This window comes from Symphalangus syndactylus, chromosome 18 (assembly GCF_028878055.3).
Source record: "Symphalangus syndactylus isolate Jambi chromosome 18, NHGRI_mSymSyn1-v2.1_pri, whole genome shotgun sequence".
Lineage (NCBI taxonomy): Eukaryota > Metazoa > Chordata > Mammalia > Primates > Hylobatidae > Symphalangus > Symphalangus syndactylus.
The window spans coordinates 64,965,711-65,106,657 of record NC_072440.2 but is presented as its reverse complement, the minus strand read 5'-3'; the positions used below and the strand labels follow the sequence as shown (position 1 = coordinate 65,106,657).

Genomic DNA, 140,947 nt, shown 5'->3' with positions numbered 1-140,947 from the left:
CTCAGAGAGGCTGAGGCAGGAGAATGGCGGGAACCCGGGAGGCAGAGCTTGCAGTGAGCCAAGATTGCGCCACTGCACTCCAGCCTGGGTGACAGAGCGAGACTCCGTCTCAAAAAAAAAAAAAAAAAAAAAAAAAAAAAAATTCCTATCTCTAGCTCTTCAGGGAGCTTCTCATTTCATTGCTGCCCCACACACATGTAAATAAATCTTGTCTTTTCTCCTGTTAATCTGTCTTTTGTTTGGTTACTTTTTCCCCCTGTTAATCTGTTAATTTGCTCATTTGCAGCTCCCACACACTACTGAACCTGAGCCGGCAGAGGAAAAGCTTTCCCTCCCAGCACAGTTACATAAGATATCTACAATAGTCAAATTCATAAAGACAGTAAGAATGGAGGTTTCCAGGAGCTTGGGTGGGGGAGAAATGACACAAGACAGGGACCCCCTCTTAGGGGCCTTGAAGCTCCCAAACATAAAAAAATTTAAAACTCTGGCTCACGCTTGTAATCCCAGCACTTTGGGAGGCCGAGGCGGGCGGATCACGAGGTCAGGAGATCGAGACCACGGTGAAACCCCGTCTCTACTAAAAAATACAAAAAATTAGCCGGGCGCGGTGGCGGGCGCCTGTAGTCCCAGCTACTCGGAGGCTGAGGCAGGAGAATGGCGTGAACCCGGGAGGCGGAGCTTGCAGTGAGCCGAGATTGCGCCACTGCACTCCAGCCCGGGCGAAAAACTCTTGAGATCCTCCAAGGGAAATTCTAGATATCTATAGATATCTAGCTAGTCCTAAAAAATAAATAAGTAACTCGGGGCTGGGTGTGGTGGCTCATGCCTGTAATCCTAGCACTTTGGGAGGCTGAGGCAGGCAGATCACTTGAGGCCAGGAGTTCAAGACCAGCCTGGCCAACATGGTGAAATCCCATCTCTACTAAGTGGTGCACGCCTGTAGTCCCAGCTACTCAGGAGGCTGAGGCGTGACAATCGCTGGAACCCAGGAGGTGGAGGTTGCAGTGAGCCAAGATTGCGCCACTGCTCTCCCACCTGGGTGACAGAGCAAAACTCCCTCTCAAAAAACAAATACGTAAAAATAAATAAATAAGTAACTTGATAAACAAAAAGTTATCATGTTTTGTAGGGTCTTATTTTAAAAAAAGATAGGGGCCAGGCGTGGTGGCTCACGCCTGTAATCCCAGCACTTTGGGAGGCCGAGGCGGGTGGATCACAAGGTCAGGAGATCGAGACCATCCTGGCTAACACAGTGAAACCCCGTCTCTACTAAAAATACAAAAAAAATTAGCCGGGTGTGGTGGTGGGCGCCTGTAGTCCCAGCTACTCGGGAGGCTGAAGCAGGAGAATGGCGTGAACCCAGGAGGCGGAGCTTGCAGTGAGCCGAGATTGTGCCACTGCACTCCAGCCTGGGCGACACAGCGAGACTCCATCTCAAAAAAAAAAAAAAAAAAGATAATAGTACCCTAAAATAATTGCCAAGGAAATTAGATCCAAAGATGTTCAATTTTCCTATAAAAACTAAAAATAACATCTTAACATATATCTCCGAGTTGTCTTCCAGAAGCCTGGACCCTCATCAAATGCAACCGTTGGCTCATGGACCTTTGATAAGAGAGTTGAGGACTGAACTTTGACCACCATTCTTTGTTCTAAATTTCTTCCTGAGGGGGCCGGGTGTAGTGGCTCACAGCTGTAATCCCAGCACTTTGGGAAGCCGAGGTGGGTGGATCATCTGAGGTCAGGAGTTTGAGACCAGCCTGGGAAACATGGCAAAACCCCGTCTCTATAAAAAATACAAAAGTTAGCCGGGCCTGGCAGCACGTGTCTGTAGCTCCAGCTACTTGGGAGGCTGAGGTGTGAGGAACGCTTGAGCCTGGGAGGTGAAGGTTGCAGTGGGCCAAGATTGTACCACTCCACTCCAGCCTGGGCAACAGAGTGAGCCAAGATTGTACCACTCCACTCCAGAGTGCACCATTCCACTCCAGAGCCTGGGCAAAATCAATAAATAAACACGTTAAAGATGTTATTTAACTGGTTACTGACGAAACTGAGAAGGTGTTAAAATCAGTTCTAGGGAGAATCCAAAATAAGATCCAGAATATCGAAATGAATACGCAAATGGAGGTAAAATTGGCTTCCAGTAGGCAGAGAAGCCAACTGAATAGGACAAAATGTACAGAGACAAGAATTATGTTGCAGTGCTATCACCAGTCTTCTAAAGTAGCTCAAAACAATGAAAGACGAGAGACAATCTGGAAGGGTTGTGATCCACTTCAGTGGAAAACTATCCTATCCACCTAGGATAGGATAGAATCCATCACTCAGCCAGCTTATTCATCCCAAGCCATACTAGATTCAAGTTTGAGTTCTATGAGACAGACTAAAATTTACAGGGCTATTTCATTACCAAATTCTAAAACATAAATTGAAAATGATGTCTCTAAAAATTAAACTACTGACCAATCTCACTTACGAATATCAATGCAATGGTACTGTTAAGACAGTTAATTGGGAAGTCATGAGGCTAAGATGTCTCCAGCACTTTGAGTTCCTACCTAAGCCAACCAAAACCCAATTCAATGTAAAAAGTAAAATGAAATTTAAGCTTAACCAATCAGAAACTGCCAACTAACCTCTAACTGGGGACTTCCCACTTTAACCAATCAAATATGTTTTCTTTGTCTTGTTTCTGTGAATACTTTATCAAATTTCCTCTGTTGCCCCCTTTCCTACCCACCCACAGTGGAGCACTGAACTACTTGTGGTCTGGTGCTGCCTGATTCATGAATCAATGAATGCTCAAATAAAGTCATTCAAATTTTATTGTGCCTAAATTTATCTTTTAACAGCATCCAGCAGCACATGAAAATAATAATGGAGTATGAGTAAATGAGAAATATTAGTAATGCAAAGAGAGTCCAATATGAGCAAATCAAGTCACCATATATAATAAAATTTACCAAGTTAATAGGACAAAAGATGGAAAAAAGAAACACCTCCCAAAATAATTTCCCAAAAGAAAAAAATATGGCCGGGTGCGGTGGCTCATGCCTGTAATCCCAGAACTTTGGGAGGCCGAGGCGGGCGGATCACGAGGTCAGGAGATCGAGACCATCCTGGCTAACACGGTGAAACCCCATCTCTATTAAATATACGAAGAATTAGCAGGGCGGGGTGGCACGTGCCTGGAGTCCCAGCTACTCGGGAGGCTGAGGCAGGAGAATTGCTTCAACTGGGGAGGCGGAGGTTGCAGTGAGCCAAGATTGCGCCACTGCACTCCAGCCTGGGTGGCAGAGCCAGACTCCGTCTCAAAAAAAAAAAAAATTGTAAAGATTATTACATATTTTATTTAAAAAGTAAAGATCATTAATTATACTACTATCCTCGATAATCTGAAATTTAGAAAAGGATGTCTTAACAAAACAGTTCATTTCTAGTTTATTTATAGTTTAGTGAAATTGAAAATAACTGCAAGGGGATTATTAAATGAACCATAATACATACAACATGAGGGAATACCAGTAATTATGTTAAATGGTAATAAATGTATTTCAAGTAGAATGAGATAATTTGGACAGCTATTAATTTTTTTTGTTTTTTGAGATGGAGTCTCACTCTGTCTCCAGGCTGGAGTGCAGTGGCGTGACCTCGGCTCACTGCAACCTCCCCTCCCGGGTTCAAGCAATTCTCCTGCCTCAGCCTCCTGAGTAGCTGGAACTACAGGCGTGCACCACCACACCCAGCTAATTTTTGTATTTTTTTTTTTAGTAGAGACGGGGTTTCACCATGTTGGCCAGGATGGTCTCAATCTCTTGACCTCGTGATCTGCCCGCCTTGGCCTCCCAAAGTGCTGGGATTACAGACGTGAGCTGCCGCGCCTGGACTTAATTTTTTTTAAAGCATAAACAGGTTTACTGTGTAGTGTGCTTGATTATATTAAGATATACAGCTGGGTGCAGTGGCTCATGCCTGTAATCCCAGCACTTTGGGAGGCCGAGGCAGGTGTATTGCCTGAGCCCAGGAGTTTGAGACCAGCCTGGGCAATGTGGCGAAACTCCATCTCTACTGAAAATACAAAAAAGTAGCCGGGCATAGTGGCATGCACCTGTAGTCCCAGCTACTTGGGAGGCTGAGGTGGGAGAATCACCTGAGCCTGAGAGGTAAAGGCTGCAGTGAGCCGAGATTGCACCACTGCACTCCAGCCTGGGTAACTGGAGTGAGACCCTGTAACAACAACAACAACAACAACAACAACAAAACAACACATTTACATGCTACAAGTAAGTCTTAAAGTGAAAACAGCAAGATGTTATTGGGGCTGTTTTTCACTCTCCTCTTCAAAAAGTGCCATAAACATTCTTATCAGTGCTCAGGTATTCCTTTTAACTGGCTTGTTTATATTTCTCTAGGGGCTGGGGGAGGGAGACTATGGGAAGTGTACTTGAGACTCCTTTTGTGGTAAAGTCTAAGTAGGCCTACTTCAAGTCTAAACCTTCCAGCCAGATTAAATGATACAAACATGGGAAAATAAAAAGAAAATGGAATTAAATGACCATTGAATCACTACCCAGGACTGTACATTTTAAAATTACAATAGTAACTCTTAACAGTTAACATTAGAGAAGTGTTTAATATCAGTTTACAACCACTACTTTATTTAATCATCACACAATACAAAATTTAAAACGTCTGTAGTACCTTAATTCCATTTTACCACTGAGGAACACTTTGCTTGAGTAACGCAGGAAAGAACTGGAGCTAAGTTGTTTTTTTTTTTTTTTTTTTCTGAGATGGAGTCTTTCTCTGTCGCCCAGGCTGGAGTGCAGTGGCCCGATCTCGGCTCACTGCAACCTCCGCCTCCTGGGTTCAAGCAGTTCTCCTGTCTCAGCCTCCCAAGTAGCTGGGATTACAGGCGTATGCCACCACGCCTAGATAATTGTTTTGTATTTTTAGTAGAGATGGGGTTACACCATGTTGGCCAGGCTGGTTTCGAACTCCTGATCTCAAGTGATCCGCCTGCCTTGGCCTCCCAAAAGGAGCTAATTTCTTAACACCACACACTGGTCTCTCCCCTGTGCAAAGTGCTCAACTCAAAGGGCAGTTCTAAAGACTAAATGTGAGGCTCTGCACAGGGGCTGATGCCTATACTCTCAGTGCCCTGGGAAGCCAAGGTGGGGAGATAGATGGCTTGGGGCCAGGGGTTTGACACCAGCCTGCACAACATATCAAAACCCTGTCTCCACAAAAAAAATAAAAATAAAGATTAAATGTGCATCCAGTACCTGCCATATAGTTAGTAGTCATTAAATGATAGCATTATTCTTAAATTATTAATATTTACTTGTGCATAGCCTGGGGTCCCACGTAGAGGTTTCCCAACCATTTTGTTCAATCCGTGTATTTCAATATTGTATGGTGCACAGGTGAAAGTGGGAATGCCTTCAAATCTGTGGTTCCATAAGTCAATAAAGGATTAAGGCAAGAAAACAGAAACACTCACGGTTGAAAATTTGTAACTCACCAGTTGGTGAAATTGTAAGTCAGGTTGATGTGGTAAGACAGTAACTGAGGAAATGGGACCGTCCTAGTTGCTGAACAATGTTCTAGTTGTGAGTCCACGAGTGGCAATACTTCGGAATGGCTACCACGTTCTGAAGAATGGCTCTTAGCATTTGCAGTCCAAAAATTAAATTTAGTCAGTATACAAATAATTATTTGGGCTCTTAGAGATTATCAAAATGAATCAAAGTAACCAAAAGTCTAATCTTTAAACCATATTGTCAATTATGTATGTATACATAGAGATAAGCCTTTCCTTAGGGTGGGATATTACATCCCCTTATTGCCCTGGCATTGAGAACTCATTATTGCTCCCACATTGCTCACTGGAAATCATTTCCCTAACCAGAGCACTTCTTCCCTGAATCTGCTTTATTTTCTGTAGCATTCATCACTATCTGAACTTAGCTTATTTTCTTCTTGATTGCCTGTTTCCTTCCACTAGAGTGTCAGGCTCTTGAATGTTTGTTCACTGCCATATCCCCAGCTTCTAGCACAGAGCCTGAAATATACTGAATTTTTACTGAATAAGTGAATGTAATCTGGAGGTTGTAAATCTAAGTTATATGGAAGTCAGTGCAAACTCGTTTTCCTCAACAGGTAACAGTTCTTTTATGATTGGATTTTCTTTACCTGTTTCTGAGAGTCAGTTTGTGCTCTCAGGAATCCCCTCTTAAATACAATTTGTTAGGCTTAAGCTGAGTTATAGAGTAACTTGATTTGACTTTTGGTTCCACATTAATCATTCATTAAAAGAAAGCATGAGCTATAGGAGGGTCAGCTGTGGAGTAGGATGTGCAACTCATTCATTTCCTTATCATTTTATCACATATTAGCATCTTGTTAGGTGTAGGATAGAGAGCTCTCTGCTGCCTCATCAGTAATTACTCAGTAATTAAAAAATGGAATAGCAAAATTTTAATAGTTTTTCCAGCCAAAGGAAAATGCCCTTGAATGAAAATAGCTCCATACAGTGTCAAAAGAAAAAAAATCTCTATGCTGTAATAAATTTACCTTAATGACAAAGCAGTTTAGAACATATGGAGTGGAAGGAGCATCTAATTCAGACTTGGGAAGTCCAGGAATGCTTTGCAGAGGAAGCAGTACAAAAGCTGAGCCCTAAAGGATGTGTGGGAATAAGCCCGAAGGGGAGGGGGAACAAATGTTTGAAGCAGACAAAAGAGCAGGCATAGATACCCCGGAGCAAGACAGAGTTGGGTCTTACTGAAGAACTAAAAGAAGTGGCTCACGCCTGTAATCCCAGAACTTTGGGAGGCCAAGGCGGGCGGATCACGAGGTCAGGAGTTTGAGACCAGCCTGACCAACATGGTGAAACCCCCTCTCTACTAAAAATACAAAAATTAGCCGGACGTGGTGATGCACACCTGTAATCCCAGCTACTCAGGAGGCTGAGGTAGGAGAACTTCTTGAACCCGGGAGGTGGAGGTTGCAGTGAGCTGAGATCACGCCACTGCACCCCAGACTGGGCGACAAGAGTGAAACTCCGTCTCAAAAAAAAGTTCCATCTAGTGAGAACCTTTTTTTTTTTTTTTTTGAGACAGGGTCTCACTCTGTCACCCAGTCTGGAGTGCAGAGGCGTGATCCTGGCTCACTGCAGCCTGGACCTCCCGGGCTCAGGTGATCCTCCTATCTCAGCCTTCCAAGTAGCTGTGACTACAGGCCACGCCTAATTTTTTATTTACTTTTTTGGTAGAGATGGGGTTGCCCAGGCTGGTCTCGAACTCCTGGGCTCAAGTGATCCACCTGCTTCAGCCCCTCGAAGTGCTGGGATTATGGGGGTGAGCCACTGCACCAGGCCAATATTCCCTATTTTAAATTAACAAGCCAATAAAGTACATTATAGTCATATCTTTAAAATGTAAAACATAACTCCTTACGAAGGGAAGCAGATCAGCCCTGGATGTTTTTGTTTATTATTTGTTTATTTTTTTGGATGGAGTCTTGCTCTTGTTGCCCAGGCTGGAGTGCAGTGGTGTGATCTCAGCTCACTGCAACCTCTACCTCCTGGGTTCAAGCGATTCTCCTGCCTCAGCCTCCCCAGTAGCTGGGATTACAAGCGCCTGCTACCACGCCTGGCTAATTTTTTTTTTTTTTTTTTTTGTATTTTTAGTAGAGACAGGGTTTCACCATCTTGGCCAGGCTGGTCTTGAACTCCTGACCTCGGGTGATCCACCTGCCTCGGCCTCCCAAAGTGCTGGGATTACAGGTGTGAGCCACTGCGCCCAGCCTGGATGTTTTATATTCTGCAGTTTGGTTCTGGTTAAATAGATGAGGCTTTAGCGATGTACAGTTTGGTACTGAAGTTTTGGCTCTACACTTACTGGTTGCATGACAGTGGACATTTTACTTAAGCTAAGCTTCAGCTTCCTCATCCATAAACTGAGGGCAGTAACAGAATCTACCTCCAGGGGGCGTTCAGGAGAGCGTCTTCCCTCCTGTTACTAAACCCTCAGGATGCCTACTCCTATTCTCTAACTCGGCAATGTTCCTGCAACCCTCTAGCCTCAGTGATTCTCTTTCTGTTACAAATCAATAAAGTAACCCTATCTCGTGATGTTAACCCCAAAGATATTTTAAGGAGGCAACAGGTTACCGCTAAGAATAATAAAGAACCCTTCGAATAGAGAAACCATGTTCTAACACAACGGTAAGGGAGCGCCCCCGTTGGGGTGATCGTTTGAACTGACCTAGGATTCCAGGGAAGGATAGAAGGGCCCTAAAACAATTAAATGAACATTACATCAGCAAGGGAGTTCTCGGAGCCTCTGTGGACAGCCTCACTTCAGAGCCGGTGGGATCTGCTTCCAGTCACAGCTGGGAACCCAGGGTCACAGAGGTGCCCTCCGGGAGCTGGCTTGGATGAGCTCAAAATGGCTGGCGGCTGTTGCGTGCCGTGGCGCAGCGTATCCGGCTGAACCGGAAGTCCGTTCCTGGCCGAGCTTTGCGGGCTGCCAGCTTAGTTTCTAGAGATTGGATGTGGCGGCAGGGCGCAGTGGCTCACGCCTGTAATCCCAGCACTTTGGGAGGTGGAGGCGGGCAGATCACGAGGCCAGGAGATCGAGACCATCCTGGCTAAAACGGTGAAACCCCGTCTCTACTAAAAATAGTAAAAAATTAGCCGGGCGTGGTGACGGGCACCTGTAGTCCCAGCTACTCGGGAGGCTGAGGCAGGAGAATGGCGTGAACCCGGGAGGCGGAGCTTGCAGTGAGCCGAGATCGCACCACTGCACTCCAGCCTGGGCGACGGAGTGAGACTCCGTCTGAAAAAGAAAAAAAAAAAAGAGATTGGATGTGGCGAGGCCCTTCAGGGCCCAGGCATGGAGCCCTGTACTGGGTATTCATAAACCATTTCTGCAGGCTAGGCTAGGTTGGCCCTGAAAGCCCCAGGAAGCTGGGAGAGCCAGGGAGAGACATGATGGAGTTGTGGCAGGGTGAGATGTGCCCCTTCCTCCTCCTAGGACTGGACGCAGAGAATTTGTATAAAGCTCTTTACTAACCGGAGTCTTAATTAAAGGAAAGAATTAAGGAAAGCCCTAAAGGATCTATGGGAGTGGGTATCTCCACCGTGGCCTTGGTCTCAGCCATTCCTCTTTTTTATTTTTTTGGGACAGGGTCTTACTCTGTTGCTCAGGCTGGAGTACAGTGGCACAATCTTGGCTCACTGCAAGCTCTGCCTCCTGGGTTCAAGCAGTTCTCCCACCTCAGCCTGGCAAGTAGCTGGGATTACAGGTGTGAGACACCATGCCTGGCTAATTTTTGTATTTCTTGTAGAGATGGGGTTTCACCATGTTGCCCAGGTTGGCCTCGAACTCCTGAGCTCAAGCCATCCACCTGCCTCGGCCTCCCAGAGTGCTAGGATTACAGGCGTGAATCACCGTGCCTAGCCGCAGCCATTCCTCTAGGGGTTTTCTTACAGTTTAGGAGTTATATAGCAACACAAGCTGCGATCTAAAGTCACAGGCTCGGTGGCTCATGCCTGTAATCCCAGCACTTTGGGAGGCTGAGGCTGGTGGATCACCTGAGGTCAGGAGTTAGAGACTAGCCTGGCCAGCAAGGTGAAATCCCGTCTCTACAAAAAATACAAAAATTAGTCTGGTGTGGTGGCATGCACCTGTAATCTCAGCTACTCGAGGGGCTGAGGCAGGAGAATCTCTTGAACCTGGGAAGCAGAGGTTGCAGTGAGCCAAGATCGCACTACTGCACTCCAGCCTGAGCAACAGAGCAAGACTCCCTCTCTAAAAATAAAGTCACACAGATCTGTGCTTAAATCCTGGCTATGTGTGATTTTGGTAAGTTACTCAAGTTCTGTAAACCTCCTATTTTTACATCTAAAATGCAGAAAGAAATTGTATTTGTTTTAGAGTTATTGTTACAAAATATATACACCACAGAGCACAGAGCCTTGTGCCCAGTAAGTGCTCAGTTGACACATGTGCTTTTAACATTATGTGCATTGATGCAAACTCTTTTCTACTTTGCTTTGTCTTTGTCCTAGTGGCATACGGCACCCTCTTGGCAAACCAGCTAGGCCAAAACAGAAAGATTCATCACAGATTGAAAACTCTTTTATTTTAGGAGAGGATAAATAAGTTGGTTCACATTGTGTTACAAAGGGCAAAATAACATTGTAAGGTAGATTGTCACCATAGTTTAGGGCTTTTAGGTTCACAAAAGGATTTCCAGGGGAAGAGGCACCAAAATGAAACAATGGAGCTAAGGAGGAATGAGCCCCAAGAAGAGAGGATAAACATTCCAGGCAAGTGGAATGTGTGAGAAGGCCCTGAGATGAGCTGGAGCATGGCAGGCTTGGAGAACTGAAGTCAGCCCTGTTTGAACTGACTTATTAATGAAGGAATGGAGAGAAGTCTGGATAAAGAGGAAAGCAGGCCAGATCTTCTATGGCCTTGTAAGTCATGTTAAGGAGCTGTCATTCAAATTATCCTTCCTGATCATGTAGTTGTAATGTATGCATTAGATTAATAAATATATCTTAAAATATAGACAACATGGAATTAGCAAATTACAGCTACTGCATATGGTAATGACATCAGCTTTCCATAGAATACCAAGTAAAGTGACATCTCAGTTTTATACATGATGTGGCATGAAGAAATGCCCCACTTTAAGTGGTTGGTTGTGGCTCTTTCGGGAGTCCCCTTAGAGAGGATCTTGGAGGTATCTGGATACAAATCTGGCTTGTAGCTGTTATTGCTAATTTAGCCTCATTCAGCAATGGTTTTGAGGATGTATATTCCACATGCTGCACTAGAGTAAAGGAGAGACAATGGGAGATACAATTTTGCTTCCTGAGAGAACCTTTCCATCATATTACTTCAGGTATTGGCAGCAACATCTAAACCACTGTGATTTCACATGGACAAGACAGAAACACAGTGGTTATGAGTGGGGTTTTTTCATGGGGTCAAGCTGCTTGGGCTTGAAACTTTACTCCCAACGAAGTTATTTGAGAAAGTTACCTAATTTATTTGACCCTTTTTTTTTTCTGAGGTGGAGTTTCGCTCTTATTGCCCAGGCTGGAGTGCAATGGCACGATCTCAGCTCACCACAACCTCCGCCTCCCGGGTTCAAGCAATGCTCCCGCCTCAGCCTCCCAAGTAGCTGAGATTACAGGTGCACACCACCACGCCCGGCTAATTTTTGTATTTTTAGTAGAGACGGGGTTTCACCATGTTGGTCAGGCTGGTCTCGAACTCCTGATCTGGTGATCCGCCTGCCTCGGCCTCCCAAAGTGCTGGGATTACAGGCATGAGCCACCATGCCCGGCCTATTTGACCCTTAATTTCCTCATTTATAAAATGGGAACAGGAGTCTCTTGATCATGAAGTCGTTAAGAGGAGTTAGTAAGATATTTCACAGCTAGCCCTACCCTAATGCCTGGCACATAGTAAGATCTCAATATATCCTGTTCATTATGATTATTAGTATTTTGCATCTTTTAATCTTTCACTTTTTTTTTTTTTTGAGACAGAGTCTTTCTTTGTTGCCCAGGTTGGAGTGCAGTGGTACAATCTTGGCTCACTGCAACATTCACCTCCCAGGTTCAAGCGATTCTCCTGCCTCAGTCTCCTGAGTAGCTGGGATTACAGGCGTGCGCTACCACACCCGGCTAATTTTTATATTTTTAGTAGAGTTGGGGGTTTCACCAGGTTGGCCAGGCTGGTCTGGAACTCCTAACCTCAGGTGATCTGCCCGCCTTGGCCTCCCAAAGTGCTGGGATTACAGGCGTGAGCCACCACGCCCAGCCAATCTTTCACATTTTTAAAAGCGTATGATCACTAGAATTTTACAGCTTTGCTAAAGTGAATATTATAGAATCAGAAAGCTGTACTTGGTAAACTTTCCTGGCATTAATTTAAATTCTCTAACTTATTTCTTTAAGGCATTCTTTTTTAAAGCTTCTTTTAATGGAGACACAAAAGTAGGAAAAAAAGATTACAACAGATCCCACGTAATCATAATTCAGCTTGAATAATTATTCTTTGCTGATTCCTTTGTATCCACACCCACACCCTCCTTCCTCCATATAGCTCCATTTGCAAATATTTCAGCAGATGGAGTATAAAATATATCATCTTATCACATGTAAAATATTTTAATACTTCTGGCCGGGCACGGTGGCTCACGCCTGTAATCCCAGCACTTTGGGAGGCTGAGGCTGGTGGATTACCTGAGGTCAGGAGTTCAAGACCAGCCCGGCCAACATGGCGAAACCCCGTCTCTACTAAAAATACAAAAATTAGCCGGGCATGGTGGCATACCCCTGTAATCCTAGCTACTCGGGAGACTGAGGCAGGAGAATTGCTCGAGCCCAGGAGGCAGAGGTTGCAGTGAGCCAAGATCATGCCACTGCACTCCAGCCTGGCAGACAGAGCAAGACTCTGTCTCAAAAAAAAAAAAAAAAATTAATACTTCTGTAGTATCATTAAATATCTATGCTCAAACTTTGAATCATCTCATAAATTGTCTATTTAGATCAGGATCAAAACAAGGAACACATTGTGGTTGGATGTATCTTTACAATTTTTGAATTGATTTTGTCATTTTAATATGTATAGATTCAGTCTTTTTTTTTTTTTTTTTTTTGAGACGGAGTCTCGCTCTGTCACCCAGGCTGGAGTGCAGTGGCACAAACTCGGCTCACTGCAGCTCCGCCTCCTGGGTTCAAGTTATTCTCCTGCTTCAGCCTCCTGAGTAGCTAGGATTACAGGCGTGTGCCACCACACCTGGCTAATTTTTGTATTTTTAGTAGAGATGGGGTTTCACCATGTTGGTCAGTCTGGTCTCGAACTTCTGACTTTGTGATCTTTCTGCCTCGGTCTCCCAAAGTGCTGGGGTTACAGGCGTGAGCCACCGCGCCTGGCTAGATTCAGTCCTAACCTGGCTGCAGATACCATCTCTTCCCCTTCTTCATTTTCCTTTACACGACTTGTTAATACCTGTCATATTTGTGTGCCTGGTGTATTGTCTCTCTACCTGCCCATCATAACAAAAGCTTCATAACAGCTTTATAAGAAAACTGTGGAGGGGGCAAAAATCAGAATGTGCTTAATCAATGTTCTCTTCTAACATAAGTGATTTTTCTCTTGGAACTTTTTCTTCTTGAGATAGTGTGGGAGAGAGGTGTTACATTTATTTTTAATGATGATTGTTCTTTCCTAAGCTGAAGGGATTCATTCAAAGTGATAGGCATAGCAAGTCTTATGATGAGATTTTTTTTCAGTGATACCAATCAAAATTCTAGCCTCCAAAATCAACTCTGACAGGATTAGAAAAGGAAAACAGAGAAAAACATGTCTGTGGGGTGAGGGGGGTTGTTTGGAACTAGGATGTGTGGGATGGAGGTTTTGGCCTGGAGCAGGAAGTAGACTAGTGTCAAAGACACAATGCATTAGACAATGAAGGAGAAGATATTATTCAGGTTATTGCAGTAGAGAGAGCACCCCAGATCCAATGGCTAAAGTGTCTCAGCACAGTGGTTCTACCTTAGACTTTTAGAGCGAGGGGTAAACAAGTTGCAGATGGTGCTGTTTTGCAAGTAGGAGACGTCTTGGTTATCTGAACGTCAAACGTTTTCTCTGCGGTTAGTTTCAGTGGGATAGACTCCTCTAAGCTGCTAATCAATCAAAGAATAGGAGGTTGGAGCATCTGGGTCTAACCTCGTGAGCAGGCTCAGGCAAAAGGGACTGTTTGGCTTTGCCAAAGGAGTCATCTTTGACTCATGTAAGTTGTGAGAAAGTAGATAATGAGTCTTATGTAAGTCATATGGGGAAGAGTAGTTCTTTGAGGTAAACTCTTTCCAGAAACACAAAAGGATTTTTTTGAAGGGGGCAGGGAGTAGTCTGGAAAACAAAACGATGGGGGTACTTCCTAGCCATCACTGTGTCCTGAGAGCACAGGGCTCAGGTAAAGTTCAATCTTGTCATGAGGTTGCCTATTGGAGGACAGAATAGGTGCAGGGGACTGCTAGAGTTTCACTGCCTTGGGACAAAAAGTGCCCCCAGAACTCAGCGTTCTGAATCAGGTGTATTCAGGTATAAAACCAGAGATGCAGTTTAAGGCCTGGTTTGTGCTGAGCTGAGAAAAAGTGGAGAATGCTCTCAAGGGAGTTGCTTTCTCATCCTTTTACCTCCAAAGCACAGAACTGAGCAGTTACAGTCTGATAGTCTCCCCCAAGACTGCTTCTCCTAAGAGGCAGAAGTTGAAGACTGGTCCTGAGTGTTTAGTAAGGTGGGCAATGACTGTTTTTTCTGGTGCCCTCCACCCAAGGGCTCATCCACTCTATATCCCCTCAGCCAGTTGGAGATGACAGGGTTTGGTGTCTGGTCTTTATCCATTTCTTTGCCCTATATAAGAGCCTGCTGTAGGGGGAAATAAGCTCAGCCATTTCAAATGCAAAAGAGCATACAGGATTAAAGATGCCACCAGAAGCAAATACACTAGAAAAGAGGAACACAGATCTTAAAATTAGCCTAAATAAGCATATTAACAGGGGTAAAGGGTGCTTTAAAATAAAATGAGAAAATAAGAGAATTAAGCAGAAATATGCATACAGAATAGCTGAATCAATAAAAAAACACTGCTATGGGGAAAATGGATAGAGCAAGGAACAAATGAGTGCATTTGAAGAAGATGTTGAATAAACAAGTTGGAGACCAGGGTGACAAACTGTCCCAGTCTGCCTGAGACTGCGGGATTTTGAAGACATGGGACTGTCAGTGCTAAAACCAGGAGAGACCTGGGCAAACCAGGACAGCTGGTCACTTTTGAATAGATATAAAAAATATAAAAGCAAAACTAAGAGCAATGGAGGAAAAGAAATGCAAACCTCCAGATAATTGTGATCCCAGAAGGACAGGGAAATGAAACACAAGAAGAAATACTTGAAGAAATCATGGAGATACCTTTTGTAGATTAAAAAGAAAAAGCGAGGCCTGGGCAACAGAGTGAAACCTTGTCTCTAAAAAAAAAAAAAATCTACAAACCAGGCAGGAGCACTGAATGGCTCCTGTCTCCCCTGAGACCCTTGTGGACCTTAAGGTCTGTCACAGAGCTCACCAACCTTCTCTTGGTCTAGAATTATCTAAAAAGAGTTGAGTGCAGCCAGAAAGGACTGAATACATGGTGTTCTTCAACCCCATCAAACTGCTGTGCCCTGCAGATGATCCTTGAGTCCAGGTGTCGGTGGGTTGAGGACAAGGCTGAGGGGACAGAGGTGGGAACAGCGGCCCAGGGCCAGGAGAACGCAGAGTTCAGAGTACGTGACCTGCATCTAACTCTAGATGCTCCAGGGGTCTGAGACCATCTCCAGCAGGGTCTGGAAGGCCCAATCATTCCCCAGCACGCATAGTCACCACTGGATACAATCTTGCTCTGTGAGTGGCGCAAAGGTCCTGGGGCAGTGAAGCCTGTGAAACAAAGTTGGGACCAGAGTGTCTGTACGGTTGAGGGCTGGGCTTATTTGCTCTCTAAGCATAACTGTAAGAGCAAGTAGAAACACCTATCCTCTCTGAGCTTAAAAGGATCAAAAAGCTCTGACAGTGTCAGTGGTAGGGTTGGTTCAGGGGCTGCAGTAGTGCTGGTGCCCACAGGTGGGACCTTCTCCTGCCCTGATTCCCAAGGACTGGTGCTCTGGGAGGGATCTGGGAGGTATATTTCTCTTTCACAAATATATGCACAACACATGAATGAGCTACTGGATGAGGGAAGAAATGAATGAATGAGTGAACAAAGCTTCCTTTCTCCTCTCCAGGAATTAGCATTCACTGGTTAGTTCCCCAATGCCCACCAGCCTGTGCAGAGGAGGGAGGAGCAACAAGTCATAGATGTGGTTGCAGCCATTACTGGACAGAGTGGTCAAGACATCCTGTGTCTGCAGAGGCCCTCCCCAGCCCTCACCTGGGCAGTGGAGCTGTTGGCCAGAGAGGCAGTGGGAAGAAGGGTGGGCCTCCCAGAGTCGGCCCAGCTGGCTGAAACTGGTGCAGTCTGCACTTCACCAGGCAGAGAATGGATGTGGTGCAGCTTGACACCGAGCAGGGGCTCATCTGAGCCTCAGGGGTGGTTGCTCTATCAAAGTGTTTGCGAGTAAACAGCCCCAGTGCACATCCAGCTGCTCAGTGCCACCTTGAGCACCCAGGGCCACTTCAGCCTTGATCACAGGCCTGCACAGGTTCCAGGGGAGGAGACACTCCAGCTTTTTGAGGGAGGGTAAGCATGTGGGGTCCAAATTTCCCCTTAATTTTTTTTTTTAAATCTTGCAGATAGTATGCAAACATACATTTAATTTACTATTTTTATTCTCATTTATTTTTTCGAGGCAGGGTCTCCCTCTGTTGGCCAGGCTGGAGGGCAGTGGTGAGATCTTGGCTTGCTGCAGCCTCAACCTCCCAGGCTCAAGTGATTTTCCCACCTCAGCCTCCCAAGTAGTTGGGACTGCAGGTGCCTGGCCACCATGACCAGCTAATTTTTAAATTTTTTTTGGTAGAGATGGGGTTTTGCCATGTTGCTCAGGCTAGACTCGAACTCCTGAGCTCAAGTGATCCTCCCACCTTGGCCTCCCAAAGTGCTGGGATTATAGGTATGAGACATCGCATCCGGCCTCCAAATTTCCCCTTTTTATAAGGACACAAGTTGTGCTGACCAGGGCCCCACCTCTATGACCTCATCTAACCTTCATTAACTCCTTAAAGGCCCGATCTCCAAATACAGGCACACTGGGGGTTAGGGCTTCAACCTACGGATCTAGGGGATGCAATTCAGTCTATCAGCGCCAAACTGCTCCTGCTCGGTGAGCCACAACAGGGGTAGGGAAGGCGCCAGGCCCTGGTGCTTCTTTCCCAAGCCTAAGTCACTCTGCTTGGTTCTAGGAGGGAGAGGAGCATGGGCTGAAGGCAGTGCTGGAGCATGGAAGGGGCAGAACATCCCAACCCGCTCTGGGCCCCCAATGTCTTCTGCTGTACAAAGCACGTGTATTCGCCCCCCGAGGATGTGTCCTCCCTTCCTGGCTCACCAAGCATTTAAATGTGGACGGAAAATTTATTTATCTGGGGTGCGGCTTCCTCAGGGAGAAGTTGAGGTCACGACTCCTGAGGGACCCCAACCCAAGGGCCTCCAGGGCACTGGCCCCAGAGTCTGCAGCAGGTGCTTCCTCCCTGAATGCTTCCACACGGCAAGATCAGAGCCACAAATGCTGCCCCCACGCTGTTCCGGTAACTGATGCTGCAAACCCAAGAAAGTCTGGGATGGTAGTGGCCAGCAGTGGGGTGTGCCATGGCTCCACCTCTCAGAGCAGGGAGGAGGATGCTGGGCCTGCCCTTGGGGACCTCAGGCACCGTGGCCACAGGAGTCAGAGCTCTGCGCGTCTGCACCATGTCCTGGGCTCCTGTCCTGCTCATGCTGCTTGTCTACTGCACAGGTGAGGGAACCGCCAGAGCCCAAAGACCCCTGCCCCTTCCTTCATCCTGCCCTGTCCCCACGGCCCACATGCTTCTGTGTCGCCAGGTTGTAGTCCTCAGCCAGTGCTGCATCAGCCGCCGGCCATGTCCTCGGCCCTTGGAACCACAATCCGCCTCACCTGCACCCTGAGGAACGACCATGACATCGGTGTGTACAGCGTCTACTGGTACCAGCAGAAGCCGGGCCACCCTCCGAGGTTCCTGCTGAGATACATCTCACAGTCAGACAAGAGCCAGGGCCCCCAGGTCCCTCCTCGCTTCTCTGGATCCAAAGATGTGGCCAGGAACAGGTGGTATTTGAGCATCTCTGAGCTGCAGCCTGAGGACGAGGCTGTGTATTACTGTGCTATGGGGGCCCGCAGCTTGGAGAAGAAGGAGAGGGAGAGGGAGTGGGAGGAAGAAATGGAACCCACTGCAGCCGGGACACGTGTCCCTTGAACTGAAGACAGCAGGGGCATTATCCCCTTGGAGAGGCTGTCGTGGAAGAGGGTGGAGCCACGGCCCGAAGCGCCGAGGAGGCTGAGCCACTCAGCATCTCCTGGTCCTGCAGTGTTGCTGTAAATCCCCATTGGAGACTGCATTAGAGAATTAAAGCTGCTTGTCACTTTTTGCTGAGTTGGGTCTGACTGTTGTGCGATCTCATAGTACTAGCCTTGGGCAAAGACCCAGGGCCCCGGGAGACCGGCAGATCACTGTGGTGAGCGCTCACCTGAGTCCCTACTTTTGTGGGCCATGGGAGGCAAGAGGTTGACTAAAGCACCCTGGAGGGGCATCCCTGCCCAGGACGGGACCCTCTGGTGTCATCTGATTCTGCCCAGCGGTTACAGGGCAAACAAGCTTAGAGAGCACCTGGTCTGGGCCTCCAGGGAGAACAGGAGCCAGGTGATAGGCCTAGAGCGGGTTCTCCACCTCGGTCCTATCGACATTTTGGGCTGGACAGTTCTTGGTTGTGGGGCTGTCCTGTGGATTGTCAAATGGTGAGTGGTATCTGTGGCCTCTACCCACCAGATGCCCCTTCCCAGTTGTGACAAACAAAAATGTCTCCAGACATTGCCAAATGTCCCCAGGTGGTAAACTCACACTGATTGTGAACCACCGGTCTAGATGAGCAAGTAAATGCATTTACTTATTTGTACAAGAGAGTGGCAGGTGTCGGCAAACAAGTCCTTTTTTTCCTTTTTTTAGAGACAAAGTCTTGCTCTGTGGTCCAGGCTGGAGTGCAGTGGTGCAATCATAGCTCACAGCAGCTTCAAACTCCCAGGCTCAAGTGATTCTCCTGTCTCAGCCTCCTGAGAACTGAGACTACAGGTGTGCATCACCATGCTTAGCTATTTATTTAGTTTTATTTTTGGAGAGATGAATGTCTCACTATGTTGCTCAAGCTGATCTCAAACTCCTGAGCTCAAGTGATCCCCCTGCTTGGGCCTCCCAAAGTGCTGGGATTAGAGGCATGAGCCACTGCACCCAGCCCATTTTCTATAAAGAGCCAGATGGTAAATATTTTTGGCTTTGTGGGCTATGCGATCTCTGTCACAACTGTTCAATTCTGTCCGTGTGTCAAGAAAGCAGCCACAGACAACATGTCAACAAAGAGGCATGGCTGTGTTCTTATAAAGCTGTATTTACATAAACAGATGGGGCTACGCTGGGCTGGGTATGGCGCTCAGGCTGTAGTTTGCTGAGCCCTGCTTGGGAGCACTCCAGCTCCTGCCTCCAGGTTCTAAGCAAGCCATGCTTGGTGGGATAATCAGAGTCCCCCCTCAACTTATCCTGCCTGTGACCCCAGGCAGGAGCCTCTGGGCCCATGGAGATACCTAGAGGCATGAAGGACGTGGTCTCACTGAGACTATGTTGGACTGTCTGGGTGAAGTAGCAATGGGGAGCTCCCCGCAGCCCTGGCCCACAGCAGGGCCCCCTGAGCCCGTGGGTGGTGGGTCTGAGTGTGCCTTGCAGAGAGGGACTCTCTATATTGGGTGTCCATACAACCTGTAGACATGCCTCACACTCAGAGAGGTACCGGGCAAACCATCTCCCTTGTAACCCCAACTTGCCTGGGAATGTGCATTCACCCCAGCTAAAAAGATCCTGAGGCATCTTCCCAGAGAGGTGGACACATGTCAATATCAGCCTTCCATGTGTGGTCTTGAGTCCCTCTCTTGTTAAACAGTGGTCTCCAGCACTTTGGGAGGCTGAGGCAGGTGGATCACCTGAGGTCAGGAGTTCGAGACCAGCCTGCCCAACATGGCGAAATCTCATCTCTACTAAAAATACAAAAATTAGCTGGGTGTGATGGCACATGCCTGTAATCCCAGCTACTTGGGAGGCTGAGGCAGGAGAATCGCTTGAACCTGGGAGGCAGAGGTTGCAGTGAGCTGAGATCGTGCCACTGCACTCCAGCCTGGGTGACAGAGCAAGACTCCATCTCAAAAAAAAAAAAAAGAAACAAAAAAGAAATAGTGATCTTAGCTCATGCCGTGCTCTATGCACTGGGTTCTTCCTGCATCAGGCTTTTACCCCGGGCCAGGCCCACATTTTAAAACATTATTACTTATTTGTTTATTATTTTATTTTAGAGATAAGATCTTGCTATGCTGCCCAGGCTGGACGGCTGTGGCTATTCACAGGTTCAATCATGATGCTCTACAGCCTTGAACTCCTGGGCTCCGGCGATCCTCCCTTCTCAGCCTGCTGAGTGGCTGAACTACACGTGTGAGTCACTGCACCTGGCCATGGCCCACAGTTTTAAAGGCCAGCTAGATGGTTCCAGAGGAATTCAGTCTTCTGCTTGTAACCCGTCCCTCTCTTGCTTTCATCCTTCATGATTCTGGGATTCCATGCTATGACAAGAAATCTAGAAAGCCAGGAGCTGAGTGAGACACCTGTATCATCTTCATGCCCCCGCCCCACCAGCTCAATAGAAAATGAGACCTGGAACTCAGGCTTGAGGCCAGACTGAGCGTGAGTCTTAGCTCTGGAGGAGTCACTTAAAATCTAAGCCAACATTTCCAATGTTGTATGCAAAGGGGATAATCATATAACTGATTAACTTATATAAAAAGTTTTCATCTGGCCCGGCGTGGTGGCTCACGCCTGTAATCCCAGCACTTTGGGAGGCCGAGACAGGCAGATCACCTAAGGTCAGGAGTTTGAGACCATCCTGGGCAACATGGTGAAACCCCATCTCTACTAAAAATACAAAAATTAGCTAGGCGTGGTGGTGGGTGCCTCTGATCCCAGCTACTTGGGAGGCTAAGGCAGAAGAATTGCTTGAACCTGGGGGGCGGAGGTTGTAGTGAATCGAAATCACACCACAGCACTCCAGCCTGGGTGACAGAGCGAGACTCTTTCTCAAAAACAAACAAGCAAACAAAAAGGTTTTATCCATCATGAGTGCTCAACAAAATAATAGTATCATGATTTCCCCATCAGTCACCTGCCTGGCCTTCCCTCTTGTCAAGTCCTTTCCTTTAGTCTGAGTCATTTCTCACCTTGACCATTATCTGGTCTCCTTCCCATCCATCCTCTTGCTGCATGCAGTCTATACCCACCACTCCTCATCTTTGTTGCTCCTAGATCCAGCCTTGACTGCATTCCTCCTCTCTAACGCTTTATTGTCTCCCACACTCCAAGGAACATGCAAGCCACATCTGTAATTTCCAATTTTCTAGTGGCTACATGATTTTTAAACAGTAAAAACAAATAGGTGAAATGATTTTTAATGATATATTCTATTTAACACAATAAATCCCCAATATTACCAATTCAACCTATAATCAATATAAAAATTAGTTACTAGATAGTTTAAACTTGTTTTTCTTTTGTATTCACTCTTCAAAATCTGGTATGTATTTTATACTCATGTCTTGGATAATTTGGTCAAGTGGATAATTTGGTCAGCCAAGTGGTCAAGAGCTACATATGGCTCGTGAAGAGACCACTTGGGTTGAGGGGATGCAATTCAGCCTCCTTCCCATGACACAGCCTTTGAAGGCTGGCTCAGGCTTGGTCCCAAGTCCCATTTCTTGTGCACCCTCTCTCCCTGTTTCTGCCATGTTAAGCCAGCTGCAACTGACCAAACACCCAAGTCTCTTGGTTGCTTCTAAACCTTTGCCCAAGCTATTTACTGCCATGACTTCCTGTCCCTTTGTGGTGGCCTCCACCTGGCTGCACTGACTCGGGGCTCCACAACTGTCTCAAATCTCATTCCTTGGGCAAGACTTCCCTGAGCTCTTCATGCGGTTATTAACTTCCTCCACTGTGCGAACAGCGTGTTTTCCTAACTATATTTAGCATCTACTGCACAGTTCTAAATGTATTTAGCAAAGCTCCCTCCCCTACTAATCTGCAGATTCTCAGTGGGCAGGATCTACTCAACCCATTGATGTGCCTGATAAACACTTGGCAATTTGACAGTTGAATGAACAAATGAATGAATGTGTAACTGAACGAATTTTCGGGTTCCAAGGACCCTGCCATTCTGGGATCCCGTTAGGTGGCTTGGGTCACCACCTTAGAGAATTGTGATTCCCTAAGAAGGGAGAACCAGCCCAGACCTTCTCTATCATATTAGTGACTGGCCACATTTCCTCTCCTTTCCCTTTCTCTCTCTCCCCCACACCCTTACTGCATGACAGTGATGAGAAAATCCACTTGATCAACCGAACTACAACTTTTGGCCTCATCCCTATCGCTCCCTTGCCTTCTGACCAGGGCCACAGTCACCCTGTGGGTTCTTCCTCTTGAGCGTCTCTCACTCTCTTCCTCCTCCATATTTCTGAGACCAGCCCCCAGACTCCCTGGCCTGCTCTGCTGCCTTCTGGCTCTTTGTTGAACCCAAGACCAGGGATGTCCTTCTAAAGAGTCAGTTCCTTTCATTCAGCCTCCTTTTCATAATCTCTATCAACCCCAGATAAGGAACCAACCCAATCCCTCACCCTGACACATAAGGACATCTGCAGTCAGGATACAAATGATCTTACCCAACTTTCCACTACCACTTCATGTGCTCAAGTCCACTCTTAGTGGTGTACTCTGCCATCCCTCACTAAGCCATTTAAAGTGCCTGATTATCACCCCAAATTCCCTGTCTCTCTCCTTGGACTATGATATGCTTTCTTTGTCTCCCAGCAGGACCCCACTCTCCACTCACACACCCAGGTTACAGTTGCCTCCTTCCCTGACCCCTGTGGAAGGAGCTGCCCAGGCCTTTGCTCCCAGAGCCCTCTGCATTCCCCCTCCCTACAGCCTCCTTACATTGGACGGTCATCATATTTCCCATGTGTCAAATGCAGAAGTCCTCCGTGGAAAGGCTGTTTATTAATATAAGTTACTTTGGGGCTGGGCGCAGTGGCTCATGCCTGTCATCCCAGCACTTTGAGAGGCTGAGGCAGGTGGATCACTTGAGGCCAGAAGTTCGAGACCAGCCTGGCCAACATGGTGAAACCTCGTTTCTACTAAAAATACAAAAACTAGCTGGGCGAGGTGACGTACACCTGTAATCCCAGCTACTTGGGAAGCTGAAGCACAAGAATCACTTGAACCTGGGAGGTGGAGGTTGTAGTGAGCTGAGATCATACCACCGCACTCCAGCTGGGGTGACAGAGACTCTGTCTAAAAAAAAATCAGTTACCCTGGGACAGAGCAGGGGTGTGGCCATGGATGCTGTGGACCAACAGCGACCAGCCTCTCAGGTGACTCCACTCACATGATTCCCACTGAGAGACTGCAGGGTGGCCAGTGAGCAGACAGACCCACTGTGGGTCTGTCTCAGGGTTTGCGCAGGGGGCACCCACAGCTGTGCCACCCCCCAAAACTCCCCAGGGCTGGGGCAGTAGAGCCTGTATTTGCTGCTGGGGACTCATTGTCAGATCTACTTTTCTGGGGAATAACAGGTGCTTATAATACAAGTTCCCCAGGGCTAGACTTGTCAGAACTTCTAGCAAGGGTGACTACAAAAGTCCAGAGAGAAGAGGGGAGGCTTCTGTCTCACTTCCCCTTGGGTCTGGAGCACCGTGTAAGCATCCCCAGGTTAGTGGAGGCATCTTTAGATCCAGAGAAGCAGCTGGGGATCCAGGAGCCCTGGTTGCTTCTTTGACTTAAAGCTCATGAGGTATCTCCTAACTTGTGCTGGTATCAATGTTATCACATAGTCACCAACACTGAGGCCATTGCTCAGGGTGTGGGAGAGTCTGGCAGATGCTCCCAGGGATGCAAACGAGGGCAGCTGAGTCAGCACAGGCTGGGAGAGGGAACCTGCAGACACACTCGTGGGTGCTGGGGCAGAGACCGAGATTATGTGTCTTGATGGTCAGAACCACAGGAGCTAACACAAACTAAGGAGGTAACCCTGGACACCTGAGGCCTGTACTCATATGCGCAGTGAGAGTGGAGCACGACGGGGAGAGGGGTACAGGCCATGGTAAACACTGCCTCCTGAGGCCGCAGAGGGCTAGTTGGTCCTGGTGTCTTTTATCTTCTCCATTGTCCTGTAAAGGGAGGGGCTGTTCACACAAATTTGTTTTGCCTACTAGTGATCTCTGCCCCGCTCCGAGAATCGGTTGAGATCTGACCTTGGTCTGAGGTGTGAGACCCAGAGTTGGCCCCATGGGAGAGACCAGGTAAGAATCAGCTGCTGGTACCTTCCACAGACTGGTGAGCAGGAGCCTTTGCTTAGCCTGGGAGGACACAGCTGCAGCCGGAAGACGAGGCTATTATTGTAAGATATGGCATGATGTCACTATGCTCACGCAGTGCTCTAGACCCAGGGGGAAGTGAGACAGAAGCCTCCCCTCTTCTCTCTGGATCTTTTGTAGTCACTCCTGCTAGAAGCTCTGACAAGCCTAGCCCGGGGATGACTTCTATTGTGAGCACCTGATATTCCCCAAAAGAGTAGATCTGACAATGTCATGTTCTCTTCTTCAGTTCAACTTGTAGGATGATCCACGGCTTTTTCTTTCTCACCTTATTCGTGTTTTTGCAGGCAGGAATCCCTTGCTCAGAGATGAAAACTTCTCAGTAGAGATGTTGGAGCAATCAAAAGAGGTTGATCCCAGCCATGCCTCACTCAAAGTCTAGGAGTGACTCACAATGCCACTGGGAACTTCAATTTGATGTTTTTTTTTGAGATGGAGTCTCGCTCTTGCCACCCAGGCTGGATCGCAGTGGCGCGATCTCGGCTCACTGAAACCTCCACCTCCTGGGTTGAAGCTATTCTCCTGCCTCAGCCTCTTGAGGAGCTGGGATTACAGGCACCTGCCAGCACGCCCAGACAATTTTTGTAGATAATTTTAGTAGAGACAGGGTTCTGCCATGTTGGCCAGGCTGGTCTCGAGCTCCTGAGCTCAGGCAATCCGCCTGCCTTGGCCTCCCAAAGTGCTGAGATTACAGGCATCAACCACTGCGCCCAGCCCAATTTATGACATAATATCAATCTGTAGAAATGAATTGTGTTATACATACTAGCAATGAACCGTCAAATATTACAAAATAAAAGCCACACCATTTATAATAGCACCAATAGGAAATGCTTAAGGACAAATTGAGAAAAACAGGAAGTCTAGTAACCTGAAAACTACAACAAAAGATAAGATAAAAAAGTGTTAAATAAATAAACAGTTACTATATTCCCAGTTTCTGTTTCCAAACACTCAATGTGGTGAAGATGATAAATCTTCCCAATTTGTTTGATAGATACACTGCAAGGTTTTCCTGTAAAGTAAGTTTGCAGTGAATAGGTAGAAATTTTAGCAGAGAAATAAAAGATATAAGAAAAGACATCATGGAAACATAGCTCCGGTATGTTAGCCCCAAACTTTGAGCTCTGACTCAAGGGAGGTAGGCTGTGGTCAAAGTGAGCAGGGACCCAACCCTCACCTCTGACTTCAATGTCTTTTAGGTTCTTATTTCCAGGCTGGGCTGAGTCATTCATCCATGATGTTGGGCTCAGAGCTCAGGAACTCATCTGCATCAGGAAGAGCAGCAGCATTGAGACAAACAGTGTGGTCTGGCAGCAAAAGCCTCCAGGCAGAAGCCCTGGAGATGTGGGCTCTGCGAGTTTAACTCTCACTATCTTAATTACTGTAATTATCATGATGAGTTCTAATATCTGGTAGGGAAGAATGTCTTAGGAGAGTGTTGGCTAACCTTGGCTTTTTGAATTTCCACGTAAATTTTAATTATTAATTTATAATTAATTATATAATTTTTAAAAGTCAGTATCTTCCAATTAGTTTGGAGACCTGAGTGACATTATAAAAAATTAAAAGTTGCAGGACAAATTTTAACACAAAGTTTTACTTAATTGGCATATGGGATTTAAAAGTCAGTACCATAACATAGTAAACAGGAAAATGAATTCTTTCTGCATGTTACTGTGAGGTATTGTTTCCACCATTACAACCATTAAATAACAGTGAAATAAACTCATTTTAGAGACACACATTCAAAGTCTTAAAACAATAAAGTATTGAACCAAGTTTTCAAACTTAATAAACCATATTTATTCACATTTTTCACATGAAAAATAAATTATATACTTTACTGATTAATATATTAAAGGCAAATTCACTGACAACAAGACCTTTAAAAAGTAACAACATTCTGAGAGTGTTGACATAGTTCATGTTTCGGACATGAAGTGTAATTCAATAAATGCTGCCAACATTTTGCAAATAATCTCAAGTGTAAATTTTTAGAAATCTCAGTTCTAAAAGGAAATAACTTATGTGCATGTTTCTAAATGCAAAGTAAGTTACTGCCAAGGAAATAATGACCAGGAAATAATAAGAAAAGAGATTTATTTATTTTCCCTTTAGGATTATTTTAAGAATTTCTCCCTGGCTTAGCTAATTATCTTCAGATCCCAAATACTATACTCTCAAAGATCACACTATCACCTACTAAATCACACAACAAGTTATATGGTGTGAAAAGAAATAAATCTTGGCACTGCTAAATGGACAGAACACAATGTCATCTCTCTGCTCACCTGAGACAAATGCACATCTCATTGCTGCTTCTGCTCTATCGCTTCACTAAGCCAGACTAAGGCATAAGTGAAGATTCCTCTCCCCTCCTCTCACATATAAATTGTGTATTCAGAAAAAGGCTAATCAGAGACTCAAAAGAATGCAACCACTTGTCTTATCTACTTAGGACCTAGAAGCCCCCTCCCATGCTTCGAGTTATCCCTCCTTTCTGGACAAGATCAATGGACAGCTTACACATATTGATTGATGGCTCACATCTCCCTAAAATGTATAAAAGCAAGCTGTACCCAACCACCTTAGGCACATGTCCTCAAAACTTCCTGAGGGTGTATCACATCCATAACCTTGGCAAAGTAAACTTTCCAAATTTATTGAGGCCTGTCTCAGAGACTTTGGGTTCACAATGGAAAGTTGAGAGAGAGGCCCTCAACCTCCTGCTGGACAGAGCTGACTCCAGTGTTCTTCGGTGATCCCAGGGAGTTCTTATCAGACTCCCCTCTGGTGGAAGAGCACGTAGGCATTCAGTATCTTTGGCATACACAAGTGCGTGTTTGCCTTACGGCACAGCATTAAGAAGTCTAAATAAAAAAGGTTTTTTTTTTCTTGACAATCTAAAACAAAGGGCCCATGAATCCCACAAGTAACTACTCACTAAATGTGTTGAATGCAAAGTGTAGGTAAAATGAGGGTCTTTTTAGGGTATTGCTTAGAGTGGAAGTCAGGGGACCTCAGTTCTGGCACTAAAATCGATCCCTCATTTGGAGGGTGATATTGGGGAGGAAGGGCAGGAAACAAGAGAGCTGTTCGGTAATAGAGAAAGGGAAAGAGGGTAAATATCCTATGGAGGCAAATTTAAGCAAATGACAAGTAACATTTAAAAGTATGTTCTGAGGCACAGAGTGGGATCACCCCTGGCTTTGTTTGGCCATTTCTGCAGACTGGCCAAATCTCGGTAAATTCTGGCAATGATACTTTATTTAGCTCTTAAAATTTACCACCATCGAATGCGTGACTACAGTGGCATGACCTAGAACTTGAATAGAGTGAATCTAGTACAGGCAAAAATTTGGAAATGCCCCTACAATATTTCAAATTTAGGTTTCAGAAATGCTAAGATCTCTGCCAAATGGTTTTCAAATAGCTAATTGTGATCGGGTTTTTTGATGTACTTTCCCTCATACATTTTTTGTCCTGGGAGTGGGCGGTTTGGAGGTAGAGACTGCTTTGCCACGCTGACTAATGAATATGGTAAAAGCATAGGGCTAAAAATATGTTCTCTAATTAATTATGCTCCTATGTAAATGAAAAGGAAATTTGAAAATTTTAGTGGACAACTACTTCTTCTGGAACTTTTAAGGTTAGATTTCTTTATTAGTTTCTCTTTGATATTCATTTCATCCCGACAGCATGCCTCCCCTCCCCCACCTCCTCATGGTTCTATAGCTAGAGCAGCAGTACTAGAAAAAAGTCTATTCTATTTTTAATGTAAAGAATCCTACTTCCAATTTTATAGAAAACTAAATTAAAAATGTGCTTCACCAAAGCATTTGCACTCCAGGGCTCATCATTTAGGTCTAATTCTTCTGTAACTCTGTCATTAAATTTATACCACTTTTCTTTTCCACACCCCCTAGAACCCAGAGATCAGATGAACATGATGAGGTTAAAAACAAACATCTTATCCCCAGCATTTATCTCTATGCATTGTCTACAAATAAAGCAGCTGCCATTTTAAACATCTAAGAAAAATGTGGCAACAATTATTTCAATTTATAAAATAAACTTTTCAAATTGAAGGGGTAAAACCGGTTATATCAAGCTTTAAAAATTCAGAATGAAATGAGGTCAAAGAACAAAGCCAGCTTGTCCGGCACCACAAAGGTGAGTGTGGATGATAAGGAAGCAGAGAGGGCAGGGGAGAGGCTGCTGGCCGGTGGATGAGCGATCACCGCCTCCAGAGATCCTCCCCACCTGTCCTTCATGAAGGAAAAGCAGGGGCCTGTGTGTGCTGCTCATTGTATATGATGACACTAAGTGCATAGGTTTCCGTGAGGGCACTTTTTTTTTTTTCCCGGGACTCTCCACCTTCCTGGATCTACACTTTGCCGATCTTCACCAATTTCCAAAGAAGAATTCTGCCAAGCCATTCCCAAAACTGTAAGGCTCCACGTTCAGCATCCAGGGAAACTATGCTTTAGCCAAAAGACCATATTAATGTGGATTAATACCAGCAGGACCCAATGAAGTCAGATACAGATAAGAGGATGCGATTTTCTAGTTCAATCCCAGAATAACTACCTCTTCAATTTAATTACAAAATCTCAGAAAGGCCAAGTCTGGGAAAGCCTCAGCAGCCCCTGGTTTGAGCATTAAACATTTTTCTTCACAGCAATGACAAGGCTGCCCTCTAGAAACGAGGGCTCCTGTAAAGAGATCCGCCTGCGCGGGAGCAGCAGCTGCTTCAGACAAGGGCTCCTCAGAACACTGGGGCCACAGCCCTTCACATGGTGAATGAAACGGGAGAACAGAAGAAGAAAGAATTGAGTGAGGAAATAGTTTTTAAAAATTTCGGGAAGAGAAAAAGTTACCCTTTTTGTTCATCATATTTACTGGAGGATCTAATCTCCCAGTCAAATCCAAATCTCATTAGGTCAATTACCAAGACACCAGGTCAAAGCTTAATGTAGGTCCTTTCCACTAAACGGAATTCACAGACACAAGCAAATACATAGAAAGGTAAATCTAACAACCAGTAACATCCAGCTTGCTACAAAGTAGTTATCTAATTTTCTTTTCTGTTTTTTCCCTGTAATTTAAAACTGACTCATCTGATAGAAACTTGGTGTTGGTGACTGGAGTCTAGTGAATCAGCTGGGTTGAGCCACAGGGTGTGGGAGAGGAGTCGGGAAATCTGATTTCTAGACTTGGCTTGCTACTCATCACAGTGATTCCCAGGAAAGTTACTATACCTCAGGCTTCTTGTCTGTAAAATTAGAGAATATTGCCTGGATACCTCACAAGCTGATCGTTTCAAGGGAAGGTTAAAAAATAAGGCAACAGCCGGGCGCGGTGGCTCACGCCTATAATCCCAGCACTTTGGGAGGCCGAGGCGGGCGGATCACGAGGTCAGGAGATCGAGACCATCCTGGCTAACAGGTGAAACCCCGTCTCTAGTAAAAATACAGAAAAATTAGCCGGGCGTAGTGGCGGGCGCCTGTAGTCCCAGCTACTTGGGAGGCTGAGGCAGGAGAATGGCGTGAACCTGGGAGGCGGAGCTTGCCGTGAGCCGAGATTGCGCCACTGCACTCCAGCCTGGGCGACAGAGCGAGACTCCGTCTCAAAAAAAAAAAAAAAAAAAAAAAAAATAAGGCAACATACAAACCTAAGGAATATGTTTTTTGAGGACAGATACTTTATAATGGGTTGGTAAACTACACCAGTGGGCCCAGTCCAGACTGCAATCAGCTCTTATAAAGTCTTAAAGCACAGCCATGCCCATTTGTTTACTATTGTCCATGGGTGCTTTTGCACAACAGCAGCAAAACTGAGTAATCAGAGACTATACGGCACTGAAAGCCTAAAATATTTACTCTCTAGCTCTTTACTAAAAAAAACAAAAAAACAACTCGCCCAGCCCAATCTAAAACAGAACTTTGAACTTGATAAATGAATATGTACAGGCAATTTTAATGAATTATTTTATACTATTTCTACTGCATGTATCTTCATCTTGTTTTTTTTTCTTTTTGAGATGGAGTCTCGCTCTGTTGCCCAGAATGGAGTGCAGTGGCGCAATCTCGGCTCACAGCAAGCTCTGCTTCCCGGGTTCATGCCGTTCTCCTGCCTCAGCCTCCTAAGTAGCTGGGACTACAGGCGCCCGCCACCACGCCCGGCTAATTTTTTGTATTTTTTAGTAGAGACGGGGATTCACCATGTTAGCCAGGATGGTCTCAATCTCCTGACCTCGTGATCCGCCCTCCTTGGCCTCCCAAAGTGCTGGGATTACAGGCATGAGCCACCACACCTGGCTTTTTTTTTTTTTTTTTTTTTTTGAGACGGAGTTTCTCTCTGTCACCCAGGCTGGCAGCCACCCCCTCCTCAAGAGATCCTCTGGCCTCGCCTCCCGTGTAGCTGGGAGCCACCACACTCGGCCGTATCTTCATCTTCCTTCTAAATGGTCATGACCCCAAATCTCCCTCCTAGTTGTAAAGTGACATGGTAGAAAGATTCCTTTTGGTTTTGTGGCTTTTTAAATTTGACTACAGTTCCCTGAAGAGACAATACAATGCTCATTTCATTTTAGGGGTCTCCTCCCCAGAACTGATCTGTGAAGTGCATTTATTGGAATGGCAAAGCTTCCTTTAATTACAGTGGATGTGAATACTGAAAACACCCACATACACAGACTCGAACGTGAAGAAGAAAAATTGTCCAGTGTGTATCAACATCTTTGAGGCTTCCAGGCCCCAAAGGAGCCACGCGAGTTCCCCTGCTCCCTGCCTGGCTTGTTCCCCTGTTGGCTGAACCAGTGTCCCCCATCAATCCTCAACCTCACGTGTCTCTATCCCCTGCCAGCCCATTAAACAAACAAGCCAACCACATCCTCCCACAGGCACCAGAGGCCACCACACCCCCTTGTTCCTACAAAGCCTGCCTCCACGCCCCTCTGCTTCACTCTGTTCCTGAGTGCACCCCTCGTGTGGCCCTGCCTGGTGTGTGGTGTCCTCTTCCCCAGGCCGTGAGTATATGTAACTCATAAACTGCTGTTGATCACATCTGTCCAGCACAAGGTGTCAAATGTTCAGCTACCTTGTGCTATTTAGGGTGGGGCATTCTTCCTTCACCAACATGGTGAACGATGATGATAGAATGGGGTGCAGCTGTCTCAGGGTCTGCACAGTGGCTGTTCATAGCTGTGCCAACCCCCAAACTCCCCAGGGCTGGGCAGTGGAGCCTGCACTCACTGAAGCAGACTCAGCTGCTGCATCTTCTCTGGGTGTGGTCCCAGCACCCACCTCCTCCCATGTCCTGCCAGACTCTCCCATCCACCAGTCCCCAGGTCTCGAATAAATGCATAGAGTGGGGTGGGGGCAGGCAGTGGGTGGGACACATTTGCATCCGTAACCCTTCCTCTGTGAGGCCAGTGGAGGGGATAAGAGAGGCCTAGGGCAGCCACTCCAGCTCTGGACCTCGGGAGGGCTGTGTCCACCACGGCCGGGGCCCCTGCTCCTCCCTGCTGCTCCCCTCTCACTTATCAGGTAGAGACAGGCCTCAGATTCCCGGGAAAGCCTCCCAGTCTGAGTTCTTGCCCTGTGTTCCACTCTCACATTTTGTCCCTGCTTACTCACTCATGAGCATTTGTGTTTGCAGGTTTTCCTCACCTCGGCCTATTCTGACTCAGCCACCCTCTCTCTCTGCATCTCTGGGAAATTCTGAGGCTCACATTTACCCTGAGCAGTGGCTTCACTGCTGGTGGCTAGCACATGTCCCGCTACCAGTAGCATCCAGGGAGTGCTCTCTAGTATCTCCTGAGAGATGATATATCTCCAGAAGTCCAGATCAGTCTGCTGATCTGACTCAAATAAGCACCATGGCTCCAGGGTCCCCAGTTGCTTTTCTAAATCTAAAGATGCCTCAGCCAATGCAGTAATTCTGCACATCTCTGGGCTGCAGCTGGAGGATGAGGCTATTACATATCTCAGCAGCCATGGCACTTCCACAGTGCTCCAGACCCCCAGGGAAGTGAGACTAGGACCTCCCCTGTGTTCTGTCTGCCTGGTGCAATCACCACTGTCCTGCCTGGGACCAACTCTGGCTCAGGGGTTGACTCCTGTTGTTACTTTTTCAGCCAGTGCCTAATTTTCCTAGGATATATAGATGTAAAATGTGTTCTTTTTTTCTTAGTTAAAATGTTAATTTGATATATTTTTCATATCTTTTCCCCTTATGATGCCTACAGTGGAGTAAGTCAGTTCTTAGAGCTAAGTTTCCCTTGAGGGAGATTACAGAAGAGGAAGGAGATGAATAACCTACACAGGCTGTCCTAGTCCATTTTCTCCATTTTCTTCTGATATAATAGAATACCATATATTGGGTAGCTTACTGAGACTAAACGTTTATCTGGTTGAGATTTCTGTGGCCTGAGAAGTCCACAAGCAGATGCTGAAATCTGGCAAGGGTCTTTCTGCTGCATTATCTCAGGGAAAAAGGGCAAAGAAGAGTGTGAAAATGAGTAAATATGGTTGAACTTTATCCTTTTATCAGGAGCCCACTCTTGAGATATCTATCCCACTGCCAGGATAAGGGCACTAATCCATTCATGATGGTGGAACCCTCATGACCTAATCACCTCTTAAAGGTCCTGCCTCGAACTACTTTCACTATGACAATTAAATTTCACCATGAGTTTTGGAGGGGATATTCAAACCATATCACATGTCCAAACTAGGGCCTAGATCTGACTTAGAGATGTGTGTGGTCTGAGAACTTCCGATCAGCTGGTTGGTCCAGCATGCCCCAACCCCAACTCCACTGACCAGCTCCAGGAGTGAGTGAGGTCATCTTTCTCACAACTGCTCATTCCAGTCTGTCTCTGAACTGTTCATTCCTCTTGAGGTTCAGAGGATGCAGGTCTTTGTGGTTCCAGGGATGTTGGGCAAACAGAGTCTTTTCCACAGTGGAATATGACTGTGCTTCTGACTTCACAGTGTGCAGAGGACACTCAGCACCTGCCTCTCTCCCCCACCTTGTCAGGCCCATGATTATCACCCTCTCCTTCATCCTAAGTTCGTCTGAAACTCATACCACGACTTAACAGTGAGCCTGGGGACACATAAGGATGATGATACTAAAATGAACAAGTTCCACTTCATATTAGCGGCAGAAGATCAGAGATCTGTAGGGGAGTTGTGTCCCCACTCTGAGTATTTAGGAAGCAACTCTAGGGACATCTTGCTCTGCTTCTTCCTTCTCTGGACAGGTGAGAGAAGGAGCCTGTGTAGACCATGGTTCATTAGAAGCTCCTGCCTTCTTCCCCTTTTCCACCCTCAAAGGACTGGATGGGGCCTTTGTAATGGCTTCAAATTGTAGTCCACCCTCAAAGGACTGGATGGGGCCTTTGTAATGGCTTCAAATTGTAGTGAGAGTCAAACAAGACAATTGGTCAATGACTCCAACATCCCTCTCAGGGCTGCCTGACATGAGATAGCGTAGGTTGCATCTGATACACCCCCACCTTTCTTTCTTATCTGTATATTAGGTTTTTCTTATTGATGTGAACACACTCTATATTATACAAAATAAGTTATATTTATATTTCAAACCTGTGATGGTGATTTTTTAATTATAGTAAAAATACACATATAAAATTTACCATCTTAATCATTTTAGGTGTACAGATCATAAGTATTAACTATATTCACGTTGCTGTGCAACAGATCTGCAGAAATTATCCATCTTGCAAAACTGTAGCTATTGAATAACAGCTCCCCATTTTCCTGCCTCTTGTGGTGGTTTTAAATACAATGCAATACATACTAGCTGAAAATGGGAAAAAGAAGTATATGAAAATATTAAATGCATAGCACAAAAAATGAATAATAGGGTAACTTTGGTTATGTATAACTTTAAATGATAAAACTCAAAGTAAACAACAATCTATGACATATCATATAAAATGCACAATAATTTAAAATTTTTAAAATTTAATATTAACAAAAATAAATGAAATACACCACATAAGTAGGTATTCAATAAAACTAAATACAATTATGTTTAATTTTTTTAAACTGTGAAAAAGATCCTATTAACTTTTGAATATTTAGGCAAGGAAACCACGTACATCTCTTCTTGAAAAAGTTTGATTCCAATTTTTTTTTTTGAGATGGAGTCTCGCTCTGTCACCCAGGCTGGAGTGCAGTGGCACAATATCAGCTCACTGCAAGCTCTGCCTCCCGAGTTCACGCCATTCTCCTGCCTCAGCCTCCCGAGTAGCTGGGACTATAGGCGCCTGCCACCCCGCCCAGCTAATCTTTTTTGTATTTTTAGTAGAAATGGGGTTTCACCGTGGTCTTGATCTCTTGACCTCGTGATCCGCCCACCTTGGCCTCCCAAAGTGCTGCGATTACAGGCGTGAGCCACCACGCCTGGCCAGTTTGATTCCAATTTTAACAGGTGTTTTTGACAACCAGTTTAATTTATTTTTTTACTGAAATTTTCAAGCCACAGAAAGAACAAAAGAAGTAATATCCATTATATTGTCCAAAACAACAGTACCTGGAAGATCTAGAGGCAAAAATGAAGCCTGAGAATAGCAGGACATAGACATACTTCATAACATAGACTCACAGCAGAATAATGGTCATGTTGGTTCATTAGGGAAGAAAACCTAAGCTCTTGCAAATACACTCAATATACAGTAAGATAGCTTGTGATTTTAACGAGTTAGCAATGCAGAACAATGAGGCAAAAGCAAACAAAAACACTAAAAGAAATCCATTCTCTAGAAACATTTTTAAAGACTTCGCTAGATTTACCAAAGAATTCAATATTGACTTATTCTGTCTCCATTTTATTTCATAATGGAACCTGTCTAATTTTATGCTAAATGTATGCTGTAAGGACACCTTGCTACTCTGAAAAAATAAGAGATCAGTGGATAAAAGACCATATTCTATTTAAAAAAGAATGTGTTTTGATGCATGATTTTGTGACTCTACATTTTTAAGTAAGGATGAAGAACTTGGTGATTAATTAAATGATTCCTCAGTTGCTCATCAATGCCATCAGATGCCTTGAGTATACTGTGAGGACAGCATCTGGAAGAAATGGAGGAGATCTGAGTAATAATTCAGATGGAGCCAGTTTCCACAATCTTATTTTCCCATTATCTGCAGCTCTGAATTTAACTAAGTATCTGTGTTAACAACTTGTATTGTTTATCTGGGTGAATGACCTCAGAAGACACCAGGCAACTGGATGCCTGCACTTCTTTCATGCTAATGGTTCATATAGTCTCCCCACCCCTAACACTTTGATACTTCCTTGAAATTGGATTACATATGAGATAGAAACAAAGAATGCAGGTGCCGTAATGACTCTCAGGAGTCACTGAATCTGTGTTCATGATGCATTACTGTGTCAGCTGCCTCCCTCTTCTTGTGAAGGCTCTTCTTTATTCTTTGAGATGTGCTCATCATGAAATAGCTACAAGCATATCATCTGCTTGCCTTGCCTGTTATAGCAACCATGAAAATAAATTTGCAGCATCATATATAGCCTGAATATTCTCAAAAGATGATCCTAATAGCTCTAACAACAAAATAAGTTTTCTACAGAGTAGCTATATGTACATGCTGTCAGCTAATGTTAACTTGTGTTTTTATTGGTCTTAAAGCAAAATTTTTCCTAAAATTGAGAAAAGAACTAAAATCCTTTGTCATTATATGAAGAAAGACACAGCATCTGATATTGTGAACTTCTCTATTTTAAGATGTTTTCAGACATCCAGACCGGATAATAGGCCGGGCACAGTGGCTCACGCCTGTAATCCCAGCACTTTGGGAGGCTGAGGCAGGCGGATCACGATGTCAGGAGATCGAGACCATCCCGGTTAACACAGTGAAACCCCGTCTCTACTAAAAATACAAAAAAATTAGCCGGCTGTGGTGGCGGGTGCCTGTAGTCCCAGCTACTCGGGAGACTGAGGCAGGAGAATGGCGTCAACTGGGGAGGCGGAGGTTGCAGTGAGCCGAGATCGTGCCACTGCACTCCAGCCTGGGCGAAAGAGCAAGACTCCGTCTCAAAAAAAAAAAAAAAAAAAAAAAAAAAAAAAAAAAGACTGGATAATAAAATTATTTAACAATTGGGAACATAAATTTAGAATTGAAAAAAAGCTTTATACTATACTATACTATACTACTAACACATTTTGTTTGAGCATGGTTGCCTTATAAGTATTTGGTAGTTCAATGAAAATAATGGCTACTTGTGAGAAAACTGAAATAGACTAGGACATAGTAGATAGAGATAGAAAGAACAGGTAAATTAACTGTCTATGCCACATGGCAAAGAAAGTTTACAGTATGTAGTCATTAAATGTACATGCTTATAATTATATAATATAACCAAAGATGAAAAATTTTAAATGCAATTTAGTAGAATTCAGAACGTTTTATATTAAGTATATACTTCTGAATGAAATATAAAATCTGTTGAATGAGGGAGATACTTTATATGTGTAATTAATCTTATAAATAGAGAAGACTTTTACAATAGTTTGTACACTTTAGCTATAAACTATAATTCAAGAGATTCAATAAGAGTAGCTTTTTGTAACTTAAATATTCTATATTTTCCTTGCATAAATTTTTGCCTTTGATCATGTATTTTATTTAACCTGCTAAGATGGTAGAGAATGTACATACAGTAAGCTTTTCAACCTGACACATAAATTCAGGTTATTTGAAAATGGAATGGTAAAGTGTTACTGAAGAACTTTTACTATGGTTCACATTTGGTAATATTTCCTAATTATTCTAAAAACAAAATCCAAAAAAAACCTTGATTTCATAATGTAAACGTCTGAGGTCTAAATTAATCAATAAAATAATTTTTGTTTTAATTAATTATATTTTATTTTGATGCTGTCTAATTTCATAATAGATTAAATAGTAGCTGAGGCTCATTAGAGGTAAACTAGAGAATTATCATCCCATTAAGATAAATTTTGATCCAGGGAAGTAACATCTTAAGTTTACTAAATTTAAATTTAGGAGGAGTTTACTAAATCAAGTACCAAGATTTTATTTCTGCTACTAAATGGAAGACATATGTAAAATGTAAATACATTCCATTACTCAATTTATTCTTTACTATCATGAGAATTAGTATAGACAGCATATCTTACACAGAGCATACAAAGCCTTATCTTCATTGAATTACAAGTAAAATATATGTATGTATATATAATTATATATGTAATTTAGATATTAAATGACAGAATTTACTTATTTACCTGTGTGTGATGGAATTTGATTCTAGTAATTATTCCAGGTACAGTAACTGGTTGAAAATGGGACATGAAGTAAACTGATATGCTTAAAAGTAACTACAGCAAGCGAATTCATTGTAATGTCTCCAAGCAAAGCAAGACTACCCACATGAGATAAGAAATGAGAGGCTACTTATTTTGACCAAGTTTGCTCAATGACTTGGGGACCAACGACTACATGCACATGGATGCTTCTTTTGTACCCCCACCCCTGCCAAAAAATAGGTTTCCACGGCAATATTTGGGAACCCATTATTTCCCAACTGATGCTTTTATTTTCATATAAGACAACAGTTGATACTCCAAAATCAACTTACATTTTAATTAACCAAATACAATGTTCCTAAAGACAAAGAGAAACATTTCATAACAATAAGAGTTAAGCCAACAGAAAGATAGGGATTATGAAAGAACAGAGAAAATCAATAAACCAAAATTAAATGCTTGAAAAGACAACACAATTGGCAAATGTTTATTTAGGCTAAGCAAGAAAAAAACAGAAGAGATTCAAGTTGCTAAAATCAGCAATAAAAGAGAATCCATCACTGGTAGTAATACGAAATAAAAATAAAAGACAATGCAATGAAAATCTTATGCTAAAAAAATTAGGTAGCCTAGATAGAATGAAGTCCTAGAAAGACACAAACTAAAACAGACTAAAGGACTAAGGAGAAATAGAAAATCTAAATAGACCTACAGAAGGTAAAAAGATTGGATTGTAATTTTAAGAACTTATAATAACATTCCCATTTCAGGTAGCTATCACTCTGAGAAATTAATATCAATTGTTCACCAACTCTTGCAGAAAATAAAAGGGGAGAGAACACTCCCCAATTCTTATAAAGCCAGGATTACTCTGATACCAAAGCTATATCACAAAACAATATAGACCAGTATCTTTATTTTTTTTTCAGATGCAGTCTCACTCTGTCACTGAGGCTGGAATGCAGTGGCCCAATCTCAGCTCACTGCAGCCTGTTTCCTGGGTTCAAGTGATTCTCCTGCCTCAGCCTCCCAAGTAGCTGGGATTATAGGTGTCTGCCACCACGTCCTGCTAATTTTTGTATTTTTAGTAGAGACAGGGTTTCATGTTGGCCGGACTGGTCTTGAACTCCTGACCTCAGGTGATCTGCCAACCTCTGCCTTCCAAAGTGCTGAGATTATAAGCATGAGCCACCGTGCCTGGCCCATTGTTTAAATAAAATTAAAAATCTTCAACAAAATACTGCCAAACTGAATCCAGCAACATATGAAATAGATTACACACTATATGCAGATGTGATTTGCCCCAGCAATGTAACATTGATTTAATATTTGAAAATCAATGCATGCAAAAATCGTATTAATAGAATAAAACACAAAAATACATGAGCATCTCAACAGAAAGTATTTGAGAAAATATTACACATTTTCATCATAAAACACTCCAGAGTTATGGACAAGAAGATATCTTCCTGAAACTAGTGGTATTCCTCAACTGGAAGTCTTTCTTCATGAAAATTCTGCAGTTCTCTCCGTGAAAGATCTTTCTTTCCTTCCTGTCTGCAAATGGCTTTCCTTCTTATTTTCCACCATTCTTACTAATTTTGTGATACAAAAACACATACGTGGATTTGTAGGGAAAGGGATCTTTAGAAGTGTAGAATCTCAGTCCTCATCCTAGACCCCTGAGTCCACATTTCCCAGGAGCCCAGATGACCTGCGTGCATATGTTTGAGCAGCTTTGGTCTGACCCATGCAGGAAGGCAGTGGAGAGTTTGGCGATGGGTTGTTTCTGATGCCTCAGTCTATTCTGCTTTCTGCCAACACGTCTCACTCCCTGTGTCCCATGTTGTGCCTGATGTGCCAGGCTGCTGTTCTTGAGGCTTCCCATGGACCACAGCAGCATCCCCCCTGAGCTTACTCATCCGCACACATGACCAGGAGTGCGTGATTAATAAAGTGATCTTCTCACTTCACATATTAATGTTAGTGAACAAGTGAAATGATATAATAGCTACAATTTTGCATTGCTACTTATAACTTTGATAATATTGACCATTGATGACATATTTATAAATCTTTAATATAGGTGCATATCTCATATTAACCTTAAATGACAATCAGTCATAAAGGTTAGAAAAATAAGCACAAATATAATGGAGATAGGTCCATAGGCTGTAGACCTAACAGAAATGAGAGGTATTCAGTGATAACTTCAACAAAGGCTCATGGAAGCGAAAATAAGTCAGATGTGTGGAATTAAACAGAGAAAAGTGCGCATGTGCTGTGCTGGTTCTGGGAATCATCTCCTTCTTGGGGAGGGTTTTCTTCTATATCTATGAAGACAGAACCTATGTAGTTCAAGGTTCCAGAGCTTAAGGAATGACAAGCAAACCTGGGCCAGGAGGAGGGGACATCTATGAGGCCAATCAGAGGGCACCTGGGTCTCTGGCCCACATAGCCTGGATTTTTTCTTTTTGTCATCTTTACTTTACACTCACCATGTGTGAGCAGCTTTTTCTATTTCTGGAAACAAATTGATTCTGTCTGAACTGGGAGACCAGTAAGAGAAGGAGTTATTTTCTTTAATAGCACAAGTGACAAAACAAAATTCAACCTGAGTTGGTGTTGGTCACCGGCAGGGGTAGGACAGGGATATGTAAGAAGAGAGGGATGGGGATAGATTTTCATTTCGCTTCCCCATGGGCAGGAGCTGTTGACAACGAGGAGGTTGTAGCCACCTGTGTGATGGGATCATCAGCCTCTATCTTGCACTGGAGTCCAAAGGTGGTTAATGAAGTGTAGTGGCCTCACCCCTTTCCCAATCCTCACCTACCCGCTATGCCTACTCTCCCCTCCCTGATTTCACAACTGAAGGTGCAGGTACCCACAAGTGAAGCAGGCCAGCTCTGTACCTGGGATTCCTCCCCGGATTGTGTCTTCTGTAGGGGATTGTCCACCTGCTGGGATGGTCTAGGAAATTTTGGCCAAGAAAAAAACTCCAAAAGACTGTCATCTTTTCTTTTAAAAGTCAGCTCCCCAGGTTTTATTACATGTGGTTCAGCAGGGAAAGAGTCAGTGTCATCATATGTTTTACTATTGTTTTGTTGTTAGTTTGCCTGAGGACTCAGAAACATTGAATGGGACATTGAGAGAACCATTGTGAATCAGTAGCTACTTCCAAAATACAGTTTGTGTATGTGAAAATTATTTGACAATTGGAAAAAGAGCCATAGTTCCATTCTTAGCAGGCTGAGTTTCGTCTCACTTTCTCATCTGCCTGTGTAACTGTGAAGTATCAATATCCCAGGTCTGACAGTAATCGATAGAATAGATAGTCTTGTCCTCTGGCTGGAGCCCAGAGATGAGCAAATTGCCTGCACTGGCCAAGGCATCTTTGGATTTAGAGAAGCAGCTGGAGACTCCAGAGCCCTAGTGTTACTTGACTTCGAGAGGTAGGTAGATCAGGAGATACTGGGAAGGGCTCACTGGCTTTTGCTGACAGCGGGATATGAGATAAATATCAACACTGCAGCCACTGCTCAGGGTGCAGGTGAGTCTGGAAGATGCTCCCAGAGATACAGGAAGTTGGTGGGGAGGGAGGGTGCAGCTGAGTCAGCACGAGCTGGGAGAGGGAACTTGTAAACACAGACACAAATAAGAGACAGGGTTAAGATGAAGGTGAAATTTATCATGGGTTCCTGAGCCTGAGGGACTGATGCAGCTGAAAACTGAGTCCTGATCCCTGAGGCCTGTACTTACCTGTGCAGTGAGAGAAGAGCATGAGGAGAAGAGAAGTTCAGGCCAGCAGTGAAAGAGGAGCATGAGGAGGAGAGAAGTTCTGGCCATGGTGGACACAGCCCCTGACCACCACAGTGAGGCTGAGCTGCCCCGGGCCTCCTTTTCTTCCCAACCCCCAGCAGAGGAGGGGCTGCTCATGCAAATGTGTTTCTGTTCAGGGACTGCCCACTCCCTTCCTGAGCCCTGGGGCTGGAGCTTAGCTCACACTGCAGGCTGAGGAAGAAGATTTGCTTTCCCTCCTTGGGAGGGTCCTAGGAGAAATCACCTGCTGAGACCATACGCAGATCCCTATTCAGCAGACTCTGCCAGACCAGAGAAGACAGCTGCTGAGTCCCCATCAGTGAGCACAAGGCCCAGCCCCAAGACCTAGGCTCCTTGGAATGAATGGTTCTTAAAGAGCAGCTGTGCAGACACCACAAGCAAGTCCCACAGTGCAGCCTGCTGATAGCAGGACACTCACCTCCCCATGGCTCAGAGACCAGGGAGCCCAGCTGATCTCTGCAGCTCACCAGGACACTATTCCTCTGTACACACACCTGTGTCCTGAATCCTACATCCTGTGATGATGACGTGGTCTACTAGATGCCTAGCCAGTATCTCACTCCCATAAGTAGTCTTGATCTATGAGAGGAGCAAATATGTTCGTTTATAACTGTTTAAAAATTTTATAACTTTTTAAGATGCCAGTGCCCCAAGAGTTCATTCTAGAAAAAGCTAAATGACCTGCATACAGCACTATGGCACCACCACAGATGCTGAAACAGTTGTGCTGACTTGAGTGACATGAAGAGGTTGTTCAAGGCAATGACATAGAAAGGGACTGTTTCAGGAATCACCTCAGTGATAGGTTTAACATCCAGCAATTCAGAAAACATTTCCTTTTTTTTTTTGAGATGGAGTCTCACTCAGTCGCCCAAGCTAGAGTGCAATGGTGTGATCTCGGCTCACTGCAAGCTCCACTTCCCAGGTTCACGCCATTCTCCTGCCTCAGCCTCCTGAGTAGCTGGGACTACAGGCGCCCGCCACCATGCCTGGCTATTTTTTTTTGTATTTTTAGTAGAGACGGGGTTTCACCACGTTAGCCAGGATGGTCTCGATATCCTGACCTCGTAATCTTCCCATCTCGGCCTCCCAAAGTGCTGGGATTACAGGTATGAGCCACCACGCCTGGCCCAGAAAACATTTCCTAAGTCACATCATGATTTTAGCATGTTGATACTCACTAGATTTTATTTGTGAAAAAATAATAGTTGGGTAGGCATAACATTTACCAGTTCGTGGTGTAACATATTTCTTACTTTATGAAGTGAGTTTTGTCTTTCTACCTTTTTATTTTTCTGTTTATCTGTTTCATCTACTTCTTAATAGAATTTTGTTTTAGATAGAATACAATTTGTTTATATTCTAAACCTAATTTTCCCTACTTACATTTTTTTCATGGCTTACTAGGAAAGATAAGTGTGACCTTTTAATGTTTCTGCAGAAATGTTGAATGACTGGACAGATTAATGCAGAAATTATCACTTCTTCACTGTATCCCAGATGCAAATCTGCTTTAACTGTGCAAATAGTCTTCAAACTTCTAGACTCACAGGTTCTTTTAGTGAATAATCTATGACCAGGATCCGCTGGTTCCCTCAGGCCTTTCTCCTCGAGGCAGCTGGAGACATCTTTCTCATTCAGCCTGTTCTTGTTACTCCTGGGCTTAAACTCCTTTCGTGGTTCTTCATTGCTGTTTATATAAACCCTGAACCATGCAGCCCCGCCAGCATGCCCTTCACATTGTGGCCCCTGCCTACCTCACAGCCCTTCCTCTTGCTCTGGGGCCTCCGGTATCACTCACTTCTCTTTCCTGGGAAACCCTGAGTTCCTTTCCATTCTGTGGCCTTCTCACCAAGTCCTCCTCTGTGTGCAGGGAGGAGATGAGCTTCAGCTGGAGGTCAGGGTGGAGGCACATCATCTGGCAACTCTGAATGTCTGTTAAAAGCAAGACATACTATTAATGGACCAAACTTGAATCCACTGACCAGGTATGCAAATCTAAGCACTGACATCAGGATTGCAGCAAGAGAATGAGACATTTATCACAGGCGTCAAGCAAGGAGAATCGGGCAGCTCATGCTTAAGACCCAACTCCTTGATGGCTTGAAAACAAAGGTGTTTAAAAGCAGGGGAAATCTTCAGAAAACAGACGTCATAGTCAAAACTGTAAATCAATACGTAGAGGTTATACACTGATTTGGCCTAAAACGGTAGAATATTTTGAAGCAGGGGCTTTCAGGTCAAAGGTGGTGGATTTAGAAATTTCCTGATTTGCAACTGGTTAAGGTCGTAAAGCTTTGTCCAAAAATTGGGGTCAGCAGAAAGAAATGTTAGCTCTGGCTCATGGGCGTGATTTCCTCAGGGCCCCTCAGTAAGAGACTTAGAACAAAGAAGGGCAGTCAGACCTCAGTCCTCAGTTTCCCCTTATCTGAGGCCTACTGACAGCCTAGACTTTTGGAGGTGATCTGAGTATTTGAAGAACAACTCAGGGGCATATGTTAAGTGCTTCAGGGGGAGAAGTCAGGCCCTTAATAGGGGGTCCCTTATCACCACAATACACACACCACTACAGAAGAGTTCATAGAATTTTGTTTACACATTTGTCACTGCGGATGTTTTTGAAGTTGCAGACATCTATGGAGAAAAGCCCACTGCATGTCCTGCACCCAGCACCCCAACTAAATCATCATCAATGTAAAATTGTCTTATTCGTCTTACATCCCTCTTTACCCCTCACTCCACACACTCACCTAATTTTAAAACATATTCCAAACAACGTATCATTTCATTTACATATAATTTAGCATATGCACAAATTCCTGATGTTCCCAAACTCTTGTGCATTAAAGATAAAAATTTTAACTTATCTCATATAAAAGATCTGTGCTTTAATATCTCCAATGGTTAGGAAATGTTAACTGTTGTACTGAGTTTGAAAGTGAGGAGGGCATCAAAAAGCTTATCCACCATGATCAAGTGGGCTTCATCCCTGGGATGCAAGGCTGGTTCAACATATGCAAATCAATAAACGTAATCCAGCATATAAACAGAACCAAAGACAAAAACGACATGGTTATCTCAATAGACATAGAAAAGGCCTTTGACAAAATTCAACAGCCCTTCATGCTAAAAACTCTCAATAAATTAGGTATTGATGGGATGTATCTCAAAATAATAAGAGCTATTTATGATAAACCCACAGCCAAAGTATCATACTGAATGGGCAAAAACTGGAAGCATTCCCTTTGAAAACTGGCACAAGACAGGGATGCGCTCTCTCACCACTCCTGTTCAACATAGTGCTGGAAGTTCTGGCCAGGGCAATCAGGCAGGAGAAAGAAATAAAGGGTATTCAATTAGGAAAAGAAGAAGTCAAATTGTCCCTGTTTGCAGATGACATGACTGTATATTTAGAAAACCCCATCATCTCAGCCCAAAATCTCCTTAAGCTGATAAACAACTTCAGCAAAGTCTCAGGATACAAAATCAATGTGCAAAAATCACAAGCATTCTTATACATGAATAACAGACAAACAGAGAGCCAAATCATGAGTGAACTTCCATTCACAATTGCTTCAAAGAGAATAAAATACCTAGGAATCCAACTTACAAGGGATGTGAAGGACCTCCTTAAGGAGAACTACAAACTCAACAGAATAAAAGAGGACACAAACAAACGGAAGAACATTCCATGCTCATGGATAGGAAGAATCAATATCGTGAAAATGGCCATACTCCGCAAGGTAATTTATAGATTCAATGCCATCCCCATCAAGCTACCAATGACTTTCTTCACAGAATTGGAAAAAACTGCTTTAAAGTTCATATGGAACCAAAAAAGAGCCTGCATTGCCAAGTCAATCCTAAGCCAAAAGAACAAAGCTGGAGGCATCATGCTACCTGACTTCAAACTATACTACAAGGCTATAGTAATCAAAACAGCATGGTACTGGTACCAAAACAGAGATATAGACCAATGGAACAGAACAGAGCCCTCAGAAATAATACCACACATCTACAACTATCTGATCTTTGACAAACCTGACAAAAACAAGAAATGGGGAAAGGATTCCATATTTAACAAATGGTGCTGGGAAAACTGGCTAGCCATATGTAGAAAGCTGAAATGGGATCCCTTCCTTACACCTTATACAAAAATTAATTCAAGATGGATTAAAGACTTAAATGTTAGACCTAAAACCATAAAAACCCTAGAAGAAAACCTAGGCAATACCATTCAGGACATAGGCATGGGCAAGGACTTCACGTCCAAAGCACCAAAAGCAATGGCAACAAAAGCCAAAATTGACAAATGGGATCTAATTAACCTAAAGAGCTTCTGCACAGCAAAAGAAACTACCATCAGAGTGAACAGGCAACCTACAGAATGGGAGAAAATGTTTGCAATCTACTCATCTGACAAAGGGCTAATATCCAGAATTGACAAAGAACTCAAACAAATTTACAAGAAAAAAACAACCCCATCAACAAGTGGGCGAAGGATATGAACAGACACTTCTCAAAAGAAGACATTTATGCAGCCAACAGACACATGAAAAAATGCTTATCATCACTGGCCATCAGAGAAATGCAAATCAAAATGACAATGAGATACCATCTCACACCAGTTAGAATGGCAATCATTAAAAAGTCAGGAAACAACAGGTGCTGGAGAGGATGTGGAGAAACAGGAACACTTTTAAACTGTTGGTGGGACTGTAAACTAGTTCAACCATTGTGGAAGACAGTGTGGCAATTCATCGGGGATCTAGAACTAGAAATACCATTTGGCCCAACCATCCCATTACTGGGTATATATCCAAAGGATTATAAATCATGCTTCTATAAAGACACATGCACACCTATGTTTATTGTGGCACTATTCACAATAGCAAAGACTTGGAACCAACCCAAATGTCCACCGATGATAAACTGGATTAAGAAAATGTGGCACATATATACCATGAAATACTATGCAGACATAAAAAAGGATGAGTTCATGTCCTCTGCAGGGACATGGATGAAGCTGGAAACCATCATTCTGAGCAAACTATCGCAAGGACAGAAAACCAAACACCACACGTTATCACTCATAGGTGGGAATTGAACGATGAGAACACTTGGACACAGGGTGGGGAATATCACACACCAGGGCCTGTCGTGGGGTGGGGGTAGGGGGGAGGGATAACATTAGGAGATATATCTAATGTAAATGACGAGTTAATGGGTGCAGCACACCAACACGGCACATGCATACGTATGTAACAAACCTGCACATTGTGCACATGTACCCTAGAACTTAAAGTATAATAATAATAATAATAAAAAGAGTCAGCCCCCTAGCCTGGCAGTGCTGCTCTACAGGCACCCTCAGCCCAGATCCCTCCACTGCACCTAGTGGACACAGTTTACAGGATTGAATCAGTGGGACACCCTGTTCCTTTACACTCCCAGTCATGGGCTCAGATTCTGCAGTTGTCTCACTGCTGGAGGGAGAAGCCTGCATCAATCACCCTCAAAGAAGATATGAAGTTATTTCACCTGTAAAGGCAAGAAACTGTTCACAGCACTGGGGGAAGACCTGGGGAAGATGAGGTTTGTGAGGATGTTGAGAATTCATGCAGCTCATCCTTCAGCCCTGTAGCTTTCCAGAGAAGTGTATAATGGGGGTCACTAGGCATGTGAATAACTGATTTGGTGAAAGATGCCACTTCAGATCAAAAGTGCATTTCCCCTTCCCCAAGGTGTCAGCAACACTGAAACATATTTGACTAACTTTATAGAGAAAGATTAAGATAGAGTATGAGGGAGAAGTAAGGCCTCAGGAATATCTTAGCCGATAGAAAGCCTGCTGGAAGATGCATTTCCAATATGATTAGACTGATTGAAAACCTTGAAACTAAACACTTCCAAAGGAGACTGGGACCAATTTCTCCTGAGAATGACAATACAAAAAATAGTAGAGGAAGCCAACAAACCAAAAGCAGACACTGTTTCAGATCTATTGAAAATCCTCAAGATAGTCTCATAATATAATATTCAAAATATCTAAGATACAATTCAAAGAAACACTTGTTATGTCAAGAAGTAGAAAAAGTCACCATTTGAATGAGAAAAGGCAATCTAGACATCAACACTGAGATGATTTAGGGCTGAAATTACATGACAGATATATTGAAATCAGCCACCATAAAATCCTGTTGATGAGCAATTTCAGGCATTCTTGAAACAAATGAAAAAGGATAAATTCTCAGAAAAAATAGAAGTCATAAAATCAAACTAAATATAAATACAAATAAAATAAATGAAAAATTAAAAAAAAAACCTCTCCGGAGAGACTCAAGAACAAGTAACTATGAAACTAAAATCCACGCATTAGAGAAGACACTTAACACTGTTAACTAGAGAAGCACAAACCGTAGTTATCACAGCCCACCCAGCAGGGCGAGCAATGGATCTGCTCAGAAGTGAGAGGCCTGAAAGAAACTCCTGGTGTCCCTGATGGTGAAATTTGGCCCCTGATCCCAGAGTTCCTCCCTCTTCGTGCTCAGAAGGCTAGACCTAGCAGTGAAGGGTTCCCAACCTCACCCCATGTGGCCCCTCCAGAAGGCAGAGCCCATTCTCGCTGATATTCCCGATCTCCAATAACACAAAGTGAAAGAGAATGTCTTAACCAGAGTACTGCGCCTTGGCCTATCTGAACATATTTCAAAGTTTAAATGTACAGTGAGCATAGGATGCTGAGCAGAGTCCCCCTGGACAGTGGCTGGAATCGGGAGCAGTGCAGGATGCAAGGACAGGTCAGGGGCCCTGAGCACCTGCACCTGCACCTGCACCTGCCCAGGGTGGACATGACTCCCGCATCCACCAGAGGGCGCTGTGGTCTAAGCAACTAATCAGAGCTCCCCAGATCCTCTGCTGTTTTCCCTCCACCTGCTGGTGTTTCTGTGCCCTCCAGATGGTGTTGTTCCTCCCCCTTCTACGACCTTTCCACTTTTCAGCCATAACCTTGTCTGAGGTCAAAGGAGGGGGTTGTGCAACCTCCAGAAAGGGAGAAATTTGCATGGAGCCCTCCCACTCTGAGGATATGCGTGACAGATAAGAAGGGCTGGTGGGCTCAGTCCCGGTGGTCGCTCAGGAAGCAGAGCCTGGAGCATCTCCACTATGGCCTGGGCTCCACTACTTCTCACCCTCCTCGCTCACTGCACAGGTGGCTGCCTGCAAGGAATTCAGGGAGCGTTCCTGGATGTCACTTGGGCTGATGATCTGTTCCTCCTGCCTGGGAACCAGTCCTCATCTCTCCCCACTGATCTCTGTGTTGCTTTCTCTTGCAGGCTCTTGGGCCAATTTTATGCTGACTCAGCCCCACTCTGTGTCTGGGTCTGTGGGACAGAAAGTCGTCATCTCCTGCACCCGCAGCAGTGGCAGCATTGGAAGCTACTACGTGCAGTGGTACCAGCAGCGCTCAGGCAGTGCCCCCACCACAGTGATTTACAAAGATAACCAAAGACCCACGGGGGTCCCTGATCGGTTCTCTGGCTCCATCGACAGCTCCTCCAACTCTGCCTCCCTCACCATCTCTGGGCTGGAGACTGAGGACAAGGCTGACTACTACTGTCAGTCTTATGATAGCAGCAATCACACAGTGCTCCAGACCCATGGGGGAGTGAGAAAGAAACTCCCCAGAGCATCTCTACCTGGGCCAGTCTCAGCCTGTCTCCAGCGGGGAGGGTAGCTCTCCCATCCCTCCTGCCTAAGTGCTTGAGGTCAGCTTTGCTTATGACTACCTCTTTTCCTTTTCAAAATACCAATCTGTTCTTCCACACCTTGATGGCTGATTTTCTGATATGTGCACGATCAATTGTGGGATAAATGTAGTTTATAATAGGGTCTCTGAGCCACACCATTATTGATGTTCTGGTTGGGGCTGCCTTGCACAGTGTAAGATATTGACTTGCGTCTCTGGCCTCTACCCTTGGATACTATGAACACCCTCCCCTCATTTGTGACAACAAGACCGTCTTGAGACACTGCCACATGTCCCATGCTTGGGGACAAAACCAGCCCAGGCTGAGATACTCAGTTAAAGAGCATGTCTTCAGCTACTAAGAAGCTTGGCTTTGAAATGTGTTTATGCCATTCTGCTGAGCATGAGGCTGGTTTTCTAATTTTTATGTTTCTGGTTCCCATCTATGAGACAAAAGAATAACACCAAACTTCAATGTTTTGATGGTTGAATGGTTTTCCAAGCAACAAGAAGTCAGAGATTGTGGTACTTAGAGGTGTAGAAGCCCTAACGAGATCCTGTAACACAGAGTTTAGCTCTGACTAGGACAGCACACAATGCCTTCCGTCAATCTCCAACCCATAGCCTGCAGGCTGCATGCAGCCCAGAAAGATTTTGAATGTGGCCCAACACAAATTTGTAAACTTTTGTAAAACATTATGATTTTTCTGCGATTTTCTATAGCTCACCAGCTATTGATACTAACAGTTAGTATCAGTTTTATGTGTGATCCGAGACAATTCTTCTTCCATTGTGGCCCAGGGAAATTAAAAGATGTGACACCCCTGCTTTGCACTTTTGTACAATGCACATGGAAATATAATAGATCCTTCTTCCATTCGAGGTCATGTGACTCAGCCATTGAAAGGTGGAAGTGCTGAAATGAGCTCCATATGAACAGACCTTGAAAAATTATGCTCAGTGAAAGGAACAAATGCAAATGTCTAGAAATGAAATATCTAGAAATGACTGTATTTATAACAAATGTCCATGCAAACTACAGCGTGCACCTGGGTGACATGGTTCTGATTGTCCCCCACCCCCCGTGAAGGACCTTGAGACCTCTTACCTACTGCTCAAAATTCAGGACATAGAGGGCCTTTTCTAAGAAAGGGTGCAGGGTAATTTTAGGGTCACTAACTCCACTTCCAAAGGCTTAAAAGTGGAACTCACTTCCATGATTTCTTATGCAGTGAATATGATAACCTTTCTCACAATATTATAGATCACCTCCATTCTTTGCCTTGGCCTGTCCCATACAGACTGGGCATATGTTTCTGCACACATTAGGTGTGTTGGGCCGATCTTGTGAGGTTATGCAGAGTGAATAGTCTTGCATGTAGGGGAATCTCTTATTCCTTGACCTGTGCTTCCTGTCACTGACTCTCAGGGTCTTTGTGGGGACCTAGGGTCCACGATTCATGATCTGCCTATACTTATCACAGACAGTTTCATAGAACAGAATCCAGAAAAGAGCCAGAAAAATCAGATGGGAATGCAGGGTTGTATGAAGGATCCGGTCCTTTGCTCTGTGAGCAGAATTGTAAAAAGATTTGAGGTAGTTCTGCCTTCTCTTTGGGTCTTAAGAAGCAGGACTATGGGTGTCCCCATCTTGCCTTGGGTCCCCTCTTCCTCACTGTCCTGACACACGACCCAGGCACAGGCTCCTGAGGTCCCTGTGGGTCTCTCTCCCAGCTCTGCCCACCACACAGTGGACCCTGCTCTGTGCTTGTAGGTCTCTGTGTGTCTCCCGGCTGGTCTGGCCTCCTGCTGGGGCTCAGCCCTCAGAACTGAAGGCAATGTCTACTGCCCTGGAAGACACAGCACGGGATGGAATGGTGTGCCTTGGACTCCTCAGCATCCAGGATATCTCTGGACTCATTGAAACAACCAGAATTTTAGAATCTTGGTTCTCTTTTTGCCTTCATGTCAGTCTCCCTCAACAGCTCTCTGTTCCACCTTAAGGATGAAGATGAACTTCCTTGCTCAGGGCAAGGGATAGGCCCAGTCCTGCTCCAGCGCAGCAGACTGTTCAGGAGTGAGATTCTGCCTCCAGGAACATACAGCCAATGACACCCATCAGATAGTGCCAAATACGTGGAGGTCATAAAAATGACAGCGTGCATCCAAATAGCTTCATAAAACAAACTCTATTTTCCAAAACTCAGAGTTCCAAAATATGTGCCTCTATTAATCAATTATCAAACACTTATCAGGCCAGTCCCCTCTTTTCTCTGCCCTCCAGGAGCTGTGATGTAAGCATAAGGCCACTGAAAAGGTGACCTCACGTAGATATATAGTTCTAATAGTGTATCTTAATATCTTTTCCAGATAATTTTGAATATTTCTCTTAATACTGCACCAAACTTTTACAAATGGAAGGTTCCTAAATGTTGGTTGCAATGTGGTCAGAAGTAATATCGATAAACTTTTTGGATTCTATTAAATTATAATCAATTGATTTTTCCTGCAATTTGAATGCATCTTTTATTCATACATGATTTTATAATATTATGCATTGGTCTTTTGAAAAATACTGTTACATTGAGTTATGCCGTTCTTCCAAATAATGCCATCGTAACTTCTAAGACAGGGTTAAAAAGTCACATTCCTTAATATGAGCATTGCTTTTACCCAGGAAAACATTTAAATATCTGCAAGATGTCAACCTCATAGGTGAGGAAACACATTTTCTAAATTTTGCTTGTGAGCTGAAATTTTGACAATGCCTATAAACATTGTGGATTGTTTTCCATGAAGTGACAGGTTCACTTTGCTTTTAAGAAAATTGATTTCAAATGTAAATTTAAATAACAATGTTTTGTCTCTCAGGCATTTTCTACATTATCATTAAGATTTATTTCTTGTGGCATGAAATTCTCATATTGTATGTATAGTTCAATTTTCTTAGAATCTTCCCAGTGTTGGGCAATCATAGCCATGATCTAATTTTAGAATATTTGCATCACCCTAAAAGAAACCCAATACACATTAGCATCAGTCCCCGTTCCTTTCACCCGCAGATCTTGACAAACACTCATCTACTTTTTTTCTTAATGGATCTGTCTGTTATTGACATTTCACATAAATAAAGTCATCTCATATATATTATTTTGTGATTGGCTTTTTAAAGTTTGCATACTGTTCTCAAAATTTTTTCACATTGTATAAAATATCAGTACTAAATCCTTCTGAGATTTTCAAGCAATATTCCATTATATGGATATGCTACATTTTAATTATTCATTTATAAACCCAATTAAATATTTAAGATGTTTCCACTTTGTTGCTATTAGGCAGTCATGATATACATTTTGATACACACACACGCACGCGTGCACACACACACACACATATATTTCCCTGAGTTATGTACCTAGGAAACCTCAGTCATACTGTAACTCTATGTTTAACATGTTGAGTAAGTACTAACTTTTTTCTAAAGTGGCTGCCCTTTTTAAAATTCCCACCTGCACTGCTTCGAGTATATTTCTACATATCCTTATTAACAATTGATATGATCTGCCTTTTTAAATACATGTATCCCAATGAACCTTTTTGGAATTTTGTTTTTGTTTGTTTGTTTGAAACAGGGTCTGGCTCTGTCACTCAGGCTGGAGTGCAGTGATGTGATCTCGGCTCACTGCCACATCCCCTTCCTGGGCTCAAGCCATCCTCCCACCTCAGCCTCCTAACTAGGACTACAGGTGTGTGCCACCAAGTCTGGATAATTTTTGTGTGTATTTTTTGTAGAGACAAATTTCACCACATTGCCCTGGCTCATCTCAGACTCCTGGGCTCAAGCAATTCTCCCACTTCAGGCTCCCAAAGTGCTGGGATTACAGGCATGAGCGACCACACCCAGCTTCCAGTGAACTTTTAAAGATTTAATGACTATTCATGTTTAAATGTGTGGTAGAATTAAACATAGACACTACCTGGGCCTCAGCTTTTCTTTGAGGTTACTAGTATTATTATTACTAATTCAGTCTTCTAACTTGTCAATTCTGATTCTCCATTTGTTCTCGAGTTAGTTTTGGTAGTTTGTGTCTTATTAGGCATTTGTCCCTTTCATCAAAGTTATCTAATTTTTAACATGAGTTTTCTTCTGCTATTCTTTCATTATTTTATTTCTTTATATAAGGTACTTAGTAATGTCTTCTCTTTTTACTGATTTTAGTATTGGAGTGATTTTTTTCTTCAACTCTCATTTTTTGTATTAGTCTAATTAAAGGTTTGTCAATTTTGTTAATCTTTAAAACACCTTTGGTTTTGATATTTTTCTTATTGTTTTTAGAGTTCTCTTTAATTAATGTCTACTCTAATCTTCATTTCCTTCCTCCTGCTTGCATTCATTATATTTCATTTGCCTTTCTGTTTTTCCAGATTTTTAAAGTAGAAATTGAGGTTACTTATTTGAGATCTGTCTTTTTATTAATATGGGCATTTATAACTATAAATGTATCTCTAAACAGTGCTTTTTGCTGGGCATGGTGGCTCATGTCTGTAATCTCAATCCTAATGCTTTGGGAGGCCCTGGTAGGAGGGTTGCTTGAGGCTAGGAGTTCAAGACCAGCCTAGGCAACACAAGGAGATCCCTATCTCTACAAAAACAAAAACAAAACCCCCACAATGCTTTAGTTGCAGCATATAAGTTCAGCATTTTAATATTTTTATATATCAAGGCACTCCTTTCACCTATGGTTACTTCTATGGCCTGTGTGGTATTTCAGAATATTCTGTTGTGTTAGTCCATTTTATGCTGGAAAAGACAAAAAAGTCTCACCTAGGAACTGCAGAGACAAACACACCCCTGCAGACACATTGGGTTTACTCCACTGAGTTCTCCACTGAGTTACTCCACTGAGTTCTGTATTAAACTTCCGACCTACAGATCTGTAAGAAAATATGTTTCTGCACCCTATAGTTACAGAAGCAATAGGAAATGAATACCACAATTTTTGTCAAACAGGACCTGTATCGTGGTGTGTTGGGTTTTGAAGACCATCCACAGGCTCCATGACAAACCTCAGGACTCACAGAACTCATAAAAGCTGTTCTCCCAGTTGTGGTTTGTTGCTTTATTATAATGTGATCATGCATGTTAAACATCAGCAAAAAGAAAGGCACATGATGAGGAGTCCAGGAGAAATCAGATGCATGCTTCCAAGCATCCTCTCCAGAGTCGTGTGGACAAACACAATTCCCAGCATCTGTGTGTGACACCACGAGTGTAGTGTTTCCACCAAGGAAGTTAAATGAGGCTTTGACGTGCAGGGTTGTCAATGGGGGTCAGACTTGTAGACATGCAGGGCGTGCAGTGTGAACACTTGGACCCAGCAGGCACCAAGCCAGCTGCTCCTCTGACCAGCTCTCAGGGATGGCTCTTTATCCACATCCATCCCACCGCCCCCAGCCCTGCTCACTTTGCTCCCTGTGAGGCGCATGAGAGGGTGGAAAAGCTGTGGCTTTTGCTGAGCCATTCTTGTAATTTTCCCTCAATAAAGGCCATTTCGTGTCAAGACCATGTGACTTTGTGGTGTTTGCATTTGTAGGTGATACCCAGTGAGGAAAATGGCTTCTCTTGAATGTGAGCTTTTGGTAGCATGGACCATCTGAGCCATTCTGGGGGCAGGAGGCACCCCTTTATGTTGGTGGAAGCTTTATTGGTTGAAATTGTCACTGCCAAACTGGTGAGGGGAATATGTTGAATATCTCAGAAGTCCAGACCCTTTGAAGTACTTGAAAACATGAATGAAACAACAGAGCTGATCTCTTAAATCTTCATCTCTATTATGAAAGTTCTTTTGAGCTCTAAATTCAAAAAGAAAGTGGAAAAATACACCCTTTTCAGTCTGCTGTTTTATGGATGGAGCATTCTGGCCCTTTAGGTCCAAAGCCAGTCCTCAGGCAACCCCTGCCAAGGACACATTTATGGAAATATTGAGCTCATTTGCCATCACAGAAGGGACTTTTCTGAGGACTAAATCCAAACTGGAGCATGAACCACCCCACAAAGACGGTCACCACTTTGCCACACTTGTCTGTGTGGCCTCTTGATGTTAGTGTCCTGACCGGGAGGGCAAAACTTCCCCGCACCTCGGTCATTTTTCATGGACTGAGGAAGGCAGGTGGATTTGACACAGGAGTGATTCCTAATAAAAGAATGTCCCAACTTTATTCCTCAGCCTGAGGATATCAATAGGAATAGGACAGACTTTGCAGCCTCTATAAATCTTGTTCCGGAGACAAGAGACCAGAAAACAGACCATATTTTTACCCATGGCTGAAACAGGTCTTCCAAAATGGCATCCCAGAAAATTTACTTCTGGATAGTACAATACGTTTTTTGCTTAGGATGATGATGTAGGTGACATCATTCAAACGGAAATTTGGAAATTATACTTAAAATTGCAAAATCATGTCTTTTGTGACATCAGACATCTCCTTGAATAGGAAAAAATGACTGGGACAAGGAAACTCATAGGGAAGAATTGTTGGGAATTGTGCTCACCTCTGCAGGTGCTTATTCCCTTTGGGGTCTCTATATCAAACTTAGTACCAGCACACCGACACTGTTTGGATCAGGTGGGTGGTGGATTACATTAATCAGGGCAATCAAGTAAGGAAGCGGATTTCACTGCAAGAGTTTTTTTTTTTTTCAAAAATGTGAAATTTGGGGCTTGGATAGACTTAGAAGATTTACAGCTTAAAGGGAAAGAAAGGACTCTGAAAAGCAGATCGTGACTGTAGCTGGTAATAATAATAAAGTAAGAGGTAGTAGAAGTCTTCTCACCATAAACCATAAGAGGAAGGACACAATAATAAAATACAACTCTTTAGGACACCAGAAATTAGGCAGCTCATGACTGTGATCCTGGAGATAGAGCGAGAATGAGGCCAGCCCTGTGATCACCCTGGTGTTCTGCCTGAAGCAATTCCCAGACTACACCTCAAGCCGTAAGAAGAACAGGCTGGTCTCGCTGCACTGATTTCAAATCTTACAACTGAAATCGTTGGTATATCAGCAGCAGAGTAAGAGAGAAGAGGGAGCCAGGCAGAGAAAGGGCCCCACATATGTGCATAGGGTCCCCTTGCCTTCAGATGCATCTTAAGAAATATAAATATAATTAAACCTCATAACGTAAGCAAAAAACTGCTATCAAAGAATTAACTTTCATTGGTGGGTAGTAACCCAATAAATGACTAGAGCTCAGATGAAACAGAGACTTCTGAGTTTTCACCCACCAGAGTGGAAAAAGCCTGATGAACCCAGTGGCTGAACGGGCAGGAAGTCTAAACTAGACAGAGCATGGAGGATCCCTTAGAACAACTGTTAAAAATAATGAAAAGCAATCCTCTGAAGGATCAAGCTGAAAGAACACAACAGTACAAGACAAATCATAGTAGCATTAAAAGAAAAGAAAGACCGTAAATCAGAAATCTGCAACATAATATTAAAATAATCCAGAGTGCATAAAAGTAATTAGATGTTTAAAGAGGCATAAAAATATATTTTTATCTCTGGGGGAATTTATTTGATTTATATTATTATTATATATAATATACATATTAATATTATACATTATATAATATATGAATGATTTATACATGTCTTATTTGTATTTGTGTTATATATTTATAATTATATTTATATCATCAATAAATATTTATAAATAAATATTTATCAAAATATTTATTATACATCAGGGGTATTGCAAATTAAAATACCAAGACAACAATAGGCTCCTATTAGAAAGCCTAAAATTCAATATACTGACAACAGCAGATGCTTTACAGGATGTGGAGCGACAGGAATCCATGCATTGCTGTGAGAAGTGAAAAATGCTACGGCCACTTTTGAAAACAGGTTAGCAGTTTCTGACAAAGTTAAACAAATTCTTAACATGCAATTCAGAAACAACATTCCTAGATATTTACCTGCATGAGATACTTGTATCACGCAAGAACCTGCACAGAAATGTTTATAGCTGCTTGAAACACAATTGCCAAAACATGGAAAGAATTAAATGTGTCCTTAAATGGGTGAATGGGATACACAAGCCCTGATAATGCATACAATGAGATGTCATTCTGCAAGAAAACGGCGTTATAAGGCCACAAGAAGACATGGAAGAAGACTATATGCATATTGCTAAGTGAAAAAAAAAACAATCTGAAAAGGCTGGAATTGTGAGGGGAGCAGTGGGGAGGGGCATGAGTCCTGAGGACCAGCCCCGGCCCACGGTCCACATGTCTCCTGAATCCACCAGATGGCGCTGTGGTCTAAGCACCTGCTCACCTGCTCGAGCTCCCCAGCTCCGCACATGTGAGCCCGTTTTCCCCTGCATCTGGCAGGTGTTTCTGTGCCCTCTCTGGGTCTTCTCCTTCCTACAGTCTTTTTCTCAGCTGAAGATCATACTGAGGTCGAAGGTGGGGCTTGCACCACCTCTAAAATGGGGAAGATTTGCATGGGGATTTCCCACCCTGAGCATTATGCTGAAAGATAAGAAGGGCTGGTGGCTCATTCCTGGCTGTGGCTCAGGAAGCAGAGCCTGGGGTGTCTCCACCATGGCCTGGGCTCCACTCCTCCTCACCCTCCTCGCTCACTGCACAGGTGGCTGCCTGCAGGGAATTCAGGGAGGGCTCCTGGATGTCACCTGGGATGATGACCTCTGCTTTCTCCCTGAGAACCAGCCCTGATCTGTCCTCACTGATCTCTGTGTTGCTCCTCCTTGCAGGGTCTTGGGCTGAGGTTGTGTTCACTCAGCCCCATTCTGTGTCGGGGTCTCCGGGGCAGACGGTCACCATCTCCTGCACCCGCAGCAGTGGCAGCATTGCCAGCAACTATGTGCACTGGTACCAGCAGCGCCCTCACCACTGTGATCTATGAGGATAACCGCAGACCCTCTGGGGTCCCTGATCGGTTCTCTGGCTCCAACGACAGCTCCTCCAACTCTGCCTCCCTCGCCATCTCTGGACTGAAGTCTGAGGACGAGGCTGACTATTACTGTCAGTCTTATGACAGCACCAGTTATCACACAGTGCTCCAGCCTCATGGGGAAGTGAGACAAAATCTCCCCAGAATGTTCCTACCTTGATCTGCCCTCAGCCTGTCCCCACCAGCGAGGGCTGCATTTTCCTATCTCCTGCTTCAACTTTGGAGGTAAAATTTTCTGTTCATAGTTCCTGTATTTTCTTTCCAGAATACAAACATTTTCTCCCAAGTCTTGATGGGTGATCCTCTAATCCCTTTGTGATCACTGCATGGAACACACATAGTTCAAAGCTATGTTTCTAAACATCGGCGCTATTGACACTGTGGGCTGGATCATTCCTTGTGATAAGGGAAGCTCTCTGCATTACAGTTCATTTGGAAACATCTTTTGTATCCACAAGTCAGACGCCAGTAGCAACCTGCTCGCTGTTATGATAAAAATAATATATCACTATTTCTGTATATGTCCAGGGAGGGGTCACACTAGTTTGAGAACAGGAGAATGTGGAAAAGCTGCATCTATCAAGAAGGCTTTGGCAAGGAATCCCATTTGTACCATTCAGCTGCGCATGAGGCTGGAGGCATTAGCTCTCTGCTTCTGCTTTCCCATCTGGTAGGAAAACAGGTGCCTAGAACTCAAATTACAGTTTCCACGGATGGATAATGTTCTATGCAAAATGGGGTCAGAAAACCCATTACCTATTCAAATGGAATCTTCTCTCACTCACTCTGCAGTTTAACTTTTGGCAAACCAGATGTCCCATAAATACTTTAAATTTTTACAGAAAGTTCATGAAAATATATAGACCCCCATCTTTATTCTTCCAGGGAGTACTTTTCAAGCATAGGATAACAAAGATGAATAACAATCTAACACAAGTTCTTGTACCCTTGGAGTTTAGATTTTAGAATATATGAGACAACGAACAAGAGCAGTCACAGAGCTGAGTGGACAATGATGTCCTTCCTTTTCCCATAGGGCTGGATCAAATTTGGTTCCACCTCTACTTTTTTACCCTCGAACCTACAGTGTCCAGTACACCCCCACTAAGTGCATGTGGATGTTTAAATTTAAATTACTTGAATAAGATTAAAAATTATATTTCTCAGTCCCACAGGCCGTGTTTCAATTACGTCATTAACTCATGTGACCCGTGGTTCCCATGCCAGAGAGTGCAGACGCAGAACATTCCCATCATGGCAGAAGATCTTACTGGACGGTGCTGACTTGGACAATTTACTTAGCACAACTTTACCTCTGTTTCCCTTCAAAATGGGAATAAAGTAAAACTCTAACTTATAACGGGCAACACCCCTCTTTGGAAATGCATGTTGTGCCTTCTCACCCTGCTGGCCTCAGGCTCGGTCATGTGACTAGCTTTGGCCAATGAGATGAACAGACAGGACATGGGTCCTTTCTGAGCAGGAGGCCGGAGACTGGCTGGTGCTTTTCCAAGTTCTCCTGTCTCTCTGACATTATGTCATCAGGGGTCTCAGGAGAATTTGGTTTGCCCGCCCACATCCTGGAATGAAGTTGAAGTGAACTAGAGCCACAGCCCATCGCTGCCTGGGACAGCAAGGGGTGCCATCCAGCAGCTCCTCCAAAGGTCTGATGGGTGTGCTCTCAGCGGAAAGCAGCCATCTGGCTCCCAGTGTGCGCCCTACTGCCTGGCGTTCCCTGCAGCTCCTGGGGAGTGCCAGGCCAGGCTCTTCTCATCTTTCATTTTTCAAATAAACACCCTAAAAGGACAGACTTGGGGCACAGGCTTGGGCTGAGACAGTCAGGGGAAGAATAGATTTGTATGAAGGCCACTTCCCTCCCCTAGGGTATGGGCAGGAACAAAAGCAATTAGAGGTGTTCTGTCTGCGTGGAGAATCTCAGAAGGTAGAGCCCAGTAGTGCCCTGCCATGGCTTGGACCCCTGTCCTCCTCACTCTTCTTACTCCCTACAGAGACGCCTGACCCCTCAGATTCTAGGATCATGGCCCAAGGAGGACGTAGGAGCTCTGCTGGGGCAGCGCTCCTTTAACAGGGGCACTAGCTGGGGGGGGTCTGTTCCTGCAGACCCATGATTCAGCGACGGAGGAATAAAGTACACTGACGCACAGTCTGTTCTGCCAGGGTCCAGCTGAGGGTCCCAGCTGCTTCCAGGCTCCAAGCTGAGTTCTGTAAACAGTTGCGACTGGGCCCTGATCTGCTAGTCAGGCTTGCATTTATTCAGTAAGACTAATTAACAAAAGTTGTGAGTAAACACCACTAGAGGGTAAAGATTAAAGGCCAGGTTCTGAAGAGGCCTAAAGCAAACACCATTTGCGGGTAATAAGCTTCTGCCGACGGTAGGAGGCAGTAAAGTACCGGCGGTAGGACAAAGGTTAGTCTTAAACCCATATAAGTAAGCAAGTTAGTTAAGATCAACTTCCCACAGTCCTCTGTACTGGTGCCCTAATCTTTTTGGCTCCTGCAAAGAGACCCTGACTGCCTTCAGCAGAGCAATCTGAAGCTATGGAAACTCTCAGGCCTTTCAAGAGAGCTTTTGACTATTACTGTAACTATCTTTAATATTTTTCCCACCAGCCTGATTGAACCCCAACATTCTGCCCTTCCCCAGGTGCCCAGGCTATGCTGTTGGCTGGAACTCCAGAATCACCCTCCCTGTGGCCTTCTCTTCTTTATTCTGGGTCCTGGGCACAACCTGGGCTGACCCAGGAAGCCTTGGTATTAGGGTCTCTGAGTCAGATGGTCACCATCGCCTGCACTGGGAACAGCAACAACACTGGATACAACGGTGCTGACTGGTTGCAAATTTCCTGGTGCTGCCTCCAAACTCCTCACGTGTGTTAGCACCAATCCACCCTCAGGGATTCTGGCTCCGTTCTCTAGCTCTCATTCAGGCAACAGAGCCTCCTTGACCATGTCTGGGTTCAGCCTGAGGATGAGACTGATTATTACTGTTCAACTTTGGGCAAAAGCATGAACAGCCGCACAGTGCTCCAGACACAGGGAAATCTGAGACACAAACCTGCCCTCTGCCTCCCTGGGTTGTCAATCACTCATTGTAATAGCCTGTGACCAACAGCAGCTGAAGGATCCATTTCTCTGTCAGCTCTTCCCTAAGAATTGAGGGGTCTGATGCTGTTATGTCAGCCATCACTTAATGTCACCTGCAACAATGCCCACTCTCACCCTGCCCTCGCAGGTCCACTAGAACACCAGGAGCTGTGGCACTCCCCTGAATCTCTGGTGAGGAAATTGTCCCACAAGCACACACCCAACTCTGCAAGCCATAGTCTAGGCACATTGCAGACCACAGTGGGATAAAGAGCTTCATGTCTCCAAAAAGTAGGTCTGGCCCTTGCCCATGGCTCCTGAGAAGGCTTCTCTAAGCCCCCAAGAACTCTCCTACCTGTTAGGAGTTTCTGTGTTTGCTTGGAGACCTAGGACTGGTCAGATAGTGACAGCATAATGTGATACAGGCTGGGGGCTTTGGTCCAATCCCAAGGGCTTCCTGAATAAAGAGCCAAAAATAAAAATAAAGATTACAATAAAGGAGATTTGTCAAATTATTTATACTTATTTAATCTTGGTGATAAGTATGTGAAGACTCAATATAATATTCTCTTTATATACATGTTAACATTTTGTTTTTCTAAATGCCTCAAATAGTGAGAGTTTCTAAATTCATTCCTCTTATGGCACTTTTATATTCACTGTTATTACTTTATAATGAATTTTTTAAATTGGCAAATTACATAGTTTATTGGTTAGAAATCATTCAGGATAAATAAAAAATCTTAAGATTAAGCACCAATAAGTCAATACTAGATTATAGTTAGCATATTCGTTACCTATTACTGTGCAACAGTATGACCAACTTAGCGGCTTAAAACAACCCAAATTTATCACTTCACAGTTCCTGTGAGTCAGGAGTCTGGGTGTGGCTTCGTTGAGTTCTCTTGCTCCAGTGTCACAAGGCTGCAGTCAGGATGCCAACTGGAGCTGCAGGCTCACCTAAAGCTTGACTGAGAAAAATCTGCATCCAAGTCCCCGTGGTTATTGGCAGAACTCAGTTCCTTGGGGCCTGCTAGAGCCATGGCCTTAGCTTCTGCCTCCTCCCAGGTCCTTCCCCTCAGGTAAACAGGAGGCTTGCTGATTGCTGCACTTACTCGTCCCCAGGCCTCAGACTCTGAATACATGGAGGAGAGAGAGACATTGCATGGAAACACATTTGCATAAGCATCCCCTTCTTTGGGGGACCAATGGGCCAGGTGTAAGAGAGGCCTGAGGCAACCCAGGTCCACGTGAGTGGGGCCACAGAAGCCTATGTCCACCATGGCCTGGGCTCCTCTTCTCCTTGTGCTCCTCTCTCACTGCAGAGACACTCAGAACCCTAGAGTGTCTGTGTTTCCAGGTTCTCTCTCCCAGACTGTTCCCTCTTCCCACTCAGCTGCCCTCCCTCTCTGCATCTCTGGGAGCACCAGCCAGACTCCTGCACCTTGCATAGAGGCCTCAATATTGGTTATCTGTGCAATACACTATCATCAGCAGAAGCCAGCGAGCCCTCCCAGCTATCTCCTGACCTACTACTCGGACTAAAATATGTATCAGGGCTTCAGGTTCCTCAGCCACTTCTCTGGATCCAAAAATGCGTTGGATAATGCAGAGCTTTTGTTCATCTCTGGGCTGCAGCCTGAGGATGAGGCTATTACTCTGTGATCTGGTACTGTACTGACTCTCAGAATTGCACAGGAAGATGGGGAAATGTAACACAAATACACTCTCTGCAGGTGCTAGCATATGATGTTTATTTTATTAATGTTAACAACATGTATTTCTACTATTACAAAAAGTAAATATCCATGTACAAAACTCTCACCCAGACTGTCATCAAATAAACACAAAGTATTTTAAAAACTTAATTGAATGCAACCATACAATTGCAAGGGTCTGAGAGGAATTTTACCACTAATGTATATACGATGCTGAGGTTCAATCACACCCAGAAGGTAGCCTGCAATGAAGGGTCTGGTTCAGTCTATGCCTGAGCTGAACTGCCATCCTCCCCAATGTCTTTTCCTTGGCTCAGAGACCCCCCTGTTGGCACAGGGAGACTTCTGTCCTCCCTTCAGTGTCCACAGCAGGGACAGCAGCAGGGCTGGCCTTGCCCACAGCAGGCTGACAAATGTAGTGCTGAGAATTAAAGACTTCGTTGTTAAGGAGGAGCGTGGTGGCAAAGAAAACAAGAAACTGAAGCAATGGAGGTGGGGCTGGCATGACGTAATGTTCTCATCCACTAGTTCATAGAGTCAATAGACTCCAGGTACCAGGAGGTTAGTGCTCACTTCTGATGTCTACTTTGTATTTAGATGCGACACGCTCACTAATGTTCACAGGACACTAAAGCCTGCACCCTCACAAATCCCACCTGTTGTCATAGCTTAATGGAGAATGCTATTTAATTAGATTAAGATTTAAATATAGCAGGTAAAACAGAGAAATACAGCATGCTTCTATGGTAAAATTAATTCTGCAGCAAAGTTCATCTCTGTGGGTAGCTTTGGAAACTCAGTGACCACAGTGCTGACTTTTGTTTCAAAGAACAGGTCCTGGATCACACAGAATCCATTCCTCATGTCACTTCTGAACATATACAAGAATAAAGGTGCTATGGAACACGTCATAATTCCAAAATGGCCTGGATTTCTTCTGCACTTGCTGGAATAGCGGTGGAAATATAAATGGTTTAACTTCCAGTCTGTGTTGTTATTTCAATTTCAAAACTGCAATGATATGAAAGTTGTGTGCACGTGTGTCTAAAAATCACATCCTCATTGTTGGTGTAATGGAAGTGAACAGGGGCGAAATCTTTGACTATAAATTTATCAAAGGACGAGGGCCTCTTCACTCATTGACGTTTTAAAGTAGAATTCCTCCACATGAGGAATGTGATCCTCATTATCTTTGTCGTTCTCTTCAGTCTTGATCAGAGGTGAAGGCCAATGTGGACACTCCCCTCCCATTCCTTCAAGCATGAGGAGCACCTGCGGCCACCGCTGCCCCTTAAACAAAGGAGATATGTATTGTTTTAACAAGAAGGTCACTGGGTGGAAATAAGAGAAACACATCTAGATAACAGTCTCTCATTCAGTGAGCCGGGGAGTGAGCTGCATTTGAGAAGAGGCGCTCAGCACTTGATCTACCTCAGGAGGAGAGAATCAAGTCTCAGCCTCTGATGGAAAATGTCCATGCAGGGAGGACCACACCACCTCAGAGCTCCTCAGTGAATGTGGCATTGCAGACCCTCTTCAAGCTGGGGCAGCAAAGGAAGATGAAGGAAGAGAGGCCCAGAATGTCAGAAAGCACAAAGACTTCAGTGATTTTTCACTTCATGAAGATCCAGGGGACTAAGGTGACCTGAAGAAGTAAATTTGTACCTCAGTGGACAAAACCTGGTGTTGCCCCTGGGGACGCCTCCACCGCTCCTGTTCTCTGTCCTCTGCTTCACCACAGTGGCCTTCCACGGTTTCACCTTGACATCCTCATGCCTGTCTCACTGCTGCTTTGTCCTGGTCTTTTCCTAATACTTCCGGAATGGACTAAAGCATGTCCCTTTGCACCATGCAAAGCAGACACCACACTCATCTCTCAGGATCCATGGCTCAGGCTGTACTGATCCTCCATCCATGGCATTGGGGTCTCAGGGGAAACATCTTGTGTGGCAGGAGAGGCAGCAACATGTGTGGCCTAAGAGCAAAATCATCCAGGATGGAGGCCAGAAATGTGAGACATTTTCCCATTTACAATATCCAACCATCAGCTGCCTCCTTCCCTGGCCCCTGTGGAAGGAGCTGTTCAGGTCTTGGCTTCCAGAGCCGTCTGCATTCCCCGCTCCCTGCAACCTCCTCACATTGGATGGTCATCAGATTTCCCACAGAGGCTTCTCTTGGAAATCCAGAAAAACCTCATGAGCAAAGGATTTTTATTCCTATCAGTAGCATGGGGCAGAGCCAGAGTCTTGACTCACAGATTCTGTGGCCTGACAGTGGCCTGGCTCTCAGCTGACTCCACTCACACAATTCCCACTGAGAGACTGCAGGGTGGCCAGCGAGCAGCAGGGGGCACTGCGGGTCTGTCTCAGGATCTGCACGGGAGCAACTGCAGCTGTGCCACCCCCCAATCTCCCCAGGGCTAGGGCAGCAAAGCCTATGTTTGCTGCTGGGGACTCAGCAGCTGTGTCCTCCGTAGCTGGGCAGAGTCTTCTGCTCACAGGTCTGTGGAAGGTCCCAGCAGCTGCTTCCTCCTTGGTCCCTCCCATGGGGTAAACTCACCTCTCAGATCCTCTGTCTAAAGAACCAAGCTCAGACCTCAGCTGATCCTCAGGGTGGGTCAGAGATCGCCAGTGGATCAAACAAATTTATATGAACAGCCCCTCCCCAACAGGCATGTGGAGAAGATAACAAAGGCCTCTGCAGCCCAGCACAGCACTCAGATTTCAGGAGGGCCGTGTCCACCTGGGCCTGGATCCCTCCTCCTCATGTTCCTCTCTCACTGCACAGGTAGGAACAGTCTTTCGATGTCCAGGGTCAGGTCCTGAGCCTGTGTCATCCTCCTCTGGCTCATACCCCCAAACAGCTTAACCCTGGTCACTGTCCCAGCACCTGTGACTATCTGTCTGCAGGTTCCCTTTCCCAGCCTGTGCTGACTCAGCTGCCCTCCCTCTCTGCATCCCTGGGAGCATCCGCCAGACTCACCTGCACCCTGAGCAGTGGCTTCAGTGCTTCAGTGTTGATGACTTCTCAATACTCTGGTCCCAGCAAAAGCCAGGGATCCCTCCCCAGTTTCTCCCGAGAATGCTACTCAGACTCAAACAAGCACCAGGGCTCTGGAGTCCCCAGCTGCTGCTTTGGATCTAAAGATGCCTCGGCCAGTGCAGGGATTCTGCACGTCTCTGGGCTGCGGCCTGAGGATGAGGATAGGAAGTGAGCAAAAACCTCCCTTCTGTTCTCTGGGTTTGTACAGTCATCTTGGCTGGTGACTTTTACCAAGTCTAGCTCAGGGGTGCCTTCTGTTGTCAGTTCTTCAAACAAACCTGATTTTCCTCAAACAACTAGATCTGACATATATTCAGTTTAACTTTTAGCTGTATCCATTGTTCATATTGCCTCACCCTAATAATGTTTTTTTCAAGGAGAAATTCTTTGTTTAAAATAAAAATATCTCATTGGAGACTTTGGTGGAGGTTGAAAGATGTTGATTTGGGTCAAACCAAGCTTAGTTTGAAAAGTGCAAAAAAAATCGAAGTAAAACTTAAGTCCTGAAAGAATCCTGTTCTGGGTCCACATGGCCTGCTTGTGTCTGAGGAAGGGGAGGTGAAGGATGCTGGTTGAAAGAGGAACCAGAGCAGGTGAGCCAAGGAGCACAGCTGCGTTTGGGAAGAGGCACAGACCGGTGCAGGACACACTGCTCTGGGGCTGATGGGCAGAGTGTGGGTGCAGCAGGCCTGGGGCTGGGTGTTGCTGGGCTAAAACTGTGCTGTCACCTATAACATGGACCTGGGGTGACATGGATCTGATAGGGCTCTCACCCAAGCAAGGTCTCTGTCATCCCCACTTGGGTGATGTGTCTCTTATTGTCATCTCAGAGGTAACAGATGGCTCAGTCTTTATCTTATTTCTATCAAGGCTGTTAACTGATTGGGTAAAGGACATGACTCACATTATAAATGATGAACTTGGCCAGGTGCGGTGGCTCACACCTGTAATCCCAGCAATTTGGGAGGCTGAGGTGGGTGGGTCACTTGAGCTCAGGAATTTGAGAGCAGCTTGGGCAACATGGCAAAACCCAGTCTCTACAAAAAATAAAATAAAGTAATTAGCCACATGTGGTGCTGTACACCTGTAGTCCCAGCTACTCAGGAGGCGGAGGTGGGTGGATTGTTTGCGCCTAGGAGGCTGAGGCTGCAGTGAGCCATGATTGCACCACCACGCTCCAGCCTAAGTAACAGAGCAAGACCCTGTCTTAAAACAAAAACAAAACAAAAAACAAAAAAACAAGCAAAAAACAGATGAACGCTAATCAAAGTCTACTGCCTTAAATGTGAATCCCATCTTAAAAAATAACTTCACAGACACATCTAGAATTCTGTTTGAGCACATGACTGGGTTCTGGGGCCTACCTAATTTGACACACAAAGTTAATTATCATATGGAAAGATTTGAGGCAGCTCTGCCTTCTCTTTGGGTCCTCAGGAGGAGGGTCATGGGTGTCCCCATCCTGCCTGGGTCCCCTCTTCCTCACTGTCCTTGCACATGACCCAAGCACAGGCCCCTGAGGCCCCTGCAGGCCTCCCTCCCAGCTCTGCCACCCCAAGGTGGACCCTGCCCCGTGCTCACGGATCTCGGCATCTCTCTGTGCTAGTCCAGCCTCCTGCAGGGCTCAGCCCCCGGGACAGAAACCACCATCTCCTGCCCTGGAAGACACAGCACTGTACACAACAGTGTGATTTTGTCACTTCAGCACCGGGGGTGTCTCATTAGAAACCCAGATCCGTTAAAACCACCACACGCCTCAGACCCAGGTTCTCTCTTTTGTTCCATATCACCCTTCCTCAGCAGCTCCTGGCTCCCACTTGGGAAGAAGCTGAACAGCACTGTCCAGCACAGCACGCAGGCCGCCCTCCTCCGGCGCCCAGGCCTGGGGAAAGAAGTTCCGCCTCCTTGAGCACCTACAGCCACTCCCTCCCCAGGCAGTGCTGACTGTAGAGGCTTGCGTTTTTCCCAGAGTTTCCTCATTTGACCAAGTGAGTTGGAAGCTGGGCTCCATACCGTCTTCCCCTACACACAGAGTGCAGGGGCAGCCAGGGCTTTGTCCTCAGTTATATTTAGAATTGGGGGTTCCTACAATCAGTGACTCTCCTTTTTGCAGTTTCTCCCTCATTTACCAACCTCTTGGCCAGCCACAAACTTTTACCTCAAGTGAGTTAAGCTCCAGACAGAATGAGCAGGGCCCCAGCCCTCTCCTATCTCTGTCATTAATACTTTTAGGTTCCTGTTTCCAGGCTGGGCAGTTAGAAGTAGGCTTGGCGGTCCCACCGGCTGCCCCGGCGTCTTGGGAGAGGGGCTGGGGGGTCTCACATGTTGCCCTTCCTGCGGCGCAGCAGCACATAGACGAGCGCAACCACCGCCACCACCGGGAGGCCCCCAAAGATGATGCCCAACAGCACCGCATAGCTGCGTCCTGGTGAGGGAGCGAGTGTCAGGGAGGGGGCCCTCTGTGGTGGTGAGTGGGGACACGTGCAGGCAGGTGTATGAGCAGAGTGTCCTCACCTGGTTGGCACTTCGGGATGGGTGAGGACCAGGTGCCCTCAGCCTGGCAGGTGCTGGTCTCTGCCCCGGCCAGGCTGTAGCCGTTGTCACAGTGGAAGTAGATGGTGGAACCCGCCAGGTACCTGTTGCCCTCCTTTTGTCCGTTGGGAGGTGGGGCCAGCCAGCCACAGGACACCACTGGGAAGGGGGCAGAGTGCAGACGACAGGCCTGAGCTGCCATGCATGCACACATGTGGCCACCCCGGGGGGTCCTGTCCCAGGACAAGGTGCCCACCTCCCCCGCCCGCCCCTACCTGCCCGCCCTCACCTGGCTGCAGGATCCGCATGTGATGCTGGTGGAGCTGGTGGGCCACCCGAGTGGCATTGCCCGTGCTCAGGCTCCCAGTGGCTGCCACATCGAAGTTGCAGAAATGATCGTCCCCACGTAGTTTGGCTGCCTCTTGTGCCAGGCTGGGGTTGATTGTGGTCTCACCAGGGAAGAGGGGCTCGAAGGTGGGGTCGTGCTTGGGTTGGTGCAGGAAGTTGTGGACCAGGAACCAGGAGTCGTAGGTGAACAGGGAGGACGCGTTGTGCACGGCCCCTGGAAGATACATGACCGGGGCCTCGCTGGGCATGGCTCCCCTTGGTCCCCAAGCCCTGCCCGTGCCGTGTTTCCAGTCCCCCCCACCCCATCTGCCCCATATACTCCACAGTCACTCACAGTCGGCCCCAAACTGGAACAGCTCCCCGGGACTGGTGCCCGGGGGCAGGACGCGCCCGCTGCGCAGGGTGAAGTCGTCGGTGGGGTCGTTGTTCAGTGTCCCGAGGAGGCCGTGGGTGTGGGTGAGGAACTTCTCAGGCAGCAGGACGGACACACTCAGGAACGGGCCCTGCACGCTGACCTCCAGGCCGGCCCCTGATGCCAGCATGATGGAGACCCTGTCCCCGGCAGCCACCGACAGGAACATTCCTGGGCACAAGGGGGACGGGTCAGGGTCACCCGCTGTGGGCATCGTGTCACCTCCCGCAGCCCCAGGACAGGGTGTTCAGCATCCAGGGGCTGTGGGTGAGGGCACCTGCAGGGGAAGGGAGGGTGTTCCCAGGGCCAATTCTGCTGACCATGACCCTCTGCCACCCCTGCCATGCTTGCGGTGGAACCCCCCAGTGGCACCTGGATGCAGCCCCTGCGGTGAACCCCCCATGTTGAGATGCACGTGTGGGTCCCTCTGGCCTTGGCTGCAGCAGCCACACCTGCCTGGGCACATCCCGAGGGTCCTTGCACCCTCAGTGCTGACAGGCCCCTCCCAGGTCCCCACCCATCCCAACCAGGAATCATTTCATTCACTCAGTTCCCTGAGGCAAGGGGTTCGGATGCAGGAGCTACCGCTTGCCAGGGGCATCCTTAACCGTGCAGGGCTGGTGACCTTGCAGTGGCTTTTGAGGACTGAGGGAGTGACAGGAGCACAGGAGTGGCTCTGTGCAGGCCAGCAGTGAACGTTACCAGGGTGAGTTCCCTCCAGACGGCTCCCGGGATCCTCCATAGGGAGGACATGTCCCACCGTCCCGGCCTCTCAGCTTTTGACCAGGTGGGTATGATGTGGGCACCTCGGTGGGTGTGAAGGCCTGAGGTCGGACCTCTGGCTGGGCCCCAGCAATTTCTGGCCTAGGACAGCAGTTTGCAGGGGACGGATTCACCCGCCCAGCTGTGCTGTGCCATGCCGGAGCCCTCTGAGCCCAGAGTGGCCTCTGTCTTTGCATCTGAGTCCCGGACGCCACCCAGGCCTCTAGCCAGGGCTGGGAGAGGCATGAAGGCCCAGGGCTTCCCTTCAGTCTCCCCGCAGGAATGGGGAGGAGGTGAGGGCAGCCCGCAGCCTCTCGTGGCTGGACTGCTCACCCTTCGGGTCCATCCAGCTCTGCTCGGTGAAGCTCAGCACCTCCTGGTTCAGCAGCACCTCCAGACCTCTGGTCCTGTTGGCCAGCCTGACCTCCACCACGTCTGAGTTGCCCTCCTGGATGGCCACTGTGGTCAGCCCAGTGCCGTGGGTCTCCGTGCCTGTGGTGGTGGGAGCAGAACGAGCGCCACTTGCTCCAGCCTCCCACCCTGGATCTACCCCATGACACCCAGAGCAGCCTGTAGCCCTGGCCTCACCGTTGGACATCGTCCCGGGCTGGGCCCGCACCTGCACCCTCAGGTCGGTCAGCGCTGCCTCCAGCAGCACGTACTCTCCGCGCCCATTGAATGTGAAGTTGGTGCCATCGAAGGTCACAAAATGTAGGTCTCCAAAGGCGGAGGCTGGGGTGAGAGTGGAGGGTCACGTGGGGTGCACCCCAGCCCAGCCCGATTTTTCCCAGAGTCTGGGGCACAGGATGGCACCCACCCAGTCGCGGGGGCCGGTAGTTGCAGCAGTCATTGGAGGGCTGCCATTGCATGTAGCGGGGGCAGCCGGGTGCCCAGAGGCAGCAGTAATAGAAGCTGAGAACATCGTAGAGCCAGTGGGACATGCTGGGCACTCGGGGTGGCGTGCGGAACAGGGGTGCGCCCCAGTCATGGCCAATGTTGGGAGTGCTGCTGCTGCTGGAGTCAGCCGTCAAGAGCTGTATCCCGTCTGCTGTGTAGCAGCACTGCTGACCCCAGCTGTAAAGGGGGCTGCTGGAGCCAGTGAGTCAGGGCCAGGCCACTGTTGGGAGCCCACCCCCACCACCAATACCCACCCCGGCCCCGGCCTGGGGGCTCACCTGGCCTGCACAGAGCGCACACAGTGCATGGCCCCCAGGGTGGTAGGGGCACACGCTGCCCTGCTCCATGTCACAGCCGCAGTCCGTCTGCAGAGCAGCAGGTGGCCATCACCCAGTGGCCTTGGGTTCTGCCATTACCTTCCTGAGGCCAACCCTGCAGGGGCCCTGAGACCCCAGCCCCACCCTCCAGGACACCTCTGTCTGCCTCCCCTGGTGCTGTCCTCAGTGGGGAGGCTACCCCCTCATCCCCTCTCCTGGGCCCTGATGGGAGGCTCAGGAAGAAGTGGCCGGAGTCAGCCTGGGCCTGGGTCAGGGTGCAGGGGCAATCCGGCAGCTCCTCCAGGAAGCTGGGCAGCTGCTCCTCCAGCTCTTCCCAGGCCTGGCACTGAGTATGTGCCTAGGCCACAAGGTCCTCTAGGAAGTCATCGCTCAGGTGCCAAGCCAGCGCATGGTCATTTGTCCAGCGTGCCTGCACGTCCCTGTGGAGGCAATGATGCTGGAGCTAGGCCAGGCCACACCACCCCATGGTCGCCCCACTCTTCCCACCCCTGGCCTAGGCTGCCCAGGCAAGCACAATGGGCTGCAGGCGGCCGGGTCCTCCACCCATCACCTGCACCTCCACGCCTTCTTACTTCTGCCCTGCGTATTTATTTATTTTTTTTTTTTGAGACAGAGTCTTGCTCTGTCAGCCAGGCTGGAGTGCAGAGGCACGATCTCAGCTCACTGCAACCTCTGCCTCTGGGGCTCAAGCAATTCTCCTGCCTCAGCCTCCCGAGTAGCTGGGATTACAGGTGTGTGCCACCAGGTCCAGCTAATTTTTGTATTTTTAGTAGAGACAGGGTTTCACCATGTTGGCCAGGCTGGTCTTGAACTCCTGACCTCAGGTAATCCACCCGCTTCAGCCTCCCAAACTGCTGGGATTACAGGCGTGAGCCACCGTAACCAGCCTGCCCTGCGTAATTTTTGCTGTCGATGATCCGAAGTGCACCCACTCGCCATCTCTGGTAGCTGGGAGGAGCAGGTTTTGGGGTGAAGGTGAAAGAGCCGGAGTTGGGGATGTGTGTGGCCAGGGGGTACAGGTGCGACCACTTTGCAGTCCACTCCTGTGAGTAGGGCATTCCTGAGGGAGAGGAGGCCTGGTTAGCCCTGGGGCTCCTTCGAGGCCTGGCCCCAGGCCTTGACACCTACAGCAGCCTGACAGATGTGTGGACGGACCACCAGGCGGTCCCCTTAGGAGGGTCTGTTCTAGCAGGGACCCTGGCTTGGGTGACCACCACCTCCTGCCACACTCCAGGATCCCTGTCCCTGCTGGAAGCCAGGCCCAGGGCCATGCCAGCTGTGCAGGGGTTCCTCATGAGCCTCCTCCCCGGGAGCCAGGCCCCATGCAGCTGCCCTCTCCCACCTGCCTGACCCCCCTGGGCTGCACTTCCCTCCATCTGAATCCCCAATCTCCATCTGGAATTCCCTTCCCTCCTCAGCCCCACCTGGAAGCTCCCCTCCTCCTCCCACACAGCCGGGACTCCCTTTCTCCCATATCTGGGGGCCCAAAGCTCTGGATGCCACCCTAGCCCTCAGCTGGCCTCACCTGTCTCCTCGTAGCCCCACAGCTCAATGGTGACGGTCTGCGTGAGCAGCGCCTCGACGTGCCAGGTCAGGCTGAGGTTGCCTGAGGTGTCGGCGGTGCCGTGGTATTGCCAAAGCATCTCATTCACCAACTCGCTCTTCTCTATCATCGACACTTTGTTGGGGTGCACTGGGCAGGGGAGGTGAGGGGTGAGTGAGGGCCTGGGCCCAGGGGGTGCAGGGAGGAGGCCCTGAGGCTTCAAGGGCTGTGGGAGCCTCCAGGGCCAATGCATGGCAGCAGCTGGGTGATGGTCTCTCCGGCCCTCACAGCAGAAAAGGACGCCGAGGCCGGAGAGGCAGGGGCCTGCCCTCCCTCCACTGCCCACGCCTCTAGCCTCCACCTGGCTTCTCCCCTGCCCTGTCGTGGTGGAGCTCAGTGGATAGGCACTGGCCCACCTCTCTAGGGACCCCTGCAGCTCCCACTCACTCTGGGCTGGGACCGCTGTCTGGATGCCAGGGAGTGGAAAGGAGCTGAAGGAACTCTCCCAGGCGGGCAGGCCTCCCAAGGGACTGGTTCAGCCAGAGCAGCAGGGCACAGACGGGCCAAGTCTCGGTGTGCATAGATAACGCTGGGGAAAGTCCCCGTGGGGACAGGCTGTGGGCAGGGAGGAGGGCTGAGGGCTCACCGGCCAGCCAGGTGCCCGTGTGAGGGAAGGAGTGGCCGTCGTCCAGTGAGATGGTGAAGGGGATGCGGCCGCTCTCATAGAGCAGGGGCGACACGAAGTGCACTTGCCCCGAGGAGTCCACATGGCTGAGGGTCTGGATGCTCTCCTGTGGCATGCAAACCTGTGGGCGTGGTGGTGGTAGGAGGGGCTGGGCCATTGCCGGCTGAGCCTCTCGACAGTCTGGGCCCCCAACCTCCCTGGGGAACCCATCCAGCCAGCTGTCCCTGTGCCCTCCTGCCTGTACTGGGTCCAAGGGGCTCCGCTCAGCCAGTCAGTGGGTCTGAGCCCTCAGCATGCACAGGGATGGGGGCGTGGGGCCCCGGTGCCCGGCCTCCTGGGCCTCCCAACCTGCAGATCACACTGGAGTCTGTGGGGCTGGACATCTTGAAGTGCCGCACCACAAAGTCCTTGCCGCCCATCATGGAGCCTGAGTAGGGCAATGTCTCCAGGCAGAAGTCCCGGAAATCCAAGCAGCAGGTACCAAGGCCAGAGCACATCGGGTGGCAGGAACACGGCCCGCCCAGGGTGCCACAGCGCATGGAGCAGCTCTCTTGGGCATCTGGAGGAGAGGATGCTGAGGGCCTGGACCAGTGGGTGCTGGACTCGCTGCCCCATGGGCAGGGCCTGTCTCTGTTTCTCCTGCAGCCCATTAGACAGCAGCATCCCCAGGAGAACGCTGGCCAGGAACTGCACAGGCCACCACATGGACACAGTAGAAAGCCACAGGGCCTGTGGGGATGGGATGAATCTCAGCACAGACCATCTGGCTGTTGCCCTGACTGACGGGCTAGAATGCAGCGAGAAGAGGCAAAAGGCTGCATCCGCTCAGCCCTGAAGGGTCAGGAGAAGTCCCCTGGGCACGACTGCCCTTCAGCCACCAAGTCCTCTATCCCACAGGCCGGGGTCCTCAGAGGGCCACGGTAGCTGGAGCCCTCGACCTCTCTTGGCTCCCCAGGGTGTCTGTGGACAGTGCACCTTCTGGGGGCCCTGAAGCCTGCAGAAGAACCCCTCTTGCTTGCCTGGACTGGGGTGGGGGATATGGCTGCCAAGACTCTCATTTGAGGCCTGGTAGGGAATGGTGCAGGGTCTGAACCTGACCCTTCTCACTCTCTCAGGGGCTGCAATTGAGACTCCAAAGAGAGCTCCGCCCTCAGGGCAGAAGGCAAGAGCTGCTCCCCTCCTTTCTGGGGAGAGGAGGGACATTTCGAGCAGGGGTCCCAGCAGTGGGGAAAGGGAAGTGGGGGTGCACACCGCGAGGGGCTGTGGGCGCCGGGCCCAAAGCATCTCCTATGGGCCATGAGACCTGCGACAAGGCCATATTTCCAGGGGCTGGCATGGAGGAAGAGTTGCAGGGAGGGACTGGGGAGGGTGCATGCCCAGCTGGGGGCCCGGAAGGGAGACAGGTCCCATCCCCAGGCTCCAGAGATGCCACCACCCTGGGGAGCCTTGGCTGTCCCAGCCACACCTAATCTTGCCACTCAGAGTTTGCATAATTGAATCAGTATTCCCCTCCCCTTCTTGAGCAGATGAGGAAACTGAAGCTCAGATGCGGACAGGCATGGCCGAGCCAGGCCCTTGGTGGCTTCTGGGAGCCCCTGCAGCCAGGGCAAGTGGTAAGGGCTGCGGCCTGGGACTGGTCACTTGGGCCCTGCCACCTGGGCTGGACGTCCAGACAGGCAGGTGGTCCTCTCCCAGCTGCAGCTTCTCAAGGTGTCCAAAAGGGACTCTTGCCACACTTGCAGGGAGTCAGAGCTGGCCCCAGGGCATGAGTTTAGGCCATCTGGTCTGTGATCTGCCCCAGCGCTTGCAGCCAGGCCAGCCCATTGTTCCCCGGCCTGTTCTCTCTCTTGCCTGGGTGGTGCCTGCTGGGAACCACAGGGTGTTGGCAGCCACCTGTGGCTCCAGAGAGGTGGCCCCTACTGAAGGTGTTAGAGGCCTGCGCTGGGGGACTTGGCTCCTGTCCCCACACAGAGCTGTTCCAGGGAAGCCACACCTGCATTTGATGGCTTCCCACCTCCCAAAGACATTTGGTGAGAGGCCCTCAAGACCTTCAGCTTCTCAGGACTGTTTCCAGAGGGGAGAAAGTCCCTTAACCCACACCGGCGCTCAGGGCACCTCTGCAGGTGAGTGTCCTGTGAGTGGACACTCAGGTGCTGGGTCAGGGAGAGCCTGTCTCCTGGCCCCAGGCTGGGGAGGGCACTCATCCCAGGCCCAGGGCTGAGGTTGCTCCCTACAGCACTGGGTGCAGGGGAGGGCCCGAGGTGTCCGTCCTCCTGTAGGTGAGGCTCCGGGGAAGGGTGCTGGGGGGTCGGCTGAGACGGTTCCCGGGAACTGGAGGAGGGAGAGCTGCTGCTTCCTGTTTCTGGCCTGGGCACCCTTGCTGCGCGTGTCTGGAGACAATGGAAGTGCGGTAGGGGCTAGGTGTGCAGTCTGGGAAACTCCACACCCCAGGCCCTGCAGGGAGGGGGCGTCAGCTGAGTAACTGCGGCCGGCTCATCTCAGCCCTCTGAAGGTGGGTTCAGCCAGACCCATCTGGGGCTGCCAAGCGTCTGGTTCCAAAAGGGCGGTGCCCAGCCCTTTATGCCTTTCTTCCTGGGTGTGGGCGTGTCCAGCCTATGAGGGGCACAGGGCAGTAAGGAGGGTCCCCATCTCCATGCTGGACAGAGAGCCTGCTCCATGGGAGGTCCCGGGGCCAGGAGGGCCCCTGCGGTGCTGGGAGGGGAAGAGAGTCGTGAAGGGTGGGTTTGGGTCCCTGGAACCTGTGCATCCCCAAGACAGATGGGCCTGGAGCCTTCGGGGGCAGGGCCAGCTCTAGGGGCTTGTTTAATGCTCTGTGAGGGCTGCCTTAAAATCCTTAATCATGGCCGGGCGCGGTGGCTCACGCTTGTAATCCCAGCACTTTGGGAGGCCGAGGCGGGCGGATCACAAGGTCAGGAGATCGAGACCACGGTGAAACCCCGTCTCTACTAAAAATACAAAAAATTAGCCAGGCGTGGTGGCGGGCGCCTGTAGTCCCAGCTACTCGGAGAGGCTGAGGCAGGAGAATGGCGTGAACCTGGGAGGCGGAGCTTGCAGTGAGCCGAGATTGCGCCACCGAACTCCAGCCTGGGCGACAGAGCGAGACTCCGTCTCAAAAAAAAAAAAAAAAAAAAAAAAAAAAAAAAAAAAAAAAAAAAAAATCCTTAATCATTTTTGGTCAGGCACGGTGGCTCAGGCTGTAATCCCAGCACTTCGGGAGGCCAAGGTGGGCGGATCACTTGAGGTCAGGAGTTCGAGACCAGCCTGGCCAACACGGTGAAACTCCGTCTCTACTAAAAATACAAAAATTAGCCGGGCGTGTTGGCACGTGCCTGTGATCTCAGCTAATCAGGAAGCTGAGGCAGGAGAATCGCTTGAACCTGGAAGGCGGAGGTTGCACTGAGCCGAAATCGTGCCATTGCACTCCAGCCTGGGAGACAGAGTGACTGCATATCAAAAAAAAAATAAAATTCCTTAATCATTTTTCAAACCAAAGGGCTCCATATTTGCGTCTTGCACTGAGCCCCACAGCTATTCTGTGACTGGCCCCATTAGGGCGACTGTGATGGGAGTTAAGTAGCCTCCCTGCCGGCCCCATCCCCCCCTTTCCCTCCCTGACAGCCCCCTCCTCCCAGCCTCTCAGCAGCCCCAGCCCTGCCTGCCCTCCCACCATACAGCCTCCCACCCACTGGCACCCAGGTGAGTTCTGGGGATGTACCTAACGCCCTTTTGAAGCCTGGCTCCAGCTGCACTAGAGGCGTCTGCCTGGCCCAGCCCTGAGTCAGCTCTCTCCTTACCACACTGGGCACCCCCAGCCGCTGCTTTGGTTGCCTGGCTGGTCCCTGAGATGCTGGAGGAGGAGGGCTGGGCCCTGCCCTATGGACTATGGCAGGAAAGGCCCAGAATCCCTGGGGACAGCAACTCTCCACCCGAGACTCTGCCAGATTGCCCCCTAGAGGTGAGCAAAGAGGCAAAGACAACTGTTCCATCTTTATTAGAAAAGCAACCAAAAAACGGGTGAGGGGTGAGCCTGGCCCTAAAGACCCCCTGCACTGTGACACAGGCAGAGCCGGCTCATCCCGGCGTCGAGGGGTGGACATGGCCAGCTGGGTGTGGGCAGATTTACAAAGTCAACATTTCATAGAAAAGGATGCCGCCTGGTGTGCAGATGGCGACCAATCCACCTTCACATGGCTAAGGCGGGCCCCTCCTCCTCTGGGCTCCCATGCGGTGTGGACAGCCTGACCTGGGTACAGGGAGGATGCCATGAGGAGGTGGGCTGGGCAGGCCTGGGAGCTGTGTGGGGAGTGGCATCCATGTGGTCCTCTGGTCCAGGCATAGGGGGCATTCCAGGCCTGGCTGGTCCCCTGGGGCGTGGCAGTGTGGCTGCAGTGGCCCCTCAAATGTCCATGTAGTCGTCGTCCTCGTCTGTCTCGCTCTCCAGCGAGGACTCCTGGCTGGATGTCTCCAGGACCTCCAGGGCCGGCTGGCATAGGCTCTCCTTCCTCACGTTGGCAGCAGACTGGGCAGAAAGGATGGCTGACTGCAGAGAGGGCCGGGCAGGGCACTGGTCAGGGATGGCTGGGCTCTGCCCCAAGCCCCTCTGCCACCTTCACCCCTGCCCCAGGCTCCCCTCCCACCCTCACCCCTGCCCCAGGCCCCTATGCCATCCTCAGCCTCACACCAGATCCCCCTACCACCCCCACTTCCGCCCTAGGTCCCCTTGTAACCTGTGCTCCCCACCCACACACGTGGCTCCAGCCCAGCCCCTGAGGTCACCTTCAGCTTCTGCTTGGTCTCCTCCGCGATGCTGCCTTCGGGGGAGAGCAGGGTTGGGGTGGGTGGCGTGACGGTCATCTCAGGGGGGAACTTGGTGGCGGCGGAGGGGATGACCAGCTTTGGCATGTTGGGCAGGGGGCGGAACTTAGCCCGGCTGGGCTCAGCCTTGCCTGGGTGACCCTCTGGTGGCTGTACACTCCCGCTGCTGGGGGCCTTGGAGCTGGCGGCTGTTGGGGGAGAGCTCAAGGGCAGAGTCTCACTCGTAGCCTCCTGAGCCTCCTCATCCCTTCTTGGCTCAGGCCTCAGTTTCCCCTCTGGAAGACAAAGGTACCAAGAGCACTTCCTGCCTGCCGCATCACACAGTGAGCACTTTATCTCGCCCCCCGGGTCCTGGGCCTTTATGCTGTGAAGTTTGTGCTGGCTGGCAGGCTCCAAGGCTTCTACCCTGGGCAAATACTTGGCTCAGGCCTGCAGGGACCCAACTCTGGCTTTGAGCTGTGGGGTGCTGGGACTGTGAACCTCACCCAGTAACACCATAAACTCAAAGCCCAGGGCCTGAGACTCCCTGAGCCTTGCTGGGTTCTGCAAGACCTCCAGGCATCATGCTTGCATGAACCGTCGTATTTCCACAACCATCCTAGGATGCATGTCCTATTGGTGTCTATGCCCCAGGGAGGACACTGAGGCCCAGAGCTGGTGGCTCAGCCAGGCATGGTCACTGAGCTGGCCCCAGGGCATCCATTTTCACCTCATCCTTCAGGGGGAGCAAGGGGCTGAGTTTGCCCAGAGCCTGAAGGCTGGGCCAGTTGCAGGCCTGGCAGCCTCTAGGGAGCTGCATGAGCTGGGAGGACCCGCTGGCCTGGCTCATCTCCACATTCTTCTGCAGCCCCATGGCTTTAAAAGGAATGGGGTTTACACAGAGCCCATGCCTGGCCCCCCAGGGGCTGGTGCCAGGTCCTGCCATCTTGAGTGGTCTGTGGGAGTCCCAGGCCAGGAGGAGTCCCCAAGGGGCCTGGCTGGTTGGGGCAGCCAGTGGGAACAGGCCGGACTGAGGCCAGGGCTAGAATCTGACGTGGCTGCCGACAGGGACGCCTGCTTGGCCCAGCCCAACCTGTCCACCCTTCTGCCTGCTGCTGATGTCCCTCAAGTGTCTGTCACCAGGCCCATGCTCCTCCCTGCCCATGCCTGCTCCTCTTTCCCCACTCTGGACTCAGCCTGGGTTCTGCAGTGGGCCCAAGCAGGCCGCCTGCCCTCGCTAGTACCCCTGCGTGATGCCAGGGGCGGAATAAGGCTCTGGGGTCCCTCTCTACCCAGCCCCTGACACAATGGGCCACGCGTTAAACTTTTCAGCCTGAGCCTCTCTCTTGGCTCCCCTGTCCGGCCTGCACTACCCCAATTTCCTCCCCATCTCATTCCACGGGGCATCCCCAGGCCCTGCCCTTCAAGGCCAGGCCAGGAAACCCACCCTGGCTGCCAGCTGTGAGGCAGCCTCCTGGGGGCTGGTGCTGGGCTGCTGCCAACTCCCCTTACCCTGGCTGCAGGTGGGCTCGGCGCCTGTGCCTGGGGCAGCCTCTGCCGGCCAGCAGTGTGGCTCTGCCGGGGAACTTGTGGGGCCCGTCTTCACCTGCGGACTGCGCCGTGGCTCCTGGGGTGGGAAGCCAGTGCCCTCTGCCACTCTTGCCAGCTCATCTCCCTCTGTGGGGACATGGGCTCACTGCAGGTAATGGACTCATCCACCCCGCAGGCTCCTACGCATCTGTGTCAGGTCCTGTGGGCCCAGGCTGTGCTCTGGGACACTGGGCAGGGGAGTGTGGCCGATGCTGGGGTCCTGGCTGAGGCGGCCCAGGTTGGTGCTGCCAAGAAACCACCAACCACCCAAGAGGACACTGGTAGGGGCTGGCTCCCCACCCCCAGAGGGCTCCTCCGCCTCCCGAGAGGGCTGTACACCTGACCCAGTGGGGCCACGCCTGAGTCTTTGAGGCCCAGCCTCTCTAAGATCCCATCACAAGGCGGTGAGAGGGGATGGGGAGGCGGTGTCCACTCTCCCTCCAGCTCATATAAGCACCATTCAGAAACGAGGTCAGGACCAAAACCCAAACAACCCAACTAAGACCAAAGTGGATGCTGGCACTGTGGCTCCTGCCCAGCCAGCCACACCTTCCCCGGCCTGAGGCAGGGGCCAGGAATTGGGCTCAGTTGGGCCAGGGCCAGGATGGGCCTGTGGGTCAAATGCTGTGCCTATGGCTGCTGGCCAGGTGATTACTCAGCATCCGTCCCCGGTTCCCAGGCCTCCAGGCCCTGCCTCCACCCTCCACACGGCCCTCGCTTCCCTTGCTGCTCCCTACCTTCTCACTCAGGCCTGGACTCTCCCACCACGCTCGTCATCAACCACTGCCTTTCCAGCCCCCGCCTCCCCATCCCGCTCCTCTGCCAGGAGGCCCCCCATCCTCTCCAGCAGTGGGAGCCAGCTCCCCTCCTTGGCCAGCAGGAGTGACAAGGCCTCAGCCAGCCTGGGGCAGGAGCCTCAGAAAGAGCAGCCCGATGGGCATGGCCATGGCTGCTGAGGCCTCTGCCTAGCCCAGCAGTCACCTGCTGGCCCCATGCTGGCTGAGGCCTTGTCTCAAGCCCCCACCCCCTCGGGCCACTCCCTCTTATGCTCACTGTCATTCCCAGGTCCAGCCCTTGAAACAATGTCTGGCAAGGATGAGTTCCTCAGAAGGCTACTCCTGCCATCCTCCCAGCCACTCCCCTACCTCCTGCAGGCAGGTCAGGGCTCACCGGGGCTGGGCACACACCCACTAAACAGGCCTTTTCTCGGTCCTGTTGCCCAGGACCCAGCCGCCCTGTGAGGAGCACTATGTGGGGGCCTGAGGGGAGGGGCCTACCTGGGGGTCCAGTTTGCAGAAAAGGGCTGTCTGCAGCTCCCCCACGACTTGAGTTATCTGTGGGAAGCAGGTGGCCAGGCCAAAATCCTGTGCCACTGGGCAACGCTCCCTGAAGGAAGAGAAAGACAGTCTCATATTATTTTATATTGTTTTATACTCAGTACCTGTTTTAAGAAAAAACAACAAGGAAATAAAATCAAAGACAGGCAGCCCGGTGCCAGGCCTGAAACCAGGCCTGGGCCTGCCTGGCTTAAACCCAGTAGTTAAAAATCAAGTCATAACTTAGAAACCGATGTTATTCATAGATTCCAGACATTGTATAGAAGAACACTGTGAAACTCCCTGCCCTGTTCTGTTTCTCTCTGACCACCAGTGCATGCAGCCTCTGTCACGTACCCCCTGCTTGCTCAAACCAATCACGACCCTTTCATGTAAAATCTTTAGTGTTGTGAGCCCTTAAAAGGGGCAGAAATTGTGCACTCGGGGAGCTCGGATTTTAAGGCAGTAGCTTGCCAATGCTCCCAGCTGAATAAAGCCCTTCCTTCTACAACTCGGTGTCTGAGAGGTTTTGTCTGCGGCTGGTCCTGCTACATCCCTGCTCCTCGGGGCAGACCTATGAGCCAAGTGCCACGTTTGGGCTGGTTGTCTCCCAGGCCCTATGTCCCAGGAAGCTCCTGGGCCTGGCTCTGTCTCCCCCTGGCCTCTAGGGACCTGCACGAGGCCATCATTCCAGCCCCCTTCACCATGCTCAGGGGTGGTGACCTTACTTGAGTCTTGACTTGGGAACCCCCGTTCCACCCTCCCGCCTTGCTCCACTCCCCTCACTCTAGATGGCCTGATTGCCTCAGAGAGACGGGTCTTCCTCATCTAAGGCCAGGCACTGTTCTAGCTGCTGTTCAGGGAACCAGGTCCTGGCCTCTGGTGGGCAGGTACCTGGCAAAGGAGATAAGCACATGCCCAGAGGAGATGCCTGGACAGGCAGTGCCAGGGCCCCTCTGGGGACATGAGAGCCCTGGCTGACCCCGAGCTCTATGGGTGCAAATGCTGCATGGGGCCACGGCCTGGTCAGCACAGCCTGGGCAGATGGGTGAGCTCTTCACTAGGGACCAGGGGCACCTGAGAGCACCCTGCCTGCTTCCCGCGGCCACCCTCCCACTGGAGGCAGGGCTGCCCACCCTGGGAACAGCACCCTCCAGGGACCCCACTGCACCTGCCCTCCTGGCTCTCTCACACGTTGAGTACAGTGTCCTGAGAGAATCCATCCTCAAATCTGCCCTCCCAGGTGGCTCAGCCATTGCTCAGCCCTGGCTCCCAGCCTCATCCCCAGACCAGCTGTGGCTCCAGGCCTGGACACTCTCCGGTCGGTAAACGCCTCTGCAGGCAGAACCTGCCATCCCCTGCAGCAGCCAGTTGCAGCGTGCCTGGGGGGGCCTGGACCCTGCTGGGGCCAGCTTGCTCCTGGTGCTTACCCCTTTCTAGAGTTTGTGGGATGGGATCTGGGGAGACATGCCTGTTTCAGCTTGGCTGTGCTACCACCCCAGAAAGCTCTGAGGACCCTCAAGGGACGCCCTCTCCAACATGGCCAGCCACACGCCCTCTGCTTGCGGATCTGCGGCAGCCCTGAGGTGGGCAGGTATGGAAGCGGAGTAGGGCTGCTCAGGGAGTGCCGAGCGCAGGGGCCATTAGGAAGAGGCCAGGCCTCCACTGGCACATTCTCAGCTGAGGGCCGCCCCCTGCCCCCAATGTCATTCAAGAGTTCCATCCTGGCAAAAGGCCGTTTAATTTGGTTTTGGGAATGGGAATAGAAAAGGATCAACTCTCCAGGCTGAAGAAGGTATGCTAGGAAACAGATCCTCTTTCTTAGATCTAACAGTTAGAGGAGAGAAGGACGTGAATTACAGCTTTGGCCTGCTTGGGGGTAGGACAGGCAGGCAGAGGGAAAGCAGGCAGCCTCTAGCCCCCTACTCCGCTACCCCTGGCCCTGGCATCCACCAGGCCTTCCCACACCCCAGGGAGGTGTGTGTGGCCTACAGAGATCTCAGTTGCTGCTGAGATTAGGTTATAAAAGACACCGTGGCTTCCTCTGTGTTCTCTCGGTGGGGTCAATGGCTCTGGGGAGAACCAGTCACCATGACACAGGACACTCAGCTGTTTATACAAAGGCCCACAGGAGGAGTCCAGGCCTCTGGCCAATAACCAGGGAGGACCTGAGGCTGCCAACACCCCAAGGGAGCTCAGATGCACTGATGATAGCTTGGCTGCAACCATGTGGGAGACCCTGAGCCAACTTCACCCCACTAAGCCATTGTAAATTCCTGACCCTCAAAAACTACAAGATGAAAGCATGAGACCAGTACAAGGCAAGACAGCCCCAGGCAGAGGGACAGGAGCTGGGTCTTCATGGGAGTGAGTCAGCTACCAACACTGACCGACTGATTACAGCACTGGGCTCCCGTCACCCCCACACCTTGACGTCACCATCACCAGGCGGGGCATGGTGGTTCACACCTGTAATCCCAGCACTTTGGAAGGCTGAGGCGAGTGGATCTCCTGAGCCCAGGAGTTTAAGACCAGCTTGAGCAACACGGTGAAACCCCACGTCTACAAACAATTCAAAAATTAGCCAGGTATGTTGGCCCATGCTTGTGGTCTCAGCTACTTGGAAGGCTGAAGTGGGAGGATCACCTGAGCCCAGGGAGTTTGAGGCTGCACTGAGCCATGATCGCACTGCTGCACTCCAGCCTGGGCAACAGAGTGAGACCCTATCTCAAAACAAACAGGCTGGGCATGGTGGCCCATTCCTGTAATCCCAGCATTTTTGGAGGCCAAAGCAGGTGGATCACCTGAGGTCAGGAGTTTGAGACCAGCCTGGCCAACATGGGAAAACCCCATCTCCAGTAAAAATATAAAAATTAACTGGGCGTGGTGGCACATGCCTGTAATCCCAGCTACTTGGGAGGCTGAGGCAGGAGAGTTGCTTGAACTCAGGAGGCAGAGGTTGCAGTGAGTGGAGATCACGCTACTGCACTCTGGCCTGGGCCACAGCATGAGACTCTGTCTCAAAAAAAAAAAAAAAAAGACCCACACCAAGTCTCTGCTTAATACCAAGCACCATTCTAAATCCTGCAGCGCTATTGTCTGCATCTTATCCATTTTATGCAGGAAACTGAGGCAGAGAGAAGAAAAGGGATGGCCAAGGTCACATGGTGGTTGAACCACTACAATACTTTATTTTATTTTATTTTATTTTATTTTATTTTATTTTATTTTATTTTTGAGACGGAGCCTCTCTCTGTTGCCCAGGCTGGAGTGCAGTGGTGAGACCTCAGCTCACTGCAACCTCTGCCACCTGGGTTCAGGTGATTCTCCTGCCTCAGCCTCCCTAGTAGTTAGGACTACAGGCACACCCCCACCACACCCAGCCAATTTTTTGTATTTTTTGCAGACATGGGGTTTCACCATGTTGGCCAGGCTGGTCTCGAACTCCCGACCTCAGGTGACCCGCCCACCTAGGCCTCCCAAAGTGCTGGGATTACAAGCATGGGACATCGCGCCCGGGCATGTTTTCGTCTTCCCTATTGTTTTGGGAGTTCACTAGAGACTTTTTCATCACAGGGTCTGAGATTAGCAGTTCCTTCTGTTGCACTTCCTGTAATATACAGGGGTCCTGAGGACGGAGAGGTGTGGTGTGGAGGGAGGAGAGTGTTCTCCTGTGGTAAGTCTTCTAGGGAGTCCGAGGCCCTGTGCTGCGACCTCCAGAAGCGCCTCTCAGTTTTCCCCTCTTTGGTGAGACTGAAAGGATAGAGGCAATGTTCTGCAAAAATAGTTTTTCTTGATGGCAGCTTTATCTTTTACTTTTTTAAAAAACATTTTTTTATTTTCAGGGGTTTTGGGGGAGCAGGTGGTACATGGTTACATGAGAAAGTTCTTTCATGGGGATGTGTGAGATTTTGGTGCACCCATCTCCTGAGTAGTAGACACCCAACCCAATTTGTAGGTCTTACGCCTTTGCATCCTCATAGCTTAGCTCTCATTTATGAGTAAGGAGACTAGAATACTCTGGGCATATTTCAAATCGGTTACTCTTTTTCTCCCCCTGCCGGAGGCACGAGGGTGGTTTTCTCTTATCTTCACCCTGAGAACATGAGAGTGGGGGTGTTCCTGGAGGTTAAATGTATGAAAATGTGAGGATCCCCATAACACAGCCCCTCCCTCCAGAGTGTTCACCTCTCAAGCTGGTCCTCACCGAGCCTCCCGCAATTCACCAATTACAGTCTGAAATTTGCCTGCCCAGGTACTGGCTCCAGCACAGGCCTCTGCTCAGCTGAGCTGTGATTCTCTGCATCTGCTGTCTTTCCAATTTACAGAGCAGTGGTTCAGCTGTGATCTCACTTCTCTGATGGATCTAAGAAGAGTTGTGGATTTCCAGTTTGTTCAGCTTTGTTGTTGTTGTGAGGACGGGAGTGATGACCTTAAAGCTCTGTACATATTAGCTGCAAACTAGAAGTGTTTTAGTCCCTTCTTAGAATTAAAATCTAGCTAACTTTAGATTGTTCCTGTGCAAATAGTCTCTTACCATCCCTATTTCTGAAAAAGGGTAAAGACATACTCAAGGAATCCTCCTTATTTCGAAGCAGGATGCCACACGCTGCTCAGGGACATGAGACATACTACAATTAACATTTCCTTTGGTGATAGAGCAGAAGTGATTTTTTATTCCTTCTTCTCCCTGGCCCAGAAGCTTCATGCCAGGCCCATACTCTCTGGGTGATATGTGTATGTAGGTGGGGGAGCAGCAGTAGTTAAGAGGCAGAATGAGTCTCCCAGACTATCCCTCCCTGGGGCCCACTTGATCCTGAGCCACCATCCCTTAAACACAGAACACTTTTACATTGGTGTCCATCATTGTAGCCATCAAGTTGTGCTACTGCCTACACTCCATTGACTGGGGCCACAGGAGACTGAACAGTTAGTTCAGACCTCACACATCAAAACTCACACAAACCAAGGCTTTCTCCCCTTGGGTCCACAGGACACAGACACATGAGAATAATGTAAATAAGAAGCTTTATGATAAGGTATGGGGAAGGACAAGGGTTCTAGGAGTGACTCAGGGAGGGCAGAGTGGAGTCAACGCTAGGATGTAGGGGGTGTCCTGCCAGCTCCAGGACTGAAGGGAGCTCAGTAGCCTCCGTCTACTGTCCAGAGACTCTGACCACCGGGATCCAGCAAGGGAAGAGCCTCACACCACCCACATGGAGGGCAAAGCTGCAGGGAAGGCGCGGGGCTGGAATCAGGGTCTCTGGGCCTCCAGTTTGCTCTGGGATTGCAGAGATCAAGGTGAGCCTTGTGGTTCTCACCGAAAGGGGCTCTTTTTTTTTTTTTTTTTTTTTTAAACATGGTTGCCTAGAAGCAATTCATAGTCATCTGATTTACTTATAAGAATTGAAGTGACCGGCGGGGGACGCCGGTGGTGGCGGCAGCGGCGGCGGCGGGGGCACCAGGCCGCAGCGCCACCATGGCGGTGCGACAGGCGCTGGGCCGCGGCCTGAAGCTGGGTCGAGCGCTGCTGCTGCCCTTCACGGGCAAGCCGGGCCGGGCCTATGGCTTGGGGCGGCCGGGCCCGGCGGCGGGCTGTGTCCGCGAGGAGCGTTCGGGCTGGGCCTCCCCAGCGGAGACGGTTGGCCTCGCAGGGTCGGGCTCGGGCTCCCCAACTGTCTCCGCTTCTTCCACCAGTTGGTGGCCGGGCTGGCGGCGCGGTTGCAGCGGCAGTTCGTGGTGCGGGCCTGGGGCTGCGCGGGCCCTTGCTGCCGGGCAGTCTTTCTGGCCTTCGGGCTAGGGCTGGGCCTCATCGAGGAGAAGCAGGCGGAGAGCCGGCGGGAGGTCTCGGCCTGTCAGGAGATCCAGGCAATTTTTACCCAGAAAAGCAAGCCGGGGCCTGACCCGTTGGACACGAGACGCTGGCAGGGCTTTCGGCTGGAGGAATATCTGATAGGGCAGTCCATTGGCAAGGGCTGCAGTGCCACTGTGTATGAAGCCACCATGCCTACATTGCCCCAGAACCTGGAGGTGACAAAGAGTACCGGGTTGCTTCCAGGGAGAGGCCCAGGTACCAGTGCACCAGGAGAAGAGCAGGAGCGAGCTCCAGGGGCCCCTGCGTTCCCCTTGGCCATCAAGATGATGTGGAACATCTCGGCAGGTTCTTCCAGCAAAGCCGTCTTGAACATAATGAGTCAGGAGCTGGTCCCAGCCAGCCGAGTGGCCTTGGCCGGGGAATATGGAGCAGTCACTTACAGAAAATCCAAGAGAGGTCCCAAGCAACTAGCCCCTCACCCCAACATTATCCGGGTTCTCCGCGCCTTCACCTCTTCCGTGCCGCTGCTGCCAGGGGCCCTGGTCGACAACCCTGATATGCTGCCCCCACGCTTCCACCCTGAAGGCCTGGGCCACTGCCGGACGCTATTCCTCGTTATGAAGAACTATCCCTGCACCCTGAGCCAGTACCTTCGTGTGAACACACCCAGCCCCCGCCTCGCCACCATGATGATGCTGCAGCTGCTGGAAGGCGTGGACCATCTGGTTCAACAGGGCATCGCGCACAGAGACCTGAAATCCGACAACATCCTTGTGGAGCTGGACCCAGACGGCTGCCCCTGGCTGCTGATCGCAGATTTTGGCTGCCGCCTGGCTGATGAGAACATCGGCCTGCAGTTGCCCTTCAGCAGCTGGTAGGTGGATCCGGGCGGAAACGGCTGCCTGATGGCCCCAGAGGTGTCCACAGCCCATCCTGGCCCCAGAGCAGTGATTGACTACAGCAAGGCTGATGCCTGGGCAGTGGGAGCCATCGCCTATGAAATCTTCGGGCTTGTCAATCCCTTCTACAGCTAGGGCGAGGCCCACCTTGAAAGCCGCAGCTACCAAGAGGCTCAGCTACCTACACTGCCCGAGTCGGTGCCTCCAGACGTGAGACAGCTGGTGAAGGCACTGCTCTAGCGAGAGGCCGGCAAGAGACCATCTGCCCGAGTAGCTGCAAATGTGCTTCATCTAAGCCTCTGGGGTGAACATATTCTAGCCCTGAAGAATCTGAAGTTAGACAAGATGGTTGGCTGGCTCCTGCAACAATTGGCCGCCACTTTGGTGGCCAACAGGCTCACAGAGAAGTGTTGTGTGGAAACAAAAATGAAGATGCTCTTTCTGGCTAACCTGGAGTGTGAAACACTCTGCCAGGCAGCCCTCCTCCTCTGCTCGTGGAGGGCAGCCCTGTGATGTCCCTGCATGGAGCTGGTGAATTACTAAAAGAATTTGGCATCCTTAAAAAAAAAAAAAGGAATTGAAAAAGTGTGCAGACAACCACACTTCGAATATTATCCTAGAGAGAACATGAGATCTCAACAGAAGAGATGGAAAACACAAAGAACTAGGGAGGAGAAGGAAAAGACTCACCAAACTTGGTAGAGATCGTCCAGGAGCTGGGCATGACTCCTCATTACAGGGAGAGGGTGAGAGAGACGTTCTGTACTCCACTTTCACTCGGGGGCACCGTGCAGTCCAGGCAATGGGAGTGTGCTCTGATGTTCTCAGTCTGTGAATCTCAGTTAAGGATCCCAAATCCTCGCTGAAGCGTAGGTGGTTATAGCAAAACGGGGGCTGAGGCAGGTGGATCGCCTGAGGTGGAGTTCAAGACCAGCCTGGCCAACATGGTGAAACCCTGTCTACTAAAAATGCAAAAATTAGCTGGGCATGGTGGTGGGTGCCTGTAATTCCAGCTACTCCTGAGGCAGGAGAATCTCTTGAACCCGGGAGGTGGAGGTTGCAGTGAGTGGAGATTGCGCCATTGCACTCCAGCCTGGTCAACAAGAGTGAAACTCCATCTCAGAAAAAAAAGGGATGGGTTCTTGCAGCTGGAACTAGGAAGCAAGTGTGGCACAGGCTGCGGCCATCAGTACTGGAAAGTGGGCACCACCAGAACCAGACTGAGGTTTGAACAAGATGCAAGTTGCTGCTGATGCTCTGTCCTGAGCTAGGCAAGGGCTCCTATGGTGTGGAGCTGAGTTGGGAGCTATGCACAGATGGCTGGATCTGGACAGACCATTGGGCCTGCTGTGAAAGCTGGGACTGAGTAGAAAGCCTGCCGGGACTGGGCCATGAGAAGGATGTGCATCCGCCACCAGCATGCCATGGCTATGGTCACTGTAGGTGGCCCCACCCCTCCTGCAGCAGTGGCTCTGCATGGAAGCTGCTATCACTCATCTACAGATTTAGCCTGGGGCCTGACTGTTGTTCATTGCCTGCCAATCAGGGCTGGTTCACACAGTCACAATTGACAGGCCTGAGTGAAAGCCCACCCTGTCTGGCTTCACCTGATTAGTCTGCCTCTTGAGACAGAATGCAGGGTTCAGGGTCGTTGGGATTACACAACCCAATTCACGACCCAGAGGCAGAGTCTCAAAAGACTGAGGTTTGCCCTCAATACCCTCCCACTACCACCTCATCTGACTCCGATGTGCAAGTACCACCCGCTGGCCTGGAGGCTGGCATGCACAGCCCATACAACCACTGCCAACATCAGCGTATTGGATCCAGAAGAGCATTTAATCACTGCAACTGTCATGACCCATGCCATGCCAGCTGCCCACTGTCTTAAGTACCTGCTCATCCATGCAGTCCACTGCTACCAGACCAGCAGCCATGAAAGCTGCTCAGAGACCAACAAGTTGACCCACCACAGGGGTTACTGTATGCTGCCCTGTGGCACAAGGATAGACACATTTAGCCCACCATCTCTACCACTGAAGTCTGAGATGGGCCTATGTGGCAATCCAGTTCCCAGAACAACCACACAACCAGCTCTGCTGATAACTGTACCCTAACACACCGAGGAGACTGAAGATATCACTAATGCTATTTATAGCCAATGAAATCATACAGAGAATTCACCACTGCGTGCACCCAGAAAAAAAGCCAAAGTGCCCTACTCAACCAACACCACAGACACATGTCCAGGAAGAAGCCCACCTCCCCCACAAAAGGAAAGCAAATTCAAGAATAGGAAGAAGTGACTGTATACCAGATGTGCCAGTTTCAACATACACTGGAATCATGAAAACATAAGGAAATACCACACCCCCAAAAGAACACAATAATTCTCTAGCACTAGGATTTCAACAAAGAAATTCTTCACATCCCAGATAAACAGCTCAAAATATTGATTTTATAAAAACAGTGGGATGTAAGAGAAATCTGAAAACCAATACAAAAACCTCAGGAAAACAATTGAGGATATGAGTGAGAAAGTCACCAAGGAGAGAGAGATGAGTGAGAAAGTCACCAAGGAGAGAGAGAAATTCTGGGACTGGAGAACTCATTGTAAGAAATACAAAATATGTTTGAAAGCTTCAACAATAGACTAGGCAAAGTAGGAGAAAAAATCTCAGAGCTCAAATACAGTTTTTTCGGAATAATCCAGTTAGAGAAAAATGAAGAAAAATGAACAAAGCCTTCCAGACATTTAGGATAATAAAGTGACCACATATTCAAAGTTTTGGTGTTCTGGAAAGTGTAGAGAGATCAAAAGGTTTTAAAAACCTATTTAATAAGCCAGGTGTGGTGGCTCACGCTTGTAATCCCAGCACTTTGGGAGGCCGAGGCAGGTGGATCATGAGGTCAGGAGATAGAGACCATCCTGGCTAACACAGTGAAACCCCATCTCTACTAAAAATACAAAAAATTAACTGGGTGTGGTGGTGGGCACCTGTAGTCCCAGCTACTTGAGAGGCTGAGGCAGGAGAATCACTTAAACTCAGGAGGCGGAAGTTGCAGTGAGCCAAGATCAAGTCACTGCACTCCAGCCTGAGCAACAGAGCGAGACTCCTAAAAAAAAACAAAAAAACAAAAAAAAACCTATTTAGTAAAATAATAATGAAAACTACTCACAACTAACAAGAGAATTAGACATCCAGAGAGAGGAGGCTCAAATATCCCCGAACAAGGCAATACAAAAGGTCTTTGCCATGGCAAACTATAGTCAGACTATCTAAAGTCAATGTGAAAATGTGAATTCTAAATCTACCAAGAGAAAAGCATCTAGTCGTCTATAAAGCAAACCCCATTAATAAGCCGGGCGCGGTGGCTCATGCACTTTGGGAGGCCAAGGCAGGCGGATCACGAGGTCAGGAGATAGAGACCATCCTGGCTAACACAGTGAGACCCCATCTCTACTAAAAATACAAAAAATTAGCTGGGAGTGGTGGTGGCCATCAGACAAAGAGTAGATTTCACAGCTGAAACCTTATAGACTAGAAGAAAATATAATGACACAAAAAAGAACTGAAAAAAGTTAGTCAAGAATACTATTTCCAGTAAGGTTACCCTTTCCATACATAAAGGAGAAACAAAGTCTTTCCCAGAAAAGCAAATACTGAGGAAATTCGTCACTGGATCGGCCTTACGAGAAGTGCTCAAAGGAGTCCAAAACGTGGAATTTGAACTTAAGAGTGCTGATTTAGCACAAATGCAGGAAGAAATTTTTAAGCATCAAAGTACTCAAGAAGTGTCCTGGCTGCTCATAACAGCCTAACTCAGATGCGGAAGCAAAGAAATTATTTAAAGATCAAATTTATATAGAAACAGGAAGCAGAGCATAAAAGTTTGAAAAAATTTCAGCCTGGCCATGTGCCAAAGAAAGAAAAAGTGTTTTTTTTGAGAGAGAAACTCAAGCAGGCTGTGCAGCAACAACTTGCTAAGGAGATTTGCATAACTAAAAAGGACCCAAGTGCTGATGGCCAAGGCAGTGGGGAAAAGGCCTTGAAGGCATGTCAGAAAACTCAGAAGCAGCCCTTCCCATCACAGGCCCTGAGGCCTAGAAGGAATGAAAGGTCTTCTGGACCAGGGCCAAGGGGCCCACTGCCCTGCGCAGCCTTGGGACACTGCTCCCCTGATGCTGGCCACTCTGGCTCCAGCCTCAGCTCAAAGGGTCCCAGAGGTAGCTAGAGCCTCCACCACTCCAGAGGCTGCAAGCCACAAGCCTTGGCAGTTTCTGCGTGGTGTTAACCCTGCAGTGCATAGAGTGCAAGTGTGAAGCAGGCTTGGCAGTCTCCACCTAGATTTCAGGGAATGTATGGGAAAGCCTGGGTGTCCAGGTAGAAGCCTGCTCGGGGGCAGAGCCTTCACAGAGAACCTCTACTAGGGCAGAGTGGAGGGGAAATGTGGGCTTGGAATCCCCACACAGAGTCCCCATTGGGGCACTGTCTAATGGTGCTGTGGGAAGGGGACCACTGTCCTCCAGACCCCAGAATGGTAAAGCCACTCATAGCTTGCACCCTGCTTGCACCTGGAAAACCTGCAGTCACTCAACAACCTGTGAGAACAGCCCAGGAAGCTGAACCCTGCAAAGTAAGAGGGGCAGAGCCCAGAAGGACGGCCACATATGCAGTCAACTGATCTTCAACAGAGCCCACAGAAACACACACTGGGGAAAGGTCACCCTGTTCAATAGTAGGGGAAGGTTGGATAACCACATGCAGAAGAGTTACACTGCACCCCTGTGTTCCACCAAATACAAAAGTTACCTCAGGATAGATCTAAGATTTGCACATAAGACCCAAAACTCCAAAAATACTACAAGGAAACATGGAGAAAATTCTGGACCTCAGTCCAGGCAAATAATTTATAGCTAAGACCTCAAAAGCCTGACGTGGGGGAGAATAAGCTGGAGGATAAGCTGGAGGATGGCCCAGCCGACTTTTGTTCAGCAGAACCCTAGACAGGAGACCAGGGGACCCAAAAGGCCAGGTTCCTACTCGCTGTGCCCCGTGGGTAGTGGGGTTTCTAGGGTCAGAGGGTGGCCCAGACTTGTACTTGAAGCCAGCCTTGTTTGCAGTGGCACTGGGTCCCCAACTTGTAATTGGGGATGTCTGCTTAACTGGTCCTCCAGGGATGATGTGATTGAAACAGTGCCTTGCAACACAGAGTTGCTCCTCCTGCTGGGCCCCCTGTCATTATGGGGGTGCTCTGCCTGAGGGGCCCCTGGGGTTCAGGCCCCCACATATCTCACTGCTGTCTGTGGTGCTCCGGGCCCTTATTGCCGCTTTGCTGCTGAGGGATTCATTTCTGGAACCCAGAGCTGGGGCCGCCTCTCTGCTCCCAAAGCCCATAAGTGTGGCTGAAACCACCAAGCTTGAAGGGGCTGGACTCCTGCTGCCAAATGCTGAGCAGAGCCGCCTAATGCTGGGGAGGATATTGGCCGAGGGAGGGGTTTGTAGGCAGCAGCTCACAGGCAGAGGTAGTGGGTGGGTCAGGATGGGATACTGCTGGATGGGCAGCAAAAGCCAGCTGGGTACGGGCAGGGGTGCCCAAGGTGGAAGTGGTGGGTATTGAACCCCCTGTGGCTGAGTGTGCTGTGGTGCCCCGACCTGGCTGGCTGGGGCAGAGTTTGAGGCCGGGGCTGGAGCTGGAAATGCCAGGTCTGGAAACTGGAGAGAGAGCTTCTACAGGTGGGGACTCCACGCTGCTGCTCATCCGGGATCCCAGATGTGGCCTGGGCTGTGGCTGTAGGTGTAACAGGAAGTCTCAATGTTCGCGTGAAGCCAGAGAACCTCAGTTCAGCCAGGTTGATGGTGTCCTTGGCTGGGGCTGTCCTGTCACTGTGGGGCATCAAAAGGGCCTGGGTAGATGGAAAGAAGCTTTCACTGGAGCCAGCAGGAGGCCCCAGAAGGAGAAGCTGAGAAGGGGGACTGGTATCCATGGGGGTGACCTCCAAGTCAGTTGTTGGCTGGGGAGCCAGTTTAGCAGATGTGCTGGCTGCAGGGCTGGAACTGGCTCCAGATACAGCGATCCACAGACCACGGCAGAGAGGAGCACTAGAGTCGGGGGCAACGTGGGGCTGTGTGTGGAGAAGACAGGAAAATCCATGCACTTTGGGGACAGGGATTCCAACCTGCTGGTGCTGAGAGAGACAGGGAAGGCAAAGCCAGCTCTTGCTGTAGCTGTGGCTGAGGCCCAGGAATGTGAAGGGCCTCTGTCTTCCTCGTTCAGAGGGGACACCCACGTGGGATTCACTGTGGAGGGGGGAAGGGCTGCTGAAGGAGCTGCAGGAGCAGGAGAGGCAGCGCTTGGGCTTCTCCTGGTGCAGATCATGCCTGGGGCTGGGGAGGGGGCAGGAGCCAGCAAGGTGAATGGTGCCGAGGCCCGGGAGTGGGAAGTGGGGGCAGGAAGGGGATCTGAGGAGGAGAACGGGGGGGCCTGGTGAGCTGTGCTTCCTCCCAGACACAGGAGGCATAGAGGGGGCCCCTGCAGCAGATGCTGTCAGGCCACTGGGCCCAGGCAGTCCTGGGACCTGTGTCTCTCCTGTTGTGCATCCATGCTGGGTGTTAGAGGTGCAGGAGGAAGATGAGCCACCCTGCTGTGGGCGAGGACAAAGCATGGGAAGTCCGTGAGGCTCTGCATTCCCAGATGGCCTTGGCCTCACCCCGCAGTGCACTGTTGATGCACTGAGGTGCCACCTCCTTCTCCAGGTCCAGGTCTTCAGCAGTGACCCAGACCCCAGCTCTAAGGTAGGTGGCAGCATCAGAGGTTTTCCTCACCTGTGTGGCAGCAGAGGAGTCTTGCGTCTATGGGGCCTAGAGGTCTGGGATGCTCGGGAGCTGTTCCTGGAGGTGACTTTCTGCCCTGGTGCTGCATCTGCCACCTTTTCACACTGGATGTGACTCCGAGAGCCAGCCCGAGGCCTGTCCTCACTCACTGTCTTTGAGGAACCAAGGGGGAGCCGGCAATGGGATGAGGCAGGTCCTCTCCTCCTCTTTAGTGACAAGAAGCCTCCCGTGGGGCTGTAGGAGCTGGAGATGGCATTTCATTTGAGGCAGGAGCTCATCCGGGAGGGCTGGGATCTCTGCTTATCGCTGAGTACTGACCTCTGGGCATGGAGGTCTCTCTGCAGAGGCCCGGGCCTGGGCACAAAGGGAGAGCGGCCTCCATTGTCCCGCAGGGGCCTAAATGCAGACCACGCATCCCGAGTGACCTCGGGGACCCTTCTCTGATCATCAGATTCTCTTGGGACTCTGGGGTCCTTGTCCTGCTCAGGCATCCCTGCCCCACTCTCCTTGAGGGCCCTCGACATGATCTTCCCTGGATACAAGTCTGGGGCACACACAGTGGGGTGTTGTGGGCCCCAAAGGGGTGACTCCCTGCTCCTGGGCCCCACAGAGAGTCCTTGTGCTCAGTGCAGTGGCTGAGCTGGAGGATGCCCTGGAACTCGGAGCACAGAGCACTGGCTTGCTGTGATACCTGTGCATTCAAATTGAAGGCAAGATTGCCAGGAAGGAACACAGGGGTTGCAGGATCACTGAAAATCTTCTTAGAGTTGTTTTGACACACCACTGATGCCAAGTGTCCAGATGCCTGTAGGATGGCCTGCCACTCTGTCCACAAGCAAAGTGAAGTGGGAGATGGAGTGAGGAGGCTCCAGGCAACTGAGCCCTACTGGCAGGTCCGTTGCCCGGGGCGCGACAGGGGTGAGGGACACAGCCCCCGGGAGCAGTGGGGACCTGTCGAATGCTTGAATTCTTGAGATCTGGGCTATGAGTTTCCTCCTCTAGCTGTGAATTCAGCTTAAGAATAAGCGCAGTTTCACCTGTGGCCCTGTGGCTGGGTAATGCATCTTTCAAACCGGCACGAAGATTTGGCGAGCAACGGGGGAGTATAATGGTTTGGCGCAGTACGGTCACGCGGGCAAGCCACCTGTGGGTAACAGCGGGGCGCGAGGCAATAAATTTTGGAGGGAGAGGGCTCGCTCAGAGGATGCAGGAGGTACAGTTCTGCGCAAAGGCTGCAGATCGGCCCTCTGGAGGTTCCCGCTCTCCTGCTGAGGGTTGAGGGTGCTGGGCTGAAGGTGGCTGAGCTTCTTGCTAGGGTAGCGCTCCCTTCTCTCCTTGGCAGGGCCTCAGAGCGGTCAGTGCACTGTCCAGGATCGGGTCCCTGCCTGCCAGAGAGGGCGCTGCAGGGGAGCAGGATTTGTGGCCCAGCACTTGGTGCAGGGGGTGACAGCTTTGAGATCAGGGCCTGTGGGTCCTCTTGCCCCCTTGCTGGAAGCCCTGGAGGGGAACGTCGCTTAGAACAGCATTGCACAGGACACCCAGATCCTGCTGAGGTGGCAACTGTGGTGGTAGCCAGGGCAGTTTTGGAGGAACCTACTTTCCGTAGGACCCAGCACTCCCCTTCCTGTGCAGCTGACCAAGAGAAATAAAAACAAAACTTCCTTTTCCACAGACATATTTGAGTGAGGCTGGGTTATCTTTCTATATTTCAATCAAACAAGATATTGAGACAGATTGAATGCAGGAGGAGACAGGAGAATCCAACTGTCCTTCATTTTGTGAAAATGTACAAGGCCACTCTGTCCCTTCTTTATTTGTTTTGGAGATTATAATTATTTCTCTTTTTTCCTGTAATGCTATCCTGAAGCAGAGATTATAGTTATTTTTCATAAAAGGATATTATTTGCATTTTCATGCAAGTGTGTTATTTTTCTTTTATATATATATAGTATATGCTTTTATTTTTCCGTGATTACAAACACAAGCATCTCCACTATGGCCTGGGCTCCACTACTTCTCACCCTCCTCGCTCACTGCACAGGTGGCTGCCTGCAAGGAATTCAGGTTCCAATCTCACATTATTCTTTTTTTAACTTCAAAACAAGTTTTATTTGGAAAGAGGTTCTCATTTCGTTAAAGCTGCAGGGAGGCTTCTTTCACAGTTAACGCTTGTAGAGATCTAGTAGTTTCAGAGATCTCAGTGTTCAAAAGTATGTTTTCAAATCAATAACAAAACCAAACACATGCCAAAAGGAAATCACTTTTAGATTGCTTTGGAAGGTACAGCCATCGATTCCAGGTGTTCTCAGAAACGGGCTCACCACTTCCTTGGAAAACAGAAAGCATGAAATCAGTGCCCACAGAAGGAAATGTCTTTAAATATGTTAGTTTGTGGGACAAGATTATTCACTCCTTAGAAAATACAGTAAGATAAAAAGTCTAAGGTGCAAAGTATGCAGCACGGCACCAGTTTTACAGAAGGATTACAAGATCCTGGGATCAGTAGCTGTTGGCTTATGGCACAGAATATAAGGGTAGTCACTGGAAGTGGAAGAAGAATGATGATGAGCAGGGAGTCTCTCACAGTCTTACTCAGCCTTTTAACTTGCTAAATGAATAGGCTATTTTCTGTAGCATCTTTGAGAGAACACTTGAGACCACTGGAAAACAACAACAACAAAAGCCATTCAGTATTATTTCCCAGAACGTCTATATTTGTGAAAGACTGTCCTGTTTCCACTGAAAAGTCTTGACAACCTTGTTTAAAATTATTTGACTGTATAACTAAGAGTTTTTTTTCTAGGCACTCAGTTCTGTTTTATTTGTCAGTATGTATGTTACATATATACCACTCTGTTTTGATTAGTGTAGCTTTGTAGTATGTTTTGAAATCAGAAAGTGTGAGACCTCCAACACTGTTCTTCTTTTACAAGATGACTTTGACTGTTTAGGTTCCCTTCATACTCTATATAAATTTTAGGTTTAATTTTTTTCTATTCTTGCATAAAATATTATTGGAATGTTTTCAGAGATTGCAATGAATCTGTCGATTCCTCCTGGTTTGTTTGACGACAGGCACACGTCAAAACGCTCGGCTACTTTTTGTATTTTTAGTAGAGATGGGGTTTCGCCATATCGGTCAGGCTGGTCTCGAACTCCTGACCTCAGGTGATCGACCTGTCTTAGCCTTCCAAAGTGCTAGGATTACAGGTGTACATTTATTTATTTATTTGCGATGGAATCTTGCTCTGTATTTATTAATTTATTTATTTGAGATGGAGTCTGGCTCCATCACCCAGGCTAGAGTGCAGTGCTGCAATCTCAGCTCACTGCAACCTCTGCCTTCCAGGTTCAAGCGATTCTCCTGCTTCAGTGTCCCGAGTAGCTGGGATTACAGGTGCCTGCCACCACAGCTGGCTAATTTTTGTATTTTTAGCAGAGACAGTGTTTCACCGTCTTGGCCAGGCTGGTCTCGGACTGCTGACCCCATGAACCACCTCCCTCAGCCTCCCCAAGTGTTGGGATTACAGGCCTAAGGCACCGTGCTCGGCCATATTTATTTATTTAATTATTTAGAGACAAAGTCTTGCTGTGTCACCCAGGCTGGAGTGCAGTGGCGCCATCTCAGCTCACTGCAGCCTCCGCCTCTGAGGTTTAAGCAATTCTCATGCCTCAGCCTCCTGAGTAACTGGGACTACAGGTACGCACCACCACGCAGGGATTTTTTTTCTGTTTTTTTGTAGAGACACGGTTTCACCATGTGGGCCAGGCTGGTCTTGAACTCCTGACCTTAGGTGATCTGACAGCCTCGTCCTCTCAAAGTACTGGGATTACAGGCAGGAGCCACCGTGCCCGGCCTCTCACTAGATTTAAATGACACCGTGGCTCACACCTGTAATCCCAGCACTTTGGGAGGCCAAGGCAGGTGGATCACCTGAAGTCAGGAGTTTGACACGAGCCTGGCCAACATGGGGAAACCCCATCTCTAGTAAAAATACAAAAATTAGTCAGGCGTGGTGGTACAAGCCTGTTGTCCCAGCTACTTGGAAGGCTGAGGCAGGAGAATCACTTTAACCAGGAGGCAGAGGTTGCAGTGAGCCAATATCATGCCACTGCACTCCAGCTTGGGCGACAGAGTGAGACACTGTCTCAAAAAAAAAAAAAGAAAAGAAAAAAATATGATGCCGGGGCATCTCGGCCTGAATACCCGCACGAGCACAGTCATGTCCAGGCCAGGGCTGCCGGTCGAGGTCCGGCCCCATCTCTTCCAGCAGAAAGGGAGCAAGCTTGCGGGGCGGCTTGGGGACAAGATCCCAGGATCTCAGCCTCTGCTCATGGATCAGCTCTGAAACCCCGAGTGAGCTGGGGGTGCTCTGTGCGCATTGGTTTCCCCAGCTGTCAAGTAAAGGGATTGGATGAGGGAGTCTTGTCGAGGTGGAATGATCTCAGATTTGGGGCAGCAGTGAATGATCCCGCTCCCTGGGCCATGCCAGTGGCCCGGCCTCGGCTGAACACAGCCCCAACACTCTGGAATGGGGATGAGGGGGCAGTCAGCTCTTGCTCCTAGTAAGAGAGATACAATAGGGCTCTGTGGCTGAGCTAGGTGCCTTGCCTCACACCTGTAATCCCAACATTTGAGAGGCCGAGGCAGGAGGATTGCTTGAGGCCGGGAATTTTGAGAATAGCCTGGACAACATAGCCAGACCCCATGTCTACAAAATAATAATAAAACAGGTGCAATGGCACACAGCTATAGTCCAAGCTACTTGGCAGGCTGAGGCAGGAGGGTCCCTTGAGTCCGGGGATTGGAGGCTGCATTGAGCTATAATCGCACCACTGCACTCCAGCTTGGGTGACAAAGTGAGACTCTGTCTCTAAAAGAAAAAAAGATAGGCCCGTGAGCATGGGTTTGATTTTCAAACAGGACCCGGAGGGTAGGGACAGACAGTGCTGTCACCCTTAGGTGAGGAACACTCAGAAATGGGCCAGCGGCAGCCCTTTCCTCCCCTGCAGACACCAGATTGGGCAGAACAGCACGTGGCACTCGTAGCTCTTGCAGTGAGGGCAGGACCCAGTGTCAACCCTTCTGCCTGTGGGAGGGGCTGCTGAGGCCTGCGGAGAGGCCAGGGTGGAGGCTCGTCCCCTTGTCCAGCCCTTGGTGTGGTCTCCACCAGGTCCCCAGCCCACCAGTGCAGGGCACCCCTGAGCCTGCTGCTGCCATGGGCCCTGTCTCTACCCAGGACGTCCCTACACCCTCGCAGTGTCAGGGAAATGATCGTGGTGGTGGTGACACTCCTCAGGCAGGGCTGCTGAGAGTAGCTGAGAAGGGTCACACTGCAGGCAGGGGCCCGTGTGACAGGCCCCTCTCACCCCGAGAGAGCTGACCAGGCAGCTCACGAGCAGAGCCACATCCTGGGAGTCCGAGAAAGGTCCTGGCTGGGCTCAGCCACCTCACCGGCCACGGGCAGCCTTTGTCGTGTGAGCCTTGCTCTCCTGGGGAGGCTCAGGTTGGTGGCTGATGTGGGCATTGCCGAGGGTAACCTGTGGCCCAGTGGATGTGGCCGGGTCTCCTCAAGCTGCATTCATTCAAGTAGGACCCAGGGTGCGTGCCCATCTCCAGCCCAGGGCAGCTCCCCTGTAAGCTTGGTGAGCTACCGAAGCCAAGGCGGGAGGCAGCTGACAACACCCACGGCCCATGCGGAGGTGGTGGAAAGGCTGGACTCAGCAGCAACACCGAATCCCGGACCAGGCAGAAACCACCCAAGACTGAGGGGCTCGTGCCAGAGCGGTGGCCACAGGTAAGAACCCGGGCCCAGGCTGTGCGTGGCGGGAATCCTCCATGTCCCAGGGCTCAGCACAGCAAAGGAAGACCAGCCGGGTCACCCTGGTGGCCATCTGTCCCTGTCCCACCTGCACAGTCACAACAGCCTCTCCCCAGTGGGGATCATCTCTCTCTGCCAAAGCAACAGCGGTCCCTGCCCCAACCAGACTACCCCACTCAGTGGAGTTAGGGATGCTGCTCCAGCATCCTCACACTGCCCAGCTGGCACCTGCCTGTGCTCACCCACACCCCCCAGGCCGGCCTTCCCTGCAGCCTGGGCCTGGCCACCGTGTCCTGATTGAGCACTGAGGCCTCCTGGGCACCCAGCCCCATCACTGCACCTGCCGCTTCCAGCCCCACCCCACCGGCTCAGGGCTTCTTCCCAGCGGCGCTCATCATGAAATCAACATGCGCGCAAGTCGTCTCAGGAAACTTTTTAATGAAAGTGTCGGCAGTTCTTTCCCCCACGGTGGTGTGTAGGTGGCTGAGCTCAGATTGCAGCTGCTAAGACACCAGCCACTTACCGAGAGAAAGCCAGGCTGCTTCAAACCCAGGGCCTGAGGCAAAAAAGCATCACTTCTGGTTGGGGAGTCTGGCAGCCATGCCTTGTGGGAGGTCACACTGGCATCTAGGCCTTTGCCTGCATTGCAGAAGGAGAGCCGGGTCCCCCTCCTGGAGAACGCCGCGTTCCCCAGCCCTGCACCGGCTTTGCCACCACACAGGCTTTTGAGGCAGGAGGCGGGTAAGACGTAGCTGTAGACCCAAAGCAACCATCAGCCCTGGGGCCCTGCGGGAGAGGAGCACTTTTAGAACGTGGAAAAGTGTGGTCATCCCATCATTAGACAGCACACATCCTACGTAAATAAAAAGTCGTATGGGGAAGGAGGTTGGGGAGGGAACAAAAATTGGCACAGACATCGATAGACTGGTTTCCAGTTTCAAGGTAACAGATGCACATCATGAGACCAGAGGAGACCGAGACAAGGGCTGGATTTGGCTTTTCTAAGCAACATGTGTTCCTGCGCAGGGCTGGATGGTCGCTGAGACAGAGATGGAAGCCAGGACAGGGGAGCCCACCGGGCCCAGATAGGTACAGAGAGCAGAGGCTCCTGTTCTGTCCTCACCACCCACGAGGGTGACACTGCTTGTAAATGGTGGCTGTGCTCTCCCAGCAAGAAAAAAGCACAACTAAATCCACACTGCACACAGAGGCAGACAGAAAGCCTTCAAGTGGTTCTGTTTTCTGCTCCCTGCCTCGCCAGGTCCACAAGCAGTGAGGAGTGTCAGGAGCACGGCCCCGCTGTCAGGCTCCCCAGCGAGCTGCGGGCTCAGCAGGAGCTGCCCACTGACACACAGGGGCACCCACTCCTCCCGCCTTGGGAGCGGTCGCCAGAGTCGCACTGGGTGCTGGTGTCATCCAGGGACCCCACACACTTCCTTAAATGTGATCCTGCTTCCCTCTGGGCAGCTGCATCCTCTCCTCCTGCAGGACCGTCTGGAAACTTGGCCCTCAGTTTGCTCTCCCTTCTCTTCTCTGCCTGCTCCAAGCCCCTTTTTCTAAAACAGTGATGCAATGTTCATGGGGTTATTTCTTGAAAATACTTGGCGGCCTCCATGCTTCTGTTTTCTTTAGCCAGGTGGTCAGGAGGGTTTACAAAGAATGCCTGGGCTCCCCCGCAGGTGCCAGCAGATGGGGTAGCAAATGGTCCTGTGCCTCCACCTGCTCTGGGAGGGAGTCTCCCGTCTCTAGGCCTGACCCCTTCCTAACCCTCCACGTATCCTGTTCTCCAGAGACTTCAGAACCCACTCCTGAGAACAGCGAAGCCAGGCGCTTAGAGGAAGACCAAATGCTGCCAGGACACGGATTGTCCAGGGATTACATTCCAGCATCTTATTAGGTATCTGGATCTGTTGGGAAAAAAATTAGAAACTACGTATAAAACTTAAAAATATTCAAGTATCAAAAGGTTATTTAGGATGAAAGTTTTAAAACAAGTCATCAGCAAGCTGCTATCACCAAGTGGAGACTTTTACAAAAGTTGAGCCAGTCCGCTGAGCTGAGAGGACAGAAATGGAGTCAGCTGTGCTGGGGCAGGGGCAGGGACACTTGGGGCAGGGAGTGTGTGGGCAGAGAAGCCAGAGAAGTCCAGGCCTGTGGAAGCCAAACAGGAGAGCGTGGGCCGGAAGGGCGGTCAGGATCGGGGGACGAGGCCGCTCTCCCTGGAGAACGAACCCTAAAGTGCGTAGCCTGGGATTCCTTCCCTGGGGGTCCTGTCCCCCGACATTTCACGGGCCTCCTGGAGCTGCCTTCCAAGGAGGACAAACACGGCAACAAAAGACCCATTTCTGCACAAAAATCCTTCTGGAAAGAAAAAGAAGAAAGGCAAGAATGGAGTCCAAACGCTCCCCAGTGCTGACTAAGCCTCTCCAACCCTGTTCTAAGTGGAGTGTGGTTTCTAAGTCAGGGAAATGGAAGAGGCTCCACCCACACAGGCCATGGCCCCACAGGATGAAGCAGCAGCTTTTATTCCAGATACAACAGTGAGGGAATCGGGTCACGTTCCCTCCTCCCCAGAGAGGGCACATCTCGACAAGTGATTCGGTAGAAATCTTTTAGACTCTATAAGTTAAATTCATAAAAACCACTCCTTTCACCCTGTCTCCCAGGGCCAAGCCTGGACTCCGAGATGAACTGGCTTGGGGGCGCCCTCGGGTGGCCACATAAAAAACCCACAGTCTGAGGCCAGCCTGGGGCTCTCAGACCTGGGCGGGATCTGCCCAGGCCACCTGTCCTTCCGCTTTGGGCCGCTGTCTCTTGGCAGATGGCCTGACACTTGGGGGTGGCCCAAGGATGCCTCAGAAAATCTTGATTCCCACTCTACAGATGGCCTGATTAGCCAGAGGTTTCCAGGCTGTCTGTCAGCCTCCAGGAGATGGACTGGGACCTTTAGACATCGGTGGAGAACAGGATGCTCTGTCTCTTGCTGTCCAGGGCAGGGATGGCCTCCAGCCACAGGAAGTACAGCAGCACCTGGACCTGCCCGGGCAGAGTGGGGAAGAGGAGAGTGGCTCAGAGGGGAGCTCACAGCTGCTGGTGGGGAGGTTTTTGGGACCCAAGCCCCCAAGTCCACCTCAGGTGCTAGAAACCCCTGCTGGTGTCATGAACCCCTTACAGTGAGGCGGGGGTGGGGTGGGGTCCTGAGACTCCGTCTCAAAAAAAAAAAAATGCATCTTTTCCAAACTATTTATATGACTCAAGGCCCATCTCAATTTCAGATGTGATTAGCCTCAATTCCTGATTCTCATCAAGGTGTGTAATGTCGTCCATGGCCCAGTGCAGAGGAACACAGGTGTTGCTGTCAGACTGCCAGGGTCTGATCCCGCCTCTGTCACTCACCCCGGGAGCTCCCTTTAAGCTAGGAGTCAACAGCGAGGATGGAAACATGAGTGCTTTTTAAAGTCCTAAAAGTTCGGAGGCCGACTGTCAATTTCTCCTGCACCCCTGGGCACACACCAGGAGAACTTTGTCTCCAGGTTGAAGTAAGTGCCTGTGAGAGAGTTGTGTCCCTCAGATTCTGTTCGCCACAGGTGACACTCGATGCAACCCCAAACCTCTTCTGCACAATCCCAAGGGGTGCTGACTAATCCAACCCAAAGGCTGTGATGTTTGGCAGAGGCAGAAAAGAAAAGGCCAGGTGTTCCGGGAAAGATCACCTTCAAATAACATAGCACTCTCATAGCCCAGAGAGACAGTTCTTACTATTATGCCAATAAACTTGGAAAAGACCAAATCCAATTTGACACATATTTCCTTTTTCGTTTTGATTTCACGCCCCCTCCCTCAACCTCTCAAGCAGCATGGATACCCCGAAGGCCCTGGGAACTCTCTCCCATTGGATCTTACGTTGAAAGCAGTTACCTACCTGCAAAATCGTCATCATCAGATATGCTCTCCAGAATCAAATCTTTAGAAACACAAACATCAGGATAAGTCATTAGAGAGAGGCCCACCCACTTCTCCCACCCCAGCAGAAGCCCCTGTGCTTCACACAGGATCCCCTGATGTTTCCTCTGGTTCACAGACATCCCTACAACCTCTCTGGACATTGTTTTATACTTGCAAAATCATTTGCTCTCACCAGACCCCAAATCCTCCTTCCCAAAAAGAGCCCAGAATCAGGTTTCTGTACCCTAGAGAGAGCGTTTTTTCCTCAGGAAGTGAGTTATTTCAGGGTACATACCATTCTCCAGTATAAATGACTCCTGCAATTATAGAAAAGAAAACATTAGGAGGGTGAAATGATGCCATGCACGTCACACAGATCTGATATTCTCTCAACAACTTGAGAAAATTAGAAGGGGTATAGTGATTGAGTCAAAGGTCGAAGTCCCCCAAAACTAACACGGAGGACACCTGTGGAAAAGACAAGACCTTTTCCCACAGAATTTATCTTTACAGTGTATCTTTAATCCACGGGGGAAAACTGCTGTGGAGGGAAACACCTCTGCATTGCAGTGGATCTTGGATGTTGCCATCTACCACGCCCCAGTGTGCCCGGCATGGGTTGGTGAGAGGCTTCCAATCAATAGCACCACACCAAGGCAATTGCAGATGTCATAAATAATCCACATTGGCAGATGTTCATGTCTACATTTGATTAAATTGCAGATGACATCGATAATGCACATTGGCAGATGTTCATATCTACGTCTGATTGGAAAGAAGCCAGGAAAGTAACATTTCTGTTCAAAGGAAAGTGTCTTACCTTGGCGGCCTCTTCTTTTTTACAGATGTCTTGTACAGCACCCTGATTAGCAATGTCGTATACAGTGTCCTCATTAGCGATGTCATATACAGCGTCCTCAATAGAGATGTCATGTACAGCGTCATTAGTGATGTTGTGTACAGCGTCCTCGTTAGTGATGTTTTGTACAGCGTCCTCATTAACGATGTCATGTACAGCGTCCTCACAGGGAGCTAGGAGAACAGAGTAAAGGTCAGTGCCTTGGTGGTGGAGGCTTTGAATCACCCAGGGAACTTGCTTGCTGTGGTGCATGGAGGTGGCTGATCACAGTGTGGGCCAAGCTGATGCTGGGCCATCCTTCTGGGTAGACCTGCACCTGTGAAGCTAAGGGACATGACTCAGAACACTTTCTGCAGTGGGAATCAGTTTCCAGGTTCAGATATGCATTATCCAGTGAAGTGCAGAAATAGAAAAAAATAGAAATTGACAAATTCATGAAAAGCCTTCCATGAGTGCAAGTGTGATTTTTTTTGTTAAACACTTTACATGCAGTATGCATTCACACATACAAAATATTTCTACAAGAAATCAGAAATTTTAATTTTTGTCAGTTATGTTAAATCTTTTTTTTTTTTTTTTGAGACGGAGTCTCGCTCTGTCACCCAGGCTGGAGTGCAGTGGTGCAATCTCAGCTCACTGCAAGCTCCGCCTCCCAGGTTCACACCATTCTCCTGCCTCAGCCTCTCTGAGTAGCTGGGACTACAGGCACCCGCCACCACGCCCAGCAAATTTTTTTTGTATTTTTAGTAGAGACGGGGTTTCACCGTGGTCTCGATCTCCTGACCTCACGATCCTCCTGCCTCGGCCCCCCAGAGTGCTGGGATTACAAGCGTGAGCCACCGCGCCCAGCCAGTTATGTTAAATCTAACTTAGCTGTCAACATAAAGATTCTATCTCATTTACTCTGTGGTCTCCAGAAAATCTAGCACATAGTAAATAGACCAAAATATTTATTAAATGAAAACACAGAGCAGGGGTGGGGGTGGTGGTAGGCAGACCAGGTTGCACCTGATTACCTGGATGATAATAAACTGCACAAAACTTCGGTCAGATTAATATTGAAACTGCCTTTTGTTTGGGCTCTTTTCTCTTGCGGAAGAAGGATGACCAAGAAGATGAACAGGGAAGAAATGAGAAACAGAGGCCTTTGCTTAGTAGCTAAAGCCCACCTTCTGTAACATGCAATAGTCTACAAGTGGCCTTGAACTCTGCTGTGATTCAGTGACAGAGTTCCCTCATGTCTTCTACCCAGGTTGAAGTCCAGTGAAATTGTAACTGTCCTCTTTGCAACTTGCAAGACCACGCTGCTTCTGCATTTGCCTGTTGTATGAGATTTACACTTGTTTTAAAGCAACATTTTGTTTCAGTTGGGCTGGTGGCCATACACTGCACTAGCCAGTCAATAGTGAGATGGCTCCTCATGGAGGAGGCTTGGCTTGAGGCTGAGGGTCTTTAACCCACATGCACAAGAGAGTTGCCACGAGGGGATGGAAGCCAGGCTAATAACCAAGTGCGCCACAGAGTTCCTATCTGTCCCTCCTCACCATTTTCAGCTGGCAGGATTTCAGCATTTTAGGGCTTGGGAAGATAGTATTACTAAATCTACTAAAATACATCACCCATCCTTATAGGCTTTGGCCAGTTGCTGAGCAAATTAACTTCACAACTGAAGTGGGCCACACTGGCCTGCGTGGTCCCCCACTCCTCTTAGAATTTGTGAGCTTGGGGCCTACTGGAGGGTAGAAGGTGGGAGGAGGGGGAGGATGGGGAAAAATAACTGATATTAGGCTTAATATATGGGTGATGAAATAATCTGTACAACAAACTTTCGTGACACACGTTTACGTATGTAACAAACATGCACATCCTGCACATGTACCCCTGAACTTAAAATAAAAGTTAAAAAAAAAAAAGAATCTGTGAGCTGCCCCAAACACCTGGGGACTGGTGCTTTTGACACCGATGACTATGCCGGTCCGTGGGGAGATGTGCCTATAACTGCCCTGGGTTGTGTGACCATGGAGGCCACTTTATAATGATGGGCAGCGTCTGGGACCTCTTAGGCTCTGTGCTTTAGGCTTATACATGAATGCTGGACTCCTTGCGTGGTGGTGAACACCCCATGACTAACTGCATGTCAGCGTCAGCACTGGCCTATGCTCCCAGGTTCCTGTTTTCACTTTTTCATTCAGGAACTCGGGAGCTGGGGCCACTCCCTTGGCCCTTCAGGTTCTCCACCTGAGCAGTGGGGATAATAAGCCAGAGTCAGGGATGGCTCTGCTGAGGGTGGAGGAGTCACTGTACAGAGAGAGTAGAGCGGGGGTGGATTTTATTTTTAGAAGCAGACACTGGCAATTGGGCTGTATAAATGGGAAATCTCTCCTGAGAAAACACACAGCCTCACCTGTACAGAAACACACACATTCACACCACACGATGCAGCCTCACACAAGACACCACCAATCCTTAAGCACCCAGCTCGGCACCACCCAAAAGGGAGCACAGCTGCTTCCTCAAAAATTGGCCATAACTTTTCCCTGGGGAATTCAGGTTTTTAAAAAACACTTCTACTATGCTTATTCCTATCACAATCCCAGGATCAGGGTGGCTCTTCACATTGAAACCTGCAAGGATGCCACACCTTTCTTGGCATCCAGATTGTTTTCTTGGTGAGTAATTCCAGAATACTTACTAGAGCCAAACCTCAGAGGGGCCACCTGCACCACCTGCAATACAGAAACAAGACTTTATGAGGGGTACGTCGTGTTGTGGATTGTTGGCACAAGGCTCTGTTTCTCTCAATGAATATTGAAAACTTGATCAGAAAGTGTAGTCAACTTCAAGGCCCCCCAAACAAGGGTAGGATACACACTAGAAAAGATATCAGCTTCTGGATGGTGGATCTCTCAGGTCCACATAGGTTGGCAAGTGCAAAATACTGAATCCAAGGAGAAGACATTGCTTCCAAGGACAAGGACCCCAAGGATGCAGTCTACAACCTGAAGCCGTCATAGCTAAATGCCATTTTGGATTACATATCAGTTGCTAAGAGTCGCTTCTTCTGTCCCCTCGGAAAACTGCATTTACTATCTGTAATGGACATTGTCATTTTTTCAAATGTAAAGTCAATTGAAAAAGAAAGACGCCAAGAAAGGAAAATTTCTATTTCAGGGAAAGCAAGGCAACCTTACCCTCACATTGACCGGCCTCTCTCCAACTTCTCTGCCCCTGTGAGCTGGAGACTCCCTAGAGGCTAGAAGAACACAGAGCAACAGTTAGTCATAGACGCTTTTGTTCATGAGATATTCAGGGAGCTCTGCTTAATGTGGACAACAGGAGTGTGTGTGGATGTGTTTCATTACAGGCACAGCTTGAGCTGCTGCTAGAAAATCTTCCCTTGTGGAGAGACAGGAAGAACAAGGAGCTGAGGAGTGAGAAACAGAGTCCCTGGCATTTTGCTGATGGCAACTTAAGACAATGGGAATGAGTCCATCTACAAATGGTACTGAAGCACACGCTATAAATTTTTTTTTTTTTTTGTGGGGGGATAGAGTCTCGCTCTGTCACCCAGGCTGGAGTGCAGTGGCACAATCTCGGCTCACTACAAGCTCCGCCTTCTGGGTTCACGCCATTCTCCTGCCTCAGCCTCCCGAGTAGCTGGGACTACAGGCGTCTGCCACCACACACGGTTAATTTTTTGTATTTTTAGTAGAGATGGGGTTTCACCATGTTGGCCAGGCTGGTTTCCAATTCCTGACCTCAGGTGATCTGTCCGCCTTGGCCTCCTAAAGTGTTGGGATTATAAGCATAAGCCACCACGCCTGGCCATATGCTCAGTTGTTATGTCAATTTAAAACTCTCTAAAGAAATATATTAATTTAAAAATAATAATATAGCACGACTCTGTCAGGGAGATTTATGCTAATGTTTAACAATCAGGTAAATTCTAGACATTAGCTTGAAACATTGTCCATCCTTAAACATGAACCAAAATTGACTTTTAAGTGGATATTTACTTTTGTGGTCGTAGCAATACTTACTGACTAAGCAAATTAGAATTCTGACACATTAAAAAATATGGCTTAGCCGGGTGCGGCGGCTCACGCTTGTAATCCCAGCACTTTGGGAGACCGAGGCGGGTGGATCATGAGGTCAGGAGATCGAGGCCATCCTGGCTAACATGGTGAAACCCCGTCTCTACTAAAAAATACAAAAAATTAGCTGGGCGTGGTGGCGGGCGCCTGTAGTCCCAGCTACTCGGGCGGCTGAGGCAGGAGAATGGTGTGAACCCAGGAGGCGGAGCTTGCAGTGAGCCGAGATTGCACCACCGCACTCCAGCCTGGGTGACAGAGCGAGACTCTGTCTCAAAAAAAAAAAAAAATTATATATATATATATGGCTTAATCTCTTCATAGATTCCTTTTACATATGGGACACTGAATACTTCCCACAATTGCGATTATTGAATCAACTTAATCAATGAACTGCCACAGTACCTTCTTGTGGGTTTACCTTCTTCTTTCTCCAGAAGCCATGATGCCTCCAATGCTGGGTGGTGTACAGGCTGTATCTTCTCAAAATTTCTATCAGAGAAGATGCTGGTTAATGCATTTACAATAGAGAGGACTGTTGACGTCTTGCTGACAGAAGATCAGAGGGAAAATAATGATAATGTGTTCCAAGTTTAATCTTATGATCCTGCTCTTTAAAGGCTTCTAAGCAGAGCCCGCTGAATCAAAATTGAGTTTCAGGAAGATCACGGAGTTCACTGAGCACTCAACACCTCTATCAGACAGACTTCGTGGGCAGTGAAGGCTGACTCCATATCACACAGAGACAGCTTAGATTTTTCTTCTCAGAAGTCCAGTAGTCTTCAGAGGAACTCCCCATTCTTACACAACTGTCATCCAGGTCTCAGGCAAAAGCCCCCAGTATTTTGTAAAATTTGAGCTATCACAGCTTTACTAGCTTTTATGTTATTACAAAGCTTTGCCCTCTTTTAGTATGGATTTTAGCAACAGTGACCTAGTTAGTAAGAAATAGAAGGAACTACTGGAAGAAAGCGTGGAAGGAACACACGAGGTAAAATTTGACCTAAAATGACCAGTCTCATTCACTAACCTCACCATAGTCTTATGGGTTCAATGGACCTGTCCAATCCTTTGCTCTGTTCTCTCCATCACCCTCCTAATTGTCCTCCATCAGGCATATAATAGAAACATTGCACAGGGAGCCAATCACCTCTTTTATCCCCCACTTCAGGCTCATGCATAAGTTTACAGTAAAAGCCTTTTCAAATGACTGCTTTAATTGCTGCTATGGCACGTATCATCAGTTGAATGGGAACTCTCATGTGACTTTAAGCAATCCTTTATTGAGAGATATGATTCAATACTAGGGACAGTATTCTAGTGTAGTAAATCATTGATTTTACATTATGAAGATCATCAATTATTGAAAATGTATAAATAATGAAGCCCAGCCTTACTGTTCAATGCTGTGTGTGTAAATCCACTGAGCGTGCTGACCCCCATGCTTGCACCCACCTGCTAACACAGGGAGGGTCCATTCAGAAGGGAGGCACAGCTCCAGCACTGACTCTCTCCACGCCAGCTTCACAAGAGAGTTGCCATGGACGACAGACACCCGGATACCCACCGAGTGGTAATTTGAGTACTCAATGATCATGATCCCTAAAGTGTGTAGCTCAGAGGGCTTGTGGTGAACTGTGGCCAAGACTGTAAAGCATCTCCCCAATTCTTATCGGACTTGAGCCATGTCTTGAGGAGACCCAGCTATGACATGCAGGCACCACACTGTCCTATTTAGTGACTCCCTTAGTGTTTCAGAACCTGTGATTTGATCAGAAACATGGGCTTTCTATGTTGGTTTCACACTAAGGACTATGTGACACCTGCAGGAGGATGCCTACATAGCTACATTATGAGATCACTGAGGCTCTCTTATGTGAGGGATGGCATTTGGGATGTCTGCAGGCTTGGGTAATTCCAGGCATAGAGGGTGCTGGAACTCCCTTGCACGGTGAATAGTGATCCCTTCACTGGCTGATAAATAGAGGTTGTAGTTCAGGCCTTCAACAATGGGACCCTATGAGTAAACATCTTGGCTCCTCACTTCATAGCAAGTGAGGTGGGGCACATTTATTTCTGTGGCTTAGTTTCTCCATTTGGTATGGGGGTTCAATAAACAAGCTCACAACATATGGCCATGATGGGGTTTGAACTAATGTAAGTAAAGTATGTGGTCTGATTTGTTAAATTAAGAAAAATGGCACTGAGAATTGTGCTGGGTAAACACATTTTTTTCCTAGGGGCAACACACATGGACACACATTCACAAGCAAATCAAGCAGACTTGCACATAGACCACTCCACCCCACCCCTGCCTTAATACACACCCCCACACACACGACCTAATGTGAACACCACCTAATGTGAACACGTTTCCAGGAACTCTACGTAGGTAAAAAGAGTTTGTCACTTGGAAAACCAGTTTCTTTTACTATACCCCACATCCTCATTCCCACCAGGTGTCTTGGATCATGGAGGCTCTCCAGACAAAAGCCAAGAGTTAGGCTCCAGATTTCCTACAGAATCTTTTTCTAACAGCCAGTGAGTGATTCCAGATACGTACCACTGAATGTGCTCGATGAAGTCACCTGTAAGTAGAGAAGGAAAACACTCTGAGAATCAGGCTATGCTATGGATGGCTCCCACAGGTCTTTTGTTCACTTGGAAACTATGGGTAAGCAAGGTGGGAAAGAATGTTCAAGTCAAAAGCCCCAACTCTAGAGTAGAGTTCCCTTAGGAAAGCACCGGAGCTTTTCTTAAAGAATGTTTCTGTCTAGATAATTTTGGGGTAGCAATTACAGAATTCTTATCTAAAGTGGAAAGCTTGTTCCTGAAGAAAATATCCCTTAACATGCAGTGTAGTATCTGACACTGCCAATTGTGTATTTCCTCTAGAATCAGGTGTCAGTTGGTAAGATACACCTCCTCCATCCCCAAGGAAACATTATCTAACATCTATAATGTAGGGGATAATTTTCCCATAGCTGATATCAACTGAAAAATAAAGGAACCAAGAAAACAACATTTACATCTTAGGCAAAGACAGGCTACTTTACCGTGGTAGTAGAGTAGGGCTTCCTTCTCACCCACTTTTTGGAAGGCTTCTTCGAGTCACCTAGGGGATGTGGAAGGACACAGCATGGCTGTCAGTTTGTTGGTGGTGCTACTCATGAATGACTCAGGGACTAGAACTTAGGGGTGTGCCTGGTTGACAAGCATGGATTGAGCTTCTCCTGGACCATCCTCTTCACGGACCAAGGAAGGCAAAGAAAGAGCAGGAAGGAAATGAGTAGAGCCCTTGGCTTTCCAGGTAATGGCAAATGAAAGCAACGTGAAATAAACAAACTCCAAATGAACGAATACTAAAATATATGCTAGGATTCAACCACAGCGTCCTGTCACTTCTTCAGATGCTTTAAAAGCCCACAGGACTGCCACTACCTTCTTGACATCTACCAAGTCCCTTTCAACCTCCCCAGACCCACATACACTGCTACTGTAGTTATCATCGAGGGTATGGGGTTCTGCTCTTATTTATGTGTGAATTTTTTAAAAACTAAATTTAATTCCATGCACCAGCATTAATTATATTTATTTATTTTCTTTGTTATAAAAATAATCGGCCGGGTGTGGTGGCTCACACCTGTAATCCCAGCACTTTGGGAGGTTGAGGTGGGAGGATAATTTGAGGTAAAGAGTTTGAGACCAGCCTAACCAACATAATGAAACTCCGTCTCTAGTAAAAAAAAAAAAAAAAAAAAAAAATTAGCCAGGCATGGTGGCATGTGCCTGTAATCCCAGCTACTCAGGAGGCTGAGGCAGGAGAATCCCTCCAACCTGGAGGCAGAGGCTACAGTGAGCTGAGATTGTGCCACTGCACTCCAGCCTGGGCAACAGAGTGAGACTTCATCTCAGAAAAACAAAACAAAAAAAAAAACAAAAAAACAGGCAGGGTGCGGTGGCTCACGCCTGTAATCCCAGCACTTTGGGAAGCCAAGATGGGTGGATCATGAGCTCAGAAGATCAAGACTATCCTGGCTAACACAGTGAAATCCTGTCTCTACTAAAAACACAAAAAATTAGCCAGGCGTGGTGGCACGCCCCTGTTGTCCCAGCTATTTGGGAGGCTGAGGGAGGAGAATTGCTTGAGTCCAGGAAGCAGAGGTTGCAGTGAGCCCAGATTGTGCCAGTGCACTCCAGCCTGGACAACAGAACAAGAATCCACCAAAAAAAAAAGCCACCCCCCCAAAAAAATCAATTATTAAAGATTAGAAAATACTGAAATACTTATATTTTAAAATAACCACTATAACCATACATTTTCCGTTTAGTCCTCCTTTGCCTTGTGTTTGCAGTCATCGTGTGAGGGGCTGCCTATGTTCAGCCCAGGCAATCCACAGGGAGAGAGGACATAGCGGGGAGATGGCCCCTGGTGAGCACTGAGGCTCTTCAAACCAGCTGCCAAGGGAGTTGCAACCAGGGTGATACAAGAGGCTAAAGATGGTAAAAAAAAAAAAAAAAAAAAAAACACACACACACACACAAAGTGGTATTTTGTGTTCTTGTCTTGTCCCCAGGTTGTGTAGCTCACAGACTTTTTTTTAACATTTCTATAGCGGTCATCTGAAGTTCATAATGCCATCAAATATCAATAAAGGGTCTTTTCATTACTTATCGGCTTTGAGATACGTGCTGAGGAGTGGCCGAGCACTGAAAGAATGTGACCGGTTGTCCCAAGTGTTGTTCTCCAACTCAAAATCCGCAACCAGTTCGATAGTACTTGGGCTTTTATGTGCCTTTCACATAAAGACTATGACGTACCTAAGTTATTCATATACTAATACCTGCCCTGAGCTATGTGACCACGGACACCACCCTATAATGTGGCTAGTGTGTAGGAACTCTGCAGGCTCAGATCATTCCAGACATACATGCAGATGTTGAAAGTCCCTTGCACAGTGACTCATGATCCCACGGCTGAGTGCTGAGGGCAGGTCAGTAGTTCAGAGCCTCAGCACTGGGGCCGTATGCTTGGGTTCCCATCTTGGCTCTTGCTTAGGGGCTCATAAGCTTGGGCACATTCATCTCTGTCTTTTTCTGCCCAGCAAAAGATGATAGTAAATCAATCATGCCATATGTCTGTGGTGATGGCTGAATGATTCGATGTAGGTAAAGTGTACAGTATAAGTGCTCACGAGGCTTAATTATCAGTGAAATGTCTTGCTTTAGATTTCACAGCTTAATAAGGCTCAGAGACTCATTCAAGTCCAGGATTCTGAACTCCCAACCCATTGTTCTGTGAAATACACCTGGTTGGCCTAAACCCAACCACTTTATCATAATTCAGACCCAGTTTTGAAAGAAGCAGATAAAGTTGTCAAAAGTGCTATGTCTGCGTAAGCGCACACTCAGTGCCCTCCACGATAAATAATGGGAAGAACCTTTATTGATACTTGATGGCATTACGAACTTCAAAGGACCGCTATAGAAATGTTAAAAAGAGGCCGGGCGCGGTGGCTCACGCTTGTAATCCCAGCACTTTGGGAGGCCGAGGCGAGCGGATCACGAGGTCAGGAGATCGAGACCACGGTGAAACCCTGTCTCTACTAAAAATACAAAAAATTAGCCGGGCGTGGTGGCGGGCGCCTGTAGTCCCAGCTACTTCAGAGAGGCTGAGGCAGGAGAATGGCATGAACCTGGGAGGCGGAGCTTGCAGTGAGCTGAGATTGCGCCACTGCACTCCAGCCTGGGCGACAGAGCAAGACTCCGTCTCAAAAAAAAAAAAAAAAAAAAAATGTTAAAAAGAAGTCTGTGATTTACACAACCTGGGGACAAGACAAGAATACAAAATAGCACTTAATCATTAGTCTCATGTATCACCCCGGTTGCAACTCCCTTGACAAAGGATACCACTGTGTGCCACAATGACCCAGTGGCCTGGCTGGCACAGACAGTGGCAAAGCAAAGGGCAAGAGATCCCCAATCCCATCACAATGGAGATAGGGCATCATAGACATTTCAGGGTGAAGGCACAATCCACATTGTGAGGTCCAACTGCTGCCATGTAGACAGGTGTGCTTTTACATGTACAGGAAGGTCATTGAAGATAAGTGTTTCATATCCACGGTCAACAGATGAGATGCCCATGAAATGAACACCAGTGTACTGGGTGGGGCAGCTTATCTATTCAGTCTTCTGCACTAAAACCTGTGAAAGAATATCGTGTTGCCCTATTTACTAACAAATACAAGTGCCTCTAAAGTTAGTTTCCAAGTCACAGAACTGATGAGCACTTAGCTCCTGGAGAGAGCTCTGGATGATGGGTCAGGAGAACTAAGTCACACAATACATCAAAACAGCATTAACAAGTAAACAGGTTTTCAAAGCTTTCTATGTGCAAACTTACACAATTATCCCTTTAATTGTTATCTTCATATATATGTACATGATCTATTTGTTTCTGAGTATAAATAAAACTATGTTCTTGGCTAACAGTCTCTACCAATTCATTCTGTTTATCTTTCTGTATTGAAATACTGCATTTCATTGGGAAACAAAAAATATTTGACTAAGACTACTCTGGAAAGGTGAGTAGTTTGGGTGATTGACTGTAATTGACAATTGTATGATTTTGGATAACTCGCAAAGCATAAAAATAAATGTGTTTTTTATTTCACACACAGACAATACGCATTCTTATTACATTTAAAATTGATATGTGAATGGACATGATTTACTACAAATTTATTAAACTAAATACACATTTCACAACAAAAGAAGAGAGGAAGGAAAAACATGTCAAAAACAAAGAGAGGTACATTTTATTGTGTGAAAAGCCTCAAACCCATCCATACTACTGTGGCTTTTCTCCAAACTTTTTGAAAGTAATGATTTTATAGGTTCTTAATTAGATTAAAAACTACATTAAAATAGACTTTGCCATATTCTCCTCAAGGGAATAACTTAATTTGGGGCGGGGAGCATTGAAGGGTGCAGGATGTAAAAGGAGATGATACATATTTTTTAAATGAAGAAAAAGTTCAAAGGCACCCTGCTTGATACAAGAATCAAATATATAAAATGAGGAATAAAACATAACCACAAAACTTATTTATAACTGCATATGGAAAATACAGAGGATAATTTTTTAAATAACATATTTTGAAAGTATTAACTAGTAATTTGAAAAGACAGCATTTGACAAACCAGTATGAACACACCTCGAATGCAGGAAAAGTGGTTCCCCATAAGAAAAATCAAAATCAGGAAAATGAAAGCACAAAGGTTCAGTCTGCTCCGACCTTCGAAAAACCAGCACAGACAGTGGCACTTAAGACTGAGTGCAGGAGATCCCTAATCCCATCACCATGGTGATGGGGCATCATAGACTTTCCAGGGTGAAGGCACAACCCACATTGTGCGGTCCAACTGCTGCCATGCAGACAGGTGTGCTTTTACATGTACAGGAAGGTCATAGAAGGCTCAGTGTTTTATTGCAAAAACTGAATCCCAAGCCCACACATTATAATTCTGTGATTCTTAAAATAAGTTATGAGATGGGCACCCATATATAGGGCACCCCCAATATAGCCAATAGTGAGAATTTCACATTGAAGAGGGGCACAACTGATATTCTGAAAACAAGCAGAGATTCCATTCTGTTTTTTTCTTTTTCAACTCTTATGTTAGATTCAGGGTGTACATGTGCAGGTTTGTTACCTGGGTATATTGTGTGGTGCTGAGGTTTGGGGTATGAATGATCCCAACACACAGGTACTGAACACAGTACTCAGCAGTTTTTCAACCTTTTCCTTCCTCCCTCCCCCTCCTAGCAGTCCCTAGTGTCTATTGTTACCATCTTCATGTCCATGGGTACCCAGAGTTTAGCTCCTAGTTATAAGAACATGAGGCGTTTGTTTTCTGTTACTACATTAGTTCACTTAGTGGCTTCCAGCTCTAGCCGTTTTCCCGCAAAGAACATAATTTCATTCTTTTGCAGCTGCGTAGTATTCCATGGTCTATATGTACCACATTTTTATCCAGTCCACTGTTGACGGGCACCTAGGTTGATCCCATGTCTTTGCTATTGTGAATAGTGTTGCAATAAACATACGAGTGCATATGTCTTTTTGGTGGAATGATTTGTTTTCTTTTGGATACATATTCAGTAATGGGATTGCTGGGCTGAACGTTAGTTCTGTTTCATGTTCTTTGAGAAATCTCTAAACTGCTTTCCACAGTGGCTGAACTAACTTACATTCCCACCAACAGTGTATAAGCATTTCGTTTTCTCCTTATCCTTGCCAGTATCTGCTATTTTTTTTTTTTAAATAGTCTTTCTGACTGGTGTGAGGTAATATCTCATTGTGGTTTTGATTTGCATTTCTCTCATGATTAGTGATGATAAGCATTTTTTCATGATTGCTGGCTGTATGTATGTCTTCTTTTGAGAAGTGTTTATTTGCCCCTTTTTAAATGGGGCTGTTTTTTGCTTGTTGAATCAAGTCCCTTATAGATTCTGGATATTAGACCTTTGTTGGATGCATAGTTTGTGAATAATTCCCCCCATCCTGTAGGTTGTCTGCTTACTCTGCTGATGCTCTCCTTTGCTGTATGGCAGCTCTTTAGTTTAATTAGGTCCCACTTGCCAAGTTTTGTTGCAATTTCTTTTGAAGACTTAGTCATAAATTATTTCCCATAGCCCATGTCAAGAATGGTACTTCTGAAGTTTTTCTTCCAGGATTATTGTAGTTTGAGGTCTTAAATTTAAATCTTTAATCCAACCCGAGTGAATGTTTGTATATGGTGAAAAATAGGTGTCCAGTTTTTTTCTTTTTTTCTTTTTTTTTTTTGAGAGGGAGTCTTGTTCGTCGCCAGGGTGGAGTGTAGTGGCCATTTCGACTCACAGCAACCTCTGCTTCCCGGGTTCAGGTGATTCTCCTGCCTCAGCTTCCCGAGTAGCTGGGATTACAGGCAAGTTCTACCATGTCCAGCTAATTGTTGTATTTTTAGTAGAGTTGGGTTTTCACCATCTTGGCCAGGCTGGTCTTTTTCTTTTTTGTGAGACAGAGTCTCACTCTGTTGCCCAGGCTGGAGTGCAGTGGCGCGATCTCAGTTCACTGCAAGCTCTGCCTCCCACGTTCACACCATTCTCCTGCCTCAGCCTCTCCAGTAGCTGGGACTACAGACACCCGCCAGAACGCCCAGCTAATTTTTTGTATTTTTAGTAGAGATGGGGTTTCACCGTGTTAGCCAAGATGGTCTCGATCTTCTGACCTCGTGATCCACCCACCTCGGCCTCTCAAAGTGCTGGGATTACAGGCGTGAGCCACCACACCCGGCCTTTTTCTGTAATTTCTAAAAGCTTCTTATATCTGCAAGAATGCACAGATTGACTAAGTCAAAATGTTTCAGACTAATATTTAATAACTTCTTAAACATTGGAAGGCCGAGGCGGGTAGATCATGATGTCAGGAGATCAAGACAATCCTGGTTAACACGGTGAAACCCCGTCTCTACTTAAAAAAAAAAAAAAAAAAAAAAAAAAAGCCTGGCGTGGTGGCGGGCACACACACACACAAAACTATCAAGAAGATTATTCAACGTAGAAAAACAGAAAGGAAAACAGTCTGAGTTGAGGAGGTAAAAGGAAACAGGCATAGTTTTAGAAAAAAAGAAATGAGAAGAGAGATCATGTGAAGACTTAAAGACTGTTTTAGGAAGAGATCTAAAGATCTGCACTAGAACAGTGGTAACAAAATCAAAAGGATGCAAAACCATGCAGAGAAAGATAATGAGAAAAAATATTAATTGGAATCAGAGAACAAATTAAAGTTCTCATCAAATGGAAAAGCAGCCATATTTGGGGCTTCAAAGGCAATGAGGAAATTTCCTTTTTTTTTTTTTTTGAGCCATCTCGGCTCACTGCAAGCCCCGCCTCCCAGGTTCATGCCATTCTCCTGCCTCTGCCTCCCGAGTGGCTGGGACTACAGGCACCTGCCACCACGTCCGGCTAATTTTTTTGTATTTCTTTTTAGTAGAGACAGGGTTTCACCATGTTAGCCAGGGTGGTCTCCATCTCCTGACTTCATGATCCGCCCACCTTGGCCTCCAAAAGTGCTGGGATTACAGGCGTGAGCCCAAGAGGGGGTTTCACCTTATTGGCCAGGTTGGCCTCGAACTCCTGACCTCAGGTGATCTGCCTGCCTCTGCCTCCCAATGTGCTGGGATTACAGGCGTGAGCCACCTCACCTGGCCTCTTTTTCCCTTTAAATATTGAAGTCCCCAGACCCTCTTTGGAAAAAAAGCGTGCATCACAAATGTTTCCTGTGATTTTCATTCCTTTTTTCCCCAGCCTGCATCCTTAACGTTGCCAAAATAACCTCTAAAAATGACAGACACACCTCAGGAATTTTCTTTGATTTACAAATGTTTACCAGATTCAGATGCTTTGATTCAGCAAAACACAGCAGCTAAAATCAAGGATATCAGAAAAATGTTGGACAGCTGGCCAAGTGTGGTGGTGTGCACCTGTAATCCCAGCTACTGGAGAGGCTGAGGCAGGCGATTCACTTGAACCCACGAGGCAGAGTTTGCAGTGACCAAGATCGTGCCATTGCACTCCAGCCTGGGCAACAGAGGAAGACACTGTCTCAAAACAATACAAAATTCAAAATAAAAAATAAAATAAAATGTACTTTTTGTTGAGACAGAGTCTTGCTTTGTTGCCTAGGTTGGAGTGCAGTGGCACAATAACAGCTCATTGCAGCCTCAACTTCCCAGGCTCAAGTGATCCACTCACCTCAGCCTCCCAACTAGCTGGGACTACAGACATCCACCACCACAACTGGCTAAATTTGTATTATTTTTTTTTCTTCTGAGACGGAGTATTGCTCTGTCACCCAGGCTGGAGTGCAATGGCACAATCTTGGCTCACTGCAACCTCTGCCTCCCTGGTTCAAGCGATCCTCCTGCCTCAGCCTCCTGAGTAGCTGGGATTACAGGTGTGTGCCACCATGCCCAGCCAATTTTTTTGTATTTTTAGTAGAGATCAGGTTTCACCATGTTGGTCAGGCTGGTCTCAAACTCCTGACTTCGTGGTATGCCCACCTCTGCCTCCCAAAGTGCTGGGATTACAGGCATGAACCACCGTGCCCAGCCCTATCTTTTGTATTTTTTATAGAGACAGGGCTTTGCCATCTTGGCCAGGCTCGTACTCCTGGCCTCAAGTGATCTGCCCTCCTCAGCCTCTCAAAGAGCTGGGATTCAGGCAGGAGCCACCGGTCCAGGCCAAAATACATTTTTGAAGTAATTTTGAAATATACATTATTAGTAACTATCATTCCTAATGAATAATAATCTTGCTGTGCAACACATCTCAAAAACCCACTCCTCCCATATAACTCAAATGTTGTACCTTTTGGTCAACTCAAAGAGACATATTTTACTGAATTTTTTAAATATCACAAAGAGGTCTTAGGAATAATTTGGCATCTTCTTATTTCATAGATCTTATTCATAGACTCGTAGATCTTATTCATCGGCCTGCTGATCTGTTCCTTTTTCAGAAATGTAGATAATATCCGACATTTTTCTTTTTTCTTTTTTTGTTTGTTTGTTTGTTTTTTGAGATGGAGTCTTGCTCTGTCCCCTAGGCTGGAGTGCAGTGGCGCAATCTCGGCTCACGGCAAGCTCCGCCTCTCGGGTTCACGCCATTCTCCTGCCTCAGCCTCCCGAGTAGCTGGGACTACAGGTGCCCGCCACCACACCTGTCTAATTTTTTTGTATTTTTAGTAGAGACGGGGTTTCACCATGTTAGCCAGGATGGTCTTGATCTCCTGACCTCATGATCTGCCCGCCTCGGCCTCCCAAAGTGCTGGGATTACAGGCGTGAGCCACCGCACCTGGCCTTCTTTTTTCTTTTTTTGAGACAGAGTCTAGCTCTGTTGTCCAGGCTGGAGTGCAGTGGTGCAATCTCAGTTCACTGCAACCTCTACCTTCCAGGTCCAAGCAATTTTCCTGCCTCAGCCTCCTGAGTAGCTGGGGACTACAGGTGCACACCATCATGCCCCGATAATTTTTATATTTTTAGTAGAGATGGGTTTTCACCATGTTGGCCAGGCTGGTCTCAAACTGCTGACCTCAGGTGATCCTCCCGCCTCAGCCTCCCAAAGTGCTGGGATTACAAGTGTCAGCCACTGCACCCAGCAAAAAGTAGATTTTAAATGTTCTCACTACAGAAAAATGATACATTTGTGATGTTATTGATATGTTAATTAGCTTGATATTATCATTCCACAATGTATTCACAGATCAAAACATCACTCTGCCCCATAAACATATACAATTGTTATGTTCATTAAAATAAAAAAATTAAAATTTTATCTCTTAGAAAAAAATTAATAAGAAGTCCCAAACTTGTAATTTCACCTCTTTAAACCTCAACTTCTTCACCTATAACAGAAAAAGGATAACTCCATTTTCCCGTCCTTTGGAGCTGTAAGACTCCCTTAGCAGAGGGGCTGTCCACGGGGCTGCTATTATTATTGCCGTCAAGCAGTGGGAATCGAGCGGCACCTCACACACCACAGGTTACCTTTTTTGTTTTTGTTTGTGTTTTGAGACAGGCTCTCACTCTGTCACCCAGGCTGGAGTGCAGTGGTGATCAATGCTCACTGCAGCCTCAACCTCCTGGGCTCAAGCAATCCTCTCGCCTCAGCCTCTCAAGTAGCTGGACTACAGGTGTGTACCACCGCACCAGAATAATGAAAACAATTATTTTTATTTTTATTTTTTGTAGAGATAGGAGTCTCACTATGTTGCCCAGGCTGGTCTTGAACTCCTGGGCTCAAGCAATCTGCCTGCTTTGGCCTCCCAGAATGTTGAGATTACAGGCGTGAGCCACCACGCCTGGCCACTGCTCACTTTTACCCAAGTATTACTCTACATGTTCTGCGGGTGGGGCCCAAGACGCTGTGCTTGTGGAACAATGCAGAGGACTGGTTTCCAGAGAGTCGCAGTTTGCCTAAAGCCTGACAGCCAGGACTCCAGTTCAGGCCCTTGCATGCAAGTGCAGTGGTAGCTTCTGTCGCGGCAGGGAGAAGGGAGAGGTTCTTTCTGGTGAGAAAAAATAGGAGCTGGCATCTGAGCTAGCCTTAGAAGGATGACCTGGAGAACTGGAGGCAGAACACTGCAGACTCTGGAACAGGCCTGGGAAGGTAATTCTGGGGCCCAGGAGCAAGTGTCTAAGTAGATGTGCAGTGAGGGATGAGGAGAAGTACAGAAAAGTAGTTTAAGTGTGTTTTAAACTGCGGCCAGGCACGGTGGCTCACGCCTGTAATCCCAGCACTTCAGGAGGCTGAGGCAGGCAGATCACTTGAGGTCAAGAGTTCAAGACCAGCCTGGCCAACATGGTGAAACCATGTGTAAAAACAGAAAAATTAGCCAGGCATGGTGGCACATGCCTGTAATCCCAGCTACTCAGGAGGCTGAGGCAGGAGAATCGCTTGAGCCCACGGGGCAGAGGTTGTGGTGAGCCAAGATCGTGCCACTGCACTCCAGCCCGGGTAACAGAGGAAAACTCTCCCTCGAAAACAACAACAACAACAACAACAACAACAACAACAACAAATAAAACAGCCAGTTGCAGTGGCTCAAGCCTGTAATTACAGCACTTTGGGAGGCCGAGGCAGGAAGATCACGAGGTTAGGAGATCCAGACCATCCTGGCTAACACGGTAAAACCCCGTCTCTACTAAAAATAGAAAAAATTAGCGGGGTGTGGTGGTGGGTGCCTATAGTCCCAGCTACTCGGGAGGCTGAAGCAAGAGAATGGCATGAACCTGGGAGGTGGAGCTTGCAGTGAGCCGAGATCGCGCCACTGCACTCCAGCCTGGGCATCAGAGCAAGACTCCATCTCAAAAACAAAGACAAAAATAAAACTCACAAACGACCAGGCGCGGCGGTTCATGCCTGTAATCCCAGCACTTTGGGAAGCTGAGGCGGGCAGATCACAAGGTCAGGAGACCGAGATCATCCTGGCTAACGAGGTGAAACCCCATCTCTACTAAAAATACAAAAATTAGCTGGGAGTAGTGGCGGGCGCCTGTAGTCCCAGCTACTCAGGAGGCTGAGGCAAGAGAGTGGTGTGAACCCGGGAGGCAGAGCTTGCAGTGAACCGAGATTGCGCCACTGCACTCCAGCCTGGGTGACAGAGCAAGACTCCATCTCAAAAAAAAAAAAAAAAAAAAACCCACACACTTATAGCCAGGTATGATGGCTCACATCTGTAATCCCAGCACTTCAGGAGACGGAGGCAAGAGGATTGCTTGATCCTAGAAACTGGAGAACAGCCTGGGCAACAAAGAGAGTCTCCATCTCTACAAAAAATAAAACATTAGGCTGGTGTGGTGGCATGCACTTATAGTCCCAGCTACTCAGGATGCTGAGCAGGGAGGATTACTTGAACCCAGGAGATCAAGGCTGCAGTGGGCTATGATTGTAACTGTGCTCCCCAGCCAGGTGGCAGAGCAAGATCCTGTCTCAAAAAATAAATTAAAAATAAAAAGTCAGACTTACAGTCAAAGAATGTAGGGAGTCAATGCTTCACATATATAATAATTGTAAATAAAAAAAAGATAAAAGGACCCTGTCTGGGTGCAGTGGCTCACGTCTGTAATCCCAGCAACTTGGGAGGCCAAGGTGGGCAGATCACCTGAGGTCAGGAGTTCGAGACCAGCCTGACCAACATGGTGAAACCCCATCTCTACTAAAATACAAAAAGTAGCCAGGCATGGTGGTGGGCACCTGTAATACCAGCTACTTGGGAGGCTGAGGCAAAAGAATTGCTTGAACCCAGGAGGTGGAGGTTGCAGTGAGCCGAGATCGAACCACTGCACTCCAGCCTGATGACAGACTGAGACTTCGTATAAAAAAAAAAATGCCAACTTTCAGGACCCACCCACTTAACAAATAAGCCACTGAGCAGGGCCCAGCCTAGTGCCATTACTTTCAATGGCAAAACCCACAATTACTTTTGCACTGATACAATAGTAGCATCAAGGATCTCTGGTCATAGATCAGCATGACAGATATTATCACAATAATAATAGGCTGAGAGCACTGACTCATGCCTGTAATCCCAGCACTTTGGGAGGCAGAAGCCGATGGATCACCTGAGGTCAGAGGTTTGAGACCAGCCTGACCAACATAGTGAAACCCTGGCTCTACTAAAATGCAAAAAATTAGCTGGGCATGGTGGTGCATGCCTGTATTCCCAGCTACTTGGGAGGGTGAGGCAGAAGAATCGCTTGAACCCAGGAGGTGGATGTTGCAGTAAGCTGAGATCATGCCATTGCATTCCAGCCTGGGCAACAAGACTGAAACTCTGTCTCAAAAAAAAAAAAAAAAAAAAAAATAGGCTGGGTGCGGTGGCTCACACCTGTAATCCCAGCACTTTGGGAGGCTGAGGCGGGCAGATCACGAGGTCAGGATATAGAGACCATCCTGGCCAACATTGTGAAACCCTGTCTCTACTAAAAATACAAAAAATTAGCCAGGCGTAGTGGCAGGTGCCTGTAGTCCCAGCTACTCACGAAGCTGAGGCAGGAGAATGGCATAAACCCAGGACGCAAAGCTTGCCAGTGAGCCGAGATCGCGCCACTGCACTCCAGCGTGGGTGACAAAGCAAGTCTCCATCTCAAAAAAAAAAATTAATAATAATAATAATAATAATGCTGGGTGCAGTGGCTCACGCCTGTAATCCCAGCACTTTGGGATGCCAAGGCAGAGTGGATCATCTGAGGTCAGGAGTTCAAGACCAGCCTGGCTAACATGGTGTAACCCCGTCTCTACTGAAAATATGAAAATTAGCTGAGCGTGGTGGTGTGTGCCTGTAATTCCAGCTACTCAGGAGGCTGAGGCAGGAGAATCACTTGAACCGGGGAGGCAGAGGTTGCAGTGAGCTGAGATCACACCATTGCACTCCAGCCTGGGCAATAGAGTGAGACTCTCTCTCTAAAAAAAAAAAGGTGTATTAATAAGTATGCTAATCTACTAGAGAATGCTGTTAAATGATAAGTAGTCCACAATTGCCTACAACCTCATTTGCACTGGAAATTAAAGTTAGGAAGGGTTAAGAATTCTAATCAATATACAATATGATATACAATAAGAATTCTAATCACTATCATGCCATTGCACTCCAGCCTGGGCAACAAGAGGGAAACTCTGTCTCAAAAAAAAAAAAAAAAAAAACCCAAAAGCAAAACAAAACAAAATCCCTCTGGGCTTTTCTTCAGGGAAGGAAGGAGAAAATTGTAAATTTTAGTTTTGCTACAATGTTCAGCTAATTTTGAAAAGAAAATAAAATCACAGAGCTAAAAAGATTATTTCTGATGAATTCTGGTACAAAGCAGAATTACGTTGTAAATGTTTGATTTTAAAATATTAAGAGGCAAATAACCACACATTTCTATGATTCCATTTGTTTATTTTTGTATTTATTTTTGAGATGGAGTCGCACTCTGTCGCCTAAGCTGGAGTGCAGTGGCGTGATCTTAGCTCACAGCAAACTCCGCCCCTCAGGTTCAGGCCATTCTTCTGCCTCAGCCTCCTGAGTAGCTGGGATTACAGACAGGGATGCCTGGCTAATTTTTTGTATTTTTAGTAGAGAAAGGGTTTCGTCATGTTGGCCAGGCTGGTCTCGAACTCCTCATCTCAGATGATCCACCCCTCTTGGCCTCCCAAAGTACTGGGATTACAGGCGTGAGCCACCACACCCAGCCTCTATGATTTCATTTCCATTGCAAACCAAAGAAAAGGACTGCAGTGAGTCTGAATCATTTTAGTTTATTTTGCCAGTGTTGAGGGTGTGCCCAGGAAAAAGGAACACAAAACCACAGGAAATATCTGTGATCTGTGCTTTTTCCAAAGAGGGTTTGGTGACTTCCATATTCAAAGGGAAAAGAGCAGGCAATAGAAAGACGAAAGAAAGGGCCAGGCATGGTGGCTCATGCCTGTAATCCGACACTTTGGGAGGCCCAGGCGGGAGGATTACAAGGTCAAGAGATCAACGGCCAGGCATGGTGGCTCACACCTGTAATCCCAGCCCTTTGGGAGACCGAGGCAGGTGGATCACTAGGTCAGGAGACCAAGACCATCCTGGCTAACATGGTGAAACCCCGTCTCTACTAAAAATAGAAAAATTAGGCCGGCGTGGTGGCGGGCGCCTGTAGTCCCAGCTACTCGGGAGGCTGAGGCGGGAGAATAGGGTGAACCCAGGAGGCTGAGCTGCAGCAAGCCAAGACTGTGCCACTGCACTCCAGCCTGCTTCAAACCCAGGGCCCGAGGCAAAAAAGCATCACTTCTGGTTGGGGAGTCTGGCAGCCATGCCTTGTGGGAGGTCACACTGGCATCTAGGCCTTTGCCTGCATTGCAGAAGGAGAGCCGGGTCCCCCTCCTGGAGAATGCCGCGTTCCCCAGCCCCGCACTGGCTTTGCCACCACACAGGCTTTCGAGCCAGGAGGCGGGTAAGACATAGCTGTAGACCCAAAGCAACCATCAGCCCTGGGGCCCTGCGGGAGAGGAGCACTTTTAGAACATGGAAAAGTGTGGTCATCCCATCATTAGACAGCACACATCCTACGTAAATAAAAAGTCTTATGGGGAAGGAGGTTGGGGAGGGAACAAAAATTGGCACAGACATCGATAGACTGGTTTCCAGTTTCAAGGTAACAGATGCACATCATGAGACCAGAGGAGACCGAGACAAGGGCTGGATTTGGCTTTTCTAAGCAACATGTGTTCCTGCACAGGGCTGGATGGTCGCTGAGACAGAGATGGAAGCCAGGACAGGGGAGCCCACCGGGCCCAGATAGGTACAGAGAGCAGAGGCTCCTGTTCTGTCCTCACCACCCACGAGGGTGACACTGCTTGTAAATGGTGGCTGTGCTCTCCCAGCAAGAAAAAAGCACAACTAAATCCACACTGCACACAGAGGCAGACAGAAAGGCTTCAAGTGGTTCTGTTTTCTGCTCCCTGCCTCGCCAGGTCCACAAGCAGTGAGGAGTGTCAGGAGCACGGCCCCGCTGTCAGGCTCCCCAGCGAGCTGCGGGCTCAGCAGGAGCTGCCCACTGACACACAGGGGCACCCACTCCTCCCACCTTGGGAGCGGTCGCCAGAGTCGCACTGGGTGCTGGTGTCATCCAGGGACCCCACACACTTCCTTAAATGTGATCCTGCTTCCCTCTGGGCAGCTGCATCCTCTCCTCCTGCAGGACCGTCTGGAAACTTGGCCCTCAGTTTGCTCTCCCTTCTCTTCTCTGCCTGCCCCAAGCCCCTCTTTCTAAAACAGTGATGCAATGTTCATGGGGTTATTTCTTGAAAATACTTGGCGGCCTCCATGCTTCTGTTTTCTTTAGCCAGGTGGTCAGGAGGGTTTACAAAGAATGCCTGGGCTCCCCCGCAGGTGCCGGCAGATGGGGTAGCAAATGGTCCTGTGCCTCCACCTGCTCTGGGAGGGAGTCTCCCGTCTCTAGGCCTGGCCCCTTCCTAACCCTCCACGTATCCTGTTCTCCAGAGACTTCAGAACCCACTCCTGAGAACAGCGAAGCCAGGCGCTTAGAGGAAGACCAAATGCTGCCAGGACACGGATTGTCCAGGGATTACATTCCAGCATCTTATTAGGTATCTGGATCTGTTGGGAAAAAAATTAGAAACTACGTATAAAACTTAAAAATATTCAAGTATCAAAAGGTTATTTAGGATGAAAGTTTTAAAACAAGTCATCAGCAAGCTGCTATCACCAAGTGGAGACTTTTACAAAAGTTGAGCCAGTCCGCTGAGCTGAGAGGACAGAAATGGAGTCAGCTGTGCTGGGGCAGGGGCAGGGACACTTGGGGCAGGGAGTGTGTGGGCAGAGAAGCCAGAGAAGTCCAGGCCTGTGGAAGCCAAACACGAGAGCGTGGGCCGGAAGGGCGGTCAGGATCGGGGGACGAGGCCGCTCTCCCTGGAGAACGAACCCTAAAGTGCGTAGCCTGGGATTCCCTCCCTGGGGGTCCTGTCCCCCGACATTTCACGGGCCTCCTGGAGCTGCCTTCCAAGGAGGACAAACACGTCAACAAAAGACCCATTTCTGCACAAAAATCCTTCTGGAAAGAAAAAGAAGAAAGGCAAGAATGGAGTCCAAACGCTCCCCAGTGCTGACTAAGCCTCTCCAACCCTGTTCTAAGTGGAGTGTGGTTTCTAAGTCAGGGAAATGGAAGAGGCTCCACCCACACAGGCCATGGCCCCACAGGATGAAGCAGCAGCGTTTATTTCAGATACAACAGTGAGGGAATCCGGTCATGTTCCCTCCTCCCCAGAGAGGGCACATCTCGACAAGTGATTCGGTAGAAATCTTTTAGACTCTATAAGTTAAGTTCATAAAAACCACTCCTTTCACCCTGTCTCCCAGGGCCAGGCCTGGACTCCGAGATGAACTGGCTTGGGGGCGCCCTCGGGTGGCCACATAAAAAACCCACAGTCTGAGGCCAGCCTGGGGCTCTCAGACCTGGGCGGGACCTGCCCAGGCCACCTGTCCTTCCGCTTTGGGCCGCTGTCTCTTGGCAGATGGCCTGACACTTGGGGGTGGCCCAAGGATGCCTCAGAAAATCTTGATTCCCACTCTACAGATGGCCTGATTAGCCAGAGGTTTCCAGGCTGTCTGTCAGCCTCCAGGAGATGGACTGGGACCTTTAGACATCGGTGGAGAACAGGATGCTCTGTCTCTTGCTGTCCAGGGCAGGGATGGCCTCCAGCCACAGGAAGTACAGCAGCACCTGGACCTCCTCGGGCAGAGTGGGGAAGAGGAGAGTGGCTCAGAGGGGAGCTCACAGCTGCTGGTGGGGAGGTCTTTGGGACCCAAGCCCCCAAGTCCACCTCAGGTGCTAGAAACCCCTGCTGGTGTCATGAACCCCTGACAGTGAGACGGGGGTGGGGTGGGGTCCTGACAAGGCACGACTTGTTGGGTGGGGGGTGGTTATTTATTTTAGAGATGCACAGGGCCTTGCTCTGTCCCCCAGGCTGGAGTACAGCGGCTCCATCATAGGTCACTGCAGCCTCTAACTCCTGGGCTCAAGCAATCCTCCTGTGTCAGCCTCCCAGATACCTAGGATTACAGGTGTGTGCCACAATGCCTGGCTAATTTTTCTTTGTATTTTTTCTAGAGACGGGGTTTGCTACATTGCCCAGACTGGTCTCAAACACCTGGGTTCGGTTTTCCTGCCTCGGTCTCCCAAAGTGCTGGGATTACAGGCATGAGCCACCACACCCGAACACTTGGGGTGGTTTTAAGCCCCCAGCAAGGTGCATCCGCAGGACCAGGAGGTGGCCTGGGCATCCCCTATCACTCCCATCCATGCGTACCTAGGCAAGTCCCTCTCTCTGAATCTCAGCCACCACCACATACGATGCAAGTAGGAAGATGGGCAAGACTGGGGGTGGGGCAGGCAGAGGCCACCTCTGTCAGGCTGGGGTGGCATGGGCTGGAGCCTATCTTCCCATACCTGGGACACGACCTCCAAGGACCAGCTGTCAGTCATTGTGATAGGCTGGCTTGGATTGGCAGGGAGCTTGCTCTCCTTCTCGGAAGGCTGGAGCAGCTCGGAGCCAAAGACAGTGGCGAGGTTGTGCAGGGACATCTTATTGACTGCCTCCTTCTCTGCCACCCTGTAGAGGACCAAAGCAGAGGGTGTCATTACAATGCCACCACCAGGAGAGAGGCAGAGGGGCTATGCCGTGCTGGAGTCTTCAGGGAGGGAGTGACCTCGACCCTGGCTGTGCTGCAAGCTGACTTCAGCCCTGGTACTTCTGGGTCTCAGTGGCCCAGGACTAGGGGCCAGCTCTGGGCTGGTGGGGAGGTCTTCATGATGTGGTTGGGAGGGAAGAAAGGGGTCCAAGTGCACTGCTGGCCATGGCCAAAGCTCTGAGCTCTTTGTTAAGGCCACAGTGCAGAGGGAGGAGGGTGGCAAAGAGGAGAGGCAGGGGCGGGGGTGGCAGTGGTGCTATTCCTTAGAAGCAGTGAGTTCCTGCAGACAGGGGTCAGGGGAAAAGGTCCTTGGTGCTGGGGGTCTGGTGGGAGCAGAGGGGCACCCCGTGGCCGGGAGACCTGGAGTCCTGGGCAGCCACAAGAGAGCTGGGCTACCTTTCCAGGTGGTCTAGAAGGAAAAGGAAGGTGAGCAGGTTGGCCTCCGGCAGGGATAGCAGTAGGTTGAGTATGCAGCTCTTCTTTGCAACCAGGTCTGAAAGAGCTGCAGGAGGGGGTGGGTTACTCCTCTGGGTTACAACAAGCTGGAGACCTCTCCCGAGGTGGTCACATGGAGCGCCCGGGACACGAGTCCTTGTGCAGTTTAGGCTCGTCACATCGTCACACCCACAGCGCTGGCCACCAGTGAGGACCGTGTGAGGGGCACCTGTGTGGGGTGTGAGCCACTTGAACGCCTTTTCTCTACCTGATAGGGGTCAGCAGCATGTGGCGAACAGCAGCAGGAGGAGCCGCTAGAGCAGCTGCTCATGCGCAGAGCTGCCCTTGGGCAACTGCTACCACCACCCCCTCCCCAGGGGAGCCCAAGGCAGGGGAGGCTCGGCATGGAATGAAACAGGGGAGTGAGGGACACAAGGAGGTGGGAAGTGGGAGGGCCCCAGCCCCACCAAGTATGCAGAGACCCCCTCGTCGTCCTGGACACCACAGGGGCACCTGCAGGCTGGGAGACCAGGTCCTCTGTGCATGGGCCTGGGAGGCAGACCTGCTCTAAGGGGGATGTGGAGGATACAGGCGCTGCACACACTACACCCACTTTAGACATCAGCCTCCAGGTTGACTAAGGGTCAGCCCAGGTTTGAACTTGTGCTTGACTGGGCCAGGACCCTTGGCTAGAGCACCTGAATGCCATTGTTTAGCCCTGGTCTGCAGGAAGGACAGCAGACTTTAGGACCCTACAGCAGGGCAGTGCTGACCATTTCACCCTCTTGGTCTCCTTGAGGAATAGGGACGGGGAGCCCTCTGGGGATGGGTGCAGCCTTCCAGGACAGGCTCAGTTTTGGTCCCCCGCTTTTTGAGGTTGGGTTAAAACGCCGACCATGGCAGAGGGGACACAGCTCAGGTTCCCACACCTCACTTTTCACAGCCTCCGAGGGCAGCAGTGCACGTGGAGGAGACGTCTCCCACGAGGCCAAGGCCTCCAGTGCTCACTGATGCCCTCCGCGAAGTTGGGGTAGAACTCGTCAGTGAAGAGGGGCTCGGGCAGCTCACGGAAGTGCAGCTTCAGCGTGCCTGCGATGGCGTTCACGTCCATCTCGCTCATCATCACCGACACATCCTTGTTATCTGGAAAGAGCACAGAAATGCAGCGGCCTCCTTGAGGATCCCGAGTGAGTCACCTGCCATCCGCCTTGGCTAAAGCACCGTCCCTGCCACACTGACCACAGTGCGGGTCCCTCCCGGGCTTTGAGCAGCTCATCTGACTCCTCCCGAGAGCTGTGCCTGGTTCTGTGTCTGCAGAGTTGATGGGGGTGCGTGGGCATTCCTATTCCTGTCCTCTGGTTGGCCCGATGTGATCTCCAGGAGGAGGCCAGTGTGGCAGGACACAGTGCCTGCGTGGGGATTGGGTGGCTCTGCCCTGTACATAGCAACCACCCCTGCACCAGTGTCTTCTGATAGCAGGAAGGCCATGGGAGAATCTGACTGGTTTCAGTGTTTGAACCTGTGTCTTCCTTTGGATCCAATTGTCCACTGGTACTTACCTCCCCACCACAGGCCAGGTCCATTCTGGGCCTGGGGTGCTGGGAATTCTAGGTGTCCTGGTCAGGGTCAGTGGTGTGTGCCCCAAAGAAGGGTCTGCAGGCACAAAATCCTGTTGCTTTGAAGATGCTGGGAAGGACCCTCTGGGGCCTCAGTGCCCTCCCCTGGCATTTGAGGCAGGTCCAGGTCCTTCATAGCCTGTGAGGGTTGTTGAGATGGAGGCAGAGATGCTGCAGCCCCAGCCTGAGCTGGGTCCCATCAGTGCCCTCTGCCCGCCGCAGAGGCAGTGGACAGACCGCACTGAGTCCTGGGCTTCCACCTTCTGTCCACCCCCAAGGCAGAAAGGCCAAGGCCCGGCAGAAGCCCCTGGTCTACCCCAGCAAGTGTCATGCATGGCTAGGATGGTTTAAAAACTGGCTTCTACAGAGGCTTTTTCTACAACTCTTGTCTTCTCTTTTTTAAAAATAACAACACAGTAAATGAAGAAAAGACACAGAGAAGGATGTGACATGCCTGGGCCATGCAGCGCTCTGAGATCTCATCACGGACACCGCCGCCCACACCTCCATTCTGTCCTCCCCAGGCCAACACTCACTGACATCGCAGCTGCCTTCAGTGCCTGGATGTCCACGACCACTCCGGACATGCGGTAGATGCCCACCTCCTCCATGCCTCGGCGCTCGATCTCCTCCACGCACTGGCGCATGATGTAGGGCACCTTGGACCTCTCTCTCCTGCGGGAGGAGGGAATGTTCTCAGTGTCCTGACAGCCCTGCTTGGGCCACACACAGGAGACCTGCTTTGTGGATGTGGAGTGAGGATGGTGGCGAAGGTGCCCAGGTCTGGGGCTGCACACAGAGCCTTCTGCATGCCTGCCCTCCCTCTGCAAGCTCTGTCCTCATTGCATGTACTTTCTCAGGACATTTCAAGCGCAGAACCCCTGCGAGTCACACATGATCTTTGCAGGAAGGTCTGGAGGCCTGTCTAAGTCAAGTCAGCACAGGAAGGGCATCCGATAGATTCCAGGCCTGGGGTTAGCAGCCTGTGCCCCCAGCTGGGAGATCAGATCTGGTGTTGGTCCTGCCACCCACGTGCTGTGTGAGAGGAGAATCCCTGACCCCTGCCCTGGGCCTGGGCCTTAACACACATCCGACGAATGAATGAAGGGTTGCCTCAGCACCAGTGCTCCAAGTCCTGCGATGCTAAGTGCTTTTCTCCTCTGAGTCTTAGCAATGGACAATTCCAATACCACCACACAGGACACTAGAGTAAGAATACTTCAAAGTTAGAACACAGTGCTGTGCAGAGGCCTTAACTTTAGTTCTGTTTTGCAACTGGATTTAGGAGCACATCAAAGCTGCTTCTCAAGCACCCTCATTAGCAGTGGTTATTTGGGGGAACTGCTGATGGAGTCCTTGCTGCTCATGCCCAGAGCCCTCCCAGAGTGCTACACAAGTGGCTTCCATGCAGCTGGGGGTGGGGCATGGTGTTTAGACACAGAAATGAGTCCAGGGTATGACTGATGGAGGCCCTGGCCCACGTGACCAGCAAGGTCAGGGGCCCAGCCGGATTCCATCCTGGGGAAGCAAATGAATTCTCAGAGGAGGTGATCTGTGTCTGCAAGAACTGCTCTCAAACCAACAAACAGGCTTCTCTTGGCAACTGACTCCTGACAAAGGGGCAGGGGTTACAACCATTCAGCAGGAATCTGGGACCGTGACAAATTCCAAGCAAGGGCAGAAAACCCTGCACTTGGGCAGTTCCTGGAGCCAGCCTACTGCTTCCAAGCAAGGCGGCAAGGACATTCCTGAGCTGGTTTGGAGGAAACACAGGAGGCAGCTGAACACACCAAGTGTTCCCTGGGGCCTGACCTCACCGTGCAGCGGCCACGCACAGAGAGGATAGACCCACACATGCTCTTTTCTGCAGAAACAGCTGAAGGGACAGGCGCCCTCAGTGCATGAGCCCAAGCCCCTCCCCACTCACTTGGTGACCACAGCAATCTTGACTCCGAAGACCCCTGTCTGTTTTCGGGATGGCATCCTCTTCAAGCTGAACTCCCTGCTGTTGAACTTGACCAAGAGCTTTACTTCAATCTATAGTGGGGAGAAGGGGTACAGTTCTCTAATCCTTCTGGTCCTCATAGTCCAAGGTCCCAAGGGCCCCTGGAGTTTCATCAAATATTTCCACCCCCAAGGCATGCAGAGGTCTCAGCATGAGGTGGAGTCGCCCCTCGGGGAAGCCCCTCGTCTACTTCAGCAAGAGCCAGGATTGTCGAAGATGGTGTAAAGGACTGGCTTCTGCAGAACCATCTCCTAAAATCCTGTTGCTTCTCTTGGTTGCTTACTTTTTTTTAAGATATGGGATCTTGCAATGTTGCCCAGGCTGTAATCGAACTCTTGGGCTCCAGTGATTCTCCTGGCTCAGCCTCCAGAGTAGCTGAGATTATAGGTCTACCGTGACCAGCTTTCTCTTTCTTAGTAACAATTAAAAATTAAGTAGGAAAGACAGAATAATATAAGAAAAAGCCAAGAATCTCAAATATTAACATTTTACCATTTATACCCGGGCCTTTTTGGGTGTGTCATTAACTTTTAAGGTCTAAGCCTTTCTAGGGTACCTAAAGACAAATCAGGGGTCTCCATTTCTACGGGCAGCCCCCAGGTCCCCAAGTGGAGGCCCCACCTGTCCTGGTGGTGCCATGAGACCTTTGTTTGAGGAGGGATGCTCAGGGCCCGGCTGGCAACTGCATCCCAGCCAGTGAATAACGATTCCTGTGCATAGTGATTCTGCTCTTCGGGGGCCCTCCCTCCTCCAGCCAGGCTCCCTCTCAGATGCTGCCTCAGGCTCAGCCACCTCTGACTGATTTGAAATGAACAGAGGCCACCCTATCCTTCTGGGGAAGTGGGCACCAGGAGAGTCCCACAGACACGTACCCCATTCATGGCGATGACGGTGCACTGCCAGTCTCTGTCCTGCAGGGCCTGTGGGTCCAGCTGAAAGCAAGGAGTCATGATTGGCAGAGGCCCTGGGGTCTGTTCAGAGGCCCCTTGAGGCAGCAGCCCACACCCGCCACTTCTCCAGCCCTTAGTCAGAGGCAGAGACTGACTGAGGCCAGCACCTCCATCCAGAGGCCGAGAGGTAGAGTAAGGAGGGGCCTGCCAGACACCCCTGGAATCCAGGGCCCCACTGCTCCCAGAGCCCTGCTGCCTGGGGTCCCCACCCCCTCCTCCCTCTGCCCCTCCCAGTTGGGAGTTGATGTGCAGGCTGGCAGGCTCTCTCCATCCGGCTCCCATCACCACGGGTGCTATGTGGAGCTCAGTGAAAGGCGAGCTGTTCAGCAGCAACTTCAGTAACAACTCCTGGGGGCCTGGCATCCACAGCTGCTGTCTGGGGAACTGTGGAAACTGTTCTCCCCCTGCACCACGAACAGCTTGTGGCGGGAGGAGCCTGCAGGCCACACCAGTCCCATGGTTCAGAATCAGGCCCAGAAGGACCCAGAACCAAGCCCTAAATCAAGCAGCTGATGAGGGGGCCGGGAGGAAGCCCTTCTGCGACCCTTCTAACTTCTACCCCAACCTGGCACTATCCAGACAGCTAGCCTGCAGGAGCTTGTCCTTAATGTCACCCGAACGCAGTCTGTGCTATGTTATGTGCAGGGTATATAACACCCTGACTGTCATGACCGAGCCACATGTCCCCCGTCCATGAATGCTGTTTCCCATTTTATGGGGAGCACAAGCTCTATGTCAGCGGTTCCTGGGTATGCCGAGACCACTGGCTGGGCTGGGTGAATGAGCAGTACCATCTTGTTAAAAATACACCTCCCTGGGTTCCACCTGCAGAGAACTGGACTCATAATCTGGGTGGGACCTGGGATTTGCACAACTAGAAACCCCAGGTAGTTCTGGAGTGAAGCCAGGTCACGGAGCCACTGTCTGACTCCATAGAAGGTCACGGCATCTGACCTTGTGTTCCCATCCCTTGATTCAGGTGATGGTTCATTTCAGCCACAAGGCAAGCTGCCTGAGAGCAGGGACCACACCTCATGATGTCTGCACACATTCACATGTGTGCACATACACATACACACGACGGTGCTGAGCACAGCGCCAGGCCTACAGAGGGGCTGAGGACAGGCATCATTTCCGCTGCAAGGGACCCTAGAGGCCACAGCCACCTGAGCCTTCTGCAGGTGAAGTGGCCAGAAAATAAGGAGAAGCTCTGGAGCAGGTCAACGAGCCCAGCCAGCTGCCCCTACTTCACAGGTGTGTGCACCTGGGCCTCCCTCCCTGCATCTGCTCAGCACAAAGGCTCACCACAGGCACACCTGGGGGGTGACCCCTCCTCACATCCCCTTCTAGGTCCTACTGGTTAACGTTTCCCAAGGATCTGAAATGTGCAGCCAGAGTGGCACAGAGAAGCAAAGGGTGGCAGGACGTCTCCCACCAGGGGCTATGTGGTCACAGGCTGTCATTCTGCATCTGGCCCTGAAGGTTGTCAGAGGCCACACTCCAGGCCTCAGGGACCCCACCCTGAGAAGCAGCATCTGTGAGCAGGGAGCGGTCAGTCAGAACCACACACAAAAACGAATCTCTCAAGTGGCACTTTCCCCCAGAGTGAACCCTAAGCAGAGGCAGGAGAGGATAACATGAGGGATGCGGACGGAGTGCGCTTTCTCTGGAAAGGGAGAGTTTAATACCACTGCTGGGAGCTTTAAAAAACTGAAACCCTGCCTGTAATATCAGCACTTTGAAAGGCCGAAGCGGGAGGATCACTTGAGCCCATGAGTTTAAGACCAGCCTGGGCAATATAGTGAGACCTTGTCTGTATTAAAAAAAAAAAAAATTAAAAAGGTAGCCAAGCATGGTGGCACATACCTGCAGTCCCAGCTGCTTGAGAGGCTGAGGTGGGAGCATTGCTCAAGCCTGGAAGGTGGAGACTGCTGTGAGCCAAGATCATGCCATTGCACTCCAGCCTGCGCAACAGAGCGAGAGATCCTGGCTCTAACTAACTAAGTAACTGGAAACACAGAAACATGTTAAGCAGGAGACATTCTTCCCTTTCCTTCAAGGAACAGCCATCACTGGGCCCCTCTCCCCTTGAAAACTCAGAACGGGCAGATGCAGCTAACACGCAACCCAGAGTCCAGGTAAGAAGAGACAGAAAGAGAAGCTGTCCAGACATCAAGGCAGCTGCCCCTCTGAGCCCGCCTGGAACCACAGCCCACATGCCAGCCCATTAATAAAATAATAATGAAAACCACTCACGTCTAACAAGAGATTAGACATCCAGATAGAGGAGGCTCAAATATCCCTAAACAATGCAATGCAAAGGGTCTTTGCTGTGGCAAACTATAATCAGACTATTTAAAGTCAATGTGAAAATGCAAATTCTAAAACCACCAAGAGAAAAGGATCTAGTCACCTATAAAGCAAACCCCATCAGATGAAGAGCAGATTTCACAGCCCAGCAAATAGAAAACATGTGCTTAAAGGCATAGGAGGCAGAGAAGTACAGGGCTGGAGACAGGCAAGGCCAGCATTCCCCTCAAGGCGACCGCCAATCCTGAAAGAGGAGGCTGAGAGACAGAGCAGTGATTCTTTTTTTTTTTTTTTTTTCTGAGACGGAGTCTCACTCTGTCACCCAGGCTGGAGTGCAGCGGCATGATCTCGGCTCACTGCAAGCTCCATCTCCTGGGCTCACGCCATTCTCCTGCCTCAGCCTCCTGAGTAGCTGGGACTACAGGCGCCTGCCACCACGCCCGGCTAATTTTTTGTATTTTTAGTAGAAACAGGGTTTCACCGTGTTAGCCAGGATGGTCTGGATCTCCTGATCTCATGATATGCCCACTTTGGCCTCCCAAAGTGCTGGGATTAGAGGTGTGAGCCACCATGCCCAGCTGATTCTTTTTTTAATTCTTCCTTTCTGTTTTTTTTTTTTTTTTTTTTTTTTTTGCTTTTTATTTTGCTAAAACAGGGCCGCCATGATTTTTAATGGCAAAAACCGCAATTACTTTTGTACCAACCTAATATATTGCTCTGGCTGGTCTCAAATTCCTGGCCTGAAGCAATCCTCCTGCCTCAGTCTCCTGAGTAGCTGGGACCATAGGCGTGAGCCACCACACCTGGTCTAGAGCAGTGCTGTGGACCTACTCATGTGGCTGAGGGAGGGGATGCCATAATGCCCCGCACGTAGGGTGCAGGTTTCTCACTCTAAGAGTCACAGTCAACCAGAAATAGAGCAGCCGTCAGGAGCACTGGATCCAGCTTCAAATCATCTCAGTCACTCAAATGCATTAAGGAGATCTCAGAATTTCAGACCCGTAGGCCTCAAATTATTTTATTTTTATTTATTTATTTATCTGAGACAGCATCTCACTCTGTTGCCCAGGCTGGAGTGCAGTCTCAGGATCATGGGTCACTGCAGCCTCGATCACCCAGGCTCAAGTGAGCCTCCCACCTCAGCGTCCCAAACAGCTGGGACTACAGGCACACACCACCACACCCAGCTAATTTTTTATTTTTTGTAGAGATGGGTTTCACCATGTTGCACAGGCTGATCTTGAACTCCTAGGCTCAAGCAATCTGCCCGCCTCAGCCTCCCAAAGCGATGGGATTACAAACATGAGCCATCATGCTGGGGCTCGAAATCATTTTTAAAAATTATTTCTGGCTGGGCGCAGTGGCTCATGCCTGTAATCCCAGCACTTTGGGAGGCTGAGGTGGGCAGATCACGAGGTCAGGAGTTTGAGACCAGCCTGACCAACATGGTGAAAACTCATCTCTACTAAAAATACAAAAATTAGCCAGGCATGCTGGCACCTGCCTGTAATCCCAGCTACTTGAGAGGCTGAGGTAGGAGAATTGAACCCTGGGATGCAGAGGTTGCAATGAGCTGAGATCACGTCATTGCACTCCAGCTTGGGGAACAAAGTGAGACTCCATCTCAAAAAAAAAATTATTTGTAACAATTTGTATACACAACTTCCATTGCCAAATTAAAAACAACCAAGCAAACAAGGAAATAAGACAGCAGGAACAAAGCTCAAGAGAAAGCACAGACAACTTTTAAAAAGGCCCATAGGGTCTCCAGATTATGAAATCATCAGACCATGTACTTTAAGTACTTTATATGTATATCAAGCATATAAAGAAACAATTAAGAATTTCATCAGAAAACTGGCAACTATAAAAAATGGATGCACTAGGCGTGGTGACTCATGCCTGTAATCCCAACACTTTGGAAGGCTGAGGTGGGTGGATCACCTGAGGTCAGAAGTTCAAGACCAGCCTGACCAATATGGTGAAACCTCATCTCTACTAAAATTACAAAAATTAGCCAGGCATGGTGGCATGCGGCTGTAGTCCCAGCTACTCGGGAGGCTGAGGCAGGAGAATTGCTTGAACTGGGAGAGGGATGTTGCAGTGTGCCGAGATCGCACCACTCTACTGCAGCCTGGGTGACAGAGCAAGACTCTGTCTCAAAAAAAAAAAAAAAAAGAGGAGGCTGGGAGTGGTGGCTCAGGCCTATAATCCCAGCACTTTGGGAGACAGAGTTAGGCCAATCACATGAGGCCAGGAGTTCAAGACCAGCCTGGCCAACATGGCAAAACCCCATCTCTACTAAAAATACAAAAATGAGTTAGGCGTGGTGGTAATCCCAGTTACTCAGGAGGCTGAGGCACAAGAATCGCTTGAACCTGGGAGGTGGAGGCTACAGTGAGTTGAGATTGCACCACTGAACTCCAGCCTGGGCAACAGATAGAGACTCAAAAAAAAAAAGTCTCAAAAAAAAATGGAATTAGGAACTCAATTTGAACAGCACACTAGACACAAACATAAAAAAAAATAGTGAACTGGTATTTATTTATTTATTTATTTATTTATTTATTTATTGAGACAGGGTCTCACTGTGTTGCCCAGGCTGGAGTGCAGTGGCATGATCTCGGCTCACTGCAACCTCCATCTCCCGGGTTCAAGCAATTCTCCTGCCTCCCAAGCCTCCCAAGTAGCTGGGATTACAGGCACCCACCACCACGCCTGGCTAATTGGGAGATAGTTTGATACAAAATATACAAATTGAAGTACAAAGAGAAAAATAGATAGAACATCCAGGAAATGGATTAAGAGACATGGGAGATACTTTAACAAGGCATAAGTCATGTGAAATTGGAGTCTTATAAGGAGAGTAGAGAGAGGATGGGGAAGATGTAACACTTGAAGAGATAAAGCTGAGAATTTTCTAAAATGGACAAAAAAGAATCAAGTCATAGAATGAAGAGCCACCTAAATGCATCAGTGTAAACTGCTCAAAACAAAGACAAAACTTTTCAAAGCAGCCAGAGGGAAAAAGATACTGCCTTCAGGCCGGAGTTGGGGGCTGGCTCATGCCTGTAATCCCAGCATTTGGGAGGCTGAGGCAGGTGGATCACCTGAAATGAGGAGTTTGGGATCAGCCTGACCAACATGGCAAAAGTTCATCTCTGTTAAAAATACAACAATTAGCCAGGTGTGATGGTGGACACCTGTAATCCCAGCTACTTGGGAGGCTGAGGCAGAAGAATCACTTGAGCCCAGGAGGCAGAGGTTGCAGTGAGCTGAAATTGCACCACTGCACTCCAGCCTGGGCGACAGAGTGAGACTCCATCTCAA

At 48.5% G+C, this 140,947-nt stretch overlaps 6 protein-coding genes, 1 long non-coding RNA gene, 2 pseudogenes and 1 gene segment (V, D, J or C); 5 read left to right on the top strand and 5 right to left on the bottom strand.

The window, feature by feature from the left end:
- LOC129467677 (melanoma antigen preferentially expressed in tumors-like) overlaps positions 1 to 8,485 on the bottom strand; it is a 17,746-nt gene extending 9,261 nt beyond the window's left edge. The window contains 1 exon segment of the mRNA XM_063622727.1: positions 8,327 to 8,485. Within this exon segment, the coding sequence (XP_063478797.1) occupies positions 8,327 to 8,328 (2 nt within the window). The 5' untranslated portion in view covers positions 8,329 to 8,485.
- A 7,599-nt stretch (positions 8,486 to 16,084) lies between these two features.
- LOC129467701 (immunoglobulin iota chain) lies at positions 16,085 to 18,173 on the top strand. Of its 2 annotated transcripts, none has more exons than XM_055252388.2 (3): positions 16,085 to 16,891; positions 16,971 to 17,518; positions 17,605 to 18,173. In XM_055252388.2, the coding sequence occupies exons 2-3, from the start codon at positions 17,374 to 17,376 to the stop codon at positions 17,994 to 17,996; spliced, it is 537 nt and encodes a 178-aa protein (XP_055108363.2). In that variant the 5' UTR covers positions 16,085 to 16,891; positions 16,971 to 17,373; the 3' UTR covers positions 17,997 to 18,173. The 2 variants fall into 2 exon arrangements, with proteins under 2 accessions (XP_055108363.2, XP_063478796.1); XM_063622726.1 differs by having other exon boundaries at positions 16,220 to 16,311.
- Positions 18,174 to 48,558: 30,385 nt separating this feature from the next.
- Positions 48,559 to 49,428, top strand: LOC129467704 (immunoglobulin lambda variable 6-57-like). The segment is given in 2 exon segments: positions 48,559 to 48,630; positions 48,755 to 49,428. Coding segments are annotated over 2 exon segments (447 nt in total).
- Positions 49,429 to 57,744: 8,316 nt separating this feature from the next.
- Positions 57,745 to 59,431, top strand: LOC129467525 (immunoglobulin lambda variable 6-57-like; annotated as a pseudogene).
- Positions 59,432 to 67,505: 8,074 nt separating this feature from the next.
- SUSD2 (sushi domain containing 2) lies at positions 67,506 to 73,573 on the bottom strand. Its single transcript, XM_055252313.2, is given in 15 exon segments — positions 67,506 to 67,685; positions 68,335 to 68,437; positions 68,527 to 68,703; positions 68,834 to 69,106; positions 69,227 to 69,475; positions 70,400 to 70,558; positions 70,655 to 70,798; positions 70,884 to 71,152; positions 71,242 to 71,276; positions 71,278 to 71,328; positions 71,519 to 71,720; positions 71,874 to 71,875; positions 72,189 to 72,361; positions 72,827 to 72,994; positions 73,491 to 73,573. Coding segments are annotated over 14 exon segments (2,034 nt in total). The 5' UTR covers positions 72,975 to 72,994; positions 73,491 to 73,573; the 3' UTR covers positions 67,506 to 67,636.
- Positions 73,574 to 77,525: 3,952 nt separating this feature from the next.
- On the bottom strand, positions 77,526 to 86,731 carry CABIN1 (calcineurin binding protein 1). Its single transcript, XM_055252040.2, has 7 exons — positions 86,667 to 86,731; positions 85,788 to 85,798; positions 82,541 to 82,707; positions 81,212 to 81,320; positions 79,857 to 80,021; positions 78,327 to 78,640; positions 77,526 to 78,090 (listed from the first exon to the last, which is right to left on the bottom strand). The coding sequence occupies exons 1-7, from the start codon at positions 86,729 to 86,731 to the stop codon at positions 77,947 to 77,949; spliced, it is 975 nt and encodes a 324-aa protein (XP_055108015.1). The 3' UTR covers positions 77,526 to 77,946.
- Positions 86,678 to 88,531, top strand: LOC129467674 (serine/threonine-protein kinase PINK1, mitochondrial-like; annotated as a pseudogene).
- Positions 88,532 to 95,633: 7,102 nt separating this feature from the next.
- LOC134733628 (uncharacterized) lies at positions 95,634 to 96,714 on the top strand. Its single transcript, XR_010117283.1, has 2 exons — positions 95,634 to 95,693; positions 95,803 to 96,714. It is a non-coding gene; the product is annotated as an uncharacterized lncRNA (long non-coding RNA).
- Positions 96,715 to 103,851: 7,137 nt separating this feature from the next.
- LOC129467697 (uncharacterized) lies at positions 103,852 to 116,895 on the bottom strand. 2 transcript variants are annotated; one of them, XM_055252379.2, is made up of 10 exons: positions 116,738 to 116,895; positions 112,574 to 112,632; positions 112,081 to 112,105; positions 109,923 to 110,009; positions 108,618 to 108,679; positions 108,119 to 108,152; positions 105,388 to 105,599; positions 104,863 to 104,884; positions 104,545 to 104,586; positions 103,852 to 104,169 (listed from the first exon to the last, which is right to left on the bottom strand). In XM_055252379.2, exons 1-10 carry the CDS (start codon positions 116,763 to 116,765, stop codon positions 104,084 to 104,086), a joined length of 657 nt encoding a protein of 218 aa, XP_055108354.1. In that variant the 5' UTR covers positions 116,766 to 116,895; the 3' UTR covers positions 103,852 to 104,083. The 2 variants fall into 2 exon arrangements, with proteins under 2 accessions (XP_055108354.1, XP_055108357.1); XM_055252382.2 differs by having other exon boundaries at positions 103,852 to 104,037.
- An 11,236-nt stretch (positions 116,896 to 128,131) lies between these two features.
- On the bottom strand, positions 128,132 to 137,613 carry LOC129467691 (breakpoint cluster region protein-like). The gene is made up of 8 exons (XM_055252369.2): positions 137,564 to 137,613; positions 135,230 to 135,289; positions 134,280 to 134,389; positions 132,885 to 133,027; positions 131,745 to 131,879; positions 130,698 to 130,803; positions 130,060 to 130,222; positions 128,132 to 129,339 (listed from the first exon to the last, which is right to left on the bottom strand). The coding sequence occupies exons 1-8, from the start codon at positions 137,582 to 137,584 to the stop codon at positions 129,250 to 129,252; spliced, it is 828 nt and encodes a 275-aa protein (XP_055108344.1). The 5' UTR covers positions 137,585 to 137,613; the 3' UTR covers positions 128,132 to 129,249.
- Positions 137,614 to 140,947: the final 3,334 nt, after the last annotated feature.

Coding starts and splice junctions, on each gene's coding strand:
- LOC129467697 (XM_055252379.2), bottom strand. CDS start 116,765: ATGGGGAACCACTTTTCCTGCATTCGAG. Junction 108,680..109,922: donor GAAGGTAAACCCACAAGAAG/GTACTGTGGCAG, acceptor GTGTTCTTCTAG/CCTCTAGGGAGTCTCCAGCT. Junction 104,587..104,862: donor GTCATTTATACTGGAGAATG/GTATGTACCCTG, acceptor GTGTTTCTAAAG/ATTTGATTCTGGAGAGCATA.
- LOC129467691 (XM_055252369.2), bottom strand. CDS start 137,584: ATGTCTAATCTCTTGTTAGAC. Junction 134,390..135,229: donor CCGTCATCGCCATGAATGGG/GTACGTGTCTGT, acceptor TCCCCACTATAG/ATTGAAGTAAAGCTCTTGGT. Junction 133,028..134,279: donor AAGATTGCTGTGGTCACCAA/GTGAGTGGGGAG, acceptor CTCCTCCCGCAG/GAGAGAGAGGTCCAAGGTGC.
- CABIN1 (XM_055252040.2), bottom strand. CDS start 86,731: ATGGTGGCGCTGCGGCCTGGTGCCCCCGCCGCCGCCGCTGCCGCCACC. Junction 81,321..82,540: donor CAGGCCTGGAGCCACAGCTG/GTCTGGGGATGA, acceptor CTCTTCCTTCAG/GGAGCGTTGCCCAGTGGCAC. Junction 78,641..79,856: donor CGAGCCCACCTGCAGCCAGG/GTAAGGGGAGTT, acceptor TTTGTCTTCCAG/AGGGGAAACTGAGGCCTGAG.
- LOC129467701 (XM_055252388.2), top strand. CDS start 17,374: ATGGCTCCACCTCTCAGAGCAGGGAGGAGGATGCTGGGCCTGCCCTTG. Junction 17,519..17,604: donor GCTGCTTGTCTACTGCACAG/GTGAGGGAACCG, acceptor CTGTGTCGCCAG/GTTGTAGTCCTCAGCCAGTG.